The sequence below is a fragment of the Sarcophilus harrisii genome, chromosome 2 (genome assembly GCF_902635505.1).
Source record: "Sarcophilus harrisii chromosome 2, mSarHar1.11, whole genome shotgun sequence".
In the NCBI taxonomy this organism is placed as follows: Eukaryota; Metazoa; Chordata; class Mammalia; order Dasyuromorphia; family Dasyuridae; genus Sarcophilus; species Sarcophilus harrisii.
In genome coordinates, this window is record NC_045427.1 from 550,337,864 (window position 1) to 550,482,042 (window position 144,179).

At 36.6% G+C, this 144,179-nt stretch overlaps 2 protein-coding genes across 2 annotated transcripts; one reads left to right on the forward strand and one right to left on the reverse strand.

Moving 5' to 3' along the window:
- The first annotated feature begins 1,287 nt into the window (after window positions 1-1,287).
- FAH (fumarylacetoacetate hydrolase) lies at window positions 1,288-62,388 on the forward strand. Its single transcript, XM_003755503.4, has 14 exons — window positions 1,288-1,515; window positions 17,676-17,786; window positions 20,010-20,131; window positions 20,661-20,710; window positions 34,344-34,434; window positions 38,100-38,197; window positions 38,333-38,385; window positions 38,780-38,879; window positions 39,182-39,312; window positions 44,475-44,550; window positions 46,981-47,027; window positions 48,328-48,429; window positions 52,726-52,843; window positions 62,236-62,388. The coding sequence occupies exons 1-14, from the start codon at window positions 1,435-1,437 to the stop codon at window positions 62,313-62,315; spliced, it is 1,260 nt and encodes a 419-aa protein (XP_003755551.1). The 5' UTR covers window positions 1,288-1,434; the 3' UTR covers window positions 62,316-62,388.
- Window positions 62,389-86,785: 24,397 nt separating this feature from the next.
- CTXND1 (cortexin domain containing 1) lies at window positions 86,786-87,372 on the reverse strand. Its single transcript, XM_031955646.1, has one exon. It carries the CDS (start codon window positions 87,303-87,305, stop codon window positions 87,126-87,128), a length of 180 nt encoding a protein of 59 aa, XP_031811506.1. The 5' UTR covers window positions 87,306-87,372; the 3' UTR covers window positions 86,786-87,125.
- Between the last annotated feature and the right edge of the window lie 56,807 nt (window positions 87,373-144,179).

Genomic DNA, 144,179 nt, shown 5'->3' on the forward strand with positions numbered 1-144,179 from the left:
CATATGGCCAATCTGAGAAATATGCATATGTTACAATGCTTTTCTTCTTTTTTGTTCAATTGAGGGCAATGGGTGGGAGAAAAATAAATACCTGACAATTGGGGGAAAAAAAGGGGTTTTGTTTTAATGGAACAGTCCTGCCTCTGCAGGTCGTTACCTTCTACTGGAGACAAATAGAAATCATATATACACATACACAGTACGTAATACATACATACACATTAATACATACTGAGTAAATCTAAGTACAAAACAAATGCAAGTCAATTTCAAGAAAGGCAGCTCCGGAAGTTTTGAAAATTGCTTCCTGAAGATGATGGTTGAATTGAATTTTGTAGAAGAGAAGGATTTTATTAAGCAGAAATTAGAGGAAGGTGAATACAAAGATTTAACCAGTTTTTAAGTGCCCACAATCAGAAGCAATGTGTATCATAAACTACACAAACACCACACAGTTTAACAATGCTGCCATGTTTTGGATTGTTCTCTTAATAGTTTCTTGGGTTACTTGTTACCCAATTATAAAATTATAAAACTTTTCAGAAGTAGAAGTGTCAAAAGGATTGAGTTTGGATCAGAGGACTTTTGATTGGAGGTCTCTTTTAAGAACTTTTCAGCTCTAAATCTATAATCCTATTACCCAGGGAGCATGTTTATTACTTTTCTTGTAACATCTCCAACCAAAGCACGTCAAATCACGGGGCGCCTTACTAGGATCCTAATGTTTCTAGACTGGAAAGGGCTTTGGAGATCACTTAGTCTAATCCTTTTCGTTTTACAAATGAAGAAAAGCCCAGGAAACACAGCTGGTAAACGGTCCAGGCAGGATTATTATACTCATATCTAGTGCTGCGCCTCATCCGACCCCCTGTTTGCACAAAAATCTGGGAGCTTCTAGCTGTGTACCCTTTAACTTGGGCTCCTAACAAGTCCCCCACTGAGCCATTCTAAGTAGCTGCCGCAGGGCTTACAAAAGGAAGTGGGGTGCAAAGTGGGAAGGATCCGGGCCTGGCGACGATTTTGTGATGGGATACCGCAATCTTGACCCCCCGTTACAGCCAAGAAAGTCACAGTTCCCCTTTTTAGCTGAGTCACACCGGGATCTGGACTACTGTTGAATTAAGCAAGCCCCGGGGTGCCTGGCAGGAGGCTGGTGGGGAGGGAGGTAGAGGTGGGTTGAGGGAGGAGCTGCAAGAAAAGGGATTGGAATCGCCCGAGAGCAGGCGGGGCCAGGCCGTACAGATGGGGAGCTACTGGCTGCTTACCGGGGGCCGGGCGGGAAGGGAGGAGCCGACCCGCAGTCAGCTTTAGGATTAGGGCTGCGAGGAACGTCAAGAGACCCTGCGAGCACGAGCAAAGATCTCTCCACAAACTGCGGCCGAGGTGGAAGCTGCTGTTGAGCCCTGAACGGAGTCCACCTCACCCGATCCAACCATGTCCTTTATCCCGGTGGCTGAGAACTCGGACTTCCCCATTCAGAACCTGCCCTACGGCGTCTTCTCCACCCCTGATTGCGTGAGTCTCATAGGACTACGAGCTGGAGGAGGAGCTTGGAGATCCGGCTCTCCAAACTCCTCCTCCTTTCTAAGTGGGGAAACTGAGGCCCAGACCTCTCAGCTTTGTGGGGTGGAGAGACGGGTTCGGGGTCTCAAAGGGTGGCTTGGGCTGGCGGAGGGAAGTCTCAGGCTTCTCTTCCGTGCCCCCAGTTCTGCTCCCTTGCAGAGTTCTTCCTAGTTTCGGCCCTCGCAGCGCGACGCGCCGGTGCGGCTAATCCCCGCGCTCCGTCCCGCAGCAGCTTCGGGCAAGAGGCCACCGTTAGTTCCTGCTGGCGGCATTTTCACGAACAAGCCAAGTCTCGTTAGTTTTCTCTTTAAGTTAGACCAAGGGCCCCCCTATTTCGGGTCCCCTGCTTTGAGGGGTGAGAGGGCGGAGAGGGTGGATGTTTTTGGACATCACCGACTTACCTGGTTCCCGTACCCTCCTCCTGCTTCTGGAGGTGGAGACAAGCCAATGGTGCGCGGCGTCAATCACTTGTTGGCATGTTGGGATGAACTGGGGCATACAGCCCGTCGGCCGTGGTACCGGCGGCGAAAATACTACTAGATGTAAAACTAAAGTCGGAGCAAGCAGGAATTGTGAATTTGACCTTTTTTAAAAAGATGACTTTTTTGAAAAATAGGGTCACTTTTTTTCCCCTTTGAATTGATTCTTTTAAAAGAAAGCCTAGCTTTTGCCTCTTTTCCTCCACCTCTCCTTTTTATTTGCAGAGTAAACTTGTTTTCAGGCATATTTTGGAGGGCTATGACCCTTTGTGTCTATTTCTTGGCAAAGATGTCGAAGTGGTTTGCCATTTCCTTCTCCAGCTTATTTTACAGATGAGGAAACTTGGTCAAAGAGGTTAAAGTGATTTGCCCAAGGTCATTTCTAAAGTATCTCGGGTCAGATTTGAACGTGGTAAGATGAATCTTACTCCAGCAACAGCGGTCTATTCACTTCTTCATCTTGATGGGGTCAGTAGAATGATTCTGGTTCTGGAATCAAGGGGATATGAGTTCAAATGTGGCCTTAAGACACTAGCTGGATGCCCCTGCATAAGTCATTTTACTCTGTTTGTCTCTGTTTTCTCAGTTGTAAAATGAGACAGAAACAACAAATTACTGGGTATCTTTCTGGACATATGGGGTCTTAGAATGCCTCAATAACAACAATAATCATATTCAGGGTAAACTTACCTAATCACAATCCACACACATTTTTACATTTACACACATTATCTTATTTGATTTTTTTTTTCAGCTTCTCTAGAAAAATAGGTACTATACAAACCATTATCATCCTCATATTACAGTTTAGGAAATCAGGGCATATCAGTTAAGTGATTTATTTACCCATGGATACTGAGCTTTTAAGTATCAGAGACAGTATTTAAACCCAGCCTCTTCAGAATCCTAACTTAAAGTACTGGTAACTCTACAATATTTTTAAAGTAAACCCAGACAAGTTAGGTGGCCACTTATGTCACAATTTGCAAAGTAGGGAGGATACATTTTATTATTACTTTATATAAATGCACATACTTCTATTGTAGATAGTTAAATTCTTTGGATCACATCAGTATTTGTTTTGTGATAAGCCAGGCCACATGTGTTGTTATATCACAATGAAGGGTCAAAGTTCCTTATGGGCAGGCAGCTGCAAAACTTTCAAATCTTGAATAAGACTCATAGATACCTTGAATAAACTGAAGTGAAATAGGTTTTTAACTCTATAAAATGTAAGAACTGGAAAACTACTTCACAGGTCTAACACATTCTTTTGATGAGAAATATGGTGATTTCTCATAAAGGTGAAGTGTCTTGCCCAAACTCACAGAGCTATTTAGTTGTAAAGCTAAGACTAGACTTGTCTTCTTTTTCCCCCCAGTCCTTTCATCTCAGCACTGCTAGGTCACAAAAATAAGAGTGACTTCAAGTCAGCCAGGTATTTTTACTTTGGCTCCTTACTCTATCATCTTTGTTTAATACTATATATATATATATATATTATTTTGCTATCTTGTTTTTGCAGTCATATCCTGATATTCTCTTCCCTCTCAAGACATCATATTGAATCTTTCTTTACACCAAAGAAAAACAGTTAAGCCAAAGAGACTGGTAAAGCAAACATATCAGACAGTATTATGCAACATTCTGTACTCATAGTCCCTATCTGTATTCAGAGGAAGAATTTCATTCACTTTCTGCTTAGTCAGACTGAAGTAGACTGATGATAATGGTTGACACCTTAAGATTTGCAATGCACTTTACAAATGTTATCTCATTTGCTCCTTATAACAGTGAGGAGTTTTATGAGAAAACTGAAGGGTGCAGAGATTATGTGTCTTGCTCAAGATCACATAGCTGCAAATCTCTGAAACTCAGGTCTCTCTTATTCTATAACCGACACTTCATCTATTGTGCCACCTACCTTTAAGAAATTCTTGATGAATGAGTAAATATATGAATGATGATGACCATTGTTATGCTCATTTCAGTAATAATAATTACCCTGATTTCTAACACTCAGGATCATTGACTTAAAGCAGTCTGGGATCTTTGAGGTCATCTAGTCCAATAGATCCTAGCTTCTTCCTTTTTTTATACAATAGCTTTTTTTTGTTTTTCCAAATGCATGCAAAGTAGTTTTCAACATTCACCTTTACAAAACCTTGTGTTCCAATTTTTTCTCCCTCTCTCTTCCTCTTTACCCTCTTTTAGATAGCAAGCAGTCTGATATAGGTTAAACATGTTCAACTCTTCCAAACATATTTCCATATCCAGTATGTTATGCAAGAAAAATCAGATCAAAAGGGAAAAAAAAACATGAGAAAGAAAAAACCAAGCAAACAAATGAAAACAAAAAAGGTAAAAATACTATTCTGAGATGCTGAACTCGGAGGAATGAAGAACAAGCTGGCAGCCTGTGTTCTTTAAAAGATGAACATTTTTTGGTAGCACCAACTACAGAAAAGGAGAGATTGTTGTTTGATGGAGACAAAGGAAGAATCTGGAAATGGTAGTGGCAGTGGTAATGAAAAGTAAGTATTTTTACTTCCCCCTTAAGATATGTATAGGAGTGTGAGAGAAGGTACAGCCAATGTGGAAAGGTTCAGGGTAAAAAAAAGCTTGTTCATTATGAAAATGTGGGCATAGCTTAAATTTAGACATGAATAGGTTGAAGAAGAGGAGGAGGATGGGGGATTGAGAGGTAGAAGGTTAGGGATCTTTTACTCTGAGGCAATTTAAAGGGCTATAATAAGTGAAGATAAGTAGGGGCACAACGGATAGTGTGTCAGGCCTGGAACTGGAAGACACCTCTTTCTGAGTTCAAAACTGTTCTCGGATACTAAATAGCTGAATAATCCTGGACAAGTCATTTAACCTTGTCTCAATTTTCTCATCCATAAAATGAGCTGGAAAAAGACATGGAAAAACATGGTTATCTTTGCCAAGAAAAACCCAAAAGGTTGTGAAACATCAGATATGACAAACAATATGATGTTGTGAAACATCAGATATGACAAACAATAGCAGAAAGAGTGAGAAATGGTAGAAGTTTGTTAGCAGTGTGTATAGTTATTGTAATGCTCCCCATTTCCCGGTGGTTTTTCAGAGGAAAGGTCACAGGTGCTAGATCTTATCTACTTTCCTGTTCCCTCTAGTTGGGTAGGGACAGGGTGATGAATTCTCTTTTCATCTTTGCTTTTACCATATATTCCCTCCCCTCCCCATTATCAATGCTCTATCCATGCAAAAATTATCTACTACTTTTATTTCTGTACATTTTATATTCTAACCTCACTCCCATAAGATATATGTCCTTTCAAGGCAAGATCTATTTTGTGTTCATCTTTGTATCGCAATTACTTAACACAGTTCCTTGCATATAGAAGGCACTTAATAAATATTTATTTAATTAAGTTAAATTATTGACATCTAGTCCTAGTCTCACTATATCCATATTACCTCCCATTAATATTCACCCTTGACCCCAAATAAATCAAGGTGAAATCAGGAGCGTGTCTCCTCTTTTAATTATCTGTCCCTGGCATGGCCCAATTGACAACCAGTTGACAAGTGCCTCTTTCCCTTTTATCTTCCATCTGCCACAGCCACAGATGGTGGTATCCAGAAGTATAAAGAAGAAACAAAAGCTTTTGTTTCCCTGGGGATGGAGTCCAACTCAGTTGTGTTATGAGCCAGCTATTTGTATATAAAGAATATTTATTATTTGAGAGTTCACAAGCTAAAAAAAATCCAACAAAACCTTATATTATTATTTTCCCAACTTTTACAGATGAGAAAACATAGATATAGCTTACTCACAAAACAGACATATAGAGTTGTGCATCCCATACCAATATATCAATACATTCTCTCTGTCATATAAAGATGATATATATATATATATATATATATACACATACACATACATAATTATTTAGCATATTATATTATCAACAATATTTTATTTCTTGCACATTATTTAAGAGTACATGTAAGGAACAAAAATAAAGAACATATATTATATAAATAATGTAATATATATTATCTATGTTGAGAAAGACAGAAAAAGTTGGTGTATTAGTGTGGGACCCATCACGTTACGTATACATACATACATATGTACATGTATGTATACACATGTACACAGATTATATATATGAATGTATAGACATATACATAGTTGTGTGCAATTTGTATATGTGTGTATATATGTATATGCAGTTTGTCTTTATATCACATTCATTTCTGTAGGGGGAAAATGCAGTCTTCCTCTCACATCCAACTCTTAACTCCCCCCTTGATTGTTATTGTTCAATCAATTATGTCCAGTTCTTTCTGACTCCATGGAACATAGCATGGCAGGCCTTTAAAGTGTAACAATTTAGCAAAGATATCAAGTATGATACTATATCTGACAGTGTGAACAACATTCTATCTCTTCTTGAGCAGGGAGATATCTTTATTATCTGTTTTTAAGAAACCTTGGTTTTTAAAATTCATCTAAATTCAACTTCATTTTAGTGAGCTCATTCCCATTGTTCATTATTCTTCTTTTGTTTCTGCTTATTCTTGGCATTGATCCATGGAGCCACAGCTCCTGTGAACTAAAAGAAATCTTAGAGGTCATCTAAGCAAACTCCCTTCTTTTTCAATAAAAAAATTATGGGAGAGAAGTCTAGATACAAACTCATAGTATAAGTTGTTTGCAGAGTTAGGTAGAGTAAATAGAGACTTGTTAAAGTGTCTGGACTGTTCCATTATGGTAATAAAATATATTAGAAAAAGGAAAAGTTGTCTTGAAAGGGGTTAACAGCTGTATTACCACTGTACCTTAATTTGTGGTCATTCTGGGTTGAATTTCTGATCCTCGTGTTAAACACATATGTACATTGTATACAATATTACACAGTTTATATTTTCAGTGATTTGCCATTAGGACTTTTCAGAGATAAGAGCTTTCCTCTTAACGGTGGTTTCCCAACACCCAGATTGTACTAATGGTTCTTGGGATGTTGTAATATGAAAAGTTAAACTTAAATCAGATGGCACAACTCAAATAGAGTTAAAATTTAACCTATGTTAACCAGACACAGGCTTTCCCCAAGATGACTTTTCTAATAATGAACCTTGGTAGTTAGTATCTTTTTAATTTTTATCTAAACAAGTGGCAGAGTACACTGATAAGACCACTGGGTTCTGAAGTCAAAGAATCCGAGTAAAAATCTTGCCGCGGATACTACCTGAATGATTTTTGGGAACCCCTTTAATTTTCCTGGGTCTGTTTCCTCATATTAAAATTGGGAGAGAGAGGTACTAGATATCCTCAGGTTCTTTCAGCTCAAGATCTATGATCTTGTGGTCCTAACTGGACCTAATATGACCTCTAAGCAACAAGTGTGAATAAGTTGCAGGAAAATCCTTTGAAGAAGGTAAGGTAGGAGTCAAGCTCTGAAGTTCTGTTGCATAAATGCTTCATTGGTCTAGACCAGCTCTGGAATTAGCTCTTAGGATGAGGTTTGATATTATATTCCTCTGATATCTGGATATAGAAATGTGCTGAAACATCAATTGAGAGGAAACCTTGTGAGAAAGGAAGTCTATTTCAACCTCCTTTTAAGAACAGATTAAAAAAAAAAAAAACCACAACTCTATGTTCTAGTTAATACAGAATTTTGAAATGGAATTCCTAAATTATTAGTCTTTTCTAAGCATGATCAACAGTTGTAATAATTCTTTCTCTATCTTGTCCTTATGACTTCCCTTTCCATCCCCATCCTCAGACACAAATTAGTTTACCTGGCAATAACAGTAGAAAATGTGATTTTTTTTTTTATACAGTCAGCATATGCTAAGTATGAGAGGAAAAGAGTGACTTTTAAGATATAATTGGAAAAAAGTGCTATGGAACATAGGTAATATGTTATTTAAATATTAATTTGTCATGTAGATAAATATTATAAAAAACATCTAATGTAGAATCAGGAAAATTTTTTTTAAACAACTTGCCTTCAGGATTTCCTTTTCCCCATTAAATTGGAGGATTAGCCTGCCATTAGGAAAAAGGGAAATCAACTAGACCTATGATTTCATTGGTTCAGAGAATGCCTAGGTGAGTATTCACTCTCTACCTGTGCAGGTCAGCACCTTCTGTATAACTTAAAGTCTTAAACCATTCCCCAGAGCACTGAAATGTTGTGTCTTGTCCCTAACCATACAGCCACTGTCATTGCACTTGAACCAGGAACTGGTAAATTTCTGAGGGAGGGATTTGAACCCTTCTCACTTTGTCCAGGAATCTAGTACAGCAAATATTAATATTGCTGTTGATATTGATAAGAGATATAGACTTAAATCAAAAGTACTTTCTGAAAGACTTTTGACAGATCCACAAGAAAATATAATAAGATGAGTTCTCTATATTTTAGAAGCAAATTGTGAAATAATCAGTATGTCCGTGGAGTGGGGATGCCCAGCTCTTCTTTATTCCAATTGTTACTGTTATTAAGTAAAAACTTAATATTTTCCCCTGATGTAGGTCACATCATGATGGCTCATTCATTATGATAGGAAGGTAATCCTGAATTCCTAAAGTTGAGGCCAACAAAATGCAAACTCAGATCTTTGATTAGGAGCTTAGTGAAGACAGTATGTCTGCTTGAAGTTCAGTCTAGCAAAATTCTGAGAGCCTCATCTCTTAATGAATCTTTTGGAACCAACAACTTGAGATAACCACCTCACTAAATTATAGAAGGGATATCAATGGATAGAGTCACCCAGTGCTCTGTAAAGTGCTCTTGAAGTATACTTTTCCATGTGCTCTTACAAGCTCAGAATTACTGTAAAAGTATAATTCAAAGATAATGGAATCAAGAGATATGAACAGCTTTTAGATGAAGGAATCAAAACTGTCTATAAGCTATGAAAAAATGCTCTAACCTACTATTGAATGGAGAAATGCAAATTAAAACAATTCTGAGGTACCTCATACCCATTGGATTGACTAATAGGACAGAAAAGGAAAATGACAAATATTGGAAAGGATGTGGAAAAAAGGAGACATTAATACATTGTTGGTGAATTTGTAAACTGATTCAGCCATTCTGTAGAACAATATGAATTTATGTCCATAGGGCATCTTAAAAGAGATTTTAAAAAAAGAAAAAGAAAAGATCTATATATGCAAAAATATTCATACCAGTTGTTTTTTTCTGTTGGTAAAGAATTGGAAATCGAGGGGATACCCGTCAATTGGGGAATGGCTGAACAATTTATGGCATATGATTATACTGGAATATTATTGTGCTACAACAAATGATAATCAGATTGCTCTCAGAAAAAAGCTGGCAAGACTTACATGAGCTGATGTAAAGTGAAAATGTACTGTTACAAAATAACAATATCATAAGATGAGCAACTGTGAATTTATACAATGAATACAATGATTCAAAACAGTTCTGAAGGATTTATGATAAAAAAAAATGCCATCCATACCCAGAGAAAGAACTGGTATCTGAATACAGATTGAAGAATACTTTTTAATTAATTTATTTTTCTTGAAGTTTTTTCTTTTTGCCTATGTTTTCTTTCATTACATGGCTAGTATGGACATGTTTTACAAGACTGCACATAACCTATATTGAATTGTTTGCTTTCCCAATAAGGAGCACGGGGAGGAAGGAATTTGGAATTCAAGAGTTTTAAAGATTAATGTCAAAAATTTGTTTTTACCAGTAACTGAGGGAAAACAAAATACTAAATTAAAAATAGATAAAATAACTGTAGGCAATAAAAAAAGGAGAATGGAAAGGAGAAATAAAAATCATTGCACTCTTTATTTCTTTCAGATCTCTGCCTGCTTCCCATATAGTGGATATGCAGAGATAGAAAAGGTTGACATAAAACCTTTTATAGTGAAAAGCACCAGACTTGGAGTCAGAAGACCCATATCAGCATTTTGACTCAACTAGGAAAATAGAACCATAAGTTTAGAGCAAGAAGGGACCTTAGAGGCCAGTGAGCCAAACTCCCTCATTTTACAGATGAGGGAACTGAGACACAGGGAGGCTAAATGATTTACCGAAGACCATGCATCTAGTATGTGCCTGAGACCAGATTTAAACTCAGGCTTTCTTAATTCAAGACTAGCATTCATTCCATTAGGTCATAGCACTGCCTTACTTATTTATTCTGTGCCTTTCAGTAAGTTGATTAAATTTTCTGAGCCTCAGTTTTTTTATTTGTAAAATAGAGAAAATAAAATAATTATCTCTGCCCTTTCTATTTCTTAGTTTGTTCATAGGATCAAATGAGACTGATGGGAGAAGTGTTCTATAAATAATGATAATAACAGCTTTATATATCACTTTAAGCTTGCAAAGTGCTTTTTGTGTATTATCTAAATTTGGTCCTTACAATATCCCTCTGAGGTAGATAAGGAAACTGAAGCTGAGGAGGGAAAACAGTGTGTCCTAGATTTAATGATGTGCCTTACCTAAAAGTGTTTCAGGAAAGATTCAGATTCCAGGTCCACTATCTCATCTAACTGCCTCTCTATGAGCTGTAAGAGAGGTGTGGAACACACGGCACACAATATTCCTGAATGTAGCCTGGACCAGATTTAAACTATAATTGGGAGATATTTAATAAAACAAATAAAAATTAAGTAGAACATAGATAATGTTAATATGTGGTTTTCTAAGTCCATATGCAGTCCACAGGGACCCTTATATACTGTGTTTATGTAGCCCCATTTCTATTTGAATTTGATACCAATGCTGTAAAGTATTATATAAATGTGATATTTATCATTCATTATATTTTTTAATAATTATACCTGTTAAAGATTCATAATGTTGTATAACCATGTTATACAATCATATGAATGTGTAAAATACATCAATTTTTTTTATAATTTTGTTTTGTTACTAAAATATAACTCAAATGTAGCTCAAAATTGTCTCCCTCTTCCCTTCCTATTCCATGCTAGAGAAAACAACCATTTGATATACATACATAATTGTGTATATGTACAGGTATAGTATTTATGTATATAAATACATATATACATATTATGCATACTTTTCTTTATCAGTTCTTTCTCTGGAGATGGATAGTATCTTCATAGGTCCTTTGTAGTTTGAGTATTTATAATACTCAGAATAACTTGGCTGTTCACAATTATTGTTTGAATAATATCGTTGTTACTGTTTATATATTTTTCTTCATTTTGTCCATTTCACTTTTTATTATTTCATGCAAGCCTATTGATGTTTTTCTATTTATCCACCAGTTCTTCGTTTCTTATAGCACAGCAGTATTACATCACAATCATTTTGCTTAGTCATTTTCCCATTTGACGGGCAGTTTTTCAATTTCCAGTTCTTTGCCACCACAAAGAGATCTGCTATAAACATTTTAAAACAGGCATCATTATTATTACGTGAAGCTTCGGTGTGTCTCACATGTTGTAAGACTCACCTGATAGAAATTGAAATTAATTAAAATTTTTGTTGTTTTAAAAATACCTGTGACTGCAATCTGCAGGAAACCTTTCCCATTCTTTCCCTCTACCCCCAACAGCTGCTAGTGCCTTCCCCTTTCAGACTAGTTTCATACACCCTGTAGAAAGTTTATATGTACTAAGTAGTTACATATTATTTCTTGCTTTAGAATGTATGTTTTTCTGTGCCCAAAGGGTTATCAAATTGTGCATACTCTTTGACCCAGAAGTGTCTCTACTGGGTCTATATCCCAAAGAGATCAGAAAAAGGGGAAAGGACCCTCATGTGCCAAAATATTTGTAGCAGCTTTTTTTGTAGTGGCAAGCAGCTGGAAACTGAATGGATGCCCAGCAATTGGAGAATGGCTGAATGAATTATGGTATGTGAATGTTATGGAATATTATTGTTCTATAAGAAACTAACAGCAGGATGATTTCAGAAAGGCCAGAAGAGACTTACATGAACTGATGCTAAGTGAGTAGAACCAAGAGAATATTAGGTATATTAAAAACAAGATTATATGATGATAATTCTGATGGATGTGGCTCTTCATCAATGAGGTGATTCAGGCTATCTCCATCTTGTGATAGAGAGAGCCATCTGCATCCAGAAAGAGGACTATGGAGACTGAATATGGATCACAACATAGTATTTTTACCTTTTTTGTTGTTGTTTCTTGTTTTTCTTTTTTTTTCTTTTTTGATCTGATTTTTCTTGTGCAGCATGATAAATGTGTGTAGAAGAATTGCATGAATTTAATATGTATTGTATTACTTGCTGTCTGGGGAGGGGGGGGAAAAGGAGAGAGGGTAAAATTTGGAACACAAGGTTTTACAAAGGTGAATGTTGAAAGTTATCTTTGCATATATTTTGAAAACAAAAAGCTATTATTTAAAAAAAAAAGTATGTTCTTTGCAGGCAGGAACTATTGGGTTTTCTTTCCTTTCTTTGTATTTCTAAAGCTTGGTATGTAAGAATTTAACAAATGTTTATTGACTTGGCTTACTTCTTTCTCACTGAAGGAATCCTACTAATCAATGCAGATGCCTGCTCTGCAACCTGTACTCTTAGAGATCTACCCTAGAAAACTGTTAGTTAAAATTATAATTCCAGAAATTTCCCTCAAAGAGAAGATGGGGGTAGGATACCTCACTTGGAAGCCAGACTGTGGGGAATATTGCAGTCAGTTGGGCAAATATGATCTGTGGTTTCTTGTTTTGAAGAAACAAAGTCACTGACTTAGGTCAGTGAGAACAAATTCCAATGTTTTACAGACTGATTATTTACTATCATATTTCTAATAGCCAAAGATTATTTTAAACATTTATAATACAGGAAAAAAATATCAAAACTATATTGTAGACTTTCTACATCTTTGAAATGTTGCACACACTGTTATCACTTGATTTAACATAATTGTTTTTCTTTGCTACAAGGGGTGTGTGTGTGTGTGTGTGTGTGTGTATGTGTGTGTATAGATTACTGCATTGTAAATCCATCAGGCATCAGTACATTTTATTATTAAATTAATATATTAGTTAAATCATATCCAGAAAAAAGTCTTGATGTCCAAACAGTATAAGTGATAATGTGGACCCTTTAGTTTTTTAGAGAGTTTAAACAACAATATCATTCATAAAAATGACTTAGGTTGCCATACATCTGATTCTAAGAAGTGGTAGGGGCAGCTAAGTGGTACAGTGGATAGAGTGCTAAGCCTGGAGTCAGGAAGGCCTAAATTCAAATACAGCCTCAGATATTTACAAACTGTATGACAATGATAAGTTACTTAACCTTGATTGTCTCAGTTTCCTCAGCTGTAAATTGAGCTGTAGAAGGAAATGACAAAAATGACAAACACTCCGGTATTTATGCCAACAAAGCCCCAAATGGAATCACATAACAACATCAACAAAAGGACCATATTGAATCTGTTACCTGTTTTCTTTTTTTATTTTTTTATTTAAAAAATTTTATTTGCAAGGCAATTGGGATTAAGTGATTTGCTCAGAGCACATAGTAAGTACTAAGTGTCTGAGATCAGATTTGCATTCAGTTCTGACTGACTTCAGGGCTGATGCTCTATTCACTACATCTGTTTTGTTTTCACAAATAATATTTAACATGAGGAAATAAGATCCTTAAGGTGGGAGAAAGAAGCCTTAGAGATAATCTTCCACATTTTGTGGCTAGAGACAGTGAGGTTCACAGAAGTTGTGACTTGCCAAAATCAGTCAGAAGGGTAGAGATGGAGCTGGGATTAGAATCCAAGCCAATCCATCCATACCATAATGACGTAATGAGAAGGCTTTGAACAAGTTTTGGGGGTCTCAAGTTACTTATTTTTAAAATGAAGAGACTGAATTTGGAGAATCTCTAAGAACCTTTCTAGCTCTTTGGTTCTGTCTTTGCATGATTGTTTGAGATGTCCAGCAATGATAACCAGTATTTTAATTTTAAAGTGCTTTAAGGTATGCAAAGCAATTTGTATGTTACCTCATTAGGTCTTCATTACAATCATATAAAGTGAGTAGTACTATTCTCATTTTATAAGTGAGGAAACAGAAGTTGGATGACCCTTTCAAGGTGGCACAAACACTATGTGCTAAGGCAGGATTTAAAATTAGATTTTCTTTAACTCCAGATCCATCTATCAAATCCATTCTGATACCTGTCTGCCTCAACAGCTTAACCCAACAGCATAATGAACTATTCTATAATGAAGTACCGATTGTTGAGTTCTTCAAGGAGAATCTGTATGATGGATCATAGAAATAAAAGAATGTTATAGAAATGATTTTTACCTTGGATGGGAGGTTAGACCTCAAAACTTACAGAAGCTCAAAAATTCTGACTCTCTTACCACCTAGTTCATTTCTCATTTCACAAGTATAATATTCTTCCCCTATCTTTTCCTTCTTGTCTTGTAAAAAAGATATATCTGCCCAATTATATGCCAAGAAATCCGAATGATATCAGTCAACATTTGCAAAAATGAAAATTGCCTAGATTAACAGATCAGAAAATAGAATCCCTAAATAACCATATCTTAGAAAAAGAAATTGAACAAACCATTAATGAACTTCCTAGGGAAAAAAATTCCCAGATTGTTCACGAATGAATTCTTTCAAACATTTAAAGGACAATTAATTCCAATACTATATAAACTGCTTGGAAAAATAAGTGAAGGAGACTTACCAAATTTCTTTTATGACACTTATATGGTACTGATACCGAAACCAAGAATAGCTAAAACAGAGAAAGAAAATTATAGACCAATTTTCATAATGAATATTGATGCAAAAATTTTAAATAAAATACCAGCAAGATGATTATGACAATATATCACAAGGATTATACACTATAACCAGGTGGGATTTAATCAGGAAGGCAGGGTTGGTTCAATATTAGGAAAACTATCAACATAATTGACCATGTCAATAACAAAACCAATATAAATCATATGATTATCTCAATAGATGCTAAAAAAAGCACCCATTTCTATTAAAAACACTAGAGAGCAGAGGAATAAAGGGAATGTTTCCCAAAATGAAAAGCAACATCTATCTAATACTATCAACAAACATTATCTGTATTGGGGATAAACTGCCTTCCTGCTAAGATCAGGAGTGAAGCAAGGATGCCTATTATCACCACTATTATTAATAGTTTTATATTATTAGTAGTGTTATATAGTACTAGAAATGTTAGGCATAACAATAGGAGAAGAAAAAGAAATCAAAGGAATTAGAATTGGCAGCAGGGGAAACAAAACTATCATTCACTCTTTGCAGATGATGTGATGGTTCACTAGAGAATCTTAGAGAATCAACTAAAAACTATTTGAAATAATTAACAACTTTAGCAAAGTTGCAGGATATAAGATAAACTCACATAAATCATCTTCATATGACCAGCAAAATCCAGCAGCAAAAGATAGAAAGAGAAATTACAATTAAAATAATTTAGACAATATAAAATACTTGTCTCCCTGCCAAGACAAATCTAACACAATTACAAGACACTTTTCTTGCAAATAAAATCAGATCTAAGTAGTTGGGAAAATATCAATTGCTTATATATAGGCTGAGCCAATATAATAAAAATGACAATTCTGACCAAATCAATTGATTTATTTAACCATATCAATCAAACTACAAAAAATTATTTGATAGAATTAGAAAAAATAATGAAATTCATCTGGAAGAGTATAAGATCAAGAATATCAAGGGAATTAATGGGGAGGAAATTACAAAGAAAGGTGGACTAGCAATACCAGATCTCAAACTCTATTTTAGATTGTAATCATCAAAACTATTTTGTATTAGTTAAGAAAAAGAAAATAGAGTGGTGGATCAGTGGAGTAGATTAGACATACAAGACAGAATAGTCTATGACCATAGCAACTTATGTTTAATAAATGCAAAAATCCCAGCTTTTTGGATAAGAATTCATTATTTGACAAAAACTTCTAGGAAAACTGGAAAACAATAGGACACACACTAGGTATAGACCAATATCTCACACTGTATAACAAAATAAGGTCAAAATGGTGCAAGATTTAGACATAAAGGGTGACACCTTAAGCAAATTAGAATAGTTTTCCTGTCAGATCTATGGAGAAGGGAAGAATTCATGATCAAACAAGAGCTAGAGAACATTACGAAATGTAAAAGAGATAATTTTGATTATATTAAATTAAAAAAACCTTTGTACAAATAAAACTAGGGCAATCAAGATTTGAAAGAAAGCAGAAATCTGGGAAAGAATCTTTATAGTGTCTCTGACAAAGACCTTATTTCTCATATATGTAGAGAACTGAGTCAGATTTATAAGAATACAAGCCCTTCCTCACTTAATAAATGATCAAAAGATTTGAACAGGCAGTTTTCAGAAAAAGAAATTAAAGTTTATCTACAGGCATATGAAGAAGTGCTCTAAATTACTTTTGATTAAAGAAATCAAAACAACTCCGAGGTACCATTTCACACCTATCAGATTGGCTACTATGACAAAAAAGGAAAATGATAAGTGTTGGAAAGAATGTGAAAAAAATGGAATACTAATTCACTGTCATTTGACTTGTGAACTGATCCAACCACTTTGTAGAGCAATTTGGAACTATGCCCACAGGGCAACCAAACTGTGCATATTCTTTTATCCAACAATATCCAACACTACTAGGTCTATTTTCCAAAGAGATCATAAAAAAGGCAAAAGGACTTCCATGTGCAAAAATATTTAACTCTTTTCATGGTGGCTAAATATTGGAAATTGAGGGGATGCCTATCAATTGGGAAAGAGTTGAACAAGCTGTGATATATGAATGTAATAGAATACTATTGTGTAATAAAACAAAATGGGTTGGACAGATTTCAGAAAAACCTGGAATTATATGAACTGATGCAAAATGAAACAAGTAGAACCAAGAAAACATTGTACACACTATCAGCAACATTGTGTGGTGATTGATCAACTTTTTTCAGCAGCACAGTGAGCCACAACAAGTACAACAGACTCAAAAAGGAAAATGTTCCAAATAAAGAACTGATGGACCCTGAATGCATATTGACGCATATTTTTTTATTTACTTTATTCTTTTTTGTGTTTTTTCTTATGATCTGTTTCTTCTTTCACAACTATGACTAATATGGAAATGTGTTTTACATGATAGCACTTATATATCAAACTGCCTACCATTTTCAGAAGAGGAGAAGAGAAGGGATGGAGAGAAGGAGGAAAATTTGGAATTCAAAATCTTATAAAATGAATACTAAAAATTGTCTGTAAAAAACATCAGTGCATTTGGTGAAAATTCTATTAAAATAAAAAGATTTGGAATTATTTTATCTATGAGATGTGACTTACATCTTGTCATTCAGAACATTTTTGAGTTTATAGCACAGTTGGAGGTAAATGAGTTGGTTTAGAGAAAAGAAAACAAAATCCATTTCATAGTTTTTTTTTGTTTTTTTTTTTTTTTTTTAGAATGAAGCAATTTTAGAAGAAACAAATTATTATTGAAATGACAATAATCTTTAGAGTTTGTTTTTTTCTCTAGATACTAGAGTTGGCTTCTAATAATGCTCCAGAACTTTCCATAAAACTAAACTTCATTTTCCCCTTATAGCCAAGACAAAGACTTGGTGTGGCAATTGGAGACCAGATATTGGATCTCAGTGTGATTAAGCACTTATTTACTGGACCTGTCCTTTCCAGTCATCAGGATGTCTTTGAGCAGGTAGGTCAATCTGCCTTTTGGCATTACGTCTCTCCCCCCAAACCCACTTTTAATGTCTTGTATTGCCAAGCCTTTGGAAGTATTTTTGTAAATAGTATTTCTGTGAAAATTTGAATTTTCGGAGTACGTCGATTGTGATGTGGTTAATAGGGCCTAATCAAGCTGACAGAAATTGACACAAGAAATTACTAGAAAACCCCAATTTTATTTTTATCTTAGAAACTATATACAAGAGAAACAAATTCAGATTAATCAATCATTCAACAAGTTTTTATTAAGTATCTACTATGTGCCAGGACCGTAGATATTGGTAATCAGTGAAAGGCATTACTGGATTCTTATATTCATGACATACAAAATACTATCCCATGGGATACCCTGTAAATTTAGGATAAATAAAAGAATCCTAGTTCAGATACCAGATAATAAAATTAAATACCTCATTTTCCCAAGAGGGAAAAAAGGCAGTTTTTATAGTGAAAAGGACATTGGAATGAGAATCACAAGACACCAATTCTGGTTTCAACTTTGTCACTACTTGCTGTATGACCCTAAACAAATTGCTTCATTTCTGTGTCTCAACCTCCTCATCTCTAAAATGAGATAATTGGATTAAAAGATCTCCAAAGTGTTTTTCAGCCCTAAAAGTCTCAGATATTTTGACAAGAACAAGTAGGTATCTCTAACATTATTATCAGAATTGATAAATTCTCCTGTTCATCTTTCTTGAATGAGTTCTAGCAATATGGATAATGCCTGTTTCAGTGCTAGGAGAGAACTGGATCTTTTTTTTAAAACCCAAGACTATTGTTGTTGTAGTTTTGTTCTTTATTCTCAAAAAGGACCATGACATTGAGGAGGCGATGTCATGACATGCAAGTGAATTGTATTTAAGTGAGGGAGTTTGTGCAAGGTCACCCACCTCACTTTCCCCTTCAGAGCCATCTGGGTCCAGTGGCCAGATAGAGATCAGGATGACTGAAGATGGCCCTGGATGTGGTGGGAGACCTTGGACTTTTTTAAGTTAAGATTTTCAATTGATCTCAGTCAAACTGAGGCTACACCCATTCAGTGATTATGGCTGGATATCAGTCTGAGACAGAAAATCTCCCTTTTCACCATTCATTTGCAGAGGCCAAGTCTAGCATCTGGATAATAAAACCTTTTCATTTCCATCACAATGGATTCTAAATCATCTTTACATCCTCATCCTTCTTGCTTCACTTGGCTCCTTGGCTCTAACCAAACCAACCTGCCTGCCTGCTGTTCATGAACTCTAAAAGATGAACTCTTGCCTAATCTTTCTCAGAACCACCATTTCATCCCATTTCCAAACCACCAGTTCCAAAGTATTCTGTAGTCTCATCCATACTCCCAATATCTTTTCTTCACCAATTAGAATATGAATTCTTTGAAGGCAAGGCAGGGACTGTCTTGCTTTTATTTGTATCTCTACCTCTTAGCTTAGAGCCTAGCACATAAAAAGGATTTGATAAATTCTCTGTCTCTGTCTTTCTCTTTCTCTATCCTTCCCCCTTTTCTCCCCCCCATTCTCCATCCTTTCCACCCTTCCCCTTTCTTCTTTCTTCTTTTCTTTTTCTTCTTTTTCTTCTTCTTTTCTTCTTTTTCTTCTTCTTTTTTCTTCTATCCCCTTTTCTCCTCTCTCTTTCACTCTTGCTCCTCTTTGATTCCTTCCTATTTTCCCCTACACCCCATAATTTGCAGTTCCCATCTCTTTGACTTTGTTCACACCATTAATCTTCACGTCCAGTCTGCTCTTAATCAATTCATGCAGTCTTGAGACTAGTCAAACATTCTCCAAGAAACTTTTCTCTACTTTCTTTCAGATCCCTCTTCTGCTCATTATTTCTCTAGCATTTTTATGTTTTATGTAGTTTATATTATCATAGTCAATGTGATTTATAGGTCATCTTGCAATTCGCTAGTTCCATGTCAGTCTTACTCTCTAGTTCCCTTTTTATTTAGGATTATTCTTCCTCCTTCCCTTCCTTCACTTGTTTGTTCATTTGTTCCTTCTTTCCTCCTTCCTACTTTCCTTCCTTCCTTCCTCTTTGTCTCTTTTCTTTCTCCTTGTTTCTAGGAATCAGTACGAGAGATATTTGTTGTTAGTATTGCTCTCTCAAGTATATTAGAAACCCCAATTATAGTATAAAAACCCCCTAGATTTTTATGTACATTACTTTCTCCTTGTTTTGATTTTAGCCAACTCTTAATAGATTCATGGGCTTGGGTTATGCTGCTTGGAAGGAAGCAAGAGTGTACCTGCAGAACCTACTTTCATCTGCAAAAGCAACTTTGCGAGATGATGCAACTCTACGGAAACGGTGAGGTGTACACTAGGGGGAGGTGTTCAGGCAGCACAGGGAATGGATGGTGTTTTAATTGGAGAACCTAGAGGAACTAGCTTCATCTTATAAAGTTGCCCAAGTTTTCTTTCCTTTGCTTGTTGGGATTTCATTGACATTGAGAGAACTGTAATATAGAAGAGTGCTGCTATAACTCAAATTGATCCTGTGCCCTTCTAGCTGCTCACATCATTTGACAGGAGTAGTCCATTCATTACTCATCATCAGTGCCTCTAGATAGAGGGCAAGTGATTCTTGACCTGTTTCAAAGATGAAGGAACTAAGCAACGGAGGCAAGAGATTACATTTTCCTGGAGTGTTACTTTAGGACTTAGCTCTTAAACATGATTTCATTTCATCCAAAGTTCAGTCTTGTTTCCTGATCCAGCAGGTACCTGCTTCTGCCTAATGCTCTGAATGGGAACAGGATGACCTGGACTTAGTTTTCAGATCCCATCTAATGAGGGGTTTCAAAACTGTGCTTGAGCCTTTTGATTTTGTATTTCAGTGCATTCATACCCCAGGCCTCTGCCACAATGCACTTGCCGGCCACCATTGGTAAGTATTGACTTCTTTTTCTTTTTTTTTTTAACTAAAAATATTGTTTCATGTATGTAGAGCAAAGAAATTACTGGCCAGGCAAAAGGTCATCCTCATCAACCCATGGTTTTCTGGAATTATGAGTATGGGTGCCTAAAGAAAATGAAAACAAGAAACTATAGGAATCCTTTTCCTCTGTTTTTGTTATTTAACATTCTTTTACTTCACTACTTCAGAAGACCTATGATTGTGTCATTGTGTATACATTTAGTTACACCTAAGATGACAGACCTGCAGACAGCCTATGCTCATCCTGTTTGAGCTTGAGTTCTGTTGATACAGATTCTTTTTTTTTTTTCTTTTTTTTGCAGAGGCAACTGTGACTTGCTCAGAGTCACACAGCTAGGAAGTGTCAAGTATCTGAGATCAGATTTGAACTCAGGTCCTCCTGACTTCAGGGGTGGTGCTCTATCCACTGCACCACCTAGCTGCCGCCATATAGGTTCTTTTTTTAAAAAATAAAACTAATTTTATTTTTTATTCCAAATGTAAATATCAAAAAGGGCATCATTTCCATCCACGCAGCAGAAGAAAAAAAGAAAGTTGCTTTTGCAAGTGTCTATTTCCATTTCATATTACTTGATTTTTTAAAACAGATGTAATATATTCTTCATCTCACTTCCAAAACTGACCTGCATTTCTACACTTGTTTCTGAACTTCCTTCTGGTCTCTTTTTTATTTAAAAAAAAATGTTTCTATGGCCTCTTTTTTGTATCACCACTGCTTTTTTAGTCTCTACTTAAAGTTATTGTGAAGTTACTTTCTTCCTCTAGACTGGAACTTGGGAGACATCTGTAGCTATAATAATTTTTATACTGGAGAGGCCTCCTTTGTTTTATTTCTTCCCCTGACTTTAGTTCCTATATAGATACATTTTACGAGGACCTGACTCCAACTTTTGCTGCCTTTGTGGTCAGCACTACCCCTGAACTACCTAGGTCCTGTAGATCTTTGGGATTTGGAGGATTTGTCTCCATATGTCTCAGAACATAGTGAGAGGTTTCTATGAGATCTTTAGTGCTTGTGTGGCCCAAAAGATTGGGACTTTTTAATCACCCTTAGGATTTCTTGGGGGAAATCCTCCACTCTTGCTCCCTTTGAACACAGAGCTTAGTAAGCTAATCCTGAAGATGCATGATAGAGCTGAGAGGTTGTCTGGAACTTAGACTCAGTTTTGAAAACCCACCATCATGACTACTCTGAGACATAGGAGTAAGTCTTTTGTGAAGGATTTCCTACTCTCACCACATCACTTTTACAAATTGTACTGGAAACAAAATTCTCTACTCTTGGTGACTCCATCATCAAGAAAGGCAAAGCTTTCAAGTAAGAAAATGCAACTCAAGTTCATGCTGACTCTGTCCTCCACTGTGAACTGAGTAGACATAGGAAATAAGCAATAGGGACTATATCTATAATTTAATTGGTTTCAGGAGGTCTATAGTAAGAAAGCTCCCTCTTCCAATGCAGGTTGGCACCTTCTCTGCAACTTATAGTCTTAAAAAGAATTACCTCAAACATTGAGCTGTTAAGTGGCTTCCCTAGGTTCACATAGCCAGCTTGTGTCTTCCCATCTCCAGGATAGCTCACTATCCACTCTGCTACATCATTCATGTGACTACAGAAAGAACTATTAGCTGAAAGCAGAGCATAGTTAGGGTAGGGGAGTCTACCACCTCTTGAAACAAGTACCTCATTTTTGTACAGCTCTCATTGTTAGGATGTTTTTCTTAACTCCAAGCCTAATTTCGTTTTCCTGAAACTTCCATTTATCATTCCTTGCTCTACCTACAGATCCCAAATAAAACAGTTCTCATTCTTGGTCCACATTATAGTTGCTCAAATACTTGAACATAGCTTTCATTACACCCTGTCACCCTTTACTCCAGTCTTTGTTTTCTCATGGCAAAACACTCCCAGTTCCTTCTACCAGTATTCCTAGGTCATACTCCTTTACCATACTGGTGGACCTCCTTTGTACATTCCAATTTGTTAGTGTCCCTAAAACATAGTTTCTAGAATAGTATTCCAAATAAGATCTGTTGAGAAAAGAGAATACAAAGGGATTATGATCTCCTAGAAATGTTGTGAGGTTCAAATGAAGTAATGAATGTAAGCACTTTGTAAAACCTTAAAGTGTGCTATATTAATAGACAGTATTTATTAAGTACCTACTATGTATCAGGCACTGTGCTAAGTGATGGGGATATAAAAAGAGGCAAAATATAGCTATGAAGGAACTTATAATTATTTTTATTACTATTAGGAGGAGTCCTCTAATTTGGTGATGACTTCATTCACTGAAACTTCTATTGCAATTCTGCTGAATTCAAGCAGTGTTCGTGAAAAATACTGGGGTATGCTGATAAATATTTAAGGATTCAATTGGAGAAGGGCAGGAATATACATATATATAGTTCTTTAATCTTTATTATTAGCACTTTCTTAAATCTAGACAATAAATAAGGCCCTGATTTGTAGATTGCTGAATTCTGTGATGTAAATATTCATACTGAAAATTTAACAGTGTGGTCTTAGATATTTGATAATGCTGTAAACTGTGTCCCTTTCAATCTTTGGGGGGAGAAGTGTTGGAAAGGAATCTTTGGGGGAAGGGTGTTCCTGAGTCTCAAATCCTGGGAGGGGCACACCTTTCCCAGACAACACCCTTCCCAAAAATAAATAATCTTAATTCAATTGGAAATCTCAGCCTGGGGTGTAGTCATCTGTTGAGTGGCTCAAACTGCTCTCCAGCTCCAGGCCAACATTGGCCCTATATAACCAGGGGGGTTGTCAACCCATCTTTGCAGAAATCCTAACAGGATTTTGCCCACTGATGAAGTAAACCCATCTTTGCAAAACCATCCTTATAGGTTTCTTTGCCCATTAAGAAAGCTGTCTTCTTAGTGCAAATAAATCCCCTTCCTGCCACAGACTTTGGGTTTGCAAATTCTTTCACAAGGAATCTGCAACATTCACCAGAGGAGATCTCTTACCCTCAATTCTCGCACCTCTTTATTTGGTGGCCCGGTAAGGGGATCCATGAGAGTCTGGCCGAGGTAAAGCCTTTTTTTTCTGGTTGTCTATTCTATAACTAGAACACCCAAAAATTCCCAGGAAAATTTGGGTTGTTGGAACTTCACACTTGAGCAGAATTCTCTCAGGGATGCATGAAATGGGAATTCCTGTGTTTTCTGACAAAAAGTCCCCTTAATCAGGGAGCATTTTGTCATCTCTCCCTCTCTAGGGACGCCTAAGAAAAGGATGAAGAGCTATAGAATCGGGGAAATCTAAGGCTTGTGGCAAAATGGGACAATCTATCTGTCTCTGTCCCTAAGGAATCTTCCTTAGGGAGTCTCTTAAAAAACAGAGGCAAATTCGGCTTAAAAGATCTTGAAACTAAAAAGCTTAAATTAAAACAGAACTTTAGGATGCTGCTTAAATTTGCTAGAGGGAAAAAAAAACTCCCTCCTTTCTGCTCTTCTAGGGACACAGGATTCCTCTTTTGCACTCCTATGCAGTCCTTATCAGGAGGCTTCTGAAGCCCTTCCAGAATAGGACCTTATGTCTGACAATATTTATTTAACTCTATCCCCCTCACCTGAACCAAATCCTGAGACTTCCCAACCCCAACTCCTCAATCCCTCTGATACAAGGAGTGGTGTAATGCTGGAGAAACTGAGGCTGGAGAGAGATTAGAGAGTTTTTTAAATATTTTATTAATTGGAAAGTATAATTGACTGGATAGGACTCTTGTCTCAAATTATCCAGTCAGAGAGAAATAAAGATATACTGGGACCAAGGAATCCATGTTGGTCCCAGGGCTGGAGGAGACTGTCATCTCAAAGAATCCAATGTCCAGTAGCCAGCAGTCAGCCTCCAGCCTCCAGCAATGAATGGGAGAACCCCAACTTCTTAAATACCTTTTCTCTAAACAAAGGAAGGGGTAAGAAGCGTGGGAAAACTTCTGTCAGGATGGGAGGAGGCCATAAATTCTAAAAAACCCAGAGACAGGATGTGTGAATACACAGGAATAAAGATATCAGTGAGGTATCTTGGAATATTTTAGAGGGATAGTGTAAATTCTTGAGGACAGAAAGAGTCAAAGGTCTACTTTCTTGTTTATCTTGCTTGCATTAACAATTTACAACCCTAGAGCAAATAGTCCTCAGTCTTAATGGACCAGAGGGGAAGTTTTACAGCTGAGGGGATTGAGACAGAACAGTTAAAGAAACTGAGACAAGGGAAACAAGTGCAGGGAAACTGAGTCAGGACAGTTAAAGAGAACTGTGGCATAACATTCCACACTCTCTCTCCTAAATATTCAAACCTTTGAATATTAGCATCTTCCTCTAGATACCCAGGAGGTCTTAGCACCATAATTTTGACCAACCCAAAATAAACTAGAAAAATGTAAGGACTCATATGGTAAGAGCAAGTCTCTCCCTGATAACCCCAGAGTTAACAGCTGTACAAAGGCTCCCTCGTTGCAAGCATGTCAGGTCCTCTACAGTTCTGGAGCACTATCTCAGCCAGAGAATTCAGTTTGAGATGGACAGTTAGGTCTGTGGTCATTTGTGCACTTAACTAGCAGCAGGGCCCAAGGGCAACCCACTCCAGGGGAGAAGGGTAAGGCTTGGAGTAGCTTCCCCTGTCCCGGCCCAGAAGAATAAACAGGGCTTTAGAAAGGACCACATTTCTGAGCATATTATGCACAGTTAGACCATCAAGGCAGGCAAACTCCAAACTTTTTAGGTGCCTGATATCAAACCACAAGGTCCTTTGAAATTCTGAAATACTAATTAATAAATTGATGTTACAGGACTGGAAAAACAGATCAGAGAGACTGCCAGTCCCAAGATAGGTATCAAATTTCTAAAACTTTTCTAACCATAATAATCCCCAAAATTGAGTCTGCCATGGCAATTCCAACAAAATAAAGGATTCTAAAGCTAAAGCATCCAAATTCAATCTGAACTAGTGAGATAGGGAGTGGGGCAGAAATGCCTAAGGGAAAGGTTCCCAATCTTTCAGGTATTTTGAAAAAAATAAATACCAGTTTCCCCAATGTTCTATCTCTTCCCCCCCCTTTTTTTTCTCACAGTAAATTCACAACTTGAAACAATTATCAAATCCAAGTAGATGTTACATAAGTGAACATTATACATACAAATCATTTTTCTTTTAAAATACCCAATATATAGAAAAATATCCCAAATTGCATATTGTCCATAACAGAAACATTTCCAAACGGACAAAGAAAAAACTATTATGGTCAGAGGCCCTTTAAATAACCCCAGGATGACCCAATACAATCAATTTAAACTTACACAGAATACCCAATTCCACATAAAAGAATTCAAGAAGTTTCTTAAAAATAGCAATTAAACTTTTAGAAATATTCATACCAAAGTATGGATCACATTTATGACCATATTCCTTAACCAAGAAAACCTTTATGTATCAAGAAACAAATATTCAATCAATTAACCTAAAAGTAAGCATGTCCTCAAAAATCAAGTTTGCTGCACTGGCCGTAATCAGATAAGAAAAAAACTGCAGGAACACACTGGGGTGGGGGTGGGGGTGAGGAGAGGAGAGGACCGGACGGGACCACATGGCCACCCTTCCCCACTCCAGCCCCCTAGGAAAAAACTTCCCTCAGGTTCCCCACTCAATTTCCTACATGGGGATCCTTTTCAAGATTTAGCCCATCAGTTTCCCAACATCAGGTTTCTTCCCAAATCCACCCATTTCCAACTTTCTCTTTCTCCCTAGCTACATACTTGAACAATCTCCTCAAAGAACTTTCCTATTCAGATGCTCCTTTGGTAAAGTAACAGAAGGCAGTGGGGGTGGGTGGCTCCCTCCCTCGCCTCTTCACCTACTCCCAAAAGTCTTTCTTTCACCCAAAACCATGCAAACCTTTAATTGCCCTATAATCAGTCCTTCCTAAATCACCTGCATTCCTCTTTCCTTTTTCCTTCAAAAACCTGTAAGATTCACACTATAGCTCAAATATATATTGAATAACCCAAACTTCCACAAAATCCACATATGTCCAGCAGAGCTGGATTTAAAGTATAACTTATGTTAACAAATAACTCAATATATTTCAGAAGGTAACAAACTGAATCAAATTAATACAGCTGTTTTTAAAAGTTTTTTTTTTCTTTTTTTCTCTTTTCTGCCACATTTCTTCTCACAGCAATTAGCATCTTATCTCCAGAGCTTTTTGTTGCCCAGGCCAGGCTAAGCTTGAATTTTATTGCTCTTTACTCTAGCAGACTTTTCCTTACTTACAAATTAATATATCAGGTTAAAAAAGTTTAAAATCACAAGCAAATTTTCAAATAACCAATTCCCAAATTCCTTAATCATTGTTCTTAAAACTTAACTAAGCTCTTAAATCAGCAAACAGACTAGGGGCTGTTTCCAGGACCTCTGCTCCCAGAGAGAGAAGTTTGTTTCACCTTGAATTCCCTTTTTCAACCAACAAAACAGACAGATAAATCACACAGAACATAGAACACACAGTTACAACATTAAACAAACATATAACACATACCCAGAGGATATTTTCCAACATCCCAGAAAATACCCATCTCAGAACTTTTAAACCTGTCGGTGTTTATTCTGAGACACCAGGTTGCTAGCAACAGACCAGAACAGAACCAGAATAACCAGAACCAGATGGTACCCCAAAAGGTACCTAGACAGACTTACTCTCCCAAATGCCAAATCGATTTCGTTGTCACTGTAGGCCAGACTGAGGCTGAAGAACTGCTTCCTTTTCCCTGAGGCTCTGGAGGTATCCAGATCTTTTCCTAAGGAAAAGACCCAGATCCTGAGCCTCCTCAAGCCTAGGTGGAGACCGAGAGGTCTCTAATCTCTAATCCAGGTCTCAGTTTCTGTCATCTCGGTGGGACTTCCAAAATGTAATGCTGGAGAAACTGAGGCAGGAGAGAGATTAGAGAGCTTTTTTAATATTTTATTAATTGGAGAGCATAATTGACTGGACAGGACTCTCGTCTCAAATTATCCAGTCAGATAGAGATAAAGATATACTGGGACCAAGGAATCCATGTTGGCCCCAAGGTTGGGGAGACTGTCATCTCAAAGAATCCAATGTCCAGTAGACAGCAGTCAGCCTCCAGCCTCCAGCAATGAATGGGAGAACCCCAACTTATTAAATACCTTTTCTCTAAACAAAGGAAGGGGTAAGAAGCGCAGGAAAACTTTTGTCAGGATGGGGAGAGGCCATAAACCCTAAAAACCCAGAGACAGGATGTGTGAATACACAGGAATAAAGATATCAGTGAGGTATCTTGGAATATTTTAGAGGGACAGTGTAAATTCTTGAGGACAAAAAGAGTCAAAGGTCTACTCTCGTTTATCTTGCTTGCATTAACAATTTACAACCCTAGAGCAAATAGTCCTCAGTCTTAATGGGCCAGAGTGGGAGTTTTACAGTTTAGGGGATTGAGACAAAACAGTTAAAGAAACTGAGATAAGGGAAACTAGTGCAGGGAAACTGAGTCAGGACAGTACAAGAGAACTGTGGCATAACAGTGGGACCCCTTTTTCTTCTCCTCAGAATACTGATTTTAACCTCTACCACCTGGGAGAAGCAGCAGACTCTCAGGTCAGACACTCAGAACAGAGGTGCCTTTTTCAATGTCAAATCTCTCTTGGACTAAGGAAAAATCTGGCCATTACTGTGAAGACTCCACCAAGTTTATTGAGGGGTCTAAGGCTAATGCCCTTCAATTTGATCTTTCCTGGGGAGACGTTAATATTAAACGATCTGCCCCAGATATATGGAGGAAACTGCAGAAGCCAGCTTTGAGCCCTCAGATTTCTCCCCCTCAGCTGCTAGAAACAGCTGTTGGAGTCTTTAATGATAGGGATCAAACTGCAGCAGAGGAAAAAGACAAGATATGGAGAACAGTCCCTACTTTTGGCTGCTGACATTTCCAGGAACCATAGAGGTTTCAACCAGGAGGGGCACTGGAGGATAGACTGCCTATAGGGGACAAACTGCCCTCCCCCTTTCCCCCTCCCCCCACCCGCAATGTCCTGCCCTCTGGCAGGAGTCGGGGCTTGGTTAAGCACCCCCTTGCTCCACCACAACAGTCCAACACCCCGATGTAGCTGGTAAGACCATTGAATTTCTTTTTGCTATGGGGACTTCTCCTCCCTTCAGGAACTCTAGTCTCACTTACCCCTCATAGAATGGAGATTTCAGGAGAACTTAGAACTATTTTGAGACTTTTATTCTGCCTTGCCAGTTTGGTGTCCTGTTATTTAAATACTCGTTTCTTATTATTCCCTCTTATCCTGCTCCTTTATTGGGGTGTGATTTAATAGTGAAATTGGGGACCCGATTTTCTCTTCTCAGATCTCTGAGTGACCTTTTCGTGCTTTTTTCAATACTTTCCCATATTCCCTCCGAAATCTGGGAGAAAATAGTCTTCTGTCTGGGATCAAGGGATTCCTGGGAGGGCCAGTTACTCCACCCCAGCCTTAGTTAAGCTGTGGACCCTGGTGTATTTCCCCATAAAGGTCAATACCCAATAAAGTCAGAGGCTAGGGAGGGGTTGCAACCTTTGATGGAGAAATTTCTTAAGTATCCACGTCTAGTTCCCTGCTAGTCTCCTTGCCACACTCCAGTTCTTTCTGTTAGAAAACTCAATGGGGAGTGTCACATGGTGCAGGACCTCAGGGCAATTAATGAATCAGTCATTCCTAGTCACCCCATTGTGCCTAATCCTTATACCATTCTTACTCAGATCCCAGGGAACACAAAATGGTTCTCTATCCTAGACCTTGAAGAGGCTTTCTTTTGTATACCTGTGCATAAAGACTCACATTTTCCCTTTGCTTTTGAATGGGCGAAGCCAGGGGGAACTAACTAACTTGGACAGTTCTTCCCCAAGGCTTCCAATAGCCCACACATATTTGGACAGGCACTGGCTAAAGATTTAAGGGAATTGGAGCTGTTTTAACGGCAATCTCATCCAGTATCTGGATGATATTTTAAACCTTAGTCATAACAGAGAGGAGTCCCCAAATGCAGCCAGGAAAACCCTAAATTTTCTAGCTTCAAGGGGCTACAGGGTCTCCTTACCCAAAGCCCACATTTCCTGCTAGTCTGTCAAATATTTGGGCCACAATCTCACCCCCACTTCTCGCTCTCTAACCAAGGAAAGGAAACAGACCATTTTAGGCCTTCTAGACCCTGCCTCAAAGGAGCAGCTATGTACGTTCCTGGGCATGACTGGTTTCTGCAAAATCTGGATTCCTAATTTTGGGATTATTGCCAAGCCTCTCTATGAGTCTATTCAAGGCCCTGATAATCTTCCTCTTGAATGGAGACCTGATCAGGCCGAGGCTTTTAAAACCCTTAAGGCCCTTCCTGACTTAGAAAGGCCTTTCACCCTGTATGGGGATGAAAAGCGAAGTCAGGCTTTGGGGTCTTAACTCAGGCTCTGAGACCTGACCCCAGACCAGTCGCCTACTTCTCAAAGAAACCGGACTCAGTTTCCCTAGGATGGCCCTCCTGCTTCATAGTGGTAGCTGCCACGGCTCTTTTAATTGAAGAAGTCTCAAAACTACCTTTGGGACATCCATTAGAGGTTTTAATCCCCCACTGGGTTCAGAGCATTCTGGAAGCCAAAGGGCATCAGTGGCTTGCTAGTGGGAGGCTTAGTAGATATCAAGCTCTCCTGCTAGAATTAGAGCTAACTCCAGTACACCTTCAATTCATCTCCCTTTTCTTGAAAGTTAAGGCTCTCTGATGTTTGTCACTCTTGATCATACTAGGTTTTGCGGCTAATTCATTGATCTTGTAGTCATTAAAACCCTTAAAAAAATTTTTTTTGGACTGTTGTCTGTCTATACTTCCCCCATGTTATAACTGGGAAATTTCCTTTTTTTGGTACCCAAATGCAAGACTTTACATGTATCCCTTTTGAATTTCATGTTATTATATTCAGTACAATACAATTCAGAACAATACAGGATTTTTTTGGATCCTGACTCTCATCCATTGTGTTAAGTTGTCCTTCTCAGCTTTGTGTCATATGCAGTTTTGCTGAGCACACTATACATTATACAAGTCTTTGATAAAATTGGTGACTAGCCCAGGGCCAGATTTCAGGGCTACCATATTGGAAACTTGGCATTTAACCTTTGACGTTTTAGAATCAGACTATCTTGCCCCATCACTTTGGGCAGCTAGGTGGCATTGTAAATAGAGTGCTGGACCTGGAGTCAGAAAGACTTCCTGAATCCAAATCTGGCTTCAGACACTTAGTAGCTGTGTAAGCCTGGGGAAGTCCCTTAAGCCTGCTTGCCTCAGTTTCCCTTTGTAAAATGAGCTAGAGAAGCAAACTCCTCCAGTATCTGAATGGGGTCATACAGATTTGGATGTAACTAATTGAATAAACAAACATCTAACCCTTATAGAATTATATCTGATAGTATTATCCGCTAATCCTTATATTTCCATTTTTTTGTTTCCACCGGAATATTATGAGTTAGTGTATTAAAAGCTTTCCTTAAGTCTAGGAAAACTATATCCTCATTCTCTTATTGATTATTAATATTCTCTAATTTCAGATCTTTCTCCGATGACTTACATTTGGTTAGTGAATTAGTGAATTAGGTCTTTCCTGGTTGTCCTTAGAGCACTTTGACCTACATTAAATTGATGTGTTCAAGGTAGCAATTCCTAATTCTAAATGATGAGATTGATGTGAGGTAAACTGTATCCCCTTTAATCTTTGGGGGGAGAAGGGTTAGAAAGGAATCAGATGTAGGCACCCAATGTTGGGACTCCAAATGTTGGAGTTTGGTCACGTGAATGATCACAATGTTCATTCTCTTTGGCAAAAAAGTAGGTTTATTTGTGAGAAGATGAATGAAGAGATATGAGACACTGGGAATGGTAAATGTGAAATAGAGTTGGAGAGATCATGTAGTTAGCAAGGAAAGAGGTTTTAATAATTAATAATGGAAAGGACAAGTTTCCTTGTGGAACTTGTAATTAAACTCCATGAGGTGGGAGTCTGCTTTTAATTGGCAGGTAGAATCCATGAATGAGTTTACTCTTGTTCCAGTCCATATAGTAGTGCTCTCAGACTCCCTCATTTTGTCACTAGGAAGTTTTTGCTGCATATCCCCCATCACTTTTATATGGAATTATAAATAATTTGCAAGGTTTTGTTTCTGACCCTTACCTCTACCAGGCTGCTCTTGATATAGGTCTGCTTAGTAAGGTCTTAAACAAATTGGACTCTCGCAGTTTTATGTAGTGAGTGGATTTCCACACATGTGGTCAGCTTTTGAACTATGCTGCAGCCTTGAACTGTACATGAACAGGAATTCTTATTTCTAACTTTGTTGTTATTTAATGATTCTGGATGTGTCTGACTCTTTATGATCCTTTTTGGGGGCTTTCTTGGCAAAGATATTGGAGTGGCTGCCTATTTCCTTCTCCAGTTCATTTGCAGATGAGAAAATTGAGGCAAATAGGGTAAAATGATTTGCCCAGGGTCACACAGCTGGTGTCTTGAGGCCAAATTTGAACTCAGATCCCCCTGACTCCCGGCTCTGTCATCTGCACCTGTATCCATCACTACCCCACTTTATTTCTAACTTAATCTAAATTTGTAGGGGTGGATGGGAGTCCATCTCAGCCTGTACTTTTTTTTTTGGCAAAATATGCAAACATTTCAAACAAATGCTATTGAAGGGAATGTTCCAGATTATAAATGTCATACAGAAATCTGACTTTGTTTTGTTAACTTTGTAGCATACTGTTGGCAAAGCAAGGACTCCCTATCAAGGTGATTGGCTTATTTTTGTCAAAGAAGCCAAACCTCATGACTTTGAGGCAAACTCTGGATTCTCTAGGCTTGTGTCACTTAATATATTTGGCCTTTCCAAAGAAGCAGGAAGTTGAATTGAAAAAAGGTTGACCCAAGATGACTAAATTACAATCATTCCTAATTAGTTTCTCCTCCCTCTGAACTAGAGGGAGTATGTATAATAATCATCTTGCCTGGGAACATGCAATTAGCACCCATTTCCTCTATCTTTTGGAAGTTTCTTTATCCTTGACTTTTCCTAATTTCTGTAATGACTGATCTGAACTACTTTTATTTTTCCCCCTTTTTGTCTGATATCCTATTACTTGCTTGCCAGGTGACATTGGGCAAATATTTTTTCTTGAGCTATTTGAGGGCATAAATTGTCTCAACTGTTAAGTGAAGATGGTCTTATTTATATTCTTAAATGTAGGGGGCAGGAGATCTTTCTCATTTTTGATTTGTATAATTTAATGATTCTGTAAAAATAGGATATTTTTCAAAGAAGACAATTTATGCTTTGGGAATCCCTTTCTCTTCACGATTTAGTTTCAGAAAAAAACTTGTATCTTTTTCAAACTCACAACAATGTGCTAACTCTATTCCTATATCAATTTATTTTTCCTTTTCAAAAGAGAGGTAATTTACCCCATCTGTAAGTCTCTGAGTATATTTGTTTATTTTTACTTTATGACATATCCCTAACAGTCTGTGCTAGGTGTGCATACTTAAAGTGTGCAAAAGAGCACGATGAGATGAGATGTGTATGCATATATGCAAATATTACAAACACATATATCACTTTAAACTATAAGATTATATATACAACTTTAACATCATCTCAATTCCTAATAGACCCCTAAACTATTAAACTAAAATATAAGGTCTCATCTTCTAGGTTACTTCTTAATTTGAAGACTATATAATCTCTTGGCTTTTCTTCTCATGCTAATCAGTTCAGCAAGCAAGACTTTCAGGTTAGAAAGAATGTGACAGTGTCACCTAGTGTAGGAATCCTCTTTATGATACACCTGAAAGGTGAGCTATCCTAAAGTCTCTGCTTGACCATTTTCAGTGATGGGGAACCCCTTCACCATTTTCATTTTCTTATGATTTTACCCAATCTGCTTTTTTCAGAAGAAACACAAGAGGGCAGCAGAGAAATTGAATAAATTCAGACCTTGCCAAAAGTTGAGAACTTGACCCAAGAAGAACTTGACCATAGGATTCTGGCTCTAGAACTGGACAGAAGTCTATCTAGACAGGCCCTCTCATTTTACATATGAGGAAATTGAGACCTTTGGAGGTTAAGTGACTTGACCAATGTCACTTAGGTAATAGATTTCAGAGATCATATTTGAAATTATATCTCTGCCTCAGGAGTCAGGATGTTTTTCCCCATTCTATATTTAGGTAAATGATGAAATGAGCTACCAACTTGGTGAATTTACAAAGGACATTTGCCTAAAACTGGGAATCTTATTTCACAAAATAGCTAAACATTTTGATGTTGTCTGGTCTCTGTTTCCTTGAGAGTATTGACTATTTGTTCTTACTAAGTTTGTATTATTGAATAAGTAACTCCTGTTTAAAAATAAAAAATTTGTGTATCTTTTTCCATGACTTCTTCTCCCACCAGTCCTTGGAGAGGTGTGCAGTTGTCTCTTAGCTTTAACAGCTTTATCATTAATTGGGATTTTTTTCTCTCCATTCTTAGGAGACTACACTGATTTTTATTCTTCTCGTCAACATGCTACCAATATTGGAATCATGTTCAGAGGGAAAGAAAATGCTTTGATGCCTAACTGGTTTGTATAGTTCTTAGTTTTTTTTTTTATAATTGTATAATGGACCTTTCTGTTTTTAGTGGTACTTTTCTCAGGAGAGCTAAAAATTCCCACAGAATCAAAAAGAGAGAAAATTTTTAAAAGTTCCATAGTGATTTATGATTTTTTTTTTCAGCATGAAAAAATAAAGTACTTTGGGGAAAGGGGAGTTACTTGAACTCTGCGGGCAGAATTTGCCAATTTTTCATACTTAGAATTTCCAAACTAGAAATAATCTTTTGCATGTATAGGGTTATCATATTATAGCCTTATCAGAGTGCTCTCCCATCCATTATCTCCTTTAGTCTCTGCAACAGCCCTGTGGGGTATGTGGAAAGGGCACTAATGATCATCTGTATCCTAGAGGTGATCAATTTGAAGGCTCAAAACTTGCCCAAGGTTACAGTTGATGTCAGTGAGGTTGGAATGGGAACTCAGGCCACATGACATCAAGTGACCCTTCTCCCAGGCACAAGGTCCTTCACCTCTCCTGCCCTTAGATACTTCATCTATAAAATGAGATTGCAGTAGATAAACAATGTCAAACAGGAGGCCTAAGCAGCATTGACTGTCATAGTCCAGAACAATCAGATTGAAATACAACTGGGAAATATATAACAAAATAAATAAAAATACAATAGAGCAGAGATAATGTTAATATATGATTTTCAAGGCTAAGTCACCTAAGGGGATCCTTATATTATGGCTTAGTGTGCCCCATTTCTATTTGGGCTTGACACCACTGCTGTAGATGATCTCCTAAGATCTTTTTAAACCCTAAATCCTATGACTCTAAATGAAAATATTTCAGATCAGTCAGTACAGAAATGGGGAAGATCAGGGATCAGTTACTGAGACAACGGGAGAAAGAAGAGAAAAAGAAATCATAGAATGTTTGAGCTAGAAAGTACATTAACACTTCCTGTCTGTGTGACTCTGGGCTAGTCATTTGACCCCAATTGCCTTACAAAAAGAAAAAGAACAAAATCAGGAAGGAACCTTAAAAGTCATTTAGTTCAGTTTCTTCCTTTTATAGTTGAGGAAACAGGCCAAGAAAGGTATTTACTTGCTCAAGATCACCTAAGGAGGCAAGTAGCAGAATTAAGATTTGAACTCAGGTTTTCTAGTACTATGCTGCCAGTTAGAAAACTTAGAAGTCATCTAGTCCAACTAATACAGAAACCAAGATTCAGAGAGGTTTAAGAGACTTGGTAGGCCATATATATAGGCAGATATAATGCCTTAAAAATATTTGCTATTTGCTATTTTGTTTTTAAAGTTAGTATTTTTTAAAGCAAAATTTACTTTTTTTTTAAATTAAAATTCTTTTTTAGTTTCTTTAAAATATCCTTTGTGGTTGAATATTAAGTAAGTGTTCACCTTGGAAAGAGAATAAAATACAATTCTTTGGTTGTCATACTAATAAAATATGTTGTTCAAACCTGTTGTCACAGGCATCTGTCATGGCTGGGCCAGGACTAGACCCTCACATATCTTTTAACTATCAGAGCAGAACTCTTTTCTGATCTTACCTGGTACGATAGAAACTCTCTAGAAAGCAGTACTCCAGATTTGGACATTTTGCAGTGTTCTAGCCATACAGCACAGGGATGCAAAAGAATCTTATCTCTGCTTGCTTTTTTTGGGGTGGGGGGGGGCGAGGGGAAGGGCAGTGAAGGTGAAGATGGATTAAAAGTAGCTACTGCTGGATCTTGAATATTGACCTTAATGATTCAGAATTTAAATGGCTGATAATTGTGATTCTATTTTCCACATCCCTCCCCATCCCAACTGCCAACAGCTTTCTTTTTCTTTCAAAGTTATTTTTTCTTTCATTTAAAAAAATTCTATTTTCTTTCTCTCCCACATCTCCTCCACCTCAACTCCAGTTGAAAAATCAAAAGCAAAGCAAAGTTCTTATAACAAATTGGCATAGTCAAGCAAAATAGATCCCCACATTGGCTTCTTCAGAGTGCCCTTGTCAAGGTTGGCTCAAGGATGATCTCTTCCACTTCCCCACCCCCAGCCTCCTAACTCCCTAAGACTTAATGAACTACTAGCAGGTAGTAGTGAAGAGGAAAAAACAAAGGAAGAGCCTATATATCTATATCTGTATCTAGATAGATAGATAGATACAGAGACAGATACATATATATATATATGTGTGTGTATATATATATATATACACACACACACATACAAACAAGTTTGATTACCAGCCTCAAAAAAAAAAATGTAGTGTTAATTTTATGAGACATTATTGTGTGAGAATTATGACCATCTGTTCTCTGTCTCTTCTGGGTAGAAGAACAAATGGGCATATTGGAAAGTCTGAGCCAAGGGGAGGATGTAGAATTTCCTTCCCTGAGGATCTTTAAGGAGAGATGTACAACTGATTTATCAGGCTTTACAGAAGAACCTGGGATGATTTGTCTTAATCTTAGGATCATGATCCTCGAGGTCTTCTTGTCCAACTCCTTCATTTTCTCTTGGTCTAACTCTAATTCTGTTCTTTTTGGATCCTTGTAATCCATTGTACTTATGTCAGTTTTTTTAAAAAATGAATAATCCTTTTCTTCTTTTACAACATAACTAATGTAGAAATATATTTCCTGTGATTGTACACGTGTAACCTATATCAGATTTTCATTTTGAGGAGAGGAGAGGGAAGAGAGGGAGGAAGAAAAATGTTAGAACTAAAATATCTCATAAAAGTGAATATTGAAAATTCTTTTTACATGTAATTGGAAAAAATAAAATACTATTAAGCAGGAAAAATGAATAATCCTTATGTTTTCTTATTTTTTATTTTAAATGTTATATCTTTTTTGTTTTTATATCACCTTCATTTGCCTTCTTCTACCTTAATCCCAAATCCCAATGAAGAATAAGAAAAATAAAAAATAAAATAAAAACAACAATTCAATAGAATTTAACAATTAACAAGCATTCATTAAAAAAAACTTTCTCAAGACAGAATATTATAGTAAGCATTGGAGATATACAGTAAAAATAAATACAATTCTTTCAAGTTCATATTCTAATGATGGAGTCAATATATAGCACAATACTTACGTCCATTCAAAATGCATAGCCTATACAAGGTAAGCTGAAAGGGGAAGGTGTGAGCAGCTTGAAGAACCAGAAAAGGTCTCTTGCTGAGTCTGAAAGAAAGCTGCGCCTTCTAAAAGGTCAAAGTGAGAATGGAAAGCCTGGGGACCACCAGCTCAAACATGCATAAACAGAGATGAATGCCTAAAGATGTAGGTCTAAGCACTATCTACATAGAGATGATCATTGAATCTATGGGAACTTATTTTTCTCTCAGTGGGAGAGTGTAGAATATAGAAAGAAAAATTATCAACATTTTGAATGAATCAAGCTGGGTGGGTGCAGTGCCGTGTACGTAGTCTTACTTTTCTGCAAACAAGGGAAGCAGGATATGTCTTTTTTTTTTTTAACCCCAAAATAATTTTCCAATATGTCGTCTTCCCTTCCCCAAACACTATCAAATCTTTCTTTGTACAAAGAAAAACCAGATCAAAACCCCACTCCAAATTGGCCCCAAAGGGGACTTGCCCCACATTCCAATGTGAAATACTGGTTATTACTCTCGAGCATCGTTTCACACGTTTCATTTGAACCAGGCTGCACTTGCCAGTGGGATATCATGGCCGAGCCTCCTCTGTTGTGGTGTCAGGAACACCGATCCGAAGACCTGTGGGACAGCTGTGCCCTGATGAAAGTAAGTTCCCTGATTGTCACTCTAAATAGATTTGCCAGTGGCACAGCTATGTGGATGCCATTAAGTGTGGTAGTTCTTTCCAAGAGGATCATATAAATAACAGCAAACTCTTTTGCTTGTCTCTTAATTTCCCAGCCAAGCCTCCGGTACATGGTGTTTCCAAACTTTTGGACTTTGAGTTGGAAATGGTAAGAGACATATACAATTCCTGATAGTTTCTTATGTACATGACCTAGAGCCCATTATTACTCTGGAGAAAAGACCCTTCCAAGAATCCTACTAATATTTTATCCCTGGTGGTAGGCACCTTGACATTTTCCATATATATATATACACACACATATTTAGTCTGAAAACAGAATCTCTTTGAGTTTATAATTTGATTCTAAAAATGTTTTATGATTTGTTAGATCAATGGATTTTAGTCACTTGAATGTTGATGATTTTGTGGATTTTTCTACAGTTTATATAGACATTGGATTAGAATTGATCAACATGTTCTTTTCTTATTGCCATAGCTAATTAGTGATATCCAAACCCCAGCTTCTCAATTTTGACTGATATTTTCCTCTTCTATATCAGGCATTCTTTGTAGGTCCTGGAAATAAACTCGGAGAGCCAATTCCCATTAACAAAGCCCATGAGCATATTTTTGGAATGGTCCTCATGAACGACTGGAGCGGTAATATACCTGACTGTTAAAACAACTGTGAGAGAGCCAGTATCCCTCTAAAAAATCAGTTGAGATTGTGATCATTATTTAGAGTTACTTAGGAAAATCATTATAGAGTATTTTCATTTATTATCATTATCTTATTACTAAGTTCTAATGAAATTGAAATATTTAAGGCATTAGTATAATTAATGATAGTTAATGATACTATTTAGTATCTATGAGTTTCCCTTCAAATAGCAATAAATCTTTTATTATTTTTTAACCTTACCTTGGAGGAAGTTTCAGAGATCTTGTTTTCCCAATTACAGCTCGGGATATTCAGAAATGGGAATACATTCCTCTGGGGCCATTCCTTGGGAAGAGCTTTGGAACAACCATCTCCCCATGGGTGGTGCCCATGGAAGCACTCATGCCCTTCACATTGCCAAATCCAGTTCAGGTAAGCACCTGGTGAAAGGGACTCTTTTCACTGGTATGTTCCAGTGGGGGAAGAATTATCTTTTCCCCTATTTTTTTCCTGGATCACTTTATAGGGAAGTACAGTATGTAATCATATGCTATAATGAAAAAACAAATCCAATGAAGTTTACCCAAAAATAAAAAAAAAACAAAAACATTTTTTTTCATTAATATATATGTATTTTGGTTTTGGAATGTGGTTGAATTGGATCATAACAAGTTTTACTCATCTGGTGTTGAAAGACAGGGACTGTTTTTAAAATGTTTAAAATATATATAAATTCCATATGGTAGCCATTTAAGGATATGGGAGAATGAAATACTCAGGCCCAAGCTTAAAGAAATAACATCGGTTGCAGCAAGTAATCAATGACAAAACAACTCTTTCTGATGGGAGCATCCTTTTCTGACATTTCAGTGTTTTGGGGCCCCAAACAATGCATTAAAGGTTTAACCTCAGATTAACCCATTGTGTTTCCAGTCATTTCTACTTTTACTCCATGTATGTATGTAGTGGCAGTGGAGGTGGTAAAGAAGGGAACGAGAGGAAGTCCTTTATTCTTAAGAGGTCCCCTTACTTTTTGTCTGATCTTTTTCTGATACTGAAGAAGCAAGTCTCTTTCTGCCTTCAGATTTAGCCTAGATATAAATCCAAGCAATCCACTGGTATTCTGAATTGTAATACTTTCTTTTCTCTGTTCCTCTCTCCATCTCTGTGTGTATTTCTGTATTTGTCTTTCTCTCTGTGTGTCTCTCTCTGTCTCTCTCATAAATCTCCCTGACATGACTTCTTATTCTTTTCTGCGCCCACAGCCTGTGGGTGGTATCTGGGCATTGCTCCATTTTTCTTTTGTATTCTGGCTTTTTGGTATCAGAGGCCCCTTTGAATGTAGAATTATCTTGATATCTCATCCAATTTCTCCAAAAGCTTCCTTTTACTCATCACCTACTTTCCCCCTTTTTCACCACCTCCAAAAATGCACCTGGGCCTCCTATGTGTTTTCTCAGCACAAATTTCTTTACTTTTTTTTATTTTGGGCCTGGGTCTTGGTTTCAGTGACATGAGGAACTTCCAGTATGAACTTCCTTTGCCAATGCAGGTCAACAACTATTTAATCTTAGAGAGTTACCTGGAAGCACTGAGAATGTGAGGGATTTATTTGCCCATGGTCAGTCAGTGTGTGTCCAAGCTGAGATTTGAATCGATTTTTCCTGACAGCAAGGCTGGTTCTCTGGTTACCACATTCCCACTACCTCTCTGTACAGATGCTATCAAATCTAGTAACATTCACTTATATTTCTATATTTCATTGGTATGGATATTCCCTCAATTAATGCTTATTGCCTCCTTCTCTGCCTTAGAAGGCTATTGTCCTTATTTCCATGACTGAAGAATCCATCCCCAGTTTGATGATGGACTTCTCAGAATCCATTAGTCGGCTCATGGGAGATACACCTGAAGCCTTTGTAGTTTGGTAGCATCTTCCAAAGCCTGGGTCTTCAGAGCTAGGAGTCACATTTATGCTACAGCAAGCCATCAGAGCAAGGCCTGAGTACGAAATGAGCCCCGTCTTTGAAGAAATTAACTCTGGCTGTGGGAAAAGGAGATGTAGCCTAGATTCGCAGCAGAAAGGGGATGAGGGAAGAGATGAGGGAGACAATTACTCCTGTAATTTAAGGAGGAGGAGATGTAAGAGACAGGCACCTTCTCCATTACAGGATTCTTAGAATTTGCCTAAAGACCGAGCATGCTTTGGGACATGCTGCTAATATGTTTCAGAGGCAAGATTCTTCTGAACTTTCATATTTCAAAGAACAAGAATAGCTCCTATTTATATAATGTTTAAAGATTTATAAAGTGCTTTTTTCACCTCTATTCAAATAGGCTATTAGAGTAACACATCACCAGCCATCTATTTTTATTTACATACTTTTTTTTTTACTAAATATTTTACTGAATAAATACATATTTTACTGACTAAATGCAAATGGGGTAGCTAGATGATGCAATGGGTAGAGCACTGATCCTGAAGCCAGAAAGATCTGAGTTCAAATCCCTCTTGAGACACTTGACACTTATTAGTTATGTAACCCAATTTCCTTACCAAAAAAACAAACAAAAAAAAAACCCTAAATAAATAAATAACACAATTCCTGTCATATAGTAAGATTTTAAAAATTCTTCTTGACTTGATGTACTTATGGAAGGAACAAAAAAAGTACTTATTAAGCTTCTATTATGTCCTAGGTACTGTGTGCTAAGGGCTTTACAAGTATTATATCATTTGATCCTTACAACAATCTTGGGAGATAAATTCTATTATTACCTCCATTTTTCAATTGAGAAAACTGAAGCAAACAGAATTTTAATGACTTGGTCTGGATCTCCTAATAAATAAAGAGACTGAATTTGAACTAGGTCTTTCTGATTCCAGAGCCAGCTTTATTCTTTATTTTTTTGAAATTTTCAACAATATTTTATTTTTACAAATACATATAAAGATAGTTTTCAACATTCATTTTTGTAAGATTTTGTGTTCCCAATTTTTTCCCCCTTCCTCTCTTGTCTTACTCCTCCCTAAGACAGCAAGCAATCTGATATATGTTAAATATGTGCAATTCTTTGAAACATATTTCCATATTTGTCATATTGTGCAAGAAAAATCAGGTCAAAAGAGAAAAAAAAAATAAACAAAAAGGTGAAAATACTATGTATGCTTTGATCCATATCCTATCTCCATAGTTTTCTCTCTCTTTGGATGAAGGTAGCATTTTCTTTCCCAAGTCCATTGGAATTGCCAGGCCCAGCTTTAGCTACTGCATTATCTCAGTGGCCCTTGTTGGAGCTAAGCAAAAGGCTAAAACCTCTTAATAAAAATTGTGTATCTCCTCAGAAGTTGAGAAAGTTGTGAATACCTGAATTAAATTCTCTGCCTTTGATAAGACCTCCTCTGGTAAATCTTACTGCGGTCCCAATGTATTTGGGACACCTTCAGTAATTTAAGCAACTTAGAAACTTTAACTCCTTGTGTAGTAATAGTAGCAATTTGGTCCCTCTTTAAAGGACTGGAAACAAAGAAAAGGAATCTAAGGCTATTTTATTTCACTAACATTTCTAGTGGAAGCAATGAACCTGCAATGTCTACTCTTTTCTGAATAATTTTTTGAAAAGCATTTGTTAGCTTGGTCCACTGGTTATCAGACTGTGGCCAAGTACTGTTTTATTCTGTAGTTTCAATTAATGACTAGGGCACCTCTTTGGGAGAACAAAGTAAAACAAAACAGCTGTTTATAAATGGAAACTTAATAATCTTCCAGAATATGAAAGGAAAAACCTACTCTGACTTTTGTTAGAAAAGGCAGCTTTCCATTCTAAGGCCCAGAGTATTCTACTCCCATTGACTTCACTTTTTTAAAACCATCTACCCATCCCCCTTATACTGTTGTGTTTGTTTATGCCATTTTACTAAAACTATTCTCTTAAAAATCACAAATGGCTCCATCCTCATTTATCTTGATCTCTCTGTAGCATTTGACTCTATTGAAAGATACTCCCTTCCCATCTCTATTTTCCTGAATTCCTACCACCATCCTAATATAAACCCTCACCAACATCTATCAGACTCTTCTCTTCCCCCTCACTAATCTGTCCTTCATACTGATGTCAAACTACTCTTGTACATGCATATCACTTCTCATGTCTCTCTTCCTTTTTTATTTTCTTTAAACACTTTATTTAAGATAAGGCGCTCTGGTGACAAACTTCCTCTATACTATGTTTCCTCTCCAGAACTGTAATAGTTCACATTTATGTAGTATCTTAAGGTGTGAAAACTACTTTTCCTACAGCAACCTGGTGAGATAGGAAATTGATTATCGTCCCTATTTTCTGGATTGAAAAACTGAGACAGAAATAACCACAGAGTAACTTACCTCTGGTCACTTGGCTCCTAAATATTAGAGTAGGAATTTGAAGCAGATTTCCTAATTCTTTCCACCAGATAGCATTAATTATCTATTGCCTTCTGAATAGGGGTCAGGCTTTTTTTGGTCTTATATTCAGGCTTTTCTACAGTCTGGTACCTTTTCAGCTCTGTTCAATATTACTCTCTGCCACATACACTGTGCTTCAGGAAGAATGCATTATTTTGTTACACATACACACACACACACACACACACACACACACACACACACAACCATGCCCTTTGTACTTTATCATTTCTTTTTCTTTCCTCAGGCTATACTAGGTTTCTGTAACATCTTCCCTTCTTGAATTCTAATCTGTTTATTTTAGAGCATTATCCATCATTTATAGAGATCCATCATTTAGAGTTCATATATATATACATAACGTAGTATGGTGCCATTATCTTTGTACATATCCCTTCAGAGATAGTGACTTATGTTTTTATTTCCTGTGGTAATCACAGTGCTTTATATATATAAGGTTTAAATGAATATTTGTTGAATTAAAACCACACTCAGACTATAAATTGCATATATATTGTAAATCTATGGAGTGGAGAACTTGTCTTATTTGATTTCTTTGCCTTCTCAGTACCTAGCCCCATGTCCTGGGTACAATAAATCCTGGAGTTTGTTATTGATGACAATTTCCTGTTAATTTTCTAAGTTAAGGATATTCCTGGGCATGATGTTGGAAAAAATTATCTTTGTATCTTTGTGTATACATACCTACTATATATATAAAGCTTCTTGAAGGCAGGAATTATTTTAATTTTTGTCTATAAATTATATACCCAGTTTCTAGGGCCCCATGCCTTGCACAGAATATAGACACTTAATTACTGAATTAAGAACAGCCCAGGGAATAGAACATCAGTCCAGAAGTCAGAAAACTTGAGTTCAAATCGGGCTCGAGACTTATTCATTGTGTGGTCCTGAGAATGTCATTTAACCTCTGCCTCTGTTTCCTCATCTATAAAAAATAGAGGGAATAATAGTACTAACTTTCCAGGATATATATGAGGATAAAGTGAGTTGAGATAATATTGGTTGGCAAACTTTAAGGTTTTATATGTATATATTATATAAACATTTAAGGTTACTATGATGATGATAAGGCAGAGTAATTTGTCATGAACAAAAACTTATTTTATGTGTTTTCTTCCCTTACAGGATCCTAAACCTCTGCCTTATCTCTGTCACGAAGAGCCCTATACATTTGATATCAACCTCTTTGTTGCCCTGAAAGGTACCGTATATACTTATGTTGGATGGAAGCCAAGTTTGGAAAGTGTTAATCTCCTCTGGCACAGAGCATTATACACAGAGGAGATGGGTCGACTGCCTCCACAAATGAGATTAACTATGGCATATAGAATTAAGTTGTCTGCTCCCAATGGTGGAAGTTGTAGAGATGATAGAATGACATGGCACAGCTAAGTTATTTATAATAGCCAGAATTTTAAAGTATAGAAAATCCTTACCCCTTTATTTCTCCTATCATAGATCTAGAACTGAGGTTATTTCATCCTATAGCCTCTTTATTTAGTAAATGAAGAAACTGAGGTCCAGAGAAATTAATTGGCTTGTCCAAAGTCACATAGATAGTAGGTTGAAGAGATGAGGTTTGAACCCAGGTCTTGTGGTTCAAAGCTTAATGCTTTTTCTGTAATGCAGGATTTGGCAAAGGAAGGCGGTGCAACTCAGAACTTTCTGCTGCTTAAAGGTTTCTATTTAGTAGAAAACTTATAAATAAAAAGTCTAGAGCCATTTTCAGTGCCAAAAGCCTGTATTTCTTCCTCTTTCATTTTTTTCCTTTCTCTTACATCATTACCTGTTTCCCTGGCTACCCTGTTTTTAATACTTTGCAGACTCCCTGTATTTTTGTCTTTTCCTCCTCCTTTTGTCCCTTGTGGTTCTCAATTCAAAGGTTTTGGCCTCTTCCCACGTACAAAGCTGTTGGCAGGAGGACATCCCCCAGATATGCTGATTAAACCAAGGAAAGGGTAGTTGAATCTGCTCTACAGTGAAAAGCTAACTTTGGGAGGCCATTAGAATCGTTATTTAGGCCTCCCTCTGAAATTAAAACTGTCCACAAATTCAATTAAATTCAGCTCAGTGTACATATAAAAAATGTCTTCTCAGTGTGTGGCACTATACTAGGTTCAACTCAATAGCTTTCAGGCAATCCTTAGCCCTTCTATAATATTTCAGTATAGCAGAATCAGGACGAACTATTGAATCTACTGTCATTTGCAGCTGCATTTTCCTCATTCAACCATCCTTTTGTTAACATCCTTTCCTCTCCCCAATTTTCTGAATTCATGAAATTCAGATTTTTACATATTAAGTAATTGAATTTTACCATCAGAAAACTGCACACTAATTTCAGTAGTAGGCATTCCTCCATATTATGTTGTATTATCAGCTGGAAGAATGTATTTAATCAGTCACTGATTTTTAGAGAAGAAATCAATAAGGAACCATTTTGTAAGTATCTATTATATGTTAGATTGTGCTGGGCATTGAAGATACAGTTGTAAAAAGTGAAATAATTCCTGTTCTTGAGAAGTTTACATTCTATCAGGGAAGACAGTATGTACACAGGTAATTATATACAAAATAAATGAAAAGTCGTTTAGAGGGGAGGGACTACCAGGAAGAAACTCATGTAGGAGATGGTGCTTGAATTGAACTTTTAAGGAAACTAGAGATTCAGAAAGGCAAAGATGAGGATCACAGGTATAGAAAGAGAAGATGGAATGAATGTCCTGTGTGAGGAACAGCAAGTAGGCTGGCTTGGTTTGGCTAAAGAATATGTAAAAGGGAGTAATACGTAACAAAAGTAGAACATTAGCCCTGTGAAAGGCAATAAGTGCAGAGAAGTTTGTATTTGAGTCTAAAGGTAGTAGGGAGTCAGTGAAGTTAATTGAGCAGGGGAATGTTGTGATCTGATCTTTGTTGTAGGAATATTACTCTGGCCACATCTGGAAGATGGGGGAGGAAAAGGGGAAGGAGACAAGGGTCCATAGAGACCTGCTAGTCTAATCAGCTCACTTTAAAGTTGAGGAAAGTGTTCATAACTCCAGAGCCTGAAGGGACCTCAGAGGGTGTCAAGTCCTAACTTCTCATTTTTAAAAATGAGAAAAATGAAGTCCATAGAGATTCAGTCCAAAAACACACAAATAGTGTCAAAATTGGATTCAGGGTCACTGCTTCCCAATCCAGTATTTTTCCTGCTGTGCCATGATGCTCTTTCTGAAAGGTTAATTAACTTTCCAAAGATTTTCCAGAGTTTGAAAAAGGATACTTTGTTCTAAGAAGACCAATGATATAGTGAATGAAATATATACACACACACTACAACCACTGTTTATGAAAGCAAGTCAATTTTCTACCAGATGTGTTTCATCTTATTCAGACCCCATTTGGGATTTTCTTGGCAAAGATACTGGAGAAATTTGCCATTTCTTTCTCTAGCTCATTTTTTAGATGAGGAAACTGAGGAAAATAGGTTTAAGTGCCTTAAGCCTAGGGTCACCTAGACTGGATAGGCAGATTTGAACTTTGGAAGATTAGTCTTCCTAACTCAAAGACTAGCACTCTGTGCAATGTTTAGGTGCTCCAAGACAATTTACCAATGATATTTCTCTCTCTCTCTTTTTTTTTTTTTAAACAGGGGAAGGAATGAGCCAACCAGCTACAATATGTAGATCTAATTTTAAGGTAAGGTTTTGGACCATACCCGCATTTCTATATTGTAATCTCATTCCATCAACAGGTATTTATAAAGAACTAAGCAAAGTAATAGCAATTATTAAGACTATGCAAAGCAATGGGTTAAGCCCTGAATAGGATACAAAAATAATTAGAATACATTCTGTGCCCTCATCTTACTTGAAATCTAGCAATAGATATACAAATAGGCGGTTTAGTAAAAACTAAACAATAACTACTTTTCAGAATTGTATGTATAGCAAAAGGCCAAGACAGTTTCAAAATGCTTTGCGATATAGAAGGTAAGAAAGATCATTTCTAACTTCCTAAAAGAGGTGTCTTATGACCTTGGTATTGAAGGATGGGTCGCATTTCAAAAGGAAAAGATTGTGGGAAAGGAATAATGGGTTAAGATGAAGAGGGAATGATGTGAGGAAAGACTAAAAAATCAGATAGCTCCAGCAGGAAAACCGTAACATTTAACCCAGTTGTGCATTGCAAAGGAAACCATGAAATAATTTTAGATGCTGGAAAGATAGAGAAGCACTATCTCCTAGGTATCTCCTAGAAAAAGAGGCTTTTACTTTCCTGCCCAAGAGTGGCCCACCAGTTTAATTGGTATCTGAATTAGATTGACAAGCCCCATGGGCAAATGTGGTAGCTAGAGATGGAGTGTCTAGACATAACCAGACATGCCTCTATTTTATACTTAAACTGCCCTAGGCTCTACACCAAAAGGGCTGATTTGCCCTCTAGCTCTTAAAATGGCTTTTCTCTTTTTGCTCCTCCTGGAGGAGTGTGTATTGCATAGTTATAGTTTCATTGATTTCCCCTCCAAGGAAAGTAAATGGTTATGTAAATCATACTCAATGACTGTAAGATTTTGGATTATATTGCCTTTCCTCCAGAGAGTGCACCCTTAGGATAGAATTGCTTAAGTTATTTTGTGTTATGGAGCCCTGTGGTCTAGTGATGCAAATGGAACCCTTCTCAAAATAATTTTAACTACAAAGAATAAAATGTATCAGTTCAGGAAAAAAAACAGGTTTCATTGAAATAGTTATCACAATACTTTTAAAAAATATCTGCTTGAATAGAAACGAGCCTATGAAACCTTCAGATTGGAAAATGACCTATTGGGGAACTCCCTCCTGGTTGAGTTTCTTTGTTCACTTGATCTTGATGCAGTTTTGATTTCCTCAGGCCTTGTCAGCCTTATCAAACTTGCATTGTTGAGAAAAATGTAAAGTAATGGGTGAAGATTAAGTAAATCCCTTCCTGACTTACATCTCTCTCCTTTTCATCTCAGCACATGTACTGGACAATGAAGCAACAGCTTGCTCACCATACCATCAATGGCTGCAACCTCCAACCTGGGGATCTCTTGGCATCTGGGACCATCAGTGGGCCTGTAAGTATTAGGTGGCCATGACAATTGTCTATTGAACAACTCTACCTGAGAGATTTGACAAGTTTTGGACTCGCCATCAAAATGATGCTTCTATAATCTTTACCATTCTTTATTTCCTTACATGTCATTCTTACTGGTTCTCTATAGTTTTCCTGTAGTTTCAAATGGTAATAATAACAGTCATCATTCATAGAGTGCTTTGAAGTTTTCAAAGCACTTTATATATCTGTTATCTCATTTGACTCTCTCCTTCCATGACCTCACTGACTTGTCTCAGTGGTCTCTGTTTTATTTCTGGTATAATAAGTATAGAGTTCTATTTGATATGAAAACTGGGAAAAAACCAATCTTTCTTTTTTGTACCTTCAAAAAAGGTTCAATAATAAAAAAATTTTAAACTATCCATGAAGAGAAAAATTCTTTCTTTCTTTTTTGCACCTTTAAAAAAGACTCAATAATAAATAAACAATTTTGAATATTTAAACCAATATACAAAGAGGAGCTTTTCCTAAGCATTGTCTTTAATCTGCCTTTTTAGTAATAGGGTATAATAGAGTATAGAACTAAAGGTTGGAAAATCCAAATACCATGGGCAGCTTTGCTGAGCACTTCTTAATCTCTTTGAGCCCAAGTTTCTTCATCTATGCAATGGAGACCTTTATTATCCCTGCCACATGTCACAGGGTGATTGTGAAGACTGAGATGATATGTATTGGAGTACTTTGAAAACTAAAAAAAGTTATGCAGATGTGAGGGATGAGTATTATTAGATGATGATGGGCAAGAAGAAAAAATGTTGAGTCATTCCAATGTTGTTATTTTGAGATGAGCCACTAACATGCTAATTTAGAGCACGTATTTTATATTTCTTTGTAAGGTTATTTTTAGTGTTGATCATGCATCCTGTGTCCATCGGCCTTGGAGGCTGTTTGCCTCCTCAAGGAGTGTTAAGAATATGGACATTATTTGTTCATTTTCTCCTATTTGCTATAAAGATACCATACTCTTAGAATTAGTTCCAAGGATTCAGATCAATTAGAGGAAAATCATTATGTTTTGTATTTACTCTTTGTAAATAGAGATTTGGAGAATACATTATGCAACCTTTTATATTTGTGAACTTTTCAAAAGATTTTCATTGAACAGTTGTTCATATCTTGATAGCCTTGACCTAGGGCATAATCTTTTCTTGTGGAGACTGAGTGCACTGAAAGGTTACTTTGATTTTATAATTTCAGAATTCAGGCTATGTTTTATTTCCTTCTTAATCACGTCCACTATCCTGTCTAAGAAGCACATGATGTCTTTCCATTACTTTAGGCTCCATTTGTAGTGGTTTGCTATATGCTTAGAGAATCATTTCAGGGCTTAAATCCTGCTTTTCATTTGAATTCAGCCAGAGTTCAGATTCCATATTACTTGGAATGTAGCTTATCTATACTTAATAATAACAACTACCCTCTTGCAATATGCTTCATGATTTATTGATTCCCTTTCATGAGTCCCCTCTTTTAGACATTTATTTAATGGTGGAACTTGAATGATGCCTGACTAAATGAATGGTACTCATCTATCATACTATGGCAATGCAGCTGATATTTTAAGCCTGATCAGTACACCAATCATAAATCCTTAGATTAGAACTGAAAAGAATTTTGGGGATTATTTAGTTCAATCTCCTCATTTTACAGATTACTTAAGTCCTTCTTTCTCGTGATCTATAAACAAGAGTTGTAGTAGAAGGACTCTTTGAGCTGTAGTCAGGAATCTTGGGTTCTACTCTTGGCCCTGTTCCCAGATATGTGAGACTTCTTAATCTCTCTAGGTTCCTGTTTTTTCATTTGAACAATGAAGATATCAAGCTATTCAATCTCTGAGACTCTTTCTAGCCCTAATATTGTTATATTAGTTCTAATATTTGTGTACATACAAAAATTGTGTACATACCAAAAAAAGACATGCAAAAGATTCCCAAGCATGAATAACAATGTGTTAAACACTTAGAGTCTAGGATGGGATAAACTAGTAAATACTTAACAATCAACTCTTCAGAAAAATAAATGTATGCATAACACATTTTAAAGTTTATTTGCATTATTCACATTTTTCTTATTGCTTCCTTCAATCTAGCCAATTAACAGAAAATTAAATCAAGCCCAGATTTGTAACATTTGCTGATTTCTGAGTTCCAGATGTTCACACTGAAAGTTTAACAATTGGCTTTTAGAAACCAGTATGATCTGCTTCAGTGCACCTTTGAGTCTAGAATATGGTTTTATATCTAAATGACTAGAGAAAAAAAGATGGTATGATGATATAAGATAGATTAGTGGTTTAAAGAGAAGTATCATCAGGCAATGAGAGAATCTGTACTATGATGCTCTTATCCCTATCTCCCAGGTTGCAGCAGATGAGGTAGGAAGAAACAGAGCAAGAATGGCGTTGCTGTACTTGCCATAGATTTTCTTCCTTCTCTATCTTTGTGCCTCTAAGTAAATAAATGAAAAAGCATATTTTAAGAGCTTACTATGCGCCAAGTCCTAGAAATACAAATAGAAAGCAAGAAAATCTCAGCTTTCAAAAAGATCACATTCTCATTGGAGGATATAGCACTTACAAGGTGGTTCAAATACCAAGTAAAAGGAAGGGCCCAGTGGTTCTGCTTCAATAGGGGAGATGACACAGTCCTGGGACTTTGAGATGCATTGATAGGTCAGATTTTGAACTTCCTGAAGAGTCACGGGCTCTTAAAAATGCTAGCATTTGTCTGATAACACTTATATTTGGATACACTCCCATCAAGATGAGAGTCTTTTATTAAAGAGGATCATATAATTTAACCTGGAAGTGACTTAGGCATATATTGTCTAATGTTGTTCTCAGTGGTGTCTGACTCTTCGTGACCCCAGTTAGGGTTTTCTCAGCAGATACTGGATTGGTTTGCCATTTTCCTCCCTGGCTCATTTTACAAATGAGGAAACTGAGATGAACAGTGTTAAGTGACTTGCCAAGGGTCACACAGCTAGTAAGTGTCTGAAGCCAGACTCACAAAGATGTATTCTCAACTCAAGGCCCAGAAAGACTCTATCCATTGCTCCATCTAGCTGTGTCCCCCCACACCCCTTTTTCTTCTATGTAGTCTAATTCCAGGTGGCAAATGTAGAAACAGAAGTTTAACAAAGTTAGGTGATAAAAGATTATATATTTAGAACTGAGAAAGTCATCTCATTCAACACTTCATTTTACAAATGAGGACATTGAAGCTCAGAGAGTTTGAGTGACTTGCCTTTATTCAGATACTTATTCAAGGTCACACAGGGAAGAAAGGAGAACAGCCAGAATTTGAATCCAGATCTTTGCACTCCAAATTTAGGATTTTCCCCCCTGTAATTCACGTTCTTCTGTGTTTGTTCTGGTATTTTGCATGCTGAAAAATATTAAACATCATGTATTTGGTTAATTTCAACCTCTAGAGTAAAATGGAAGAGAATATGCTAAGGAGATAAAACACCAGATTAGAAACTGAAGAACATTAGTTCTAATTCTAGCTCTGCTCACTTGGACGAGTTGCTTTATTTCTCAGCCTCAGTTTCCTCATCTGTAAACTTGGGATTTAAATGTTTTTATGTGGGGTAGGTAGGAGGCACAATGGTTAAAACACTGGGTCTGCATTCTGGAAGAACTGAATTCAAATTTGGCCTTGGGTACTTACTAGCTAAATGACCCTGGATAACTTCCCAGAGTTGTTGTAAAAATCAAATGAAATAATAATTGTAAAGGGCTTAGCAGATATTAAATGCTACATAAAGCTTAGTTATTGTTGTTATTACTTGTGATAATGGCCAAAGATTGCACTTTTTCTTAAAAAAAAAAAAAGAAAGAGATATATAATATTTTCCAGTTACAGAGTGCTTCTGTGCTCATTATTTCATGTGATCTATATAGCAACCTTCTGAGAAAATTGATTAGTGATATACCAGCCATCTAAAAATAAGAGAACAACAAGTAAGAACACTTACTTCTCCATCCTTAAGGAATAAGTGAACACAGGATGTTCTGGTGATCAGGTCTTTGACTCTGTGATGTCTTGAGAGGGATTCCCTTTCTAGGGCAAATCAGCGACTTCAATTTGTAGGATGTCCCATGACCCATTACTGTAAACCATACCTGTGATTTTTTATTATTAATAAAAAACTTCTCAATTCTATCCAGCTAGATTTTATTAAACTTTTGAATGTAAGTCACTCTGCCTAATAAATGATATTTTTCTTTCTGTTCCCAATTTCCATTGTTAAGAATCCTGAAAACTTTGGATCCATGTTGGAATTATCATGGCGGGGAACTAAAGCCATTGATCTTGGGAATGGGCAGACCCGAAAATTTCTTCAAGATGGAGATGAAGTCATTATAACAGGTAAGAACTCCCTGATCCTTTCAAATGTTGCCAAGTTGAGTCAACAAGTATTTATTAATGCCAGGTCCTTTGTCATGTATGATCATTCTTATACCTGCAAAAGTTCTACTCTTTCCCATTCTCCACCCAACATTTCATTATTGACTTTTTGGGCAAATTTCATGTTTTGTTTTCTTTCCACTGTATATGTACCTGAGGAACAATTTTTTAAAACAATGGCTAAATAATCATTACAATGATACAGTATCTGCAGTAATATTTGAACAGGAAAGAGATGCCTTATGTTGCTTATCTCACATTTATCCTTTGATTCTAAAGAAATTCTGAATGGTTTGGAAATGTTTTCCCTTCCTACTATGTTTTTCCTGTAGAACACTGTATGCCATAATGTGGAAAGATGATTGACCCTGCTTTCAGGAGGCCTGGGTCTCAGTCCTTGCTCTGCCATTAATTTATGGTGACTTTATACAAGTGACTTCACATTGCTAGGTCTCATTTTTCTCATCTGGTAGTCCCATAAAGGAATTGGATCAGATAATCTCTAATCCAGGGGTTGGCAAATCACATTTAAATTAAATTAAATTAAAAATTACAGTTTAAAGTAAAAATGTCAAAACAATTCTTATAAAAATAGACAGCAGGCTGGGTTTGACTCATAGGCTATAGTTTACTGACCCTTAGGTTTCCTTTTAATTCAAAATTCTTCCACTTAAATAACTTTTTCAGTTTCTTTCTATCAAAATGATGTCTAAGGGAAAATAAATACATAAAAGTTAAATTTAGAGGGCTTTAGTTAAATTGGTGAAATATTAAAAAGAAGTTAAGATTATTAGGGACACATCTATATCCTATAAGAATAAGGTAGCCAAGTGATTGGTGTTCAAAGCTATTAACCTACTAAATCATATAATTTCTAAATAATATTAAGGATTTTGCTAAAATAAATTCTATTTTTAATAAGAAAAATAAAGTTCTTTCTTTTTTCTTATTAATAATAGGACTATCTAGAAATTCAATAAAAATGAATTGAGGTCTTTCATTTTCATTGTATCTCTCATTATGCTCTCATAATTATCATATCTTATCATATCATAATAATATCAGGTTGGTACCTGTTGAGTCCAGGATGGATGTTAGAATAAAATGAAGCATTCATAGGTTATTCAACAATGAACAAAAGATATTTACTTAGCCAGAGCAGAGGAAGGATATTCATCAACAGTACTCAAGCACTTAGCTCTGGAAGACTCAGCCCTCCTCATCTCTATGTGGAAATTATCAGCAGGGCAGGATATGGTACTTTATTCCATCTCAGTGTATTTGCCAAATTTAAAGGGTCTTGACCCCATATGGGCAAGTTTTTTAATTCCCTGAAAATCTATATTGTTATGGACAAAGGCTCCCCAAAATCTCTGTCTATACTGATACATCTTGAGGCTTGATTAATCAAGTCCTAAGGACAGCTTTATCAGCTTTTAGGGAAAAAACAACCATGTTGTGGAAGAAAGAGAATTTTGGCTATCATACCCTTTTTTTCTATTCCTTTTCATTTTTCATCTTGTAAAACCAGCATTTCTATTCAAAGAGGATTTTATAAAAAATAGGTTTTTGCTGCGGTTTGTCATTGTGGTAGCCTTTCTATACCCACAGGAAAGGTTTTCTTGTAGACAAGGTAAGAGTAACTAATTAGTAGACTAAAAATAAAGAGCTCATTATATTGTTTTGACAGAGGACAGAACTGCAAAAGCATAAAATTTTAGGGCCTCAAAGAAAGCTTCATTTGCATGAATTTATGCTTCTTTCACATCTAAAATCCTATTGGTTTTATAATTCTCTTTTCTATGTCATAGCAGCATAATGAAGTTTTTGTTTTTGACATGTTTATTATAGATTATGTCCCCTTTGACATTACATTTCTATGATTCTACAAAACATCAACTTTGACTATTCAGAAGCTTATTATCCAATTTGGGGATTTTCCATGTCCTTTCATTCTTTTTTTTCTTCCATGTTGCCTTATTGCCTTTGGGCCTTTCACCACTCATTAATTCCCTGAAAGAGTAGGCTAGGGAACTGACAGTAGTGGCCAGGCAATCTTATTACTAGTTTGTAGCCTTATAGCTTATTTGAGTCAGAAGTGACCTTTGAGGTGATCTAATTTCAGCTCCCCCTTTTACAGATAGATACTGAAACCCTCCTAAGTGACTTTTTCAAGATCATACAACTAATTGGTGTCACTGGCAAAATTAGAACTCACATCTCTTCAAATCAGTGCAGCTCCCTTTTGCCAACCTAAGTGGGACTCATTTGTAGGCCAGCTGCCATTGGCTTATTTAATGAGCACCTACTTTGCACTGTGCCTTGGGAATACAAAGACAAGTCAGTAGTCTCCACCCTCAAGTTTACATTTTTTTCTTGAGGAAACAGTTGATGAAAATCCCATATGGAGACAGAAGTCCTTGAAGACTAAGCTAGCCATATTATTTTTAATGGACTATTTATGCCTCTTCACAAAGGCTTCATCCTTCTGGGTCATGGTGCTGTTTGGGTTATAATGAAAAACAAATCAACAATTTTGCCCTTCTCCTCCCTGCCAAAAACCCCAGAACACTGCATAAAAAGAGAAGGGGACTTTAGTCTTATCCTAACTCTGCAACTAATGAGCAGTGTGACCTTGAGCAAAACATAAACCTGAGAATCTTTAAAAAAATGTTTTATGGTTTTTAGGTTTTTTTAATTCTTTAAATATCAATGTTAGTGACTCTTCCCACTAGCTTCTCTTCTCCCCCTCCTCCAGCCAAAGGAAACATGAGTATGTTCCAGAATAACAGAATGATGTTTTAAATTTTATTTCTATCTTTGGTTAATAATAATAGCTAATATTTGTATCTTCCTGAGTTCAAATCCAGCTTCAGATACTAACTAGTTGTGTGATCCTGACAAGTCACTTAACCCTGTTTGCTTCAGTTCCCTCATCTATAAAATGAGCTAGAGAAGGAAATGACAACCCACTCTAGTATCTTTGACAAGAAAACCCCAAATAGGGTGACAGAGAGTTGGATGTGACTGAAATGACTGAACAACATTTTGTATAATGTTTTAAATTTAAATTTTGTAAAGCATTTTACATATTTTCTCATTTAATCCTTGCTAATAATGCTGGGATGTAGAGTGATAATATTATTTCCATTTTATAAATAAAAATCTGAAGCTGAGAGAAGTTAAATGACTGGTTCTGTCCCACAGCTGGTATCTGAGATGGGGTTTGGGCTCAGGTTCAAGTCCAGCTCTCTATCTGCTATGCCATTTAGCTGGTTAAGAGAGCTCAACTCATCGAGGCAGTGTACCTCTTATCTCCTTTTCTGTGTCATTAAGTGACAACAGATTTGGCATTACAATTGACTTTCTATATAAACTCAAGACAAATATATTTTATTATCATTGCATTCCATATCCTCCTGCAAAAAGTAGGGTTATTTTTTCAATCCATATGTCTCACAGTTTAATGATTTTCTTCCTAATGCCTCAGTGATCTGAAGGAATCAGTGCTCTCTCAAAATACTTGGTTTAATACTCCAGGAGTTAACATTATACAGGAGGATTTATTTTATTTTTGCTGAGGCAATTAGGGCTAAGTGACTTGCCCAGGGTCACACAGCTAGGGAGAATTAAGTGTCTGAGATCAGATTTGAACTCAGGTCCTCCTGACTTCAGGGTGGGTGCTCTATCCACTGTGCCCCCTAACTGCCCCTATACAGGAGGATTTATAAAGTATTGAGAGAAAAGTTTTTCTTAGGATCTTCCCCTTGTCTTTTAGAAAACTGCTGTTCTAAGTCATTTTGATAGATTATTAATGTGTTTCAAACAAATAAACAAACAAACAAAAAAAAAACCCTTCTTTACTTGATAGGATTTTCCCGGGAATGAGTTTTCTGAACATTGTAATTCAACCAATGACTGACATAAAAATAATGAAACTGAACAAGAGAACAAGAAAGAACTTTGTCTCTTGACAAATTATGTCTTGGTACATTAGATTTAAACCAAAGTGATCGATGACAGATCTTGGTATCAGGCTGAAATGAAGAAGGATCTGGGAGGATAAGGAATCAAAATGTGATATTGATTTTGAAAGAGAGATGAATATTTTTGATGACAGAAAATGTATGTTTTAGAGACTGCCTCTTGAATGGCATAGTTTGCATTGGTTATAGAGAATTGCTATAGGCCAGGTTATAAAGCTGAGGGCACTAGAGTCACTGGTGTGTACTGTTTCAGTCTTTTAAGAAAATGATCTGTTGGCCAGTCTGTCTTGTTCAATATTTTTCCTGTCTTGGAATAACCCAGAGAACTATTATCATTTGTGATAGAGTTTCTACTAACTTTAAATGATTTATTATTTTCTCATTTAAGCTAGGGTATCAGGAACTCAATAGTGATTGAGATATTGTGAGATATTGGTTTAATACTCCAGGAGTTAACATTATACAGGAGGATTTATTTTATTTTTGCTGAGGCAATTAGGGCTAAGTGACTTGCCCAGGGTCACACAGCTAGGGAGAATTAAGTGTCTGAGATCAGATTTGAACTCAGGTCCTCCTGACTTCAGGGTGGGTGCTCTATCCACTGTGCCCCCTAACTGCCCCTATACAGGAGGATTTATAAAGTATTGAGAGAAAAGTTTTTCTTAGGATCTTCCCCTTGTCTTTTAGAAAACTGCTGTTCTAAGTCATTTTGATAGATTATTAATGTGTTTCAAACAAATAATGTTCATGTATTCATGTATAATGGATATTAAAATGTTTGCCTTCTCAAGAAGGAGGGAAAGGCGCAAGGAGCAAGAGAATTTAGAATTTAAAATTTGAAAAAATGTTAAAACTTTTTTTTCATGTAATCGGGAAATATTTAATGAAGTAAATAAAATATTTTTTAAAAAAGAAAGATTTGGTTAATATGTTTTTCACTAATAGATTTTCAGTCATACCACATAAATTATTCTATAGTTTGTTTAGCAAAATAAATGTTGCCCAAAGCAACCTTTTCACTTCCCAGTTTATTTGAGTATAGTAGTTACTCAAAATCATAGAATCACAGATTTTTTAGTGCTGAAAAGGATTTCAGAGCTCATCAGGATACTTTTATATGGGAAAATTGAAGCTCAGAAAAGTTGTCAAGTCCCAGTCTTTTGACTTCAGATTCACTGCTCTTCACATTATATCACGCTGTTGGTCTTTTGGTAGGTTAATGGTTTATATCAAACATATATGAGGTCTTTCTAAAAAAAGACTTTAGGAAATTATTTGGCTAAAGACTCAACATGAACCAACAGTCTATGTTACCAGCAAAGCTAGTATAAAATGTAAGTGATTCATAGGAACATAATATCTAGAACCAAGGAAATAATAGTCCCCTGCTATTATGTAGGCAGCCAGGTGACACAGTAGACAGAGTGCTGGGCCTGGCGGCAGGAAGACTCACCCTCCTGAGTTCAAATCTGACCTCAGACACTTACAAACTATGATATGCTACACAAGTCACTTAACCTTGTTTGCCTCAGTTTCCTCATATGTAAAATGATTTGGAAAAAAGACATGGCTAGCCATTCCAGTATCTGTACCAAGAAAACCCCAAAGAGTCAGACACAACTGGAAAACAAATCAGCTCGACAGTGTATGTATTGATCAGATCTCATTTAGAATATTATCTTAGATCTGAAACATGACATTTTAGGAGGGAAATTGCTAAACCGGAGCTTAACTCCCTTCCCTGGCTTCCTAATCATTATGTGTATTGTCTCTTTAAAGGCAGCTAAATGGCATAGTGAATTAGGGGACTGAACCTAGAGTCAAGAAGACTTGAATTGCAATCTAGTCTCAGAAACTTACTAACTGTGTGATCCTGGGCAAGTCACTTAACCTCTGCTTTCTCAGTTTCCTCATCTGTAAAATGGCATTAATAATAATAATACTTATTTCAGAGTATTGTAGTAAGGATCAAATGAGATAATATTTGTGAAAATACTTAGCACAGTGCCTGGCATATGTTGTCATTGTTCAGTAGTGTTTGACTCTTCATGACCCAATTTGGAATTTTCTTGGCAATGAGGCTGGATTCATTTGCCATTTCCTTTTCCAGTTCATTTTAAGATGAGAAAACTGAGGTTAACTGGTTAAAGTGACTTGCCCAGTGTTACCCAGCTAGTAAATGTCTGAGGCCAAATTTGAACCCAGGGAGAAGAATCTTCTTGACTTCAGATTTAGCTCTCTATCCACTGCATCACTTAACTACCTGGCACATAATTGGTGCTTAATAAATATTCCCCCTCCAATAGAGTGTAAACTTGAGAAAAGGATCTGTTTTGTGTTTATGTTTGTATCACCAGTGCTTAGTATATAATAAGTGCTTTATAAATGTTTCTTTTTCTTAAATTTATAGAAGAGAAATTATAGGCAAGTGGCTGATCATCTGTGTCTCTGACTTTACATTTCTTTTGTGACTATTTTTATAAAAGAAAGAAGGGTCAAGGAGGGAAGGAAAGATAAATCTTTAGGTCTATCTTAGATGGCTCATTTTGGAATTTTAGAATGATTGGGAAAGAGCACAGAATTTGGAGTCCAAGAATCTGGACTTGAGTCCAAATTCTCCTACTTATTAACTATGTAGTTTTGGATTATTTACTTAACTTCTCTTTGCTGCAGTTTCCTTATCTGTGTGTGAAATTGAAGGATTAGGTTTTATAGCTGATGAAGTTTTCTTAAAAAAAGAGAGAAAAAATTCCAACAAAATCAATCATCAATACACTGAATAAATCTGATGTCATATGTAGTGTTCCACACTATTGGATCCACATACTCTTACCACAATGGAGCAAGATGGGGTGATAGGGAGGTTAAGAAGAGTCTTCTTATTTCCTCATTAGGTCTAATCTTGTTTTTGTTTTGTTTTTATAATGTTGCAGCATTAAATTTCAACTGTTTTGTGGTGATTGTTCTTTCTGTTTCCATTGTTGTAGTATGTACATATTGTTTTTCTGACTCTGCTTACTTCAGTTTGCATATGTTCTTGTAGATCTTTCCTATAGTCATCATTTATCTTTTTTTTTAATGCCATAGTAATATTATAGTAACAATCATGAACCACAGTTTAGTTAACTAACCATTCTCCCAACAGTGGCACCTACTTTAGAACCGAAAGGTTCTTTGCTTTTACAAAAAATGATGCTTTAAATATTTTGATGATTGCAAGGACTTTCTTTTTATTACTGACCCCTATGTCTAATAGAATTTCTGAGTCAGAAGGTATGGATATTTTAGTCACTTTATTGGCATAATTCCATGTTTCTTTTCAAATGTAACCAATTAATCTTCCATGTATTCTTTGTTCTTTTACTATTGTTAACATATGTCTTGAAAAATAATCCAAAGTTGAGAGTATAGAATTCATGTTCATAAAAGTGATTTTTTTTTCATCCCTTGCCTGATCAAATGGTGACCATTCAAGGAGTTTCCTAATCAATTTAGTGCCAACTGAGAAATTATAGGCAAGTGGCTGATCATCTGTGTCTCTGACTTTACATTTCTTTTGTGACTATTTTTATAAAAGAAAGAAGGGTCAAGGAAGGAAGGAAAGATAAATCTTTAGGTCTATCTTAGATGGCTCATTTTGGAATTTTAGAATGATTGGGAAAGAGCACAGAATTTGGAGTCCAAGAATCTGGACTTGAGTCTTAATTCTCCTACTTATTAACTATGTAGTTTTGGATTATTTACTTAACTTCTCTTTGCTACAGTTTCCTTATCTGTGTGTGAAACTGAAGGATTAGATTTTATAGCTCTGGAGTAGGTTTCAGTTTCAAATTCTTTTATCCTATTTTTACTTCTAGATTTGTTTTTCACTGTTCTTAAATTTCTCTTTTTTTCCCTACCTTCCCAAAATTGACTTGCAATATTTTACCTAAATGTTGTGGAACTCAATTAACAATAAGATTCAAGGTTGTAATAATAATAATAATAATAATAATACACATACACACATGTATCTCCAACTCTGCCAATTAATGACAGCTATGAGCCACTATAGGTCACTGTTTCTTTTACTGTCAGTTGTGAAAAGGGGATCAGAGTTTATAAGAGTTTATTTAGTATGATTCTTTCTAAGTCTTTGAAAACTAGATCCTCCTTTACTTCAAAAAGCATGATGATACCTTCTTCATTAGAGTTTGGCTCAGATTAGACATAGATGAGGTCTTTGTGGCTGCACTCAAATGGCACCTTCTTCCAGAGAGTCTTTCCTAATTTCCACATCATCCCCAACCAAAAACAATTCCTTCCTCATAATTCACATAATACTGAATTCTTTTCTTATGACACATCACATCCTTCATGTATAATTATTTGAATATTGGTCTTAATTCTCCTACTAGATTATAAACTCTGTGAGGGTCGTGTGTGTGTCTAACATTTTCTTCAGTTTTTGATAGCACTAAGTTTCATCCTTGTGTTAGGTCTGGGGCTTGCAAATATTCTGGATGTGAGAGAGTAGTCTCAGAAGATTGCCATATCACAAAGGCCTTATCATTAGATTTTCATCTATGCTGGAAGATTTACCCCTAGTCAACAGATTATACCAAGTATAGATACAATCCACAGTACACTCAAGAAAAGAGAGATCTGCTATCTAGTCTGAATCATACCCTAATGAAAAAAAGGTATCAATCATACTTTTTCAAGTAAGAAGGGAAACTTGAAGGGAAAGGAAGTAGACCTAGGTTTTGAAGGCTAATGAGCTCTTGTAAACTCAGATAGATCCTCTAGCTGCCTTCCCAAGGGTTAATATATCAACAGATAACCACATAGAAATACCTATCTTGGTTAGGAAGCTTCGCACAAATTCCCATCTTTCTAAAACCTCAGAGGCTCTTCTGAATTAGACTCAATAGATTGAATCCACACAAGGCTTCCTGTTAATGGTCAATATATTAACATTTACTAAGCACTTACAATTTACAAGGTACTATAGTAAATACTGGGAAAATACAAAGATGAATAAAACATAATCCCAGTTGAGTGAAGGAGATAGGATATGGACAAATTATAGAACCCTAATACAATGAAGCTTGTGGTAAGTATTATGGGGATTTAGAAGGCAGAAAAACTATTTCATGTGCTTTCAACATCTCCCAGATATCTGTCATATGATATTTGTTATGTGTCATGCATTTAAATAATAGTTTTAATCTGAAGAGTTCATAGGGTCCTTCGGTCTCTTAAATAATTTAGTTTTCCAACACATGTCATCTTCCTGTTTACTTATTTACTACAGCCTAACTTTCTTTGTGGTTGGTTGCAGTAGCAAACTCATCATTAATGAGCTTTTGCTGTTTTCTTTTGTAGGATACTGCCTCGGTAACGGTTACAGGGTTGGATTTGGCCAGTGTACTGGAAAGGTCCTTCCAGCCCCGTCAGTATTATAAAAGCCTCACATGTGACCTAAAGATGAAATAAATAGAATTCCAGTCTATCCTCCAATGGTGTAACTGGTCTTACTTTTGCATTTTACTATCTAAAAAAACCTGTTGTTTATGGATTCAAGTTTCAAGTCACTATTTAAATACAATGCCATCACTGCTTTACCATAACTCTTCCTTACACTTGAAAGCCTGGTATTAGTATGATAAAAAGAAAGTTTTACCAAATGTGGGGACAGAAAAGGACACTTATGGTACCTTGTTCCACACACAGCAGATTTCCTTTCCAAGACTACAACTTCCTTGCGTTGGGGACCACTGAATGGAACAGAAGCATCGCATCAATACCTCTTCTGGATAGTCAGGGAGCCAAGTGATGGGATAGGGATCAAACACCCATTTTGTTGTTAAGCAGGTTGTATGCTGAGGGAATGACAAGAGCAATGCAGCTGGAGCACCTGGCCTCTTGGTGCCTAGAGTTTTCCTTTTTGTGTCTCCATTGTGAGGAATAGGAGACAGTATTTCTGGGTAGCTTTGTTAGCCCCGGGGTGTGATTCATGCTCCTCTATGATTCAGAAGTAACCCACTACAGAATTGGAGGAGTAAGTTATGATCCTGTGGCCAGATCCAGTCTAGAGCCATCTGAATTATATCACATGAATTACTTCCAGGCCCCTTTCCCTATTGAAGATGTGCCCATTAGTGAGGATCAGGCCATGATGCTAGGTGTGCATACGTTATTAATATTGAAAACATTTTATCTCAATTTCTTTTTTTATTTTTTGACTAATTTAATTAATAAATCATATAATCATGTAGTTTTCAATTTTCCTATTAACTTTTTCTGTTCAAATACTTTTAAGTAGTTCACTCCTTGAAAGGATTTTATTAATTTTGGAAACTACCTTTAAAAAAAGATGAGATGTCTTTTAGGGTCTTGAGTATTGTGATTAATTCTTTTAAACCTAAGTAAAGTACAGATTTGGGGACATATCTCTATATTTTTCTCACTAAATTGGCATTTAATTCCATTTGGTTTGATAAGTAGATAGTTGGCACTCAATAAATACTTGCTGAATTAAATTCTCTCCTAGACATCCGAAGTATACCTGAATTGATGGCAGTTTATATCTGAATATATAGATCTCAGAAGAGGAGGAAAAACACTTCATTCTTAAGCAAATATAATTTTCCTGCTTTCAAAAAAAAATGAAACACACAGTATATATGAACTGTAATCTCAGAGAATGTCACTAGCAGCTGTGTGATGGGGAGGAACCAGTTAAAGCTTTTTGTAAAATGTGGGAGTTGAGCTGGGTCTTAAAGGAAGCCAATTAAACTGAGAAATGGAAGAGAGGAGAGAGTGCATTCTAGACATGGAGAAGAGCTGGCCAAAAAAACCAAACGACAACAACAACAACAACAAAACAACAAAAAATAGAGGTAAATGTTGGAGTTTCCTATATGAAAGACAATAGGAAGCCGATGTCATCAATCTGAAGTGTGTAGAAGGAGGGAGGACCAGTAGATGAGAAAGGTTGAAAAGGGCCAACTCATCAAGATTAGATCAGAAGCATAGGAGTTTGCAGTTCCACTAGAACATATTAAGAACATATTAAGTGAAACTGGGTCAGATCTATACTTGAAGGATAAAAGCTGAGTGGAGGATGATGGACTGGGATGGGGAGACACCAGTTAGAAAGATGTTGTAACAGTCCAGGTGATGGATGACAAAAGCATGAACTTGGAGGTGATGGTGAAGAGAAAAGGAACACTTTTTACCATTGTTTAGTTGTTTCAGTTGTGTCCAACTCTTTGTGACCCCCATACGAGGTAGCGAATATTGAGAGAAAGAGAGAGAGAAAGAAAGAGAGAGAGAGAGAGAGAGAGAGAGAGAGAGAGAGAGAGAGAGAGTGTGTAATGAGGTCTTTAATGTTAAGTGTGGTTAGTAGAGAGAAATTAAAGAACTGATAAAAATCAGTCCCTGAGACAGGCAGGCAGGCACTGATAAAGATCAGTTTAGCTCCCCTCTAGGGAGGTCATCCAGTAAAAAATCCAAGTTATGGCAACCCCTGAGGTTCTCCTCTACACAGCCTCACCTTGCCATTCCCAGTCAGAAATCCCAGTCGTGTCCCTGAGGATAAATTTTCCCTATAAAATCTCCTTGTACACCATGGCTTCACTGCGGCCCTCCTTTGGGTCACCACCGTGACCCTCTGCCTCACAGAGCCTTTCTCCTCACCCTGCCTCATGCCACATGGTGTCTCACTTGACCCTACTATGCTTCTCAGTCCCACCTTATAGCTATCACTCCTTTACAATGCTAAGTTCCTTTCTCCTAAATAAGTCTACCTTGTGCCAAAGAGAATGGCCACTGTGAATCCTTCACATGACCGAACCCCAGCTTTTGGTGCCTGCCATCATCTGGTGTCGACGTCGCCCACATCATATATGTATGTATATATGTGTACAAACATTGCTTATATAATTAAGAAGGTAGAAATGGCTGTTCTACCTCAGTTTCCCTGAATTGTTCTGCCTCAGTTTCCCTGAATTGTTCTGCCTCAGTCTACTTGGTGGCAACCCCCTTCCTGGCCATTAGGACTGAGATCATTAAGACTGGGAACCGTGAGTACTAGCATTCCAAAGAGTCATAAAACTCCAGATAGCTTATCTCAGATGTTTGGGCATATCTTTCTGGTCTCAGACTTAGTGTCTCTCAGCTTCTTCCCTCAGAATTTATGATCCTTCTTCCTGACCCCCAACCTGTCAGAACTGAATTTATGAACCTTTCCTGAAGTTCCTGTACACCAGTGCTTTACCCCCTCTTGCCTTTGTTTCCCTGATCGCTGGAGCCCTTAAGAGTCTCTAGGATCCCTCACTCATTGTTGGATGCTTTGAGACAAGAGTCGCATCCATCTAACTGGCTGCGATGACTTAGCCAGTCCAAACTCGCCCTCTATTAAAATATTAAGAACCTCTAATCTCTATCTTGCCTCAGTTTCTCTGGCATTGCATGGCAAGACACAGCAATGAAATAGATAATGTGGTGGGAGAGTGATAAGTCAAGAATGACACTAAACTTGTATGGCTAGGTACTTGGGAAGGTGATAGTTACTTCAACTCCAATAGTGAAATTTTGAATAGAGTTTAGTTTAAGAGGAAAGACAATAAGTTCTGTTTTGGACATGTTGAAATTGAGATGTCTAGAAGACATCCCATTCAAAATGGTCAAAAAGGAGTTGGTAAGATGGGGACTAGAGTTCAAAATAAAAGCTAGGACCCAATATGGAGATTTGGAAATCATCCAGTGATCACTGAAACCATATGAGCTGATGAGATTACTAAGTGAAATGGTAATGAAACAAAAGAGAAAAGGAACCAGGACATAAATATGCCCATATTTATAGTGAGCATAACTGGGATAAAGACCCAGCAAATTTAAGTATTCAATCAATCAATAAACATTAAACACTTATGTGCTGGGCATTGTTCTAAGGGATTATAAAAAGAGGCAAAGAACAGTCTCTGACCTCAAGTAATTTAAAGTTAACTGGAGGAAAAGATGATCAAGTGTCAAATGTTGCAGACAAGTCAAGGTGAGAATTAAAAAAAGGCCATTAGATTTGGCAACTGAGAGGTCATTTGTAATTTTTCAAGTGATTTAACTTAAATGATGTAGCTTAAAGTTAGAGTAGAGGGTTAAGGTGTGAATGACAGAAGAAGTGGAGTTTAGCTGAGGAGATGAGGAAAGATATGGGATGATAGCTAGCCAGGAAGGTAGGGAAATACAGGAGTTTTAAGGTTAGAAGAAATATGGGTATTTTTTTAGGCAGAAGGTAAGGAACCAATAAATAGGGAAAGTTGAAGAGAGAAGAGAGACAATTGTGGAATAGGCAAAATATATTCTATGGGAAAGCCATAATTAAATTCAATGTTCTGCTAGGAAAGGGAAGATCAAAGAAATTCATCATAGTTGGTCAGTTTTAGAAAAGGAAAATAAGCTATAAAGCAATAGTTAAGCAGGGGCCAAAAGATGGAGGAGAATGGAAAAGTAGTTTTAAAAGTCTGTTGCCCTTTGGAAGCCTAGAGACTATAAATGCATACATATGTATACACACACACATGCATATATATATATGCATGTGTGTGTGTATAAACATATATCTCTTTTTTGTGTGTACATATACATATGTGTGTATAAAGAAACTATAAATATGTATCATTCTAGAAGCCTAGAGACTTTATATACATATGCACACACATGTATGTGTGTATATATCATGTTAGAAGTTCAAGATTGATTATGTTGAGAATTTCAGAAATGCTTACAAGATAAAACAAAAATACCCAGTATAGCTAATTGGCAATGACAAAGAGACTATTGCAGGAAAAATGTATCTTGGAAAAAATGGAAAAACAGGCCAGGTAAGGAGAAGTTGGTATAAACTCATTTGATGCTAATCAGGTAGGCCAAAAATCTTTGAGAAATGATTGACAAGGGATTCTAAAATGCAAAACAGGAGTTTCTGAAAATCCATTTGAGAGGAAAAAAAAGCAGTTCTACTAGAATTTATGCAAGGTATGTGCTTGGAGATGAAAAAGAGACATAAGTGTTGAGGTTGGGAAGACCCCAAACTTCTGGGGTCACAGTTATCTCAAAAGAATTTGCAGGCTTGATCCATTTCCTAGTCAAGGGGCAAAGTTTATTGTAATTATAGTAGCCAATTGAAGCAGTCTAAATTCCAAAAAGAGATTAGCAAAGGTGCTAAAAGAGAGAAGACACCTTTAGCCAGCTTTCTGTTATTGACATGCTAATTTTATGACCCAGGGGTAGAGTCAGGGAGGGGTCTCCAGAATTTGGTTCTCACTGACCAACAGATTATCACTATTGCCTCAGGTATGATCTGAGGCCAGAAGCTATCTGACTGAGTGATTTACTCAGAATCAAACAGTTTAGATTGAATATGAGAATTTCCTGAGGCAGGCTCCAAAACCAGAAGATTTAGGATTATTGACTTGTTGTTAGAACAGAAGCCTTCCCACTAAGATCAAGGGACCTCGAAATCATTGCTGTCTCATACATCATTTTACCCCTCTCAAGCAGTTGCACCCCAAATTCATTTGGGACAAAGGGACAGGAATCTCATCTTCAGGAGCTGCTTCATGCTGATAAGGGAGTAGAGTTGTCCCTGCCTAGTGGGGTCCAAGTTGAAGAGGGGAGGCACGTGACTTGAAGATGGCAGCAGCAGCATTCAGAGGGGTGCTGAATGTCAGAATCAGTTAATCGATGGCGATGGGATTCAGGGTGAACAAATAGTTGGAAGTTCATAGTTTGGAGTTTGAAAGAAACATCTCACAAATAAGTTAAAAATGCAGGGGACAAATATGAGCCAAAAAAAAAAAAAAAGATTAATTAAAAGTGGAGTTGGTATAGAGGTTAGTAGGGACAATAGGCAGGAACCCCACCCAAAGAAAGACTGGGGGTGGGGGGAGGAGATGAGTCTGCCTCAGGAAACTCCCACACCCAATCTAAGCTGTCTGATTCTGAATAGATCACTTGAGTTGGATAGCTTCTGGCCAGGATAGTGAGACAATAGTGGTAATCTGTTGGTCAGTGAGAACCAAATTCTGGAGACTCCAAACCCAGAAGATTTAGGATTACTGACTTGTTGTTAGAACAGAAGCCCTCCCCTCTTCCCCTAGATCAGGTGACCTCAAAATCATTGCTATCTCCCCATATTATATCATAAGAAAGTACACGGTTTGTATAGGAAAGAACTAGATAATGGGGGTTTTTAGGAACTAGGAGCCTGAGAAAGGCAATTATTTCCTTTGGTGGGGCAGGAGAAGTAAAAATTAGAGGCAGTAGAGGACTTTATGGCATGGAGAGACCAAGTAGTAATTGGGGAAAGGTTGTTAATTTTTCTTTCTCTCATTATATCTCTTCCCTTTCTATTCTTTATGTCTCTGGCTTCTTCCTCTGAATATCTATCATTTTTTCTTCATAACATGGAATTAAATAATTTATTTTTATGATTAATTCATAATACCATACATTTAGAGCTAGAAAGGATCTATTATTACTAACCTCTATTTTTTTTTTTTTTTTTTTTTTTTTTTTTTTTTGCTTGAGAGAATTGAGTCTCGGGGAAGCCAAGTGATTTGCCCAAGTTACAAAACTACGTGTCAAACCTGTGACCTCTCACTCAAAATCCAGTATTCTGTTCACAGTATTTCAGTATTTAGTTAGTGTTTATATTGCCTAATGCATAACCAAGAAAAACATTTTTTTTGAAAAAACATACAATCTTTGTGTTTCCCCTTCTGTTTTAATGGGCCTTACCCCAAAAAAAAGCAAAAAAAAAAAAAAAAGTTGGCCATCCCTGAACAACTATCTCATTAATAAAATATTGATTAGTATAGTGGGGAGGACTGAGAAGAAAGGTTAATTTGGTCTTTCCTCCTAGCCAAGTTGGGATAATAAATAATGATATTTTGACAAGTCATCCTAAGTAAAGGTCAGACTCGATGTTCTATTGGGCCACTGACTGATTTAGTGATGTGAGTTAATGCCAGAACCCACCAATAAGAGTTTATTGCTCACTACAGAGCCAAATGCAGAAAATGACAGCAATAAAATAGAATAAAGTCAAATGATGATTTATTATGCAGCAGATTGGAAACTGAGCTGCAACTTGAATGCAGTCGTGATCTCAGCAAATATGACCCAAGTTGACTGTGAGTGTGGTTTTTCTTCTATCTTTCTTGTTAATAAGACACTGATTAGCATCTGGAAAGGACTAAGAAGAACTTAATGAGGAGCACTAGTGAGTCTGATTTGATTGATGAGATAGCTAGATAGAGAGAATTTCTTATGTGGCCCATTGGAATCTGTTTTAACTTATACTTTAAATTTTGAGGACCAAATGAAGATGCCATATTTAGGACATGAGAAAGGGCATCAAACACAAGAGATTTTTCTGGGAGGCAGAGACATTTTTTCCCCTCATGTACTTTACATACTGGTATCTCTACCTTGTTTTATATAGGCTAATGGAACTTGTATTTTTAATGTCTTCTAAATGATGGGTCCAGGAGTATCTAGATTGGGTGATGTAGCTGCTACTTAGTATTTCCTACTGGATGGAAGGGAATATGGAGAATATTCACAGAGAGCAAGAGAGAGAGAGAGAGAGAGAGACAGAGACAGAGACAGAGACAGAGACAGAGACAGAGATGGAGAGAGACAGAGAGAGAAAGAGAGAGCAAGAAAAGAGAAAGAAAGAGAAAGAGAAAGGGATAAAGGGAGAAAGAAAAAAGAATGTGAAAGGGAGAGAGAAAGGAGAAAGAGAGAGAAAGAGGAAGGAAGGAAGGAAGGAAGGAAGATAGAGCATCAAACATTGAGCCTTGGTACATGGCTACAGTCAAAGACAGTAAGAACTGGCATCAGTGATAGAAAAAGAAAAAGTAGTTGAAACAGAAAGAGTACTGGGACAATGCAGTGCCATAGAAGCCAAGGGAACTGAGTCCTAGGGAAGGAATCACAAGATTACAGATATAGAGAATAAAGGAACCACTAAGGCTATCAAACCCATTGTCATCATTTTACAGATGGAAAAAAACAAAAACAAAAACCTGAGGTCCACAGAGGTTAAATCACCTGCAAAGGTCATACAGGTATGATCTGGGATTTGAACTGGGGTTTTGTGACTCAAAATTGGGTGCTTTTTCCTGCCTACCATCACTCAAGACAGTCAACAGTTTGAGGTACTGTGCAACTGTTAAGGAAACAAATAAAGTTTAAGGTTAAGAAAAAAAATGAAGTGTTTAAAAGACCTTTGGTTTTTAGCAATATGGAAGTAGTGACCTTCAAATGAATAGTGTCAATTAAATGACTAGAATAGAAATCAGTGCGGGATTTTAAGAAGGGAATGAATAGAGAGAGAGGTAAGGCAATAGTTCAGACATGAGTTAAGGGTCTGCATAAAGGTAATTATAGAAATGGAAAGGAAAAGAGAGATGCCTGAGATATTGTAAGGAAACCAATGACATGACACTTGTAATCAAATTTTAAAGTTCATCCAAGTACAACCTGTAAAACAGAAATATCACCCATTGTGTTCCTTTTTCTGAGTGTCTTAGAAGAATCCCCGATTTTACTCCTGTCTGCCATGATATTGACAATGTGCCTACTGAGCGCCTGCCTGACGCAGTTACAACGATCCCGATTTGGAAAATCTGATAATCAGCCATTGCCCTTGACAAGAGCCTTGATTTATTTAATATCTTTCTCACAAGAACAACAAACTGCTGATAGAATCATAATGGTATAAAGGACCTTGAGACACACATTCTCCCTCTTGAAGTAGAGCTGCATTGTAACCTCTGAAGGAAGAAAATCTCCACTATTAATTTTCAAGCTCTCTTCCCTTAGAATCAGAGATTTGAAGGTGGAACAGATCTTTGTTGTTCAGTCATTTTGTTCACGTCTGACTCTTTGTGATCTCATTTGGGGGTTTTCTTGGCAAAAATACTGGAGATACTGAAGAGGTTGCCATGAGGATGAGGTTAAGGCAAACTGGGCAAATAAGGCAAAAACTGGGCTCCGGGTCACAGAGCCAGTGTTTGAGATTGGATTTGAATTCCAGTCTTTCTGACTCCAGGCCTGGCATTCTAATGGCCTTTAGAGGCCATTATCCCCTTGTTTTATAAATGAGGAAACCAGGTCACAGAGAAGAGAGTTGTTTGAAGTCACAAAGGTAACAAGTACCTGAGCAGGTATTTGGACTTAAGTTTTTTGACCTTCTGATTACCTATTCCAGTTGAATCAGCAGCTTAACTGAGCATTTCAAGGGCTCAAGCTTCTCCCTTTTCATTAGGGTTTCACTTCCTTCAGGTATTATTTCAAAGTGTTAGCATATGTCTTGAATTATGAAATCATAGCTAGATAGTCAAAAGTGATCTCATCCCACCCCTTCACTTTACAGATAAGAAACTGAGGCCCATATAGCAGAATAATTTTCTCAAGGCCAGAAAGGGAATAAGTAGCAGTCAGGATTTAAACTGGAAACTTTGATAACAAATTCTGGGCTTGTTCCATTATGGCTGAAGAGGATAAGTGTTTATATGCCAGGTATTGTGCTAGTGTTTTGTTTTGTTTTGTTTTGTTTTTTGCAAATCTTATCTCATTTGATCCTCACATCCATCCTACCAAGGTGGGTGCTATTATTATTTCTATTTTACAACTGAGGCAAATAGAGTCATAGAGCTCATAAATATCTGAGACCAAACTCCTGACTACAGGCCCAGTTTTCCATCCACTTTGCCACCTAGCTGACACAAAAAATGCCCTCTGCTCTCAGCACTGCAGGACTGAGAGACCTCTCTGGTCTGCATAACGATTGAAGAAATGATGTTGCTGTGGCAGTGGTTGTTTTAATATTGCACATGTTTCCATTTTTCATATTCCAAGGTACTTTGGGACCTCCTAGAGCCTGACTCAGTCTCTGAACTAGGTTTAACTATAGACTATCTATACCAAATTGACAATTCAGCAAGAATCTTAGCAGTAACATGGCAAGACCTGTATCAACTTATGCAAAGTAAAGTGAAAAGAACTGGGAGATCATTGTTCACCATTAACAGCAATGTTGTAATATGGATCAGCTATGAAAGTCTTGGCTACTCTGATCAATAAAATAATTCAAAACAATTTCAAAGGACTCATGATAAAAAAATACTATCTACTTTCAGAGAGAGAACTGATGCAGTATAGTCAAGATGAAGTATAATTTTCTCACTTATTTTTCTTGTTTTTAAAAAAATAGCTATTTGCATTTGTATAATTTCACACGTGTAATTTGATATATTGCTTATTTTGTCAGTAATTAAAGGAAAGGGTGAGAGCTCAAAATTTACAAAGAAAAATAATGTTATAAGTAAATAATATTTTTAAATCTTTTTATTTTCAAAACATATACATAGTTTTCAACATTTACCCTTGTAAAACTTTGTGCTCCAATTTTTTCCCCTCTCTTTCCCCCTCCCTCTTCTAGACAGCAAGTAATCCAATATATGTTAAACATGTGTAATTCTTTATACATATTTATACAATTATCTTGCTGCACAAGAAAAATCAAATATAGAAGGGAAAAAATGAGAAAGAAAACAATGCAAGCAAACAACAATAAAAAAGTGAAAATACTATGTTGTGTTCCACACTCAGTCCCCACAGTTCTCTCTCTGGGTACAGATAATTGCCTCCATTAGAATAGACCATTAGAATGGGCCTGAATCAGAAAAAGAAAAGAGCCATGTCCATCTGAACTGATCATCGTATAATTTTGCTGTTGCTGTGTACATGTTCTCTTGGGTCTACTAATTTCACTTAGCAACAGTTCATGTAAGTCTCTCAAAGCCTCTCTGAAATCATCCTACTGATTGTTTCTTTTTCCTTTTTTTCCCCTGAGGCAATTAGGGTTAAGTGACTTGCCCAGGGTCATCCAGCTAGGAAGTGTTAAGTGTCTGAGGCCAGATTTGAACTCAGGTCCTCCTGACTTCAGGGCTGGTGTTCTAACCAGAGTCACCTAGTTGACCCTGCTTATTGTTTCTTATGGAACAATAATATTCCAAAACAATCATATACCATAACTTATTCAGCCGTTCTCCAACTGATGGGCATCCACTCAATTTCCAGTTCCTTGCCACTATTAAAAGGGCTGTTGCAAACATTTTTGCACACATGGGTCCTTTTATCTTTTTTTAGGACCTCTTTTGGATACAGGCCAAGTAGACACACTGCTGGATCAAAGGGTATGAACAGTTTGATATCCCTTTGGGCATAGTTCCATATTACTCTCCAGAATGATTGAATCAGTTCACAGCTCCACCAACAATGTTTATGTCCCAGTTTTCTCACATCCCTTCCAACATTCATTATTATATTTTTCTATCATCTTAGCCAATCGGAGAGGGATGTGATGGTAGTTCAGAGTTGTCTTAATTTGCATTTCTCTGACCAATAGTGATTTAGAGCATTTTTTCATATGGCTAGAAATGATTTTAATTTCTTCATCTGAAAAGTGTCTGTTCACATCCTTTGACTATTTGTTGGGAGTGTCTTGTATTCTTATAAATTTGAGTCAGTTCTCTAAATATTTTAAAAATGAGACCTTTATCAGAACTCTTGGATGTAAAAAAAAAATCCCAGTTTATTGCTTCCCTTCTAATATTGTCTGCATTGGTTTTGTTTGTACAAAAACTTTTTAACTTAATATAATCAAAATTATCCATTTGGCATTCCATAATGTACTACTACTATCTGTTAAATAAAGGGGAAAAATCTTAACAGTATAGCAGGATCTAGACTCAATCATTTCTTAAAATACATTGATGATAAATCTTTGATGATCTTAGCTGATTTGTATTTTACTAGTGCCTCTCATGCTTTGATTTTTGAAATCTACATTTCAAATGATGCTTTTTGGACTCTAGGTCTTTCAAAATCTCCATCTCAAATCCAGGAACTTCTTTCTTACAGCTAGGACTGCCTACACGTTTATTGATATAAACCGATTATAAATGATGAAGGCAACTGGTTCAAAATGGGACACATTTGATTTTATGAATGTATTTTTTAAACTATAAATTAAGAAGTATGGAAGGTTTCTTTGTTCTCCATTCGATGACAACCATCATTCTCCCTTTATGTGCTAGATTTGTTTTGGGTAGTGGGGAAAAAAAGTATTTGTTCCGAAAAGGTTAAGTCATATGAATTCTATCTCAGCTTCAAATTGCACCAAAATTCAAAGTAAATCTCCTAACCAGGTAGACTGGAAAATTCTTGGTTGACTGGTTAATTGGAGGTATTTATAAGCTAGATTACCTTCCTCCATGTTCTTTTTTCTTAAAACTTGCTGCAGATCTCACACTGAGAGCTCTAACTAAATCTCTGCTTGTCAGGCTGGCCCTCAGCCCAGTCCGCTCCCTGGACAAGGTTAGTGTCTGGAGAATTGAGTAGAAGGCATTTGCTAGCTATTGCTCAGTTATTAATGGGGACTGACCTGATTACATGTGGACTAATTATATTTTACAAGTATTAGAAGATATCTATGACAGATAAAAATCTATAAAATTTCAAAATTAGGCAAAACCAAATGCATTTATTCTTTTACAGAAGTTAAAGCTTGTTTGGGAGGTCAGGTTGGCTGACAGCATGAGAGATGTAAACATTTAGTTTTTATTTATTTTTTCATTAGAGAATTCATTTTCTGACTTCTAGAAATGTCAATGATGAATAACCAACACAACTTCTAATGCAGATGACACATAGTAGACACTATCTGAGATACTTAGGAGAAATTCCTTTATGTGGTCATAGATTTAGAGCTTGAAGGGACCCCAGAGGCCATCATATTGAATATCCTTATCTTACAAATAAGGAAATTGAGGTCTAAGAAGATTTAGGCAATTTGCTCATACTCACTCAAGTAGTAAACAATTGGAGAATTAAACCTAGATCTGCTGACTCAGGCCCATGTTCTTTCTACTATAACATATTATCTTCCCTTCTTCTTCAATTCCCCAAACAAGGATACCTAATAGGGGAAGGACCTGTCAAACATACAAGGAAAAGGAAAGCAGAATCATAGAATTTAAATTACGGGGGAATCTTAGGGATTAGTTTGTCTAATTGTCTCATTTTAAAATGAGGGAGAGGGAGGAGGGGTTATATTAGAATCAAGGATTCTTACTCTCTGTTTTTATTTTTGTTGTTATAGGCTCCTTTGGCAATCAAATGAAGCCTCTGAACCCTGTCTCAGAATAATATTTTCAAATGCATAAAGTAAAATACATAGAAATAGTATTAATTATTGTATTATATTATATATAATTATATATTATATAACATATATAATATAGTAATATATTATATAATTATCTGTATTAAAATACATTTTGAAATATTAAGAACATCTGCAATTAAATTATATCTAATCATTAGACTGTAAGCTCCTTGAGGATAAGGACTGTGTTTTGCTTCTTTTTGTATTCTGAGCTCTTAACATAGTGTGCCAGCACATGATAGGCATTTAACAAAAGTTAATTGATTGATATTTGTCTTAGAACTCTAAACCCTCCAAGATGATACAGACTAATTCAAACTGACTAAGCTGGCCTGTGAAAGAGACCAATCTCCATCTCTACTCATTTCAAATATGGGGGACAAGTATCCTCATGAAGCTAAGTTATTATGTTTATCTTGATACTGTTGAGCAAGGGGGCAAGATATTTGTCATCAGAATCCTTAGATTCATGTGCTATTATTGCTTAACTCATAATGTATCTCCCTCCAGTTACCAAGATGATACTCTGACTCCAAGGTATTGTTTTTTGTTATCATAATGGTGATAATAGTAACTTATTTGTTACTTAAAACAAGAATTTGTTCATTGGCTAACTGGAATGAGGCAAATAAACTATGAGAAGAGGGTAAAACTAAATGATCTACATGGAATTTGAACCGATGGATTTAGCACCATAGCTGGACTATTCAACATAGGGATAATATTTTCAAATTTCCATTTCCTTTACTTCTCTCATATTGGACCCTATAAGGTCTTATCTACAGGAAATTGAGGTCTTTTTTTATTTTTAAATAGATGGGAAATAATTAGTAATTCACTCTCCCCAGACTTGCAGACTCAGTTACATTTACAAGATATTCACAAAAAATGCTGCTAATGACACAGTCGCTCTTCAATTATCTGGTCATCTGTTGGGGGACTTCAGTCATCTGGACATCTGTTTGACTTCTCTCTCTGCCAAAAGCAGACATGCTAACAAATTCTTGGCTTGCTTTAATGATGACTTCATTCTTTAAACTGTGGAGGAAGGAGAGAAAGGAGTTACAAGTCTAGACCTGATTGTCATCCACAATGAAGCTGCTGAAGGAGAAATGTTGGGAAACTTGGGGGAAGTGATCACTCCATCAAAGAATTTGTGATAAATGAGAGGAAAGCTGAACTTCATATGCCATATCTCAGAGATTTGGGGAGAAAAGTCTATTAAAGAGTTCATAAAAAAAGGCAGGTGGGAGCTCATGGACTAAATTTTATATGTTGAGTCTGCTTAGGAAAAATGGGAAACTCTCAAGAATAAAATTCTGAAGCTACAAAGAGAAAAAAATCTGATAAGGAAGGGGGATGTGTTAAGTAGGTGCAATTTATCTTTGGAATCTTTCCTTTTCATTCCATCCTGCAAAGTACCCTCTGATATCCTGTGCTTCCAAGTCCTATTATAGCAGTTCATTCTGGTTTGTCCTCCTTGGCATTCAGGACATGTGCCACTTGGACTCCAAAACAAAATTTATATCATGTCTCATTTTGACTTGGGTTTTGCTTTTAGATTTTTCAGTGACAGTTTGGTAACCTGGTATAACTATTTTATGCAAACATGCTATATAGAATTTAGCGTATGCTTTTGTTCTCCCTTACCCTAAAGTAAAAGTCCAAACTACTTCATTCACAGCTTTCCCTCCCCTCCCAGATAACGTCCTTCTTTAACACTGACCTGGAAATGATATCTCTAATTTTATACTTCTACACTGCTCTCTGGAGGAACCATTGTGAAAGTGATGATAGCATCCTGAGATGGTAGAGTTAATCAGTAAATCCACAACTCAGCTCATTTGGGATGAATGAGGAAAGAATTTTCCTAGTGTGGTGTGGCTACAGTGAGGACTGAACTCATGTTCTTGAAGGAATCCCTATGATTCCTATGAGTTCTACTTTCCAAGGTCATCTTGTGTCTATTTATGTGTCTTATATCTATATTTATACATATTATTTCCCTCCACTCTTGGTTTATAATTCAGGGGTCCTCAAACTATGGCTGGCAGGCCAAATGCGGCAGCTGAGGACGATTATCCCCCTCACCCAGGGCTGTGAAGTTTCTTTATTTAAAGGCCCACAAAACAAAGTTTTTGTTTTTACTATAGTCCGGCCCTCCAACAGTCTGAGGGACAGTGAACTGGCCCCCTATTTAAAAAGTTTGAGGATCCCTGGAACTTATATTATAGCCTATGGTCATATTATATCTCCACTTTTAGTCTGTAAGTAACTTGAGGACAAAGACTGTCATTAAAAAAATCAAATCAAAACAAAACAAAACAAAAACCTTTGTATCTGTAGTGCCTGCATGGTACCGTACATAAAGAAGATGCTTAAAAATGCTTGAATAGTCATTCCATGTTATTTATGGTTTTGCTGTGTTTTAATAAAAATCACGACTAGAGTACTAACCCCTATATATTAGAATGGAGTAAATTCTTGCTGATAGATTATCCAGGTATCCCCTGCTGTTAATGTGAAGTGAGCTGTTTTCATCTTTATTTTTTCTCATTCAGATTTCAGAAGATAAGAGAATTATAAGTTAAGAGCTAGAAGGCTCTTGGAAGTCATTTAACACAACCCCCTCCTTTTTTCTTATAACATTTGTATGAAACCTTATGCAGCAGGTTCCCTTTGTAAGGCATCAGAGAGAGAAGGAAGCCAAAAGCCTAATCATCCCAAGGAGGACCATAGTAAAGGGCAGTGGTGAGTTGAGCAGGTCATGGTGAGACCTTTCCAATGGGATATGCAAAGCTTTATGATACTAACTTTCTGGACTCTCCAGAGCACATCCAAGACATTTAGAGAAGAAGCAGAAGATGATTTTATTAGCTGCAGGGGGGGAAGGGGAATTTTTCTGGAGTCCATTAATGAAAGTACCAACCGATTGGCCAGAAATGGATTCAGGTTCTTCAGGTACAGGAATCATAGTAATCACACCAATCATGTATGAAAGAGTACAAGGTGATTGGAGTGAGTCTTTTTCCTCTTCTAATTTCAGAATGCTCACTGAAGAGGCTTTTGTTCCTATGGCAAAAGTGGAGAACAGAACAGAAAAGAAATATGTCAGGGAAGTGAAGATATGACTTCCTCATGGAATCTATGCTCAGGCCCTTTCAAGTTTTTGGTACCTTCTTCCTTGTGTTTTCACTATAGCAAATCCATTTGCCCAATAGGTCAAATGGGTGGTTTCTTTGGGAATTTGCTGAGAAGATTGGGGATCCAAATGGGCGGAGCCATAATCCAAGAAAATTATGAGTTTTTTTTTTTAAGGTTATCTATTATTCTAGACTCTATACTGAGTTCCAAGATATTTGAAAAGCCTTAATGACTGTGGTTTCACACACACACAGTTTGAAATGAATTGACACAGTTTGACTTTTGAGTACTATGTACTATTTTTCACAGGTAGAACACCCCAAGTGACTGCTTGAAAGTTTGATCTCACTGTCCCCGGGGGAATCGAAACTTTCTTTGCAAGGAGAGAAGTACTGAAGTACTACACACACACACACACACAATAATAATAATATCATATATGTATACATAAATACTATATATGTACATGCTATATATGCACATGCTACATATGCACACACTATCTGTGTATATTATATGTACATGTGCACACAACCATTGCAATACTACACACATGATAATAAAATCATGTGTGAACATAAATTATGTGTATATATTATTTATGCACATACTACATATGAATTGCTAACTGTGTATATGCTACATACAGGAGACAATTAACATAACATTTTATATAATATAAATTATATAATGTATTACATAAAATATGTGATATGTGTGGTATACGTGCTATATATATGTAGTACTGTGATACATGTATATATATTTGTACATGCATACATATAAATGTGTATACACACACACACACATGCTTTTTTTTTTTTTTTTTTTTTGCAAAAGGAAATTCTTACCTGGTAAAGGTAGAATAATTGTCCAACCCAGAACGAGGATACATGAAGCAGAATCAGACCTGAAAACGTTTACCATCAGTGGTCATGCTCCCCATGCCCTTCTTTATTCCTGCACAGCGAGGTTTGTTCCTGATTCCTATGTCACAGTGCAAGCTCCTGCTCAAGGTGAGGGTTTCAGCAGGACAAAGAAACCACAGCCCCTCTCCTAACAATTGCTTTTTAAACCCAAACGCTGGGTGAATTGGTGAGGCAATTACTCAGATAATTTTGAAAACAGGATCTGTGTGACTTGAAGCTTATCTGTTTATTTTTTATAAATTTGATATTCAGACTTTCCCCTTGTAGCAGAGTCCATCGTGCATAACAATGAGGATTCTTTGGGCCACAGAAGTCACACAGGGAGTGAGAAGCAAAGGCAGGATTTGAATCCAACTCCAGATCCAGTGGGCTTGCCTTTGTCTCTCCTCATTACTCCACTACCAAGTCTGGAAGCCTCTGAAGCCATCATTCTGTTCTTTATAGGCCCCAACTCAAAATCAGGCTATTGCTAATATTGGATAAATGAATGAATGCATGAGGGTGACTGGGCAGATGAACAGGACAATCAGGACGTATGAAGAAGAAGCTGTATTTCAGAAACATGATTTCTCAAGAGAACACCTATATGGGCTTTCGGGCAGCCGTGAAAGGACATTCTTTGAACCAATGCTCTCCCTGCTGCTTGCATCTGAGCAATGAGAGTAATTGAATATCCAGCAATAAAGTGGCAGGTGTTCTTTTGTTGTTTTTGAGTTGTATCCTTTATGACCAACTATTTGTGATCCCATTTGGGAATTTCTTGGCAAACACTCTGGAGTGGTTTTGCCATTTTTTTCTCCAGCTCATTTTTTCAGATCAAGAACTGAGACAAACAGGGTTATATGACTTGCCCAGGGTCACACAGCTTAGTAAGCATCTGAGGCTGGATTCGAACTCTGGAAGATGAGTCTTTCTGACTCCAGGCCTGATACTCTATCCACTGTGTCACCTAATTAACCCTAGCAATCACTCTATATATGCCAAATTGGATCCAAAACAGTGCTCACAGAACAAATTTCTTCAATAACAACAAATCCTATATGACAAGAAATTCCAAGATATTTTGTGTGTATATATATCAATCTTTATATATGTATATATACATATATGTGTATAGTATATATACTATATTTAATATAATATATACTATATATATTATATATGTTATATATATAATTAATATACTATATATATAACATCTATACGTGTATATATATATACACACACACAAAATATCTTGGAATTTCTTGTCATATAGGATTTGTTTTAAATATATATATGTAGATATATATATATATATGTAGATATATATATACATAATTCTCAACTCTTCCTATCCCACAGCCCCTATGCCCAGTTCTCATGCAGGATATAAACTTCTTGAAGATAGGAACTGGTTGACTTTATATCCCCACAGCCTACCTAGCACAGTGCTTGGTACCTTGTAGACATTTGACAAATGACTATTGAATTTAAAGAAGATTAAATCATGGAGGAATCCATAAGTCGGAACTCAACTGAAAAAAAAAAGGGGTGATGGAGACTCATGCTTAAGAGTGGGCATTGACAAGACTACATTTTTTTCCAGGTGAAGTAATTAATTTTATTATGAGATAGTAAATTTGCTATTCCTTTAAATGAGTTTGTCAGAGTGCATCTTTCTTCAGAATAGAATAACTATTGAAAACCAAAACGATGACTCAGCAGAGGCACTTGCTACATGCTCTGAAAAGAACAGCAAAAAAACAACAGCTCACATTTATATCATATTTCAAGGTTTACAAAGTGCTTTCCTCACAACAACCCTGTGAGGTAGGTCAGTGGTCCACTGAATTGTAGAAAATTAGTATCTCTGTTGGCTATGGATGGATGAGAGTTCATGGTCAAACATCAGAAGCAGGAAAGGAAGAATTTTTTTCTTTTTAATTTTTCCTGTCATCACAGAAAACCCATCTTGGTGGATTTTGGAAAAGGAAATACTGGAGAAAGATTTGGATTAGGATAATTCAAGGTAAAACAGGAACTTGAAAATCAGATACACTTCCCATTAGGAAAGAGTTTAACATGAGAAAAGTCTGCAGTGAAGGCATGGGCAAGAGAAGGAATTTGCAAGATGTTAACTTTTTTTTTTAATCAAGGAAAAATTCACTCATCTGGACTATAATCTTTAGGAAGGAGGGAGGTTTATTCTGTATTTAAAACAAGGAAGTATTTAGTAGCATTACAGTTTAAATGTTGTTAAATATATTTAAATGTTGGGCCTACAAGTAGAATTCTGCTCTCCTCCAGTACCCATAGAGATACTTTTTTTTTTTTAAACAGAAACTCCTTTTAGTGAATTCCCAAACACTTAAACTGGGAAGTGAAATTTTGAACTCTGTTCATCTTTAGAGTCTCCAGACTGCTGTTTCACTTCCTCCTTTCCACTTTGGGAGATCTTTTCCCTAACCCTCATATTCTCATGATCATCCCTAGTTTCTTTTCCTCATATAATGTCCCCACCAGGATATTGTAGTAACACTGTCCCTGGAAATTTGCACAATTTCAGGACTCAAAGTCATTTCTAAAAGGATCAAGCTGTAATGGTAGAATTTCAGGGAATGACCAGCAGGTGGGGGAGTTGTTGTAAGCGTCTGTTCCTAAAGCCTCACCTGTTGTCAGTTATCTTTTACTCAACTGGGAGATACTTAGGCCTATGGATGTACTCCTTGATGCCCCTAGAACAGGAGGTTGTACTGACTCTAAGAAGCTCATTTTATTGTCATTTATTAGGTCTTGTTCCTAGGAAATACTTGAAGATGGCCTAATAAGTCCTTTCTTTCTCTCTCTCTCTCTCTCTCTCTCTCTCTCTCTCTCTCTCTCTCTCTCTCTCTCTCTTTCTTCTCTCTTCTCTCTCTCTTTTCTTCCCTTCTTTCATCCTTCTCTCTCTCTTTCTTTCTCTCTCCTTTCCTTCTCTTTCTCTCCTCTCCTTCTCTCTATCTCCTCCCTTCCTCCCCTCCCTCCCTTCTTCTTCCCTTCTCTTCCTTCCTCCCTCCTTCCCTCTCTCTCTCCTTCTCCTCCTCCTTCTCCTTCCTCCCTCCTCCCTCTCTCCTCTTCTCTTCCTTCCTTCCTCCCTCCCCTCCTCCCTTCCTTCCTTCCTCCCTCCCTCCCTCCCTCTCTCCCTCCTTCCTTCCTTCCTTCCTTCCTCTCCCTCCCTCCTTCCCCTCTCCTCCCTCCCTCCTTCCCTCTTCCTCCTCCCTCCCTCCTCCCTCCCCTCTCCTCCTTCCTCTCTCCCTCCCTCCCTCCTCCTTCCTTCCTTCTCTCCTCTCCCTCCTTCCTTCCTTCCTCCTCCTCTCCCTCCCCCTCCCTTCCCTCCTTCCTTCCTTCCTTCCTCTCCTCCTCCCTCCTCCTCTCCTCCGCTTCCTTCCTCTCCTCCTCCCTCCCTCCCTCCTCCTTCCTTCCTTCCTCCTCCTTCTCCTTCCTTCCCTTCCTCCTCCTCCTCCCTCCTCCTCCTCCTTCCTCCCTTCCTTCCTCCCTCCTCCTCCTCCCTTCCTTCCTTCCTTCACTCTCCCTCCTCTCCTCCTCCTTCCCTCCTTCCTCCCTCCCTCCCTCCTTCCTTCCTTCCTTCCTCCTCCTCCCTCCCTTCCTTCCTTCCTTCCCTCCTCTCCCTCCCTCCCTCCTCCCTTCCTTCCTTCCTCTCCTCCCTCCCTCCTCTCCTTCCTTCCTTCCTTCCTCCCTCCCTCCTCCTCTCCTTCCTTCCTTCCTTCCTCCCTCCTCCCTCCCTCCTTTCCTTCCTTCCTTCCTCCTTCCCTCTTTCCTTCCTCCCTCTCTCCTTCCTTCCTTCCTTCCTTCTTCCCTCCCTCCTTCCTCCTCCCTCTCCCCTTCTCCTTTTTCCCTCCCTCCTCTCCTTCCTTCCTTCCTCCCTCCCTCCCTCCCTCTCTCCTTCCTTCCTTCCTTCCCTCCCTCCCTCCCTCCTTCCTTCCTCTCCCTCCTCCTTCCTTCCCTTCCTCCTCCCTTCCTCTCCTCTCCTTCCTTCCTCCTCCTCCCTCCTTCCTCCTCCTCCTTCTCTCCTTCCCTCTTCCTCCTTCCCTCTCCTTCTTCCTCCCTCCCTCCCTCCTTCCTTCCTTCCTTCCTCCCTCCTTCCTTCTCCCTCTCTCCCTTCCTTCCTTCCTTCCTTCTTCCTCCCTCCTCCCTCCTTCCTTCCTCTCCTTCCTCCTTCCTTCTTCCTCCCTCACTTCCTTCCTTCCTTCCTCCTTCCTCCCTCACTCCCTCTCCTCTCTTCCTTCCTTCCTTCCCTTCCCTCTCCTTCCTTCCTTCCTTCCTCCTTCTTCCTCCCTCCCTCCCGTCATCCCCTTCAACTTCACTCCTTCACTCCCTCTCCTTCCTTCTCATCACTCCCTCCCTCTCCTCCCTTCCTTCCTCCCTCTCCACTTACCTTTCACCGTCCTCCCTCTCCTTCCGCTTACTTCCTCCTCCCTCCCTTTCCTTCACTTCCTGGACCTTCTACCGTTCTTCTTCCTTCCTCCCATCTCTTCTTCCATCCGTCCCAATCGACTCTTTCCTTCCTTCCTTCCTTCAGCTCCTCCTCCTTCTTCCCCTCAGTCACCTTCCTTCTCCATTACCATGCTAGTGCCTTGACTCTCCTCCTCTTCCCTCTGTCTTCATTCATGATCCTTCTTGCTTCATTCCTTCACATAAGCTATGCAGACTAGTGCACCATTCTTCCTTCCTTCCATTCTTGCCTTCCTTCATCCATTCACTCGCAAAATATGGACTAGTGCTTACCCTTCTTTTCTCTCAATTTCTATTCTTGAAGTATTCTCTGAGACATAGAGTGTCTAGGAAATATGTCTTTCTCTTAGTGCTTCATTCTCACTGAAATTCTCAAATTGATTCAGTTAAGTCCACAATGCATGTGGATGGTAAGACAGAATCTATTTTAAACCAGGACAATAGGAGGCAGAATACTTAAAGTTCTGCCTCTTTTTCTTCTCATTACAACTCTGTATGGAGGTACTAGTGCAAAAATAAACGAAACAGGCTTTACCTCCATTTCTTGCTCTCATGACATGCTACAAAGGAGAACATATGTAGTTTTCCTTTCTAACATAAAGATTTATCACTGCAAATTTACTTCCACCCTCACTAAAGTTCCCTATAATGTGCATGGAAAAGTCTGCAGGGAAATATCCACAAGGCATTCTAATTGTGAGGATGTTAAAGGCTGCTCTATGTTGTCTTCTTTCCAACATAGGAGATAATGGGCAAGACATAGATCCCCACCTGTGTTTACTCTTTTTCTTAGTCTCATTTACTGCACTTTTGTATACAGATCACCCTGGCAAAAAATAAAGAAAAAAGTGAAACAATTAAGCCACTCTTTCCCAGCAGAAAGCTACCCAACAGAGAACTTGGCAGGTATTTCCTTTTCTCTGAAGCACATAGAGCTAGGATTTAATAACCAATTTACAGCTTCCACCTCTCTCTAAAGTTCCCAAATGGAGCCCCATTGGAAAAGCTGCAGGGGAAACTCATCCTAGATCAGGCAAAACTATATGTGGGTGGGCAGAATGAATTTTAAAGGTTCTGCTCTCCTTTGCTCTCTTCTCTCTTCCAATCATGAGAAGATATTTATTTGCAAAACAAATATCACAAAAATGGGCTTTATTTTTCTTAGAAGGTGCTTTATTTCTCCGAGGTAGACTGCAAACTTGAAGGCTGCTGCACTGGCTAAATACAAGTATTTATCCAGTAGCAGAAGAGAAGGTTTCTTCCCCCTCTCCCCACTAAGGAACTTCTCCTTCTGTGCATGGAGTCTCAGATCTCAAACATTCCCTGGGATCTTTGCAGCTTGGTTGACTGCTTTCTATTTGTTTGTGCTTCCCATATGAATGGTGAATAGACAGATGTGTGGCCTAGAACCACTGTGCATGCAGCTGCACACCCGGCAGCTGTTGACAGCTGTCTCCAAGAGGTGATGGTGCTCTAGGAGGCTGCTTCTCCCTTGAACCAAGACCTTCAGATTGGTCTATAAAACCTAGGAGGGCTAGAATGTATCTTTTCAAGCAGGTGAGAAGCTTTGGAGCTATGGTGTCATGATCTTCTGCTTCAGACAATCCCTAAAGGTATGAGTGATCATTGAGGAAGGGATCCTAGATCACTGAGGGATTTAATCTGTACATGGAGTCTTAGATCTGGAACATTCCCTGGGATCTTTGCAGCTTGATTGACTGCCTTGTTTGTTTGTGCTTCCCATATGAATGGTGAATAGACAAGTGTGTGCCCTACAACCACTGTGTATGCAGCTGTGCACTGGCAGCTTTTGACAGCTGCCTCCAAGAGGTGATGGTGCTCTGGGAGGCTGCTTCCTCCTTGAACCAAGACCCTCAGATTGGTTTATGAAAGCTAGGATAGCTAGAACGCACCTTTTCAAGCAGGTGAGAAGCTATAAGGCTATGATATCATGATCTTCTGCTTCAGACAATCCCTAAAGGGATGGGTAATCATTGATGAACGGACCCTAGATCGCTGAGGGATTCAATCTATGACCCTTCCTTGTTAAAGAAAAGGTGTCCAGAATAGTTGTATTTTTTTGTCCTGCTCCAAAATGAATCATATTGTTAACACCATGGATCCCTAGAATGACAGCTATCATTGTACTATCACTAGTTTAGGGCCTAGACTGTGGCTGTGATTATACCTGCTTAATCACAGGCTAGTTCCTCAGAATAGACAGGGGCCATAGACCCCTAACTGTGTAGTTACACAGTGTAGGCAAGTCATTTAATCTCTCTGTGCCTCAATTTCCTCATCTGTAAAATGAGAAGTTTGAATTTAATAACCTCTCAGGTCTCTTCCAACTTTACATTTGGAAGGAATAGTCAAGGTCAATAAAGTCCTGTGTCATTCCGGTGATGAAAAAAGACTCATTGCTCTTGGTACTAAGGACAGAGGAGGCTCTTGATAAACACTCACCTTCTCCTCACTCAGGCTTCTGGCCACCCCTATGTGGGGATAGGTAAGGATGTTAGAATCTATTTTGGTGGGTGGGGAATCTGAGCATATCAATTACCAATGACATATCCCTTCTTCTGCTGTATTGCCTTTAATTCTAAAGCATTTCCACACTTATGATTTAATTTTATTCTCACATTCTTATGAGATGAGAGGGCACAGTTTATTGTCCCCATTTTACAGATGAGGAAACTGAGGCACCAGAACCTGAAATGACCTGCCCAAGCTCACATAGTAAATCAATAAATTATATATTAAATCATATAGTACATCAATCTCTTACACTGATACTTCTTTCAATAAATTATGCTCCCTTGAAAGACCTAACTCATTGACTGAAGAAAGTCCACATCCCTCGATTATCATTTAGTTGTGATACTTCTTGTCTGTTTTCACAGAGAGAGTCCTCACCCCATCTGAGAAAGAGAAGCAGATGTCAAGGGGAATACCAGCCTAAGAGATACCTCCAATGCAACCTCCAATGGCTGACCAAGTGATCTACTTCTCTAAACTCCAGCTTTGTGTAACAGTAGCCAGAGTGGACTTGGGAACTATCAACAAAAAAGATCTCTAAAATCTCTTAATACAGATTGCAAATAAGTACAAAGATTTTACCAGTCCACATCAATGCTCCTTTGGGCTACCCACTTGCCAGGAGGTACATGAAAAACAAAATAATTTTTAAGTGACCATTCTTGTTTCCATACTTCATCTGATTCGTGACTTGCCGTCTTGAAAGCTGCTACTTGCAAATGTTTGCATTATTTTCTTTGCTCAAATATCTATTACTTTGGCAAAGAGCTGAAACTCTCCCATGGCTTTTTTGGAAAGAAGAGACCTTTGGTCTTGAGGCTCCAGGATAGAGATTCTCATCTAGCTTCCCTGAAGAAGGTGAGGTGTTTTCAGTCATCCAGATGCTGCTCTTCCCAGGTAGACGTGGGGATGGCACTATATGGGTCCACTATGACTTTGGCACAGCGAATAATCATAAAAATGAGAAAGAGGCAAAGGAAGACAAAACAGGCCAAAGTCAATCCTTTGTCCACATCAACTTGCACAGGCATTGGGGTTGGCTCTTCCATGGTGAGGTTTTCTCCTCATCTGGTTTTATTCTGATTGGTACCATCCTTCTATTCCTACAAAAAAAAAATCCCAAACATTAGAAAATGCTTCCTCTAGTTCAGGAGAAGAACAATTACTAAAGAGCAATTAATTGGCTCTTAATTAGTTCCAACTTTGGGAAAATTTTTTATGTATTCATTGTGCAGTAATCATCTCATCCATAGCTTATCCAAAGCTGGCTTAATTTGTAGGCCTGGTAACATAAGCTATGAATGTTGTCATTAGGAGCACATTAAGTTTTAGAACAGATATGGAGTTAAATAGTTAACTCTTTCTTCATGTTGACCCCTCTCCTCACCTCCAAATGGCAAGCAACTATATGACACATTGAATTTGATTCAAACTTTTTTATTTATTAATTATCTTTGCTGATTTTTAAAAATTTCTCTTCATTAAAAAAGTATGATTTATAAGGAATGATTCTTTGGGAGAGAGAAAGTAGAGAAGAAAATATAGCAAGGTAAATAAAATGAATAGCAATAAAAATGGTTATTTTTAATTTTAAAAAGTCCAGATTCTCTTGGCTACTAAGAAAAAAAGGTATCTAAATGTGGGTCTGAGATAGGCTCTACAAAGTAGATTGGGCAAACTGTTATGATTTCAACCTTAAGGTAAGATATTCTGAGTTAAGACTGCAATCTTACATAGAAACATGCAAAGTGTAGTTGAATGGGGATGCCTTGAGAGAAAGGGTGAATTCAGAAGGAGGCAGAAGTTTTGAAGGAAACAACTTCGTTTGGGACATATTTAGTTTGGAGGTACTGGTGGGATATTAAGGTATAGATGTAGTGATACCAGTGAGCAAAGAGTTGATGACTTTTGCTAGTTTGATCCTGGAATGGAGTCGTCATCTGGATTTGTTCTCAAAATCTTTATTTCTCAAACTCTACATCTTTGGTTTATCTTGGCATAGAACTGAAATGCAGGATAGAATCGATTATTGCTCCAATCAAGGCTGTTTCTTTAACATGCACACTGGTTCAGACTATATGGTAAAGATAGATGAATAACTTGGGGGTACAACTATAAGATGGAGGGGATCTTAGAATACCAGCTTTATATGTGTTTTAGGGCAAATCACAATATCCAGAACTATTGCATCCCACCTCTCTCTAATTGTTTTAATTTAAATAAGATAAAGTTTGGCCTTTAACTATACTTAGCTATTCCATAAATATGGGACATAAAAAAATTGAAAAGAGAGCAGGAAAAAGTTTTATCTTAAAACATTTTTTGAATGAACTTTATTGGTTTCTTTTAGGCACAAACCAAATTTACATGGGGAATGTTAGTGTGCTTATTTGAAGCCATTGAAAGTAGCATATGGCATACCTTATTTATATGACAATTTTATTAAAGCCAGGTGACACACTTTGGTTGGAAGCCAGAATAAAAAGAATACAATCTTATGAAGGATTGAATGAAGATCTTTCTCTCTCAAAGATCATCAATAACCTCCAAATCCAATAGCTTTTTTATTTATTTATTTTTAGTCTTTATTATCCTTGATATCCTTGAGTCATTTAATACTGGAGATCATCCCCTCATTCTAAATAATCTGTATTTCATGGGCTTTAAAGATAGCATACAATTATCTTGGTGTAAGTACGTAAGATGCTTCCATCTTGAAATTCCCCAATGTTGAGGTTCCTGGGAGTATGATGATGTCCAGATGAATACTACAGATGCTAGTTTGATGTCAAATAGATAGCACAATAATAATGGATAATAGATACAAAGAGAACTATTTTTGGGGGGTTCTTCTCATATAATCTTCACAACAATTGTGTGAGGTAGGTATTATTAATGTTTCCACTTTTAATAAATGAAAAAATTGATGAGAGAGAACAAATGACATATACAGAATCATATAACTAATGTACAGGACAGGATTTGAACTGAAATCTTAATTCAAAGTCTTGTGATCTATCCTCAATACCTAGCTTCTAATGATGATGATGATGATGATAACTAATATTTATATAGTGCTTACTACATACCAGGCACTGTGCTAAAACTAAATTTTGACATACTGGAATAGGAAAAGTCTTGATTTTCAAAAGAGGTAAATTTTATAAACTATAGACAAGCAAGATTACCTTCCATTCCTGTCAAAATTCTACAATGTATTATTAATGGAATACTTTGGAATACCTAGAAAGGGAAATAACATTCACTGACAGAAAATATAACATCATGGAGAACAGAACCTGACAGATTAACTTAATTTCTTTTTATGACAGGGTAATTAGATTGTAGGTGAGAAGAATGCCATAGAATGTATGTCTAGATATCAGCAAAATATTTGACCAAATTTCTTATGCTTTTTGTATAGACAGAATAAAGAAATTGCATTAGATGATTCAGTAGTTCTCTGAGGGATTAGAATGACTGTGTCCAAAGAGTAATTATTATTGGTTTGAGGTCAACTTGAAGGGAGATATCTACTGGGGTGCTTCAGAGTTATATCCTTGCATCTTGCTATGTAATATTTTAAACAGTGACTTAGATGATAACATAATCAATACATTTTCACATGATAAAAAATCTAGGAAGGAAAATTACTAACAACTGCTATTTATAGTTGCCTTAAATTTTGTAAAGCACTTTACATATACTATCTCATTTGGTCTTCACAATAACCCCATCAGGTAGGAATTATTAGTATCTCCATCTTATAGATGAAGAAATGTGGTTTTGAGGACTTTAAGTGACATTCCCTGGTCTTGAATCATGTCTGATAGGAGAGGCAGGATTTATATGCGAGTCTTTCTGACCCAAATTCAGTAATTTTTTTCTACCAAGTTCTATTGCCTCTTACAGCTAAAATCTTGGATTATAGAACTGGGATCTCAGAAAGATTTTGACAAGAAGTTAAATTGGAAGAATCTAGTAAGATGGAACTTTACAGGGCTAAATGTAATATTATACATAGGTTCAAATTAACAACTGCACAAAGAATAGGGAAAATAATAGATTACTGTACACATGACTCACATTCTATAAAGTTCAAAATGAGTTTGACAGTATGATATCAGAGCCAACAGATCTATTTTTTCCTAGGCTACATGAAGAGAAAAATAACTTTCATAAAAAAGATGATGAATGATCTTCCATCCTTTGTCTTGATTGGAAAAAATCTTTTTCCAATTTTGGATACCCACCACATTTTGGTAAAAGCATTCAAAAACTGGGGCTTATTCTGAAGTTAATCTTTGTTGAAAAGACTGAGGGCCATGATTTACAATGAACAACAGAACGAATGAAACAATCTTTAGCTTGGAGAAGACAAAAAGCCATAGTAACTAATGTAAGTGTTTGAAGGTCTATTATATTAAATAAGGGCTAGAATTTTCCTGCATATCCCTGAAGAGAAAAATTTGGAATAAAGGATAAGAATTGCAAACACAGAACTAAGTTCAATGTAAGATGAAATTCCCTAATAATAAGAGCTATTCAAAAGTGGAAAGGGGTCCTTTGGGGATGGAGTAAGTTTCTTATAAGGGAAGATTTCTCAATTATGTAAGTGAAATGATCTGGTATATAGTAGACGAGAGTCTTATTTAAAAGGTCCTAGTTGGGCTAGATATCCTTTGTGGTCCTATTTAGCTTTGGTATTGAATGGTTTTGTGAATCCTCATCATGATCATCCAGAAAACATTTACTTGAGAATAGCCACCTTTTTAATGATGGTTATTGACAGCAATGCAATCAAGGACGAGTTTTCCCACTTCTATCTTTCCTTTTTCTTATGTGGCCAAATTATGTGACCAAATTACAAATTCAAGAGGAAGGAAGGGATTTGGAGTTAAAGTTTAAAAAAAATTTGAAGCCTTCTTTTCTTGACCATAATTGCAAAAAAAGTATTCTTGGATTGTAATAGCTTTTGGAAACAGAACATGAAGTAATAATCAGTTACTCCTAAGGTCACAGAATTTTAGATTTAGAGCTGAAAGGGATCTTTTAGTTCTTTTAGTTCAGACTTGAAAACATTGTTCAACTGAAGAAACAGGCCCAAAAAGGGGAGGTGAATGAGTTTCCATACAAATTCCTTGATTTAATATTTAACACCTTCTCTATTCTGACTCCTTTTTTAGTGTTATTTCATATTTGTCTCTTGCACGTACACTTTATTTGAATCAAGCTAGATCTATAACCTGTACATACTATTTCATTCCCCATTTTTACCTTTGTACAAGTTGTCCTTCCATACTCCTTTCTTTTGCTTTAAAATATCTGCTTAAAAAATATACCTAAAGTGATGCCCATTACTTGAAGCTTTTTCGGATGCTCCACTCAAATAATAAGTTCTTACTCTATAAATTAATTTGAATTACTTTGTATAGTATATACTTGATATAATCTTGTATAGTTTATAGTCTCTCAATAAAATGTAAGCTCCATTTTTGTCTTTGTATTCCCAGTGCCTTGAACATAAGAGATGCATGAGAAATGTTTGTTGAATGTTGTATCCAAGATCACATTGCTAATATGTGGCAGAGTTGAATTTCAAACTCATGTTTTCTTATGCTTATTTTTTTATTTTTATCTTTAGCATCCTGCTGTGTCCTGGGATCTTTGAAGGGTTTAGACTTCTAACTTTTGACTCTGACCTTGGTAGCATCATAATTGGCGTTTCCAAATTCCAGCAATCTCAAGAGGAAATGGGAGACAAGTAATATTAACAGGAATTCCACAGTTCCTTCTTTCCCTTTTTGATTCCATATCTATCCCCCATTCTTTATTAGTACCCATAATATTGGAGCTACCTTTATAGATTGTAAAAACAATCACAGTTCCTTCAATCAAAAGAATAGGGTTTTTAATACCACAAGTGATTGGTCCTACCAAGGCATAATACTAAAGCAAGGCCTTTTATCACACTATAGTGGGGGATGCATGCTGCTAAGATCCAAGAAATTTGAACTGCAATAGATATGATTGCAAGTTAAGTTCTGTGGTACCATTAATGGTACTATACTTCAAGTATGTTATATATTAAGTACACTTTTATAGGCTAGCCTGGGTATCTAATCATCATTAATCACATAGTTTCTATTGGAAAATGCATTAGAGTTCCAAACAGCCTATTCATACTTTGGGAATTAATTGTCCATATATTACTTTAGTGCTCTTTTCCTGTACCCTCCCATCAATTAAATCAGCTCCAAGTTTAAGCTGGGTAAATCCCCTGAGTATCACAGGAAATTACAGAAATAATTAAAAGACAATGTACATACTTTGTTAACAGGGCACAACACTGAGCCTCTTACTGCTTAAAAAAAATGGACAACTAGTGCGTTATTTTGAATTGCTATCAAGATGAGTACTTTTAGTTATCCAAATTCACAGAATCTTAAAAAGAGTCTCAGAGTTTGTCTAGTCTAACATCATATTTAACAAGAATATCTTCTATAACATTAGAGAATCTCTAGATTTTTAGACTTTGGAGCCATTTCTTCTAATGTTCTAGTTTCTTTTAATTTAATAGTTAATTTAAAATTAATTTAATATCATGGCAGGTAGGAATAATAATAATTTTCTAATTTTATTCAAAATACTGTTTTCTTTATAAGAATTTAATGCCCAACAATATTGGATCAAGTCATTTAAAGCAATTATGCAGCAAATAAAAAAAAAGAAGAAATTAACTCACCTAGTAAAATTTAGACAGATGGGGTCACCTTTCCCTCCATCTGGCTTTCAAACCACTCCAACTATAACATTTCAGATTTGGGGGGTTCCTCAGAGGAGTGGTTATGCTGTTATAATTCACTCAAGAGTAATTCTGGTTTTGGGGAAAAACACAATTTTATTCCTGACTGTAGCTTTTGGATCCCCACCAGTGTACATTTAAATACATCTGTTACAATGACATCATTAACTCTTACACATAAAACATTTCCTAAACAATAAAGCAACAAAGCAAAAGTAAACAGAATATAACTTAATTAATTGAAGGAAAAAGTAGCAATAACCAAAACAGCAGAGAACCTATAGACTTGCATTATACTCTCCCACCACGGTACAAAGTATCCAAAGAGGTGGGAGCAAGGGAAGGAGCACATTCAGAAATAGAAGCAAGGGACATGAATAGAGAAATCTATGTGTCTGGAGCAACTTGACTTTGGACTATGGGCCTGTATGTTTGTGGACTCTAGGAAATAGCTGTACCAGATATTAACTGTCTTTCTCTAAGCTTCTCTGCTCCCTTGATTGAGGAAGCCACTTTTCTGTGTTCTTGGGCTACTGACAGATGTTAATCTCTTTTAGAGAACAGAAACCCAAGTCTGGGATCTAAAGAGCTTGTTTCCTTGACTACGCATTGAGGCAACATTATTCTTTTGTTAAGAAGCAGTACATTTTAATCTTGAATCTGTAAAGTTATTCAACTTTCCTTTTCTATGAGCTTTAAGATTTTTGTTCCATTAAGTTATAGATGGAGTAAATGGCAACATGGATAAACCTTTGAGGGGTTTCTTTTCTCTTAAATTGCATATAGTGAATAAAAAACAAGGCGACCTTTCCCTCAACCAGCTCTTGCTCCACTGCCAATCTTTTTTTCAGTGATCAACTCTTTCAAATAATAGAGTTTTTCCTCAATTTGATTAGATCTCCCCTCTATGTTAATCAATAGCTTCTGGCGGGGAGGTTTTAGCTTCTGTCAGCATTTCAGATTTACTATCCTGTGTGTTTTATGATCTGTGTTCTATGTTTTGACTTCTGATATCTTGGCTTCTCTTAATAGCTTCCCTCTGAACTTATCTGATTTTTCTCTTAAACTTGGCTTCTTGTTTCCTGACTTGATCTGACAGTATTTTGCTTCTCATGCCTCAAATCAGAGTTTCATCTCATATCTAGAACTCCATTTCTAGCTTAGATTGAGAAACCTCAAATCCATATTTCTGTGAGATATGACACAAGTAGTGATTATACAATGATCTCCACATAATACTGTAATGTATTTCCCAGCAACATATTCCAAAGTTTTGAAAAAATCATATTAAAATTAGCCACTGGAAAATATTGCACTCCTTTCATCCCTACCCAATTGTGCCTTTGAGTGCCTGCTTTTATTCTGGTCCTCTCAGAACTCTCTGCATGTCTTCTCAAACACTTTTATTTAAGTCTTCTTATTCTCTTAGAATAGTTGTAGTTTTCAAACTGGTTTTCTCTGATTCACACTACATCCTTTCCCCTATTCCTTTCAATAAATATGTTGTTCACCTAAGAGAGGTTTTTATATGTATATCTTACCCTAGCATTCTTTGAAATACAAAATGGAGTCATGATGTTTTCAATCTGTCCCAGTTATGAAGATGGACTACAAAAAAGCAAGGAACAACTGTTTTTGAAGCAATGGCCTTTGAATTTGCATGTCTCTCATTGTATAAATTCCTAGAGATTGCTCAACATATTTTGCCAGTTTGGGAAATGGTTGATTGCCTGATTCTTTGTTTATGGAACCAATCCATGAATATACTGAAGATTAATCTTATCTTGCTCGGTTTTCTTATCATCTTTTCTTTCTTCCAGTCTGGGACTTTTTATAATCTAGTAAGATGTCTACTTTTTGGAGTTTGGAAATACATCTGCTCAAGAGTGATACATTAGCTGTGGAGAACCAGGGTTTTCTGCTGACATAAGCCTTTCCCTTTGCTCCCCAGCCAACATTTCTCAGCTCTGGTCTTCCACAGCCTCCAGAAAAGACAGATTGATGGAACAGAACTCAACATACCCCAGACTGAACCTATTATCTTTTCCCCAAATCTTCCCCTTTTCCTAATTTTTCCACTACTCTGTGGGTATCACCATAGATATCATCCTAAACTCTTCACTCTTTTTCTCCCTCCCCATATCCAGTGTATTGACAGAATTGTCAATTTTACTTTTCATTACATATCCAATATATATTCCCTTCTTTCCTCTGATGTGGCTATCACATTGGTACAGGCCCTCACTACCTCTTATTTGTATCATTGCAATAGCCTGTTAGTTGGTTTCTCCCCCCAAGTTTCTCCCCAATTCAGTCCATCCTTCTGATTTTTCTAAAATATGACTCCAACTGTGTCATCCCTACATTCCCCATTCAATAAACTTCTGTGGCTTCCTGTCACCATAAGACCAAACATTAAATCCTCTGGCATTCAAAGCCCTTCACAACCTTCCTCCCCACTCTCACCTTTTCAGTCTTCTTATACTTCATTCCCTCTTTCCACTCACATACTCTGTGATCCAGTGTATTTTTTCACTCCATCATCTAATTTCAGGCATTCATGCCATTGGTTTTACCCCAGTCCCTCATCATCTCTACCTCCTGGTTTCCCTGACTTTTTCAAGTCCTGGATAAAACCCCCACCTTCTGATTCTGACTTAATTCCAGTGCATTTCCTCTATTGGTTATCTCCAAGATAATAGAAATATAAATTGCCTTGTTTATACACAGTTATTTGCATGCTATCTCTCCTGTTAGATGGTGAACTTCTTGAGGGCAGACATTATTTTTGTCTCCTTTTTTATCCCCAAAACTATGCACTATGTCTGTCATATAGTTTGCACTTAATACATTTTACTGAATGATTTCTGAGGTAGCACTCTCCACTTTTGGATAGCTCTAAGTATTGGGAAGTTTTCCTGACATCAGTGACTGAATAAAAAAATTAAATGCTTATTATATGCCAAACACTATGTTAAACACTGGAGGTACAAGTAGACTTCCCCTGCTCTCAAGGAAATACATTTGAAAACATAGGAGAGTGGTTGCCAGGGAAGGGGTATTTTGCTCTGAAAAGTCAGTGGGCTATGAGTGAAATTAATAGGGAATTTGGATAATTTACTCTTTCTAAAGGCAATGGTTATATTGATTTTATTATGGTTTCCAGAGTAAACAAGAGATAGAAGGGGAAGAGATGGAAAGATAAAGCCTAAAATTGCCCCTTACATCTGATGATCTTGATTGTGCCCTTTTGGAGCTAAGCAGAATTAATTTCTCCTATGACACTCCCTTCTCCAAATACTTGAATAGATGTTCTCTGTCAGGCAATTTTGCATAAAAATGGCTGCTAGATCTATACAAGTGAATTTAGTTGCCAAATGTCCTAATTTATAAAGTGATGACAGAAGAAATTCCATGAGCAGAGAGTACAGTGAGATGCCTGCTGTTTCAAGCCAATGCAGTTATGCTGTTACCTTGATATACACACTAATGTGACTGGATCAGTCCATAATATTGAGTATGAATCTGGGTAATAATGAATGTTAGAGTTCCATTAAATGTGAAGACACATCCTACAGGGACAGAAGATAGATGCAGTCTTTCAAATCTCCTCTTACTAACCCTATATTTACTCCCTATCTCTATGATCATTTTGTTTTCTTTTGGGATATAATGGAAGACAACAATTAAAGTTTCAGACTGAATACACCCAATGACACGATTAACAGCACAAATAACTCATCTTCAAAATTGGACATCCCCATTCTCAGTGTGACTTCCAAGAATCAAGGAATGCTATGAAGGACCTGCTGGATTTTCTTTTCTAAACCCTTTATTTTGTAGCTGAGGAAATTGAGACTCAAAAGAGCAGTGAGGTATTGTACATATCTAGAAATCAAACTGAGTTCTGTGGGATCAGGAAAAGACAGGACAGTTTACCTTTGTAACATTCTAGTGGGGATGGGCTCAGAGTCCCCAAGATGGAAGCTGCTTCTAGCTAGAAGAGACCATTTTCTTTTGGTTTATGTTTTCTCTGAGTGGATTCTTTCCATTGGTCCAGTCTCTCTGCAGTTCTCAGCTGCTGATATAGCTCTTGTTCCATCACTTCCAACAGTGCCTTCTTGTGCCCTTGAAACATTTCTTTGGCTACTGTCTGACCATCCTCCTCTAGTGCTGAATAGTTTACAAACTTAAAAAATTCTCACTTTCCATCTGTCCCAGCTGGGAGTAACAATCATCATCCAAGTTCCTTTGCTCTTGAGAAATGCATTTCCCTTCTTTCTGAATCTTGTCAAAGAATGACAGATCCCACTAAACTGTAAACTCCTTGAGAACACCTTATATCCTGTGTAATTTTAAAAGGTCCTATCCTCCAGCCCCCAATATCAAGTATAATTTTTTATACATGTCGTGGGCAGCTAGGTGGCGCCATAGTGCACAGAGTGTAGAGCTTGGAGTCAGGAAGACTTCCTAATATCAGACGGGTTACTAGGTGGGCAAGTCACTTAATCCTGTTTGCCTCAGTTTCCTCATCTGAAAAATGAACTGGAGAAGGAATTGGAAAACCACTCCAGAATCTCTACCAAGAAAATCCCTACTGGGGTCACAAGAATCAGGAAAGCCTGAAAGGAACTGAAGAACACAATTGTATCATCTTTGAATCTGAATCTATGATGTAGATAATATGATCCCCATTTTAAATGAGAAACTCAGCAAGAGCTTAAATGACTCCTCCATGGGAAGATAGATAAGTATCAGAGACAAGACTTGAAACCAGGTCTTCTTACCCTCAAGTCTAACACTCTACCTTCCATTTCATGTTTTCTCTCCCATTAAAATAAATGTTGTCCCTAGGAAGGAATCTAAGCTTATTCAATCCAAACCCCTTAATTTGCACATGAGGAAACTAAGGTCCAAAAAGACTAAATCTTATCTAAGATCACACAGCTAGTGATCAAGATGATTAAAAAAAAAAAGAAATCAGCTTTCTGATTACTGAATCCAATGTTTCTTCTACTATATCCATATTTTCTGGTGCTCCACATCTCTGGATTTTGTTGTTGTTGTTTTTACTCACTCAAAGCTGTTAATGGCTTTAACTCCAAATTCTATCCTACTTCTCAATCCCATCTTTTATAAACTGAATCTTTCTTCGCAGCCAGAACAAAGGTGAGAAGTCAGAGATTTTCTCTAATAATTCAGGCAGAATCATCTGAATCGCCCAGCTAATTGATCTAATTTTCTAACTGGTTTAAAAATTGAGGTCAGCTTCAATGATGGCTCCATTTAAAAGTACTTTCCCCACAACAGGCCTCTGTGGCTGGCAACTCACAGAATCAAAACTTTCATTTTATAGTCAGGAAACTGAGATAAAAGAGTAAGTAATTTGCTGACAGTCCCATAGATGGCAAGTGGTAGAGAGTTGATCCAAACCATGTCTTGCTTCTGTGTACAGCATTTTTTCTTCCTTCTATCCCATGTTCTTTCTAGGTCACAGTGCCATAGAATTATAGATATTGAAGCTGGAAATTACTTTAGAGGCCATCTAGTTCAACTCCCTCATTTTATAGATGAGAACTCATTGTCCAGAAAAATTAAATAACTTTTCCAAGCATTCAAGGTAGTAGTAATTCCTAGGTGAAGAGGAAGATTTGAACTCAATCTCTCAGACTCCAAATCCAACACCCTTCCACTGTACCATACCTCTCTATCAGACCTCTGCATGTGCACACACATGTATATAAACCAAATACACACACATGTGCACACTACATGTATAAGCATAAATATGTATGCAACACACATATGCATGTGAATCTGTGTCTCTGTGTAAGTACACATGGTGACATATACATACATGCACATAGTGCTGTGTGTGTGCATGTGTACATGTACATACATATGTACACAATATACATACAGATGCACACATATACATGCACACTTATATGCATATGTACACATATATTTGTATGGTGTATATATATATATATATATATATATGTGTGTGTGTATACACAGACACATATGCACATGCATGCATATTTTTCCTTGTGTGTGCTGATTGCAAATTTTCTTGTTTCCGAAGCAGCTAAGTATAACTCCGTTGTCATACGCATGCCTTTAAATTAAGCATGATGATTTTATTCCCCAACTTAAAAAAAAAAATTTCAGAACTTTGTTCAGCTCATGTTAAGAAAATCTTCAAAAGTGTAGCAACTTGTGGAATAAAGTAAGATAATGTACTCCACTTATATTTCTAAATCAAGCATAAATCCATAACTGGGATCCTACATATAGATTAAGGACACTCTGTTCTCTCTCCTAGAGCCACGACGAGGCTGTCCTTTAGCATGGAACTTCTTTTCTCTCTTGTCATCAGCTCAGGCCCCCACTATCTGTGTTTCTTCTATTGTTAGGAATTAGTGACTGGTACCTCAGATCCATTTACTTAACATTAATTAGTTTTAAAGAAGGGATATTTACTTAAAAGATATTGCAAGAACAAATGTATAGACATTTTACCTAATACATTCTCTTACACCAACTGAGTGGGGATAAGCAGTAAGCTTTAGTTTAGTTCCTGAACATTAGTTTCACTAAATTCATGTCCAAAGATAATATCTTTGCTAGATAAGTACTTGTTTTAGCTACCATTGAGCTGAGTCATCCAGAAGGCCACTTTTTGTTTCTTGCACTATTGATAGTGATAATTGGCTTTAAAACTTATGCTGCGGGGTTGAGACACCGGAGCAACCTGTTAGTCTTTCAAAACTTAAAAAAAAACCTCAAAAAACCCCCAAGTTTCCAATCTCTCAAACTAAAGTAGAAAAGAAAAAAACAGGCCAAGGATTGACATCCATTTTAAAAGGCCATTTGGTCTTAGAGGAGAGAACCACCAAGCTCATTCTTCTTATTGGTCTTAGATGGTCTGTCAGTAGACAGCATGGGTGGAGGAGTCATAGAATGAGGAATACAAAAAATGACTGGTACAAGAATGATGACAGATGGTGGAGTAGGTTGGTAAATTCCTAGCTCTCCAGAGTTCCCCCTCAAATAGGACAAAGTTATACCACCGGGCTAATGAAAACTGGTGAAAAATCAAGAACACTTGACACAGAACAGGAGTCCTCCAAATATAACCCAAGAAGATCTGAAGAAAGACTCCAGGCCAGGAAAATGCAAACATCTCTGGGCTAGCTCCTGTAGAAACTCAAGTGGGGACCCACAGGGGTGAGCTGGGTATGGCTGGAGCCTCAGAAGGAATCATAGAGACTTTCTCCTTCCAGACTGTGGAGTTGGGGTCTGAGTCCAAGAAAACTGAGGGAATCTCTACTGATTACAAATTCTAGGCCCAGAGATGCTGCAGGAACACAGCCCTGGGCAAGAAGAAACCAGCACATCTGGTGAGTGCAGAAGCAGTGGGGGCAGGGATTCTGTTGGCTGGAGGCACTTGCAGAAAGGGGAGTTCTTCGTTTGGGGTTCTTAGTCAGAGGGGAGAGCTAAAGGGAAATTAGAGGCACCAACCCCCCCCCCCACTCCCCATGGTTAGAAGTACTTACACTAATATCTCTTATTTTTAAAAATGAGCTAACAAAGAAGAAAGAATCCCACCATAGAAACTTACTATGGGAACAAAGAAGACCAGGGTTCAACTTCAAAGGAGGACACTGAAGTAAAAAAATATTCTTCCACCACAAAGAGTAATGTGAAATGGCTCCAGAATTTATGGAAGAACTTAAAAAAGAATTTAAAAATCAAATGAGAGACATTGAGGAAAAGCAAATAAGCCAAAAAACCCCCAATAACAACAACAAAAAACAAAACAAAACAAAATCCAAGAAAAACAAGATTATGAAAAAAGTCAAACAACTAGAAAAGGAAATACAGTTTCAAAGATGAAAATAATTCTTTGAAAATTAGAATTGGGTAAGAAAAGGCCAGTGAAATTATGAGAGACTAAGAACAAAATAGATTATCAAGAATGAAAAAAATAGAACAGAATGTGAAACATCTTATTTTAAAAATGACAGATCTGGAGAACAAATCAAGAAGAGAAAATATAAGAATAATTTGGCTGTTTGAAAGCTGTGACCGAAAAAAAAAAAAAAGAAATGACAAAATAATGCAAGAAATAATCCAAGAAAGTTGTCCTGGAGCGATAGAACATGAGGGAAAAGTAGAAATAGAAAAAACAAATCCACCAATCACCATCTCAATGAACTCCTTTGTGGAAAACACATAGGAATATTATTGCCAAATTTCAAAACCCTCATATCAAAGAGAATTTTTGCAAGAAGCAAGTAAAAAAAAACAATTCAAATACGCTGGAGTTACAATGACTTAGAAGCAGCCACAATAAAAGACCACTGATCCTGGAATCATATCTACTAACAATCAAAAGAACTAAGCCTACAGCCAAAAATGTCATATCTAGCAAGATTATTTATAGTATTGAACAAGAAAAAATGGACATTCAACAAACTTGCAGATTTTCAGGACTTTCTATAAACCAAACCAGAATTTAATAGAAAATTTATCATATAAAAGCTTATATTAAAGATCAATTTCAAGGACTCAACATGTTCAAATTATTTATGTGTTTGATTTTTTTTTATATGGGAAATGAATACCATAAGTTTAAGATTGACATCAACAATAGGGCAACTCAAAAGAAAAATTGGGGAAGAGCTAAGGTAAAAACTGTAACTATGTCATACAAATGAGCTGCAAAAGAATAACAGACACAGAGACATTAGAGGGGGGAGGAGGTTCATAGTTCTGAAAACTTACTCATAGATGGGTTAAATAGGCAACACTATATATATATATATATATATATATATATATATATATATACACAATAAAGAGTACAGCACCATCCAAAATCTAAGAAATAAGGGGGGAAGGATGGTCAGACAGGGAAGCAAAGAGTGAGGGAAGAAAACAAGGGATGAATCCATGGGTGGGATGAGGTTAAGTAATAGCAAGGCAAGTTAGCAGCAAAATTAAAGCAAAAAGACAGCAGGTATAGGAAATATGCATGTGTGTGTGTGTGTATGTGTGTGTGTGTAGATATGTGTATGTACATATCTACATATGTATACATAAATATATCCTTGCTTGGGGGTGGGGGAATAAAACTGGGGGGACAAAATAAAGCAAAAAAGGTGTGCAGCAGAGAACAAAAGAACAATTTACAAGGAAGTAAAGAAAAGATGGAGACTCATTAACATAAGTAATTTGGTAATTTCTTACCAAATTTCTGGTAATTTCTTAAACTCCAATTTGTTTTATATTTTGAATCCTCCCTGATGTTCTGTTGGGCACATGACAATATTCTCTTGTTTTATTTTGTTTTGTATTCTTTTTTAATTTTTCTTTTTTCTTATATTTTTAATAAAATAATTTTTTTAAAAATGATGACAGAAATTGATTAAGGTCTCTTAAGTGTCCTCACAGCCAAATAAAGAAACTGGCAGACCAGCATCACTTCATAAAATAATCTACATAAATTCTAATATTTCTTTAAGGTACATAAATCCCTTAAACATCACAACTTTTCCAGAAGTAGGCTCCCAGGTTTCCCCTTGTTTAAAAATTTTTTTTGTACTCAGTAAATAGGCAGGGGTGCATTTTGAATGCATCTTTTTGACCTCAATCCAGAACAGTGTCTGGGGAGGCATAAACATTCTTTCACTTGCTTCCCAATGCCTTATAGTAAAGAAATTCACAACAGTCAATATGACAGATTTGTAGGGTTTAAAATCATAAATATCCACAATTTCAAATTTATGCAGATTTTACAAAATTTTCCAAAGCTCACTCCTAGCTTAGTACTCAGTGTCCGACCCAAATTCAAAAAATAAAATAAAGGGCTAAAAAATTGTCATTTAGAAGGAAATCTAATCACTATAAAGTTTCCTAGACCATGTGGAGTTTTCCCTGAAGGGACTTAAGTGATAGGGACAACTAGAAGTTTCCCTTTTACTCTCAGGCAAGAAACCAAATTGATTTAGTTTGGTGCTTGCAAAGTAGCTCTGGGTCCTATTAAGTTCAGGTACTTTATTGTCTCTTTTTTTCAATAGGACCCCTGTATCTCCTCTGTACCCATACTCACAAAATGAATTCAGTCATTCAATCCCAAAGAAAAAGAAAATGAAGCTTTCCATCTCAGAAAAGCTGATCCCTCACAGATTAAAGGACCTAAGGTAGAAGGAAATCATTCAATTACCCTTTGACTAAAAAACCAGCTGTCCTGGATAAAAAAAACAAAAAACAAAAACAAAAACAAAAACAACTCCCATAATTCCTCAGTGCAAAGGACCATCTAACTGGATAGAGGATGGATAACTTTTCTACCTGTACCAGAGGGAATCCCCTTGGAGGTCAAGGCACCTTTCCTCTACATACTTATTCAAAAGGCTACTTAATATTCCCACTCCTCCCCTTCTGCCTCAAGTGGATCCCAGCTAATGCAAATAGAACCCCAGACTCACCCAGTAATAGGACAAATGGAAATCAGTTAGATAAAATCGCAAAACAAAGTCAAATAAGCCCAGAATATGGAAGAAGTTCCCAAGGAAAGGAACCAAGTACTGAAGGTTGAGTACTTAGGATTCCTATATAGATAAGAAAACTTTATCTTCTTAACTTGCAAGGCATAAGGATTTTACAATGAAGGAAACAATTGAGGTCTATTTAAATGCAACATGAAAATACGAACAATCAATTGAGCATTATCACTTTATTAATGAAAACTCCATACTTCTCATATGAGACACAATCTCAATAATTATTCATTGTTATAATATCAATATTAATATTTTGAGCAGTCATTGATGAAAAAGTTTGTGAAATCATCTGAGAGGGAACTGACTGGCAAAAAACATATATACTGGATAATCTTCCCGTACTATTATAATCTAAAAGAATTTTGCCAGTTTCTTTAGGTTCCCACAAATGAAGGTCTCCACAAATGAAAGTCTTAAATAAAGAATACATCCATAGGTCTCCACAAATATAAAGGTCCAATTTTATTCCAGATGAACCTCCAGTTGTGTCAGTTGCACTCCACCTTTTGTCCTAGATCTAGATACATTTATTCTGAGAGGTTTGTGGAGTTGTTTCTTCTCTATTGCCATTGATTCAAGCCCCAACCAGTTGGATTTCCCCCATTGTTAGAGACCAGTGATGATCACATCAGTTCCATTTAAACACTTAACATCAGCTAAGTAGCTAAGTGGATGGAATGCTGGGCCTGGAGTCAGGCGTCAACTTTTTGAGTTCAAATCTGGCCTCAGACGTTTCATTTAACCTTGTTTGCATCATCAGTTTTTTCATCTGTAAAAATGAATTCGTGAAGGAAATAGCAAACCACTCTAGTATCTTTGTCAGAAAACCCCAAATGGGCTCATAAACAGTTGTATATGACTGAAAAGTGACTAAACAGCAACATTTACTTCTTAAGATATGAAAGAACAAATATATCTACAATTGGTGCCCATAATTGAACATAATACTTGAGATTTGGTCTCATCAAGACAGATTGCAATACCAATAATCAACTCAAGAATTCATTTGATATTTTCAAATACTGATGCATTATCAAGGATTAATATTCTCCTTAAGAGAACAGTTGATTCCTCCTTTGGGTATTCCATCAACCTAGAATGTCCCTATCCTTATCTCTACCTTTCAAAATTATTTCCACAACTCAAAGACTTCTTCAAATACTGTCCCATAAAGGTAAAATATTATGTTTGATAAAAAAAAAATCAGCTTCATGAGCACAACATAGGATGTGTATGCATGTGGCTGGACAACAACAGAGACCTTGAGGTCTTAGTAAACTGGAAGGTCAATATGAATGAACTATGTAATATGACAGAACATCAAGAAAAATTTAGGCCACTCTGAATCCAAAAGCTTTCTATAATGCCCTCTGACAGAAAAACTTTCTCTCTACCCTCTAATTCAGCATTTTATGCTTTTCCCATCCTGCCTTGCATAAGGTATGTAAGTATATGTTTTTGGCCATGTAGTAGATTGTTTATTCCTTCATGATAGGTACTATGTTGTAGTGAGAAAAAAATGTTCCCTATTGCCTTTGAAAATTTAGAAAATGATTTCCTTATATTTAAAGATGAGGAAATTGAGGTTCTATTCTTTTTCTGTGCTCATATAAGTGTCAGAAGTAGAATTCAAAAGCTGGTCTCTTAACTGAGCACAGCATTTTCCCCTTTGTGAAATCACCTTTTCGGATATATTTTTCATTGTTGTCTGCCCCACAGCACCCACACAGTGCTTTGGTTTAGTAGATACTTGATGAATGCTTTCTGAGTTGAGCAAAAGAAATTAGCATATCTAAATCATCTTTTTGTCAATTTTTCTTTGCCATCCTCAGTCCTTATTCAATCCTGAACTTGAACATGTATATTTTAAAAAAAGGAAAGTTAGAGAACAAAGTCACTGAAACCTCAGACTGATTTGTCAGGGTGACTCCTCATCTTCTGGGACCAATAACAAGCGTCATAAACCATAATGTGATAAGAAGAAGATTATTAACATCTTTCTGAACATCTTTAGCCAAGGTGAATTCCAATGTAGCGTGTGGTAATGCAAAGCCTGGGAATGGAAGTCAGAGTTGGTATATGTAATTTGTGTATCCCAGAGAAGATTGGAAAATTTTATCTTCTGTGTATTTCTGTTGACTGAGGACTTAGAGCCTTTCCTATTACATATTCAGCTTAACTTATTACAGATAATAGAATGCTAAGAAAGGATCCTTGCTTTTATGGAGTTTATGGTTCAGTAAAGGGATAAGACATGAACACACAGATAGCTAAGAAATGACTGATCAAATCCAGAAGTAATGTAGATAAGTGAAAAATCCTAAACCTAGCTTAAAAAACAGCTTCAAAAGTGAAGAATGAAGACAGCTTATGTGAAAATATCTGAGATTTATGGTAATAATAACAACAATAATAACTAGCATTTGAATTCAAGTCCTCCTGATTCCAGGTCCAGCATCCTATCTAGTGTGTATCTAGTAGAAATGAACCATCAACTCAATGTGTCACAACATGACACATTGTATCAATCCAAAATAAGAGCTAATTCAATTTAAATGTATTTATAGTAAAAAAAAAATGTTTCTTGTGTCCTAGCTACTTACCTATATGTGTTGTCTACCACAAATCAGTCAATACACATTTAGTAAGTGTTTACTATGTGGCAAGCACTGTGCTCAGTGCTGGAGATACAAAGGAAGATTACAATATGGTATCTTAACTCAAGGAGTTCCTATCCCAGTCCTGGCACTGGTAGTAGACAAAGTTTTAGTCTACAGTCTCCCTTTAAGCAACTGTATGACCTTAGACGAGTCATTTTATATCCATATATCCATCTATCTATGTCTCTATCTATTATCTGAGATCCTCATCTGTCAAATTAGAGGACTGGCCTTGACCGTCTCTCTATATATTCAAAAACATCTAACTCAGAGATCCTTTTAGCTTTTTTGCAGTCCCAGCTGGAATGTGTTCATCATTAAACTTAATTATTTTGATGGGTAGAAATCGAATTCAGTTTAATTCAAATGGGAGGACACCCAGTAAGTGGCACATTTATATTCAGTTAACATTTAGCAAGAAGAAAACAGCTGTCCAGTTCCTGCCTCTCATTTGGTCAACTTTTATTCCATATTGTAATCACTGACATAATTGCAATGTCCTCCAGTAAAAAGTCAATGGGAATCTAAATCTAAATTTCTCCTTCTTTGGATCATTTGATCCAGGAAGGGCAATGATGAGGAATAAATATGGAAGAAATTGGCTTGCTTGGGACGGTTCTCAGGGAGCAAGTTTTCAACTAAGGAAAAATTGACTGATCCAAGTGGAATAGGAATTGTGCCAAAGAAGGAAATCTAAGTCCAGGAGGGGATAAAACAAAGTGAGTTTTATCTGAATACAGAGCTGCATGAATAAGAGACAAGTTTGTGGGTAGAGATATTGGCAAAGATAATTAGGAACTTAATGGACCTAGTTCAAATTACTCAAAAACAGTATCTTAGACTTTTAGAATATGTTCTTCCCAGCAATCTTTTGATCTGAATGGCCTTTAGTGGTATGCATATATATTATAGTAGAAGAAAAGTCATAGGACAAATAAGAGGAGAAAGCACAAAGGCTAATAATCTTACAGCGTTGGCAGGAAATTAGAAAAGTCTGGGGTTTATTCCTGGCTTTGCTACTTTCAGTTCAACTCAACCAACATAGATAGTGTACTATATTATGTTATACTATATCATTATGTCATATTATATTGTCCATGTGCTAAATATGGTGCTAGGTGCTATGGATACAAAGGCAAATATGAATCTGTCTCTGCTCTCAAGGAAGAATGGTTTTCATTCTTCTCCAAATTGAACAGTGAAGATTTTCTACTATACCCCAGAAGCCTCTTCAATCTGGAAGCGTATTCCAGTCTTGAAATTTTCATGCATAGGAAGAAGTCCCTGCCCTTGTGGTCTCATCCTCTTAATGGATGGCTGCCCCATTTTAGGATGTGGCCCAGGCCAGCATTCCTCTGCAGGCTGTGCTCTGGGCTTTCTCTACCATCCTCCATCCCTGACTTTTCAGCTTCCTCTGATAGAGTTCCTTCTCCAACTAGAAAGTAAGCTTCTTGAGGGTAGGGATTACCTTTTATTTTTCTTCTTGTTATTTGTATTATACCTAATGTTTAGTAATGTCTAACAAATAGTAGGTGCTAAATAAATGGATGTTACCTGTTTACTACTACTAAGTTGGTTGTCTACTAGCAGTTATGCAGTCCCATAAGCATAGTTTCTGCTCTTGAGCAACATAAATGACATGATAATATGGATAGCGTTTAGAGGAGAGCATCCAAAATGGGCAAGTATCTGAGAGTTCGTTCCATAAAAAGAACTGTCACGTGGAAAATAAATTAGACTTGTTCTCTGTGACACTATAAAGAAAAACTAAGAGCCATAGGTAGAAGTTGTAAAAAGGGAAAATCAGTGTTTGAAAAGGCTGCCCAAGACTACAGCTATTCTAAGTGCATTGGATTGTCTTCGGAGGTAGTGAGTTACCCATCAGTGCCAGTATTCAAGTAGAAGGTTTGGGTGACTGCTTGTCAAGCATGTTGTAATGGGGATTGCTTTTCAGTTATTAATTAGACCAGATGATTGCTGAAATACCTTCCAAAATTTAAAATAATTCAGTAAATATTTAATAAGTGTTGCTGAATGTTGTTATTCAACAAACATTTATTTGGTCCACTTTGAGCCAGGCTTGATATCATAAATTTGAGTAGGAAGAGACTTTAAGGATCATGTCATTGAGTAACTTCTGACTAGAATCAACAGTCACCATGGGGCACGTGAACAGTGAAGGGTTATGTATGACACTTTTCTTCAGACCCCAAGCCCAAATGCCATCTTGTGCCAGAACCAGATTCTGCCACTTACCCTGGTGCTATTTGGTCTTCTCTGAGGACAACCACATCATTGCATAGAATCTGCAAATAGTCTCTGCCTCCTACTTGTGCGCAACCTAGGGATAGCCAGAATCCAATAGACATCATACTAGTGCATTGGATTGGATGTTCGGAGACCCAAGATTCATACATGACTCTGTCCCTAATTCTGTATGTTTATGAACAAGTCACTTCAACTTTCTGAGCCTATTTTTTTTCGTTCATGGAGGAGGCAGGGGAGGGGAAAAGAAAGTTTTTGGATGAAATGATCTCTAAACTTCTCTTCAGTTTTAAAAGTATGATTTTGTGACAGATTGATAAATGTTGCAGAAGAGAATCTCTGAATTGGAAGGGACCTCAGAGACCTTCAGGTTCAATCTGAACAAAAGGCCCTATAGTATGACCAAAGTGTGGTCATTAAGCTTTTGCTTAAGTGAAGAAGTCATTACTGTATACCCTCTTCTCTCCTAATACTTCAACCACTTCATCATCACTTCACACCTGGAATATTTCAAAGCTTCCTCATTGGTCTGTTTGTCCTGTCTCTCCCCATCCTAGTCCTCCACTCAACTGTCAAACCGATCTTCTTAAAATACAAGTCAGATCATGTCACTCATTCAACAAAGTCTAGTGGCTCCATATTACCCTTAGAATCAAATATAAACCCTCTGTTTGGCTTTCAAAACCCTTCATAAATTATCTCCTTCCTATTTTTCTAGTCTTTTTATGCCTCATACTACTCCATCTCCCAACCCTCTCTGGGTACTCTGTGATCCAGAGAACTGGTCTCCCTTCTGTTCCTTGAACAATATGCTCCATTTACTGACTCGATATTTTCACTGGCTGCCCTCCAAGCTTGGATGTTCTCCCTTCTCATCTCTGTCTCTTGGCTTCCCTGGCTTCCTTCTAGTGCCAATTGAAATCTCATCTTCTACAAGAGCCTTTCATGCTCCCTTTCAATTCTAGTACCTCCCCTCTGTTGATTATTTCCAATTTATCCTTATAGTATATAGTTGTTTGCATATTATCTCCCCCATTAGACTGCAGAGTTTGTCGTTTGCCTTTTGCTATATGTTCAATGCTTAACATAGTGCCTAATAAAAGTAGATGCTTAAGAAATGTTAACTAACCGTCTAAAGTGGCGTCTAATTTTAGATAATGCTGTTAGTTTCTCCAAATACAAATCCCAAATTTTCCTTTTGCAACTTTCTGTTGTCTTGAGTCAAATAGAAAAAAAAAAATTAATTCCTCTTTTGCTGTATATAGAATACTAGGTTAGGCCCAGAAGGAAAGAGACAAGATAAAGAGCATATAGAAGAGGACGAGTAGGATAGGTAGGAGACTGAAAATCCTAACAAGTGAGGACCAGATGACAAAAGGTTAGTCTGGAGAAAAAAGATTTAGTGATAGACAATACAACAGTAGTCTTCACATATTTGAAGGACTGTTATTTGGAAAAGAGATTAGATATGTTCTTGCTGGCCCCAGTGACATAATTAGAACCAATAGGTGGAAGACGTAGAGATGATTTTGGCTTAATATAAGGAAAAATTCTGTTACTATTATAGTTGGTCCAACATGGGGGTCCATTCTATATAACTGGTTTAGGGAGGTGAGAAAGGTGAGCTGAGAGCTTTCTCTACTCTGCCTTCTTGGTTCTGTCCTTGGTAATCCTCAAATTGGAGTTCTTGATAATTATTTGATCTTGTGCTATTTTAAGATTTTGGATTGAGTAATCTGGCCATGATACAAAAAGGTATGGCCCCACAAAACCTTTCCAGCTGGATTTCACATTATTTTCTTTCCTGTATTCTAGATTCCATTCAAGCTGGTCTTACCATTCCCACCCTATATTTCAGCTCTTCCTTCTGTTCTTTTTCTCTCACCTCTTCACGTTTATATCTTAAAATCCCTAGTTTTCCTCAAGTCTTTGTTTAAAAACTATCTTCTACAACAGGAATTCCTAGCCTGGGGTCCATGGAGAAATTTCAGATGGGGGTCTGAATTCAGATGGGAACGATTTGCATCTTTAATTTGACCAACATCTAATTGAAACTTGGAATTTTCTTCAATTATGAATGCAAGTAACAAGTACTGTTCTTAGAAGAGATCCATAGGTTTGCCAAAAGAGGCCATGACACTCCAAATCTTAAGAACCCTTGTTCTATGCAAAACTTTTAAAAATTCCTTCCTCTTTTTCATTTTAATTCTCTCCAATTTCCCCCATCAGGCTGCTAGGGCCTTCTTTCCAAAATCATCTTGTTCCAATTTTGTGGTGTGTTTTTTGCATATGCTTAGTTTTTTTGACTGTATTTTGTGTTTGTATTCCCAATGATTGGCACATTTTCAGTACTTAATAACAAACTTTAAGTTTGTTGATTTTTTTTTCTTCAAAGATAACTTAAAGTGTCACAGCAATCACATCTGCTGCTTTTTTCAGGACTCTGGGATATAGTTTGTCAAGCCTTAATACTTCAAGGGCAACCAGCTCCATGCTCTCTCACTACTTTCTTCCAATTCGTTATTTGTTATTTCTCTTGTATTGTTTACCAACTGATCACATTTTATGTAAGTATGTATATATGAAAGTCTTTCATGAAAAATCATCTAACAAATATACATGCATAGACTTCAATCTATTCAGCTACCATATGAATGATTTACTATTTAGGTAGAATCCTTTACTATTAGGTAGAATCCTATTCTACTGTTATGTAGAATCCTATTAGGTAATGATTTACTATTTAGGTAGAATCCTTTACTATTAGGTAGAATCCTTTACTATTTAGGTAGAATTAAGAGTTAAAGCAGTCTTTCCTGTGGTTCAGAAAGTGACAAGGATGAAGTACAATACAATTTAACTGACTGATTCTTTACTCTAAAAAACAATAGAAATGTCTTTCTTTGAGCAGTGAAGAATGAGAGCTTAAATTGGTTATTCCTATATATCTATAGTCTTTACTCCATTATAGTATTATTTCTAACTCTAATCATGGCAAGGAGATTACATCAGATTCCTGACAGCTTTGTCAGCAGAGTGTAAGCCCTAGCAGATCCTGCCAAGTTGGAATACAGGTCCACCTTTTGAGGACCAGCCTTTTCAAATTCAGAGTTATTCAAGAAATTGATCTTAGAGTAGCGACCTTTTTTTTTGTCATAATAACTTGACTTGAAGACTGTCGTAATTAGTGGACACCCACATACAAACACACACACCCCTTTAATATTTGCAGAGCTTTTTATATACATTATTTAATTTGAGCCTTACAACAACCCTATGTGGTAGATATTAGATGCAACACTGACTCCATTTTAAGGGTGAGAAAACTAAGTTTATAGAGGTAAAGTGTCTTGTCCATGATTATCCAATAGCAAGTGTCAGAAGTGAGATCTGAACTCAGGTTTTTTGACTCCAAGTTCCTGAGCCAGGAAGACCTGAGTTCAAGTCCTATCTTTGACACATAATGTGGGACTACTCTTGGTAAATCAGTTAATCTCCCAGAGCCTTAAATAGGGCAACCTATATGGGTAGATGAAGTTTTTGACTAGACACTCCCTACTGCAATGAACTCCTTACATTATTCTGCCATCTGTAGAGTTATAAAGGAATGTACTCTGTCAACCAAGGGAGTATTTATATTAAATTTTATCAGTATGAATTCCTTGAACATTAAGATTTGGACTTTGTCTTATCCAAATTATTTAATTTCTGTGGGATATAATTTAGAGTCATATGCTTCTTGGGAAAAAAAAAATAAATACTGGAGCATCTTCTTGATTAGTGTTAACCTACTTCCATATAAATATTTTTACTCAGAAAAACCAAGATATACCTTTAAAAGAGAGAATATCTTGGACTACAATGACATTGGGATTTCATTTGGGGTAAAAAAAGGGATCATATATAATAAAGTGCAGAAAAAAGAGTGTATGTAAACAGGATTGAACTCATCTTGAAAGATGACTTGTCAGACTTACTTTTCCAGCCAACAAAGGGGTTAAGTGGGGTGATAGTTCCCTGTCACCAACTCACAAGTATTATTAATCATACTATCACATGAAATTGAAGGTAGTAGCTTTGTATTTCTATGTGAACAATTTAAAAAAACGGCTGGCAGCTGGAGAATATATGTGTTAACATGCTATTAAAACATGTCAACTTCTTTGGCTGAAAAGATTAATGAAGTAAAATGTAATCTCATTTTCTGTAATCATTGTAACTAAATTTTTTTTAAGCTTCCCCATACATTTGAATTGATAACCTTTAAACAACCTTTAAAACTTGCTGCAGAGAAGCTAGGCAACATTAAACAACATATTTTTAGATATTAGTTATGAAAGAAAATGTTTCTGTCACCACATTACAATTTCATTTCAAACTTCCATTATAAATTATTATACTATTAGTACAAGACCAGAATATCATTTTAACAATAAGACTTGATTTATATGCAGCATTATTTCATAACATATGGAGCACTTTCACAGAGAAACTTTTAATTTATGTGGCACAGTCACATTTCCTTCATTTCCCCTCTGATTTGGGGACTTCTTCAAGTAAGTCTACTGTCTGCCAATGACTCATTCCTAGTCAGGTTGCATCAAGATGGAAAAAGCAGATATTCTGAAAGGGAAAAAAATAGAACTAGAAGTAGAAAATGGTTGTGGTCTGTGAGTAGAATCTTAAAATTTACGAAATGGATTCCCCAGAGAATTCAGAATTTGATGGAAAGATGAGATTTGAGGGAATGGTTATATGGGTGTGTGACTGAAGGAGGAGACAAAGGAGGTTCAGTACAATGTCAGCTTCTTTAGAGCAGGGACTATTGAATTTTTGGTTTTGTGTTTCCAACATCTAGCTCAAAGTTAAAAACACAGTAGATGCTTATCAGATTGTTGCTTAATTGAATTAAGTTCATAAAGTTAATGAAGTTGAAGAGTTGATTTGAGATTATAATGTTAACAGTTATCAGTATGAATAATGAAGTTCCAGAAGAAGATGGTGGAGGGTGGAGTAAGTTGGTCAACAAACATTTATTAAGTGCTAACTATTTGATAATCATTCTGCTAAGTGGATATAAAGAGTGATAGAAGGACTATCTTGGCTTTCAGAGATCTCATGGTCTAATGGAGTCCAATGACTAATATTCTTTGTAATTTGTAAAACATCCACAAAAGACAAAATTGTGAGCTAAAATGAAATAATACCTTAAAATAATTTTAGTTTATTTATAGAACACAAAACCTTTTTTATGCAGCATTTATTATTAATGCTTTTATGTGAAAGCAATATGATTGCTTATTTTTGAAAAAATAATTGGCATGTTCTGGAAGACGGGACTGGCAAATTATTGTTTCTTAGTAGTTAATTGTTCATATAATTATATCAATGAAACTAACCGATCAGATCAATTTCTCTCTTTAAAATTACTTTTAAATTGACAGACATAATATAGAATACTTGATTAGGTTATAGGATATGGACCCATGTTTGAAGGACAGCTCCCATGAAAGTAAACATATGTTCTGATACTTGTGGGAAGAAACATGGGACTTGTTTGATTAATTCCCAGTGACTATGGCTGTCTGCAAGATGATAAGCAATTTAAGATGACTAGAAATAGATTATAGTCTATAGATTATCCATAGAGATAGAGATGCACCCTGCTCCAGTGATATAAAAGTAAGTTGATCATGTTATCCTCTCTTTGTCTTAGAATTCCAGACTGGAATTCCACAGAGTAGAACTTTGTTCCAGTGGGAGCATCGTGTGTGTGTGTGTGTGTGTGTGTGTGTGTGTGTTTCTTCTTACCTTCCACTTTCAGGAGCAATAATGGTAAATGAGAACAGAATCACCTTGTAATGGAGAAGTGCTTAGATGTAGATTGAAAAGGGAGTTCAGTAATTCTGTTTCTGGACTATCAGTTGTACAGATAAGAGAGAAGGGTTTTTTCTTTCTAGTTTCTTAAGCAGAATAATTCTAGAATCTAATAGAGAAGAGAGAATTTTTGGCAGTACCTACTATGGAAAATGCCTCATGGGTAACTCTCAAGTTTCCCAGAGATAGACTTTCCACACTAGTCCTTTGTGGAGAAAAAAGAGAATTCTGTGAAGTTGGAAGACTAGAGGTATATTTATGGGCCTGAAGTACTGACCAATCCTCCTTGGTAATATAATGAATTGCTTAGTGTAGCTTTTATGTAAAAAGGTATAGTTTGAAAAGTAGTATGTTATGATAGGGTCTTGAAGAAATCTAATAGATTAATTTATTTTATTTTCTGTATGTTTATGAGTTCCTCTGTCTCCTTTGAAACTTATACCTTTTCTGTGAGGATGTTCCATGCCCTAAATCCATATTGCATACTGAGTGCCAATGTGATAGTTGGAGATCTGATTATTATTTGGGGAAACTGGGGCATGAAATAAGCTTTATTTTGGAGATTCTTTAGGTGACAACTCTGGGGAATTGGCCCAGAACTCATTCTAGCATAGCATTCTAAAAAGTTATAATTATATATTTTATAGTTACATGGTTTCTATAGTGCTAAGCAAATAAAAAAGTTCTCAAGTTCATAAAAAAGTTTGGGAGCAGTAAAGAAAAGACCTGCTTCCACTTATGTCAATCAAATATAAATTTAGCTCCATGAATTTGTTTAATAAGATTCTTGGATGCTGTAAACTTTTTAAAATTCTAATTATTGTATTTAAAATATTTTCCTTTGGCAATCTTATGTATTTTATTTTATGCATTTAAAAATATTATTCTTAGGGGAGGATGTATCCATATGTTTCGCCAGATTGCCAATGACTTCCATGATACAAAAACATTTAAGAATCTTCAGTTAAATTGTCTCATACTCTGAGCTATCAGTAGCAACAGCTCCTTATAGGATTTAGAGAGACAGTAGACAGAGTAGTAGACAAAGAACCATTCTTAGAGTCAGAAATATCAGAGGAATCCTGCCTTTGACATATATAAACTATGCATTTATAGGCAAGCATTTAATTTCTGAATGCCAAGCAACCCTCTAAGACAAGAATTAGCTGATATGAGTTGGTTGAAGATATTTCCTGATGAGGAACAACAATAACATTACAGGTTCGGATAAAAAATATAGGATTTAGGTCTAAAAGAGAACTTTGAGATGATCTATTTCTACTTCAATCTTTTGAGGAGTTGCATATCAGGGATGTTGTTTGCACAGCTAGAAAGAAGCAGAAGGAGAATTTAAGCTCAATTACTCTGACTCCCAATTTCATATTTTCCCCACTACACCAGATATCTTCTGCCATTGCCTTTTTTATTTTAATTATCTTTACAGGCTTTCTCAAATAAAAGGTTTGTTCAAATTGTTTCACATCTCTTTGTCTTCACATTTATTGAGTTATTTCTTGATATAGTGTTTATTTCTTTATTAATACCAAGCATTTCAAACTATAGAAGCCTCATCCTTCAGACAGAGAAATACGAGCATTGTGAGAAGCAAAAAGGTTTACAGGCTATATTGTAAAAAGACTTTGCTTTCAACCTTTTGGTGAGATTAGCTTGGTAGAATCATAGACAACATACCTGCAATCTGGGATGATGCTATTTTTCCAGCAACAACACAGCCATAGAAAGAATATTCCCTTTGAAGCCTGTGTGACTTTGAGCAAATCATTTAATCTCTTGGGTACTCAGTTTCCTCATCAGTACAAAAACTGGGGTCTTTAAGGTCCCTTCAATCTCTTCATCTATTATCCAACAGTTTGTAAATCTTTCTCATAGTATGCTTCTTGTAAAGTCTAGGGAAGTACAGTAAACTATGTTATTATCATTGATATTTCTGTCTTTAATCCTGGACTGAGAAGATCCAAAGTACAAACTAGTTGATAGAAAAATTCTTGAATTGCACATGTTTAACCTATATTGAATTACTTGCTGTCCAGGGAAGAGAGTAGGTGGGAAAGGAAAGAGAAAAAGTTGGAACACAAAGGTTTTGCAGGGGTGAATGTTGAAAATTATCTTTGCATGTATTTTAGAAAATAAAAAGCTATTATTTTTAAAATAAAGAAAAACTATTCTTGTGTCTTAGCATAGTTTTCCTTTTCATTTTTCTTCTCTACATGAAAGAAGACCAAAACATAATTTTTTTTTTTTTTACAAAATGAGTTGATTTCTGATTGGATGGCTGTGTAAGGACTGACCAATATAAGTACTACCAGATTAGAGGCACTAACTACCAGTGAGTCATATTAAAATCTTCTTTTTGAATAATTTAACAATAATATTGGAGTAGGGAGAATCTGATCATAAATTGTGAGGACTGAGTTAGCACACTGTATACTTTAAAATCAGCTGGAGTCAGGATAAGCAAAAGTCCTTAGTCTTTATTCTTGGTGGAAGTGAGAGTAATAGACACAGGAATCTCCATATCTCTGCTCTTCATCTCTGGGCCAGAAGTCACCCTGGCTTGTCTTACTCCACCTTCTAATCCCTCCTTCAATTCTCTGTTTACACCAACAGATTGAACCAGCACAGAATAATGGGGCGGGCCATTTTTCCAAGAATATGCTAATAGAATATTGTCCAATAAGTAATTAGCCTTAAGTGCTCCATTGTCTGATCTCAGTGCATGAACTCAAGAGTTTCAGCCCTTTACAATAAATATTCTACTCATCCTGTTAAATAAAAATATTATATCCCAAATTTTCACTTCCCATTCCTCCCCACCCCAGTTTCAGAAAACAAAATTCTCAAAATTTGTTTTTCCTCAAGAAATGTTCTACTTTGCAGGCATTATTGGAATACCTTCTGGATCCTCAAGGCTAAAAGCTAGCATTTTACAAATGATATTTCTGCTTCATTTTATATATATATATATATATATATATTTTTTTTTTTTTAAAGAAAAATACAGTTTATTATCAGGAGAAAGAAATTGATGAATGGGGACAGGTTCTTTTTGAAACAAGAGTAAGAAAGAAGAAGCCTAGGGCTCTTTGCTCTATTATTAAATGAACAGATACATATACATTCTCCTCCCCCACTCTCATCATCTTTTTATGTGTAGATATAAAAAACTGTAATGCCTGAATTAGCTCTCTGGAGGATCACAGTACTAGCCCGAGTCCTTGATCTTAGAAGAGGAGTAAAGAGGCAGGAATCACATGGATGGTCAAACATGAAGTCCATTTATTCCAAATTCTCTCAGCCTTATATATCCTAATATCCTTATATAACTCTAGCATACTGTGCATGCCCTAACTATATACTGTGCATGTGGCACCACATAAACAACTTGCTATTGTATGTAGATGACTCTTTGCCACTTGATATCACTCTGCTTCAATCACAACACAGGTTGTCACCACCCCCTAACTTCTCAGAAAGGCTGAGAGCACTTAGGGGAGATGGGGAGCAGAACCAGACACTGTCAGCAGGGTGGCTCACTACAAAAATCATTTATGTGCACGTTAAGGGCAGTTACTCTTTCTCTAAGGCTTATTTTTTTACTCTTAATTCTCATGGACTTTCTTCCCCTAAGGAGGACCTCAACTCTAAGACATTTTGAGGGTTTAAGGAATCATATTTAACTCTCTGGTACCTCAAAGGTTTCTACTTTTAGGGTTCTCCTTGAGGTCATTGCATCAGAGTGATTTTGAAGGGAAGGCAATCTCAAAAGCACCACCTTTCAAGATTTCAGAAGTTGGAGTTTCTGTAGGACTAGAGGCAGTGAAAGAGCACAGCTGTTGATGTTTCTGATTAAGGATAATAATTCCCTCTATTATAGTGCCAACTGTAGGATCAGCTGACACAGGAAGACACTGATTGTGTTGGCATTTCTGCCAAAGTGTTCGAGGGTTGAGAGAAAGGATGGCTGCTAGTGTTTGACTGCCATGGTAAGAGAAGAGTTATTATTTGGGTAGAGAATGTGTTCTGTAGAATTATGACATTTGGTATGGAGAGAACATTTGATCAGAATTGGAGTAAATGCTGAAAAAAGAGACTAAGAAACTGGGAAGTTCAGAGTGTCTATGTTATGGTTCTTGGAAATCCTCCCATAATATTGACATTATTTTGCGTGTGGATGTTTGTCAGTCCAGAATATACCTAGTGGTATTAGTAATGTAGGTCCCCAAAAAGATAAGACAATAAAGAGAGCAAGCAATGACAAAGTCATGAAGTCAGATTCAGTATAGCATTTTCTCTCTGAATCATTCTGGCTGGTCCTGAGGTAGCATGCTAAAGTAGAAAAAAAAAACAAACAAACTAGTTTTGGAATCAGTAGACTCCAGTTCAAAGGCTATCTACCTGTCTTATCTTAGGCACGTAATTTCAGCTTATTGGATCTCACTATTATCTGTAAAAGAAGTGGTTGGACTATATGGTTCCTTCCAGCTCTGACATTCCATGCTCCAAAATTTCCAAGTCCTTTTGCCAAGATGATGGCTACTGTGCATTTAGAACTGAGGTTTCTTAACACAAAAGCTTAGCTGCCCATCAGTTCCAATCCAGAACTATCAAATATATGAGCACGAACCCAGCTGTCAATTTATCAACATGGATAGCGTAAAGGTTCTACCCTTCTTTCCTCTCCTTCCTTTTCTCTTCTTTCATCTGTTGTGGTAAGCTATCTCTTATTCCTGAAATGTACACTTTCATCACCTCTGTCTCTTGTCTCCTATAAAATCTTGCTTAGGCAATGCCTTCTAAAAAGAGCCTTTTCTACTTCACATCAGCAATGAATAGAGTTTTGGACGTGGAATCAGGAAGTACTGAGCTGAAATATAGACTTAGATTCTTAGCTGTGTGAGCTTGGGCAAATCATTTAACTTCTCAGTCTCAGGTTCATCTGTAAAATAGGGATAATAGTAGTACCTATGTCCAGGACTGCTCAGAGGATAAAATGAAATATTTGAAAAGTTCTTTGCAAAATTTAAAGCCCTACATAAATGCTATTATTATTATTATTATTATCAACCCAGATCCTAGTGTGATAAGCCACCACCCCATTTTTAACCTTTTAATTTCATACATATTTTTGTGTATTTCCCCCAAATTTGAGACAATACTATTTCCTCAAGATCTGTGGAAACAATGATTCAAGACATAAAAATGATTATATCACAATCTAGTCCCCTTGTGGCATATAAATCTGCTTTTGGTCTAGTATGTTAAATCCTCCTTTTTAGGAGATAGAGGAACTTCTGTTTGCAAATGTCATTTTTTCACTCTGAAAAGAAGTGAACTTCTATTAGTGTCCTGACTCTCCACTATCTAGCCTTCTTTGTTTGGCTCCAGAGACCCACAGGGTAGAGTCTGATTTGGGTCTGCTTGGCACTAATTGTTGTCAGAAGTGGGATCTGACATGGACCAAGGAATCAAAGAGACCTTTCAGTGTCAGTGAGGGTGGACTAAGCACCACTGGCAAATTACTTCACAGAAGTCTAACTAAACTTGTCTGGTGAGTCTACCCCTCTTGCTCAAATCCTTTAGTTCTCCCTTGATTGAGTTTGACTTCCTTTGTGAGGAAGGCTCTATGGTCCTTTTCTTGACCCAGTTCTTCCCAAATCCCTCTGGTGAGACATACCTTTTCTTTTCTTTTCTCTTTTTTTTTCTCTGCATGGTTAAACCAGTAAATGTGTGTCTGGCTATGGACTACAAATTTTCTAGTGAGAGACACTTTTGAAGGTCTTATGGTTGAACTGATAAATGCAGGTCCATCTATGAATTGTGACATTTTCTCTTTTAAATGCATGTCTGTCTATGGAATACATACTCATTTTTTTGTTTGTATCTGTCTTATCTGTATCTTTGTAAAATGTAAAGTGTGTCATGTTTCTGTTGTGATCTAGATTAAAGTGCAACCAGCCAGAAAACTTCTAGGTGCTATAGTTAGAAATTTATTAACTTTACTAACATCTCCATAGGCTTTCTGTGGGAGAAAAGAGGAAAAGTTTGTAAGTATTTTTTTTTCTATAGTCCCAACACTGGTCAAGTTGGGACTACAGAAATAAAGTTATATAATTACAGCTGTAGAACTGCTAAAATATCTTAGCAGATTCTGGAGATTTTGAGATTACTCATTAAGGAGTTTGGCAATTAGTCATTTAAAGATTGCAAGAGAAAACTCCTCAGACTTTGGGGGTAATTTCAGGAAATCACTCTCTTCTGAAACATCTAAATAAGTTTTGAAGTACCCCTCTTTAAGTATTTTGGGGTAGAATTTATTTTAAGGAACAGTAAGAATTAAATTAAATTAATTAATCTTATTAAATTATTATTTAAATCTTATTTAATTAATTAACTCTTATAAACATTTTTTAATGTGTTGAAAATAATTGCCAAAATTAATAATTTCATTGTTCTAGGGCAGTGAAGGAAAGTTAGTTGGCAAAAAAATCCCCAAAATTGAGAGAATGAAGAAAAAAGTAGAAAAATAGCAATCTCTTGTTAACTCTTCCTTAATTTCCTATTTTATCCCCAAGTCCTTTTTGTGCCATTAGGAAAAGAAATTTGGTTCCCTTTAAATAAAGGCTAGGGTAGATGCTGAAAAAAAGGAAAGAACCCTAAAAAAAAGTATTGTAGAACCCTCTCTATAACTTCAATCATTCAACATGCCCTTCTCCCCGCCCCAGGAGTCATGAGTGTATTTCAGTTTTGAGGACTGCTAACAAGACCAATACAGCCCATGTCCCTCTGTCAACACTTTTCATCTCACATCAGATTAAGAAAAGAGAATGCTGGAGAATTGTAGGGAAACTTGAATTCTACCCTGCATGGTAGAAAGGGGTACTGAAACCACAGTGAGGACCCACAAACTCTGACCCAGCTGTCTCTCTACCCAAGACCCTGAATTTATTGGGGAGGGTATATGTCATGCTCCATGACCAACATTACCTGAACCCTACCATCAGGAACTATCAATAATGGGAAGGTTCTGGTACTAGCCACTCCAACCTCTAGGAAGTGCCCTTTACTTCTTCCCCTGAATATTGGTGTCTCCAGCCCTTGGCAACCTCCATCCAGATGCTGCCTGGAAGAATTTGGGTACTTCTGGCAGTGCCCAGCATGGCAGTATGAGGTGGAGGAGCCAGCCAGTTCTGCCCTTGGTAAGTTCACCCTTCTCTGTTCCAGTTGCAAAAATGTAATAGCCATGTAATTTATAATGAGTTATTTTATCTCTGTTTGCTCCTGTTTCATGATTTATAAAGAAAAAATATAATGGTTATTATGAGATCAAAATGATATAATGATTATAATAAGCTTACAACAGTGACTGGCATATGCTAAACATAACATTATTATTATTTCTCTAATTAAATATAATTGTTCCATAAAGTGGTTTTTAAATACCAAATGTAGTAAGATCAATGGTTTTTATATGTGATAATTTGGAAATGCAATTGATGTCATTTAAAATTTATTGTTTGTGTTATTATTTCTAAGTTATATTGTATTTCTAAACTTATATTGTAAAATTTGAGTCACCATTGTAAAACAGAAATGCTTTGAGATATAGCAATCTTTAATCTAGATGTTGCCAAACATGAATTAGCTTTTAAAAGGATGTGATAAAAATTGGATATTTGAAAATTCCTAAATATTTAATGGGATTGTTAATAATGTTTATTATAATTTCAGATTTTCATTTGAAAAAATCTTACATGAATGAGTACAAGGTGGTTTAAAGATGGGGCTTATTATTCAGACATACATTGCTTGAATATGTTTAAATATGCTTGAATATGTTTGAAGCCCCAGAATACATGTAGTTTTATAAGCAAAGGATGAAAGAAATGGAAAACATCAGGAAAGATATTCAATTTCTACATTGTGGTTAGTGACATTTTGCTATTTTAAATATAAATTCCTGAGACTATAAATTTACTGTTATTTTGGACTTTGATTGTTGGGATACTTATCAGAATTATCATAAAACTAGGAATCTGAGTATTGTTATGGTAGGTGTTTGTGCCTGGGAAATGTTGTAGAGATGACCTAGATAGAATCCTCCTGACTCTATTTCCCTAATGTGTTTACTTCCTTGCTGAAAAGGAAAATTCCTCACCTGGATAATCTTAAGCCTTGTCCTTCACAATCTGTGACTACATTATTGGCTGTCAAATGTGATTCATATGTGGGATCAAACAGAGCTGTTTTCCCCTTTGTTATAATATAGATATATCTAGAATCAAGAATTTTTGTAAGTACAATATTAAATCTATTAAACAATACATCTCTTAACTAATATAATAGAATTCAAGTATCAACATTTTATAATTTTAACCTATTTATAATATAGGTTTGACACCCTCTAAAAGGAGAAATAGACATAATAAGATAAAGCTGTAATGTAAAACTTTTCTAATTAAATGGAATAATAAATTTGAGAAAAGCAACAGGATTAGATAGTTTTTTTCTAACAACTATACACAGATGTATATGATTGGCTATCAATTTTATCAGTCTTGAGAATTCAGGATTTAGATATGTTTTGGTAATAAGTTAGAGTTGTTCTGACAATAGAGAGCAGACAATTGCATGAAGCATCTGAGGCTATTTCCTAACCAACTGTTCCTGCCCGCTTGGCTCCAGCTTCCACAGACTAGGGTCTCTTGATCTGTTCCACTTCAGCCTCCTCCACAGGCTGAGAGAGTGTTTGGTTATCTGGCACCTCTGTTAAATGGGATTTGGTGTTAATGTTTAAATTTTCTTGGTTACTTTGATGACATATAAATCTCCCTTCTCATAACTAGTCTATTGTAAAACCTCTAAGTAATTTGATCTATATATGATTTAATATAATTATGCAATTAGAGAAAATTGTGAGAAAAACTTTATTACATTTTGAATCCATATTACATTTTGAAGTAAGCCCCTCTTGGTCCCAAGATTTCACATGAAAAGCTGAATCTATTGTTCTAGTTTTTTTTCCTTTTCCCCCATTTATTATGTAACCAATCACTGAATTTGATTTAAGTATTGTTGGTATTTTCTCACTCTGACATTCTTGCCCCCAATCCTGCTCAAACAGGCATTAGCAATTGCATCTGGAACACTTTTCCCCATAGGCCATCTCAAGAAACTTGTAGGGGTTCTTACAACTCCGCTCTCTTTGGCCAAAAGGATGAAATGTCAAAATGTTTTGGATCTTAGCAAGGAGGTTCTGTCCTGAACTTGGCATAGCAATAATTCTTTGCACACAAGAAAATATCATCTTCTGGCAAAGTCTATTGCCTAGGGCCATTCACCACATATTTATAATCCCTGTCCCTTGTCACTAACATGTTCTGGTTTTCTGTGCCACAGGGTGGGCATAATCCCCCAAACTAGGGATTACACTGTTCCCACAGGGTCCCTGAGAATAGTAGCTCAAGATCTAAAAATGATTTATGTCATAATCCAGCTGCCTTGTGTTACGTAAGACCTGCCTTTGGTCCAGCGTATTGGGCTCTTCTTCTTAGGAGGGGATGGGGTGGGGGACTTCTGTTTGCAAATATCATTTTCACTTTAAAATAAAATTCCTATTTATGTCCTGACTCTCCTGTCTCTAACCTTCTTTGTAGCCTTTGGTGATGGTGCTGGTTCCAGCCACCCACAGATTAGAGACCTGTTCTGGTCTAGTTTACAGTGTATATATTTATGTAAGTTCCTCAAAGGCAGGAGCTACTTAATTTTTGTTTTGTATCCCCAACACCTAGCTAGCACAGAGCCTTAGGGCAGAAGTTGTTTCCAGGCCAGGTACAGGGGATAGAATTCTGGGATTTGGAGTCAGGAAGATATCTGTACAAAGCTCTTCTCAGATATTTTTTTAACTATGTGACATTGGGTAAATCAACTTCTCTGGGATTTATTTTCTTCATCTGCAAAACGAGGGGTTGGATTTGAAGGTCCTTTCTAGCTCTAACCCTATGATATTATTAACTGACAAGTGATTTGGATAGGCAGGAACTTGGGTTCTTTGAGCAAGATCTCTCTTTTAAGGGCCTCCATTGATCCATTTGTAATGTGAAAGGACTGGAGGGGATGATTTCTAATATTCTTCCCAAATTTAAAAGTCATGTGTGCTGTTATGATGTCTTAGCTCTAAAAGAAAACAAATTATTTTCACTGTCTCTTTTATTAGTCCCCACCCTCCTCCACAGTAAAGGAATGAGTATCTGTTAAGGACCTTGAGTTTCTTGAGGAAAGACATGAGAGTCATTCAAAATGACTTTTTGATCTATACTTGTGATTTCATCGATATGAGAAATTCCTGGTGGAGAAACAAAAGTCTTAGAGTCTTAGAGAATGTCCTGGAGAGAGCTTCAGTGATTTAGTCAGGCCCTTAGCCAACAGGTCCCAGAGAAGAGATTTGAAATTAGATTTTTCTGATTTGGAAGCTGACTTTTTCTGTACTTTGTCAGATTGCCTATCCAAATAATACGAAGTGGTAGGGAATATTGTTTTATTTGTTATAATTATTATTCAATTTTGTTTTGTGCTCAATTGATTATGATACAAAAAAATGATTTTTGTGTGTGTGACTGAAATGGAAGTAAAAATAATTCCTCTTTGTAGTCTTTATCAAGCAGCCAATAAGCATTTATTAAACTCCTCTTAGATGCTAAGCATTGTGGTAAGGTCAAGGGTGGGAAGGAGGGACAAAAAAAAGGCTTAGACATAATCTCTGCCTTCACAGACCACTGATTAGTGAGAGAGACAATATGTAAATAATTATATACGTCCAAAAGCAGCACAAATGGAAAGCAATCTCAGAGACAGAGGACTAGCAGTAGAAGGGATCTGGAAAAGCCTCATGAAAAAGTTGGCATTTGAGCTGAGGCTTCTTCTTAAGGAGGAGCTTTCAGATTATTGTTTGTCCTTCCTTTTCAAAAAGGATTGTTAAAGTCATGGTGGTAATTTCTTAATTTGTGTGTGAACTGGATATAAGTAAGACAGAGCTGAGTAAAATTGTCAGCCTCATCTCTCTTCCTGTCATGAAGTTCAGTGGAAGACCAAAAAAAAGGCTATTTAATGACTGAAGGCTAGGGAAGAATTGAAACAAAAGATGGTCTAATTAACTTGATTTCACCTTTAGGGAGGAATGACAGGTGAGGAGACAGAGCATTCCCAGATCTAGAAATGAGTTAGTGAAAAGACTAAGTTATAATTGGAGAGTGGCGTATCTGACACCAAATAGGTCCAAGTGCTTGGATCATAGGGTTGAAGAAAGTAGTGTAAGCAGAGTGCAAAGGTAGAAAGAGACTAGGTTGTAAAGGGCTTTAAATCTCCCTTTTCAACCTAAATCTAATAGAGAAAGCAATTTTTTCAACACCATCCAAAATGTCTCCATTGTGCATTTTTCCTACTGATTTAAGACAAAGTACACTAATTATAGCATTTTCCCAGACTTTTAAAAATGGTTATAACCTTGAAAGTCTTAACAATCTGACAAGGAATTACAGCTGGTTGCATATATTTGTCTGTCAGGCTTGAAAATTAGTAGAATGTTAGGTGAGGAATACAGATTTGATTCTCAAAATCTCTATAGGGCTTAGGAGAAAAGAAAGTCAATTCATGGAAATGGCATTTCTCTAATGGTGCATAAAAACAGCTCTTAGAGATTCTAAATTTAGCTTCAATGACTTCTAATCATCGAGATATTTTTATAGAGGTACAGCATCATTGTTATCACTGGCTTCATCATCATCTCATAAATGTTTGGCACTGTGCTAGTTGTTGGACCAATTTTCCAGTTCTTTTAAAATTATGACAAGTATTTTCTGTTAAGTTGTTGGTGTATAGCTTTGCATGGTCAAAACCATCTTTTTTTACCCCAGAGTACAGTGTGGTGAAGTGGAAAGAACATCAGAGATAAAAAAATCTGGGAGAAGGTTCTAACTCAATGACTAATTAACTGGGCTACTTTGGAAAGTTGCTTAACTTCTCAGTCCATAGTTTTTCCTCTTATAAAAAATATGGATGATGATATATCTCTGGGGACCTCACAGGAATGTTGTGAAGACCAATAAGATAATGAATAGGAATGCTGTTCCTGCTATAGAAATTGTCAAGTGAGATAGGGATGCAAGATCTTAATTATTTTGATCTGTTTTTTTCTTTTTTTCTTTTTTCTATTCTAGAGGTTCATTCATTGAATAATTCAAGCACCGGATAAAATGCTCCAGATTACTTCAGAGGTTATATCATGGTCTTTTCTTTAGAATACAACCATAGGAAAATATTCTTGAGATCTAATCTTACACTGGGGAAGCCCCTTTTGATTAGGGAACTTAATACACGTGGCATAAATGGAAGGCAATGGATCACAACATAGTATTGTTTTGTTGAGCTAATTTTCTAGTTTTTTTTGAAGTTATGACAAGTATTCTCTGCTAAGTTGTTGCTTAACAATTTAGCTTTGCATGACCAAGACCATCTTTGTGTACCCCAGAGTGCAATGTGGATTTTGTTATTGTTTGCTTGCTTTTTTTTTTCTCATTTTTTCCCTTTTTGATTTGATTTTTCTTGTGCAGCATGATAAATATGAAAACATATATGGAAGAATCACACATGCTTAATATATATGGGATTGCTTGCTGTCTAGGGGAGGATTGCTTGCTGTCAAGGAGTGGGGATAAGGGAGGAAGAAAAATTTGTAACACAAGGTTTTGCAAAGGTAAATGTTGAAAACTATCTTTACATATCTTTAAAGCTATTATTTAAAAAGCTATTATTAAAATATATTAAAAGCTGTTATTTAAAAAATGTAATTGGGAAACTAACACAAAAAATAAAATATAGGAAAACTCAAATAATATCATATTTTAAAATTAAGTCAATATGTAGCCCTCAGGAATCCATACAAAAGGATCTCTATTTGAGTTTGACACCACTGTATTACTATTATGATGATGATGACTGTATTAATTCATAAATTGCTTGTGATCTGTGTGGATAGAAAGAACTCTTGTACCAGAGGTAGTCACATATGTGCAAGGCACTGTGAAATAAACTTGTGTAATTGATCATATGTTATCTTTTTAGAATAATATTGGTTATATTTTTTGTTTATTTGTTTTTGTCATGTCTGATTCTTCATGACCCAAATGGCAAAGATACTGGAGTGGTTTTACAGATGAGGAAACTGAGGCAAACAAGGAGGTTAAGTAACTTATGCAGAATCACATAGTTAGTAAGTGTTTGAAGTTGGATTTGAATTCATGAAGATGAGTTTTCCTGATTCCAAGCCTAGCATGATGCTGCTTTAGGATAAAAAGAGCTTGGTTCAAATTCTGACCCCTAAACTTAGTAGTAATAGAACATTGGACAAATCACTCACCCTCAGACAGCTCGTCTGTAAAACAAAGGATCTTGAATAAATGAATGCTGAAGTCCTATACAGCTATAAATCTATGATGCTATGATCTTATCTAGTCAAGTCAAAAAGTATGTGCTAGTGTTGGGAAAACAAAGATAGATAAAAGACAAAACTAACTGTTTTTCTGAAGCAGGTCATTGTCTCATCTCTGAATACTTCTATTGAGGTATAACAGATCATTTTTCTCACAAGCTTTATTGTTAAGTTAGAAAGTTCTATCTTATGTTGAGCTGAAATCTGCCTGCTTATAACTATACCTTCATCCCTTCCCCCAAACTTCAGTCGATGCTGTTTGTACTGAATACTTAGATTAACTCATTAAATACTTTTCCTATCAGCCTTTTTTACAGTCTAGCTTCTGATAGAGACAGCTTGCCTTTAAAGGCACCAGAGCTGCTTTCAAGACCATAACATTTTAAAACACATTCCCACAGCCTATAACTAGGTTTTAAAACAAAGATAAAACGCAACTTTTTTTCAACCATATTGTTTCAACAGTGGTTTCTGCACTGACAGGAACTTGGCATCCACAATAGTCATTCAGGAAACAAGAAGAAAAAAAAATTGAAAATATAATCAGAGAAAGAAGCAACAGGAAGGGAAAAATACAAATATGTGAAACCTTTTGAGATGGCACACAGCCTCTGTCCCTCTCAGAAAAGATTCTGAATGTTATACCTACTAAACAGACTAAAAGTTGGAAAGGATTGTAGAGAGCACTTAATCTCACCTCCTGCTTGTACAGATGATGAAACTGAAGTCCTAAAACATTAAGTGTTTTGATCAAGGTAAAAGGTAGTTATTGACAGAGCAAGGCTTTGGATTTTCATCCCTTGATTCCAAATTCAATATTTTTTAATCCATGATACCAGAAAACATCAATAGTAGCTTAAAAAATCCAAGATTTGAGTCAACTGCAAGGTTGAATCAACTGTGTGACCAGCTGACATAAATTTCAAAGGGATTGTTTATTCAAGATTCAAAGATGTTGTTGTTATTATTTGCCTGCTCACAAGTGAGGGAGTCTGGAACAAAATGCTGACAAGTGATGAACTATGTATTGTTTACCACTATTTTACTTTTCAACTTTCTCAGGGCAGATACTGCCTTTTCCCCCTCCTTATTGTAATGCCAGTACTTAGAATAATGCCTGACAATACAGTAGGTACTTAAAAATGTTTATTAACTTGATTATATGCTTTTTACCTAAATCTGGGAGGGGTAACAGAAAATTGCTAGACATTGGGTATTTCCAATTCTTATGAGAAACATAGGAATGGAGTTGGGCAAATTGGAAACTAGATAATAATTCTATCCTGTTCTTTGTATATTTAGTAGCTTACCCAGAGGATATTATTCATTATTGAAAAACTCTTATGAAAATCACTGCATGGAGGCCTTAGAGATGAGGCATTTTGATCCCCTAATTTTATAGAGGAAGGAAAAAAAGAAGGAAGGAAGAAGGGAAGAATTTATTAAGTATCTACTCTGTGCCAGGCATTGTGCTAAACATTTTACAAATATTTCATTTGTTTCTCACTCCAAGCCTGGGAAATGAGTGTCAGTACTCTGAATTGATAGTCAGAAACACAAAGTATCAGACATCTATAAACGACTAATCAAATGCCAACAAATCATCTAAGCTGATTAAAGATGGCAGACACCTACCTACAAGACATCAGATACTATATAAACAACACAGAAGTTGCTTCATCATGCATCCGTATCATCTGTTGTCCCAGTTGGCAGGTATATATCTTCTAGTTGGTTCAGTTATCTCTGGACTGCCACTAGTAATTGATTATATGCTATAATCTATGTACCTGGCTGATTTCTTTCCTTTCGGCTAATTGGTATCTTTTTCTGGTTAATCCCTTCGTTCCTAAGTTCTGCCCCAGGTGCTTGGTTAGAGATAAAATTGTTGATACTTGCCATTTATATGAAACAGAAAAATCAATTTCTGTGAGGCTGAATTTATGCATTTGTAAAATGAGGGATAATATTCATATTATCTACCTCTTGATATTGCTATGAGGTGAAAAGACTTTGTAAAACAAATACTAATATAAGCAAGTTATTGCTATTAGCTGCTGGGAGTGGGATGGAGCAGGACAATCTTATTTCCAAGCTATTCCTCCAACCTGTTATGTCTGGATGTTGCCTTTGCCCCATAACAATCTATCTAGTATTATCCTTATTTATGTTCATGCCATACCTCCCTTATTGTTAGAGAGAGAGAATGCTGGCAAAAGACAAACAGCTGTGTGTGGGAGGCTGTCATGTTTTAGGGGCAGTGAAGCATACTTTTAATGATAGTGTTTTGAGACTTCAGGGAGGAAACTAATCTCTGGATATGGTAAGAGAAATTGTGAATAGAGAGCTAGTGTTGGAAAGAGAGGGAGAGAAAGAAGGAGAGAGAGAAAGAGAGGGAGAGGGAAAGGGAGACAGAGAGGGAGGCAGAAGGAAAAAGTGATAGAGATGGAGAGATAGAGAGAGTGAGAGAGTGTGTGAGAGAGCGAGTGAGAAAGTGAGAGAGTGTGAGAGAGAGGAAGAGAGAGACAGAGACAGAGACTGAGAGTGAGTGAGAGAGAGTGTGTGAGAGAGGGGGAGTGAGAAAGTGAGAGAGTGTGAGAGAGAGAGGGAGAGAGAGACAGAGATAGAGACACAGAGAAATAGAAAGAGATAGAGATAAAAGACAGAAAGAGACACACACAGAGAGAGAAAGAGACAAAGACACAGAGAGAGAGACAGAAAGACAGAGCCGGAGAAACACAGAGAGAGACAGAGAGAAAGAGAAAGAGAGAGAGAGAGAGAGTAAATATTGTAAGGAAACAGCAGCCTTTATAGGATGGGAAGACCAAAGCCTAAGAGGGTCAAGGTCACCAGCTCTAGTGAGCACATGCAGATTTGGTGTGCATTCTGTGGCAGAGTTTGGGTTATATTCTGGGTCTTAGTGTTCCTTCCTTGTATGTATGCTGATATTGAGAGGATATATCACATATTCTGTATCTGAATGACAATTTTTTGAAGCCCCTGGAGTATCTTTAAGGGTGGGGGTAGGGACAAAAGGAGGAGTTTACAAAGGAGATCTAGGGTTCTGGGCTAGAATAATGATATTGAAGCAGAGAGCCATCTACCTGCTAAGCATTTCCATCTATATGTACCACAGGTACCTCAAATGCAACATGTTCAAAATGTAACTGATTATGTTTTCCCCAAAATGCATTCCTTTTTTTGACTTCTGTTTTTTTCCTAAGAGCACTATCATTATTCTAGGCAATTAGATTGGGATTGTCCTTGATTCCTCACTCTCTATTACTACTTCGTTGTCATCTTGTAGATTCTACTTCCATATATCTCAAATCCATCCTATACGGCTAATAAATAGTCAATACCATAGGTCATATCCTTTTACCTTGACTATTGTAATAACCTCCTCATTGATTCTCTGGTTCCATCTTCTCTCTCTTTAACACATCTTTTAGTGGTATAACAATCAAATAAAAATAAATCCCTGTAGATTGCATATTGACTTAGAAAATCACAAATTAATATTATCTATGTTGCATTATATATATATAAAACATTTCCCATTTAGATTTTAATCTGGTTCTGGTCACACTCTGGAGTCTGTGGGCAGTTGTGAGCTTTGAATTTGACACACCTCTGTCCTGCATAACTATCAGATTGTTGTTTATTCTTCATTCTTGTAGAAGACCATGACATTAGGGTGGTGATGACATAACATACAAATAAATTGGATTTAAGTGTGGGAGGGCTGTGCAAGTCACCAGCTTTGCTTTCTCCTCCACAGCCATCTGGGCCCTGTGGCAAGATATAGATCAGGATGACTGGCTATGTCCCTAGATACAGTGGGAGATCTTGACCTTTTTAAGCTGAGGCTTTTTAACAAGTCTTTGTTTGGTTGAGGAAACGTCCTCTTAGTGATTAAAACTAGGGAAGAAAGAGATGAGGAAAATAATGGTCTTTTTTTTTTTTTTTTTTTTTTTTTTACTTAGTAAGAAAAAAAAAAGAAAGAAAATCAGTCTGGGAGGGGAAGACGCTTAGGGTTTCTGGCTAATACAGAAAAAAAGTGTGGATCCTAACTCTTCCTCATTTAAAATCTAAATTACTTTTATGTCAAGGTATCATCTCATAGATATCATGTTCCTCTTTGAGAATGAAAGACAAACAGCAACTTTTGTAAGTAGGATGATCATATCCATCAAACCAGGAAGACTGCTGAGGACCTCACAATTGCTGGCACCCTATTGGCACTGATTTCAAAACTACTCCCTTACTCCCTCCCCAGGCATTTCTCACTTATAGAAACTCCAGGGAGAGGGACAGGGATTTGTGGTGTCATTTTTAAAGACAACTCCTCAATAAGAATACTCAATTTTCTGGTGTAAGTTGGCATTTTCTCTGCAACTTAGAGTTGCCCAAGTCTCTGTAAGATAAAATGACTTTCCAAGAGTCATAGAATTAGTAGATAACAAAGGCAAGACTTGAACTCTAGTCTTTTTAACTCCAAGGTCAGCTTATTATCTACTGCAATATGCTGTCTCTCATAGAGACTGTAGGGTTCTGAAAAATTATCATTTGGATAGAGAATCCAATAAAGTATACTCATTATCACTCACTGTACTGGCATGAGAGCTAAAATTACTGACATTTATAGAGTGCTTGCTTTAAGCCAATCAGATAATGATTGTACAAAATGCCCCATTTACATTATTTGATTGGTTATCGATGCATTGAAGATATATGTCTACACACACACACACACACACACATATATACTGAATATATATGTATATGTTTGTGTAAATTATGTACTATGTATATATGTGTGTGTTTGTGTATTGGAGAAAGAAATAGTAAATCCCTCCAGTACCTTTGCCAAGAAAAATCCATGACCAGCATGGTACACAGGATCAAGAAGACTTGGACATGACTGAATGATTGAAGTACAAAAATATGTATATTTATTCATCTGTCTACATAAGATAGATACAATATATGTACATATATAGATATATGCACTAGAGATACAATTAGAAAATATAAAAGTGAAGATATTCCTTGCTCTTAAGGACCTTGCATTCTAATATTACCAACACCATCACCTCTGTGTCCCCTCCATCCTACCCAGGATTCATTCATTTTGAATCCCTGGGCACCTACTGGGATTATGATGAAATCAACCTTTCCCTTATAGTGATTGTTTTTATAAAAAGATACATTTTAAAAAATTATCATGAATCTTTTTTCCTTTCTTACCTATCCCAACTATTGAAAAAGAGAAAGAGAAGGAAAGAAGGAAGAAGGAAGGAAAGAAGAAAGAAGGAAGAAAGGAAAGAAGGAAGAAAGGAAGGAAGGAAAGAAGGAAGGCAGGAAGGAAAGGAGGAAAGAAGAAGGGAAAGAAGGAAAGAAGAAAGGAAGGAAGGAAGGAAAGAAGGAAGAAAGGAAGGAAGGAAAGAAGGAAGGCAGGAAGGAAAGGAGGAAAGAAGAAGGGAAAGAAGGAAAGAAGAAAGGAAGGAAGGAAGGAAAGAAGGAAGAAAGGAAGGAAGGAGGGAAGGAAAGAAGGGAATGTCTTCCAATCCACTCTGTTTATATCACTCAATGGTTGGAGTTCAAAGTTATTTCCTTTACACACAATCATGCCTCCTAAACTATAAACTGACAAAGCAAGACATTCCAAACAAGCTAGCTTTCTGTCCCACTTCCTCTTCCACACACCCAGAAGCAGAGTTCTCCCAGAAAACTCTGAACTGTCTTCCACAAGGCCCATTAAACACCTTGAATATTCACAGGGCATAACTAATGACAGAGAGTTGTTGTGTCAGAAGGAGAGATCATGGTAAAGAGGGGAGCTCAATGGCAATGTTTATCATATTCCTCAAAGCTTGGAGATCTATGAACAGATATATTGGTAGTTCTCAGGACATAATTTGAAGATTCAAATTAGCTTCATGATTATGAAGTGCATTATGTACAATTAATTTTTATCTTTTATTTTTATTTTTTTTTATTATAACTTTTTATTGACAGAGCCCATGCCTGGGTAATTTTTTTACAACATTGTCCCTTGCACTCACTTCTGTTCCGACTTTTCCCCTCCCTCCCTTCACCCCCTCCCCCAGATGGCAAGCAGTCCTATACATGTTAAATATGTACAATTAACTTTTAAAAATCATATATTAAATTCTTACTCTTTGTCAAATGATAAAGCCACCGAAAGATATCCATACTAGGTATTGGAAATGTAACAACAAAATATAAAGCTCTGCCTTCAGAGAGCTGAAACTGAAATAAATTGAACTTAAATTATCTCAAGATGCTCAGTATGAAGAGCAATACAATCGGTAGTAATTGCCCCTTTCTGAGGGAGATACTTGAAGGTGGGCATTAGAGCCATAGATTTAATATTAGGCAAGACTTGGACTTGAAAACTGCTTCTGATATTGATTAGCTGCGTGAATACAGGCCAAGCACTTGTCCTCTCTGAGCTTCATTTCCTCGTCTCTGAAATGGAGTTAGTTTAATATTTACATTATAAGGATATTGTAAAGATCAAAATTGAATGTAAAATACTAGAGAATCTTTATAGGCTCTGTATAAATGATAGCTATTATTATTTCTTTGTTTTGCTCAATATTGGAACTTTTGTTTCGATGTACTGTGTGCTTATAGCAATGAACAATTTCTCCTCTATTTTTTTTCTGTCAATTTCCCCATTCGACAATAATATTTTTATCAATTGCTTCATCTCTTTGTTAGAGGACAAGATTGTAAAACTTTTTAAAAGTCATACAAATTATGTTATTATTCATACTTCTGACCCTCCCTGTCTTTTAGGGGACTTCCTAAGTAAAAAGAAGCACTCTCCCCTCAGGCTATAGAATACAATCAAGTTTGGGTCTCATTTCTTCAAAGCCAAGGCCAGGAGACCCTGCCCAGCCCCCTAGCATCATGGGAATTTTCTCAACCTGCTGAGCAAGGGCAACATGACCCTGAGCTCCTGGAGGCAGCCCTCCTCGACTACATCCCAGATGACACTGCCAATGGCATCTGGATTTCCTCTCCAAGCGACACTAATCATTCACTTGACAAAGGAAATTCCATGAGGCATTTTGGCAGCTGTTCCAGTTCTAGCGCCTTTGGGCAAAGGAGCCTTCTTTGCAGAAGATAGAATATGCTGCTTTCTTGCTTAACAACATGCAATTTACATTTTAAAAGGTATTTGACAAAGCCTCACCTTTCATTGGAAAGCTCAGCAGAGTGTATTCCTGACACCCTAGGGAAGCTGCCCTAACTCTCTAGCTTTTGTCTTCAGACTATCACTGAAGAAGATTTATGCTGACTCGTGGCTGGGTGACACTTTCCTTTTCATAGTACTTTCCCCCAAATTATGCAAATCCCCATCTGCATGGAACTAGTGTTCCTCTCTTGTAAGAGAAGGTAAAAGTTGAAAAAAAAAAAAAAAAAAAGCCCAAGATCTGACTACTAAAAAGGATATTGCTTCACAAAAGAATAAAACTTGTTTAAAATAATGGCATTTACACTCAACAATGAGTAAAGGTAACACATCAGAGTCTTTCACAATCACTTCTAAAAGAAAGTTGTATTTGTTAAAGACCCAACAGAGATCTGAACTCCCAGAGAGAAAACTGACATCCAAATTGCTCTAATAGTAGAGATAAAGTATGTAACTGCTAACCATTGTTATCCTTAACTTTTTTTTCCAGAGAAAAGGAGAAGAGACACCCTGTATTTTCTTCTTTAAGAATCATTCCCCAAACCCTGTGTTTTTTGTGGGGTAGAGGCAGATTTGGGTTCAAGTTGGAAGGAAGAGCTAATAGTAGAAAAACTGAAATAAGATTGTTGAATACTAGGCTTAGAACTGGAGGTCAAAGAGACTGGTTCTTTAAAAATAATCAAAAGGCTTCAAGAACATGGAAGAAGCAAATATTAGAATGACTCAGTCAATAAAAATGCATAAAGTGCCTACTTTGTGTCAGGAACTGTGCTAAGTGCCTGGGAACACACACACACACACACACACACACACACACACACACACACACAAATTCCTGCTCTAAAGTAGTTTATAATCCAAAAGGGGAAAACAAGCACACAAATATATAAAGCTGTGTATTGGATAAATTGGAAATAATTCACAGAAGGAAGCCACTAAAATTAAAGAGTTGGAAAAGGCTTTCTGAAGGAAATGGGATTTTAGTTGTGATTTGAAGGAAGACTGGAAGTAGAGATGAGGAAGGAAAGTCTTCCCGGCATGGAAGACAACCACAGAAAATGCCTAGGAGTAAATATAATTTACTCCTAAATACTAATTCAGGCTCTAGTACATATGTACTGTGTGACTGTGAGCAAATTAACTTGACCTTCTGAGCCTGAGCTCTCATTTATAAAATGAAATCTGATCATTTCAATATGTATCCATATATGTGTCTTAAAGATAATACCAGGACAATGCTTCATGCATTTTAAATCTTTGTATAAATGTAAATTGTTATTGTTTGTCCTTCATTCTCAAAGAGAATCATTATATCAGAGAGATGATGCCATGACATGCGAATGAATTAGATTTAAATAAGGGTGGGCTGTGCAAAATCATAAGGTATTATTTAATTGAAAACATTTTATAGCTTTTTGTTTGTTTGCTTATTATTACATCTTATTATGTTTAGATGGAGTTAAGATAAAAATGGTCCTGTCATCATCCTGGCAACATTCTGAAGACTTTGGGGTAGATAAGCCACATATTGGTATTCTGAGATGCCCATCTATGAGGGGAAAACTGTTTTATGAACAGGGCAGGAAAAGGTGTGGCAGATATAACAGACTTTAGAGTAAAATGAAAGGTAGAAACTTAAAGATGCATTCATTAGGCACCTCCTTTATGCAAAGAACTGGGCTAAGTGGTCCACAAATTTCACATTTGATCCTCATAATCCCTTGGAGGTTGTAACTGTTTTTATTCCCATTAAATAATTGAGGAAACTGAAGCAGGCAGAGGTTAAATGACTTGTCTAGGGTTAGATGATGTTTGAAGCCAAAACGACTTTTCTTGACTCCAAGCTCAGCATTTTATTTACTGCACCATCTCACTGCTGCACAAACAACAGTTTGTACCTAATTTCTTTTTCAGTCCCTAGAAGCAAGTATGGTTCTTTTGCTCAAAAACTATTTTATATATAAAAAAAATTGGGGTGGATTTGTTTGGATAATGTACTCACAACCCTATTTTACCATGCCTGAGAGCATGAAGCTGAAGTATATCTCACATATGAAGTGTAACTAAAATCTTCCTCTTTCTTCCTTCTCTCCCTATACTGGTTCCATCTCTCTTAGTAGCAACTCCATCCCTCCCAGTTGTATAAACTCAAAACCTCAAAGTCATTTTGACCTCTTTCTCATAACTGTCCCTCTTACCCTATATCGAATTAGTCACTGAATTCTTTTGATTTTTTCTTTGAAGCTTTTCATGTATTCATTTACCACTTCTCTTCCATTCACTGTTGTTCCATCATCCTTGTTCATACTTTCATCCCCTTGTGCGAGGATAGTCTATTAACTGATCTCTCTGCTTCCAGTTTCTTCTTATTTTAATCTCACCTATTAGCCTGGAATTATATCAATTTCCTGAAACATTACTTTAAACTTTTTGCTTTGACTTTTCATTTTATATTTAAAGTTTATTACTTTATCTATTTCCTCATTTGTGGGATGGGTACGGATGTGTGTGCATGTGTGTTTTGTCCCTTTTTAAAATAATTTTATTCTTCAACCTGTCTTTACTCAAGAAACCTTCTGTAATTTCTGAATTAGGTAATTGCTAAAAATCTCTCCCAACTCTAAAGTTCTATGATTTTATTTCTTAATCTGGCATTTAAAGTCATCCACCACATCTGCCTTTTAATCTATCAACAAGGATTTATTATGTGAGATCTTATATGTGAGAAGTGATATCCATACTGGATAGAGAGCTGGCTTTGACACTAGGAAGATATAAACTGGCTGTCTAACCCACAGCAATCATTTAATCTCTTAGTGCCAGAGCCAGCTTTCTGGGACTCTTTGGAAGGAGTCAACCTGAGTTAACTAGGAACTTTCCTCACCTGAGCGTTCTCCATAGCAATAAAATTACATATCTGGTCCTCATCTTTAATCCCTTTAAACCAGGCACTGGGATATAAATGCAAATAATGAAAAAGTCCCTACTGTCAACCTTGATTCTATTGTCTTTCTGTCACTGTGAATCTTCATCTTCAGATGGACTAAGGGAGAGGGGAGAAGAATAAAATTAGCATTTATATAGTTCCTCCTATGTACAGGCACTGTGCAGAGTATTTCACAAATATCATCACATTTGATCCTCATAACAATCCTGTGAGGCAGATGCTTTTATTATTACTATTTTACAGGTGAGGAAACTGAGGCAAGTAGAGACTAAGTGATTACCCAGGGTCACACAAATAGTAAGTGTGTGAGATTGGATTTGAACTCAAGTCTTCCTGACTCCAGACCAGTGTTCTATTGTTCTATTTGCTTTTTCCAGAAATTTTTCATTATAATTTTTGGGCTTTTTGTATCTTTACTTGATTTATTATCCTCACCTGGATGATCCCCTTCCCCTTCAACTATATAGAGAGTAAATCCCAAACCCGATTCCCTTCCACTTCAATTTTCCACTAGCCTTCCAGTAATCTCTCCCACTTCTGAGCTCCTAGAGCACTTGTGTACCCATTTGGCACTTTTTCATATATGACCATATGTTGTTTTCTCTCTGAGGGCATAAATCTCTCCATCTGCACTTGTGTAAGCTCTTTGAGAGCAGGTAAAGAAAGGGCTTTTACATTGTGTATAGTCTACAGCATCTAGAGCAATGCCGTTGCTGAGTAACTATGGGTTAATTGGTATTTTTTTTAATCTTCTTTTCTCCAGTTGTCAGATTTCCTCCTGGAAGATTAGCTCCCTCTACTATTGTATCAAAGAATATTGCAAATGGAGAAAAAATAGATCACATTAGAAGGAACAGTATATCTTCAGAGTGTCACATTTTGAACTGGGATAATGACACATAGCTCATTCATCTGACAAAGAAAATAGAGTTCTTAGAAATTTGTCAGTTTTCAATTTAACAAGCAGTATTTTTGGGTTTTTTTTAAACCTCCATACCCAAACCTGCGGGACACAGCCAAATAACTAACCAGACTGTAATTGAGGTTCAGCCCAATGCACATTGTTTATAGAATATCAATAGTTGCAAATAAACAACTTCTGCTTGCAGTTGAGAATGTGTAACTCTTTTCATACTGTTCAGATTTAATGTCTGTTTATTATCAAAGAATTGAAACTCAGCAAAGGAGAGAGATCCTGAGTTATATGTTGATATTGATCCAGCAAAGTGCATTGTCTTATTATCAGTTATATGACTTGACTAGAAAATATCTATCTTGCTTCTAGTTTCTCCCCTCTCCAAAGTCCTACCTGCATAAAGTAGTTAAAGAATGATGAATGGAGTTGTGGACCTGAAATCAAAAAGACTTGGGCCAAATTCTACTTCAGTCAATTACTAGCTATGTAACCCTGGTCAAGTCATTTAACCTATGTCTACTTCAGTTTCATCCCCTCTAAAAGTGAGATTAATAACTAGTAGATAGGAGGTAATAATAAACAGGATGGACCTTGAGGCACCTGGGTGGCACAGTGGTATGATGCTGAGTCTGGCGTCAAGAAGACCTGAGTTCTCAGACACTTACTAGCTATGTGACCCCAGTCAAGTCATTTAGTCGTTTACCTCAGTTTCCTCATCTGTTAAATGAGCTGGAGAAGGAAATGACACATCACTTCAGTATCTTTGCCAAGAAAACCCTCAAATGGGGTCATAAGAAGTTGAACATAACTAATCGTTTTAAAGAAAAGAAAAGGATAAAACTACCTCTCAGAGTTGTGAGGACAAAAAGATATTTGTTAAGTGCTTTACAAACCTTAAAGAGCTACATAGATGCTAACTGGTGTGGTACTTTTTTTATTATTATATTGTTACTTCTTATAGAGCTGATAGGTTGTTCTTGCTAGTACACAGTTTCACTATTCTATGGCATACATCTTCAATAATTTCTAATTGCTTACTAAAATTGTCAAGTTTGTTCTGGCATTCAAAGCCTTTCATAATCTAATATCAATCAAAAATTTCCATGCCATCTCATGCTATTCCTCTTCATGTACTCAATTACTCTATCCAAATTGGTTAATTGCTGTCCCTTCCTTTCTCCCCCAATTATGCACCCTGCCCATCATGCCTTTGCTCATGATGCCCTCTAGATTGGAAACACCTTCACTCTCCTTTCTCCACCATTTATATCTTACCCACAAGGACCATTTCAAATTCATCATCTTCCATCAAAGCCTGGGAGCAGCAAGTGGTATTAGTAGGAGAATCAAGTTGAAAGCACATCTCTGACACTTTCAACTACTGTGGGATCCTGGGCAAATCATTTTATCTTTCTCAATCCCAGCAACCTTGTCTGTTAAATGTGGATCATAATAGCATCTACTTCATAAGGTTTTTTGTTTTGTTTGTTTTTTGTACTGAGGATCAAATGAGACAATTTGTAAATGAGACATCTGTGTTTTCATCTGTAAAAGGGTTTTGGAAACTTTAAAGTGTTTATAAATGCTCACTATCATTAGTAAGAGCAACATCACCATCATCATAAACATCATTATTCTTTCTTTAGGGCCCTCTCTCTCCCTGACAAGGTAGATATTATTTCTCCCATCTCATTATACACTATTTCTATGTATTTATGCTCTTATTTAGTTTAATATTTATCACATTTCTCTATGAATACACCCTGTCTATTTGATTGTAAGTTCTTAGGGGCAGGGACCATTCTTTCTATGTCCAGTGACCAGCTTAATTAGAGCTGTCCAAAGGTTGTGTGAGCATCCTATATAAGTTGTAGTTTTTTGCAACCCTAGAGTCTTCAAGTGGAAATTGAAGGTGAGGGATATTTTAGAAGGAACTCCTGCTCATATAAAAATTGAAGTATGGATAGAGCACCAACCCTGAAGTCAGGAGGACTTGAGTTCAAATCTGATCTTAGACTCTTAACACTTCCTAGCTGTGGAACCTTGGGCAAATCATTTAACCCCAATTTCCTCAGAAAAAATAATGAAGTAGATGCCTCTGAGGTCCTTTCTAAATCTAGATGCAGTGACTTTCTAATTCATTTTTGTTGGATGAATGAACAAATCAGGCTATTGAGCACCTAGAATAATGAGCACAGCTGGGCTGGAATGGATAATGTACATACATTCTCCTTGGTAAAAACTCAAGTAGCCTGTTATCCCATTCAAAAAGAGCACTGCTTCTCCACACTCTTAGAACAATGCAGGATAGCTAGTGCTGGTAAGGAAGGATGATGGCATAGAGAAGAGGCATTTTGTGAATGGATGGCCTGAAAGACAAACCTAAACAAGAAGGCTCTTGGGATCATTCTAAATTTGATCATAAAATATGTGTGCTACAGAGCAAGGGAGCAGAAGGAGATGAAAAAGAGGTGATGGGTGCCTACTGGTGACTCTCAAAAAGAGACGATTTGAGGAGGCAAATAGACCTGGATAAATGATCTCCTATTTCCTGACATAATGCTGATTCCTCATTCATGAGCCTCTCTTCTAACAATTATTCTTCTTAATTTCAGCCCCTTTCATTTAGTGTTCCTTGTACATTATACATTCTAGCTTTGTCTAGCCTAGCTTTGTCTCTTCTCTCTCTGTCCGTCTATATCTATCTGTCTCTGTTGATCTCTCTTTCTCTCTGCCCATGATAGATACCATCTTCTTCTTAAACATTCCCCTTCTACCATCCCAATCCAGTCCTGAATGGTTATCTAATTACTTACTCATGTTGGTTCCATCTTGGGGAGAATATGATAGAAATAAAGGCTAAAGGGAGATCTTAACCCTATCCTGAACTTGTTCTTTCCTGGATGTCTGATTGGATGCTGGCATAGAGTCTCATAGGTTTAGAACTTGGAGGAACATTATAGACCACCTATTCCAATTTCTCATTTCAAATATGAAGAGCCCCAAATGAATAAAAAAGCATTTATTAAATGCCTACTATGTCCCGAGAAGTACAAATAAAAGCAAACAAGACAATCCTTGTCCTTAAGGAGCTTGACTTCTTATAGAAGACAACACCTTTGGAGGAGTGATGGTCAAGAAAGAGTGTTTCAGACAGGGAAGTCAGGGGATGGTCATTGGAGTCATAAAGCTATAGATCACAACATCTTTTCCAGAAATGGTAGAAGTGATGATTACTATTCCCAGAAATAAAGAAGGAATGAGGGAAGGAGGAGAAAAGGGAATACTCACACATGTCATGAGGATGGTAAGGAAGTCACGTGGTAAAACATGGCACTAAACTGGAGTTAGGGTATCTGTATGTATGTGGGACGGAAATATGTCTCTTTTCCCTTCTTAGATCTGTGAGGGTTTTCCCTCCAAATGGATCATCGAAGGAAGAAATCCCTTGCCAAAGAATTAAACTCTGGAAAAGAAAACAAGAAAGATTATGGTTTTCATATCCCTGGAATTTTGTATGAATATATATTTTATAATATCATAGAATTTGGAGCTGAAATGGATCACAGAAATCATTTAGAAAAAACCTCTCATTTGATATAAGATGTAAACTGAGGCCCAGATTATTTCATACTCATATTTGAACCCAGCTCCAGAGTCCTATGTTCAATGTTCATTCTACAAGATACTGCCTCTAAGTCTTGGGGACAGGTCATATATCCATAGAGTAAGTGTTTGAGTGTATGTGTATGTATTGAGGCTAAGGCAGGAACAGGATGAGTCTACATTAGTTTATATTTGATAAAATAAAATGTATCATTTAATAATGTGATACAGATTCAGACAAAGTATTTGCTTAGAAAGGGTCTTCATTTCTTAATCAATAGTCCAAAGTGCTAGCATGACTTTCTAACTGAATTTAATTTAGCAGTAATAGAATCTATTTTCTGGATGAGAAAGTGAACAGCATCCATTTGGCTCCTTATATTGTGTCTTTGAATAGGTCTCTTTCCATGTTTTTAAAGGAATAGGATTCTCATTCACTTCAGAAACTGTGCTCAAGTTTTAAGTATTTCTTATCCAGTTTAGTAGATTTTACATTAAGAAGGCAGATGGAGTCTCCTACACCTCCACCCCCCCTTTTTTGAGGGAGGAGATAATCCAATTTAATCGGGTTGTTTTGAGATCCTAGTTTCTTGTGCTAATGATCTGACAGTCACTCATACTTTGGCATCCTTTCATATGATAGATCAAAAGGAAGAAAGAATTGGGTTACTAGAAATCTAGACAAGATATCCTCATACCTTAATTGTATTTTTAAATATATTTGTATTACTTAGCTTTTACTTAAAAATAGAAAGGGAAATTTAATATAAAATTATTTGAAATTTTATGGTAATTGATTTCACAAGTAGCATTTGATGTTCACAAGTAACATTTTGAAAAGTTTTAAAATAATTTTTAGTGAATTTGGCTTGCTATTGTTGTGACTTTATAAAATAAAAACTGTCCACAAGTGAAGGCCTCCAGTGACAGAGAACCCACCTTACCATCACCAGAGTCCCCATCACCAAAATCCTTCAAATGGGGTTAGTCAAACATATATCCAGAAATGTTCTAGAAGGTATTGTTATTTGAAATGGATTTGACTGGATTCTGTGAGTACCTAATTTGTATTATCATCATTCACATATGTAGCTTATCTTCTTTCCTAAAATATAGGCTTCTGGAGACATGGAACAACATTTCATAGACCCTTGTATTTCTCACAGTGCTGTACAGATAACATTTTTGCCTGGATCAAACTGAGAAAAGCAGCCTCTGGAGAAATGAGTAATGAATGAAGAAAAATGGAGAAGAAAGGGCATATCACTAAATATGGCATTACCTAAGCCCACTCCTGTAAATATCACACATTATTGATGACTAATAATGAATACAAAGATTGGGAAAAACATTGTAAATATCAACTACTACAATGGGAATAAATGGCAAAGGGTAAAACATCTCCAAAGACTTGAAATACTTTGTTAATACTAATCATTTTCATTTTCGCATCTATTAAGTCTTCTGAAAACATGAACTAAAGAGCTGGGGTCCTCTTGATATTAGGTAGAAGTAAGCATTTACCTATAAAATACTTTATA

Coding starts and splice junctions, on each gene's coding strand:
- FAH (XM_003755503.4), top strand. CDS start 1,435: ATGTCCTTTATCCCGGTGGCTGAGAACTCGGACTTCCCCATTCAGAAC. Junction 20,132..20,660: donor GATGCAACTCTACGGAAACG/GTGAGGTGTACA, acceptor TTTGTATTTCAG/TGCATTCATACCCCAGGCCT. Junction 52,844..62,235: donor AGATGAAGTCATTATAACAG/GTAAGAACTCCC, acceptor TTTCTTTTGTAG/GATACTGCCTCGGTAACGGT.
- CTXND1 (XM_031955646.1), bottom strand. CDS start 87,305: ATGGAAGAGCCAACCCCAATGCCTGTGCAAGTTGATGTGGACAAAGGA.